Consider the following 144,179-nt stretch of genomic DNA (forward strand, 5'->3'; position numbering starts at 1 on the left):
TAGTTCATCTACTTTTTGTTTTGAATTTAGGAAGGCTTAATTGCTCCACTTTGTCAGCGCTGACTTGCACGCTTGAAGGTTCTTACTCCATTGGTTCATTGCGGTGCAGAAAGAAGTGTCTTGCCAGTGAGCCAAAACAATAGAGGCACATCCTTCATGAGTCGCTCAAGTGTGTTCGAAGAGAAATGATTGAAGGCCATGTTGTTGGAGGGAATTGGTGTCCAGAAGAATAGGTCGATGATCTGATCCAATTTTTGGGAGGTGGAAGAGCTGTGACTGCTACTAAGCTTTGCACCAGTGAACATTGCCTAGATCCAGGCGGTCTTTCATGTAAATCTGGTTTTTCCTTGAACTGTACTAAGTGAACATTAGACCCTAAAAGTGCAAGTCCTTGAGCTCCGTGTCAGATAGGAACTCCCTGAACATATTCATCCTCCAAAGCAGAGGAGGGGCTCCTCCCCATTTTTCAATGTCATATAAAATTTGGTTGAAGTCTCCCAAACATAGCCAAGGAATAGCTAGGGGTAGGTTAAACATGGAAAAATGGAACATAATTTGGAGCACTTAAAATGGATCTATAGTCCTGCATCGAAACATATTTTACTATTAAAGTAATCATTGGGGTTCAATGCAAGGCATATGGTTTAACTGACAAAAGATGAAGGCAAAGATGCAGTGTTGTTGTCTCCACCTTCCTATTAAATGTTAGGGTAAAATCCTTATATAGTACCTAAATTATTACGAAATGCACTTTTTGGTACCTACAAATTTTCAGAGAGTCCAGTGGTACCTGTACTATCCCTTCGTTAGCCCTTATAGTACATCCGTCCATTATTCCGTTAAAAATGCCTATGTGGCGGTCATGTGAGTAAAACAGTAAGGGTAAAATAGTCTTTTCATTCATAATTAGAATTATAGAATTTAATATATTGAATATCTATAATTAAAAAAATATTTTGACACGTAAAAAAAGATAAATAATACTCTTCACTGTTATCGGGACACTTGGGTCAATTAATTTAAGTACTTTTATTTTTGTTTAGTTTTTCTTATTTTATGAAAATTTAATATATACTAATTTGGAGATAACTTTTTTCTCAAACAATTAATAGGATTAATCAATAGAGATGGTAGGTAAATCTAGATATTCACTAAATTCAATTCTAGGTCTTTCTTTTAACCTAGTCTAATTTATTTTTAATTTAGTTTAATAAAAAATTTGTAAAAGAAATATGAAAAATAGATGTTTTACGATTTTACCCATACTTTAAAGGAATAATTGACGAAAGTACTGAAATGGCTAACGGAGAATAATACAGGTACCACTAGACTCCCTAAAAATTTGTAAGTAACAAAAAATGCATTTCGTGATAGTTTAGGTACCATATAAAGATTTTACCCTAAATGTTATATATATGGAATACTGATTATTGCAATGTATGAGTATGATTACCCTTAATAAATGAAAAGAGCTATGATTTATTAACCTCACAAACCTTCCAAATCATTTAAAGAATTGATATAAGCCCAGCCCGGCCCAAAAAAATGAGACTGCTCGGTCTGGCCCTAAAAATCCCACAAGGCCCTCTTTATATAGACATGTTTGGATCTTGCGATTTACAATGAAGTCCAGCCCAGCCAGTTGTTATTTAAAAATGTAGTAAGGGCCGGCGCGTTGACGAGGCCTAGTTGACATTGGTGATGAATATAAAAAACTAAAGCAGTCACCATTTATAGTGGTATGACCCACAAATCAGCTCACTTTTTAGTTTTGATAATGAGTATCTTAAGTATATGTCACGGAGGCAAAGCAAACCATTGGTTAAATAGTTGCTAAGCCGTAGCTATTGCTTCTTCCCACCAATCAATAGTGTCTTAGGTTCAAAACATACCATTCAGAATGGTGTGCTAAACCCCATTTTGTAGTAGTGGGGAGATATATATGTGGGTAAATGACAACATGATTATATATATGATCAAGAAAGATATATTTGATTGTATTGATAATAAACCATCATGAATATATTTCAAAATAAGAGCAATTGTGTGAACAATTATAATTGGTTTGGAGTGATATATTATGTTTGAGTATTGTAATGATTTATAATTTTTATTTTATTAGAAAAATGATATACAAAATAATATATGCAATTTTTTTAACAATCAATTTATAAGCACTTTTATGTTATTTGATAAAACTATATTTTTTGTTTAACAAAATTATCCCACTTACCCCAGTAATAAATTTTTATTCCCACTAACTCAATTTTAAGTAAAATGACAAGTTTGCTATCAAATTAATTAATAAACTACAACCATGCCATCAATCTCTCTCTCATTCCCACTGCGGACAACTTTTGAAGTTCCGGTGCCGACTGACCTCTCTCTCTCTCTCTCTCTCTCTCTCTCTCTCTCTCTCTCTCTCTCTCTCTCGATGATGTCGGCTTTGGCGACGATGCGACGGAGGAGTAGGAGGCTACGATGCAATAGTCAGAAGTTGGAAGGAACGATTTGGCTACATCAGAACTTGGAAGGAACGATTTGGCTACATCAGAAGTTGGGGATCCTGAAGCTCGGCCATTAATATTCCATTTTGTCTAAGGGCGTGTAATATGTAGACCTGTGAATGGATCAGATTTTGATCTGAACCCGCTCCGAATCCGTGGCTATTGGACGGGGTTGGATTGAAAATATTGATCCATTGATCCGTTAATGATCCAAATCCGTTAACTCGTTTATTTAACTGATCAAATACAGATTTAGGTCGATCCAATCCGTTTTTATAATAATAAAATATTATTTTTTATTAATACATTATTATTTTTAAAAAATATAAAATATAAAGAACTTCTAATACAAAATTTTTGTAAAAACCTAAGGATGGTCTTCATAAACAGAGTCCATCAGTCCATCACCCAAGAAGCATTATTGATACAGGCTTTGTTCAGTTTACCAATAAGCTAAGAAGGTTGTAGAAGCACAATTAATCTCATACACATCTCTAAACGTCTCTCTCTTAATGTATTGGGCATAGGGAATATTTTGATAATGTAATTCTACTTCCAGTGATACTCTTCATGTTGTTTTAATATTTTATTAATATTATATGAGGTATCAAGATATAAATTTAATATTACTATTTAAATTTTAAAAAAAATTAAAATTATAAACGGATCGGATTAGCAGATCGGGTGCCCGTTTATCCGACGGATACAAATTTGGATCGAGCTATCAATGATCCAACAGGTTAATGGAGCGGGTTCGTGTTGAATTTTTTTATTAGTAAACAGATTTGGATTTAGGTCGATCCGGTCCATTTACAGGTCTAGTAATATGGGCTTGTGGATACAGATATGGCATATCATCTTCTTCGTATTCGCAGTAGAAAGACCAAGAATGTAATCGAGGTCGAAGACGATGAGAGTCGGTAAGTTCTGGTGTTGTGTGAATATCTTGAAATGAATGCACAAATTTATTAACTTTTTAAACAGTTGTTGACTACTAAAGAATTAAAATTATTAGCTTGACTTTGAATTCCAACTCCATACCCAAATCATTCTAGACGATCCCAATCTTCAAACTAACCAAAAGTATCCCAGAATTAAATATCAATTTGTAAATTGTAAGGGGACTCCAAAATTAAAGTTAGTAGCTATATCCCATAATTAAAGTTAATAGCTAATTAGCTATATCAATTTGTAAATTGTAAATGGACAATCTCTTTTAGAGAAGAGCAGAAGGTTCGATGAAAAAAAAAAAAAGGTTTATTAGCCCCCAATAGACGTTTTGAATTGACATAATCTCCTCGTTTTTTTTATTTAATTAAAGTTTTATTTGTCTAATTTAAGGAAGATTAGTTCTCATTCCGGTGATCAAAATTTCTATTGGGGTGTAATAGAGGTTGATTGCCCCACTATTGGGAGGCAATAGATGTCTATTAGGGAGTAATAGACTATTGGGGAGATGTCTATTAGGGGGCAATAGACTATTGAGAGCAATAGACGTCTATTGAAGGCAATAAACTTTTCCGGTGACCTATGAAATCTCCAACGACCTCCGGCGAGGTTTTCAGAAAAGTCCTGTGGGCGGCTACCGGTGACCGGATTTTGGAGAAAGTTGAGCGGAATCCAGCGACTAGTGACGGGATTCCAGCGAAAGTTAGCTGGAATCCGGAAAAGTCTTCTATGGCTTCTCTCTCTCTCTCTCTCTAAGTAACAAAGGAGTGAAGGTAAAATAGTTTCAAAAAAAAAAAAACCCCATTAAATTAAGGAAGACTTCCTTAGAGTGTTTTAGGTAAAGAGGAATTAAAAAAAACTTAATGGGATAAGTGGGAAAAAAATCCTAGAAATAGGATAAATGAACAAAAACCCAAATTATTATTATAATATTATATGTACCAGATCCATAGCACGCGACTAATTTTATGTTATATTGATTAATGCTCGTGGATCATAAATTAAAAGTGATCGAGTTGTACATGTTTGACTAGTGATCACTACCAATTACCAAATAGTTTGGAAGATATGTATACAAGTCGACAGTCGATGATGGCATAAACTGGTTAATATGTCAAAGCTAAGCTACCACGGCTCCAATTTTTCCCATTAGGTCAAGCAAGTTAGAGTTGCTAGGGTTAGTTGATCTTGTTATCCATTGCATGTACATTTCCAAGGAAGGAATGAAAGAGCTAGCTTTCACACTTTTCCAAATGGAAAAGGAAAGGAAAAACAAACCTGTGGTTGGTGACTGAGGACAAAACTTACCAACAATTTGAAAATGATTAAAAAGAAGAAGAACGACTGATTTGATTAAAGGTCAAGTCAAGAAAGCCCAGCGGCCAACAATGATCAGAAACTTCCCAAATGTCCAAATGCCCTGAATTTCAGCTTCTTCTCCCGTTGCCACCGGTATTATAACACGCGTTCATGTTAGTCTCTCCAATTAACAACACTAGCTTGTATAAGTATATCTATGGGTATCTGCTTGTGGGATACCAAAAAATAGTAATTTGACGACGTACTTAATGGTTTATATTTCATTTTTCATCAACCGTTATCACCGTATCTTTTATTGTTAAATGCCAATACGAACGACTAGATAAGTTTGGGGTATCTGTTTGTGTTTATGGGTCGTGTTTGTGTTTCTTATCAAATACTAATAACCCTTAATCCAATGAGGTTAACTCTCATTTTAAGTGTGTTAAATGTTTGGAATGACTTGTGCATACCGTAAACTATCATTTTAATTGGATCATTTTTTTTTCGTTCAAGTACCTGTATGTGGATAACTAGATTGTTTTTTTTTTTTTCATCGTATCATAATTTTTAAAGGTTAGATCAGCCTGTAGGTAGAATTAATTCGCAGCAATTATTAGTTAGCTAGTCTAAGTTAATATTGATTAGGGCGTGTCGTACACGAGCGTAATTAGTAGACTACACTTGCATCTATAATTCTCAAAGAAAATGAGACATGGAAAAGCACAAAGTCAAAAAGTCACCTCCAAGCGCAATTAGAAGATTGCGGAAGAAACTGCAAAATCAACATCGGGAGATAGAAAATTTGGATGGAAGAATTAGGACGCTAGATGATAGGCATGCACACATGAGATGGATCCATCCCCACTTAAATTATAAAGAATGGACGACTCGACTTGGAAATTAACTAGAAAGTAGCAGCCCACCTGAAATGGAATTCCAATTGATCAACCCTTTAATATATTCATGGAATAGTGTTGCAATGAGATAGGGAATAATGGAATATGATCACACTCCTATGCACTCACATAGACCCATCTTCATTGTTCCTCAAAATAATCATCAATTCATGGATCACTGACATATTGTGGTTATTACTATCTTAGTGTGTGTTTTTTTTTAATAGAAAATATGCTTAATTTAAATCGATATAATATATGGGTGAAAATTAAAAATAATTAAAATTTTGAGACAATCAGCGGTTATGGATATTATGATCTAAAAACATCAAAGTCTAAAAAATAAATATCAATTTTCACACGCTATTAAAATCATGTAATTTTGAGAGTCACTATAAGTTGATAATTAGTCATAGATAATAAACAAGAAGCAGTACACCATTTTCACACCTTACCAGAAACGGGGCTCACCAATGCTATGCTGATGAAAAGTAATTGGTCTCCAGGTACAACTCCAATAAAAAATTCTGGCAACAGAAGAGATAAAAGAAAGAATAAGAAAGAAAACAAATCCGAAAGACAAGTCCAACGATGCAAGTGTCACGGATTTTATTCCTTGAATTTGGCTATTCTGGCAACATCTTGGTCGATCATTGTGCGGCTTTTGGTTGTGCAATATTATTTGGGTGGCGGTATCAAGTTAGGATATGTTCTCTTTATTTTGTAGGGTTACTCTCTTGTGTCCTGATTCATGTAGAGTTAGGTTAGAGATGTAATTTTTCTGTTCTAGTTAATCTTTTATTTCGGGACTCCGGCCTCTGTCCTTGAATTTTTCCCTTTGGACTTCTTAATGAAGTATCTTTACTTTAACCAAAAAAAAAAAAAAAGTCCAACGATGCAATGTCAGACAAGAAGCAAGAAAGTAAGAGTGGTGGGGCTATTGACCAAAAAAAAAGAGTGGTGGGGCTAGATGTTTTTTTTTCTTTTTTTTCCCGACCACTGCAAGTACGTCCTCTTTGTCAATGATGCTTTCAAAGTACATTGTACACACGACATAACCAAAACCATAGCCATCCAAAATGGTGATACGGATTTAACAATAGAGGTCACCAAAACCATAGCCTTCCAAAATTGTGATGAAGATTTAACAATAGACGTCTTAGTTGTGAGGTGTGACTAATTAACTATTCATTATTGATATCAAGTGCATATATATAGTACATATATATAAAATTAATGATTACAAATAAATTTTCGTCAGTTTGATTGAAAATGTGCATAAGTGATCTATACAAAGAGTTTTAAAAATTGAACGGTTAAGATGCCAATATGTGATTGAAAAGTGGATCTCACAAAGAATCTCCTAAAATGACAAAAAAAATCCCTTAATAGGAGGCCATATATATATATATATATATATATATATATATATATATATATATTACCATAAATTTTGAAAAAGTATATAAGGGAGGTAGGCTTGGTTCGTACGTTTCAACAATTTCGGGGTAGCTTAACTTATTCTAGAGAGAGAGAGAGAGAGAGAGCAGAAGAAGAAGAAGAGGGAAACAAGCCCCTTGCATTTCTCATGAACTGTGGAGTCGTGCTGGGTTTCTATTGTTGGGGTTGGGAGTTCTTAACGGCCCTTCTTCTCTTCTCCTCATCCCCTTGTTATCTTCCTAAATCTTCTTCTTAAGTCTTCTCAATCCTTGTTAGCTAGCCTCATCTTCTTGTTTCGATCCAGCACAATCCCTAGCTGTCTTATCTCGAAGTTTCATTCCATCAATGGAGGGTGTGTGTGATCAAAAGGGTCTGTTGGAATACGTGAGGAAGTCGAGCCCGCCGCCTTTCTTGTTGAAGACGTACATGCTGGTGGAGGATCCGGCAACGGACGACGTCATATCGTGGAACGAGGACGGGTCTGCGTTCGTGGTGTGGCAGCCGGCCGAGTTTGCCCGAGATCTCCTCCCAACTCTCTTCAAGCACAGTAACTTCTCTAGCTTTGTCAGGCAGCTAAATACCTACGTATGTATAAAGCGTTCACTATTAACTATTATGCATGCTGATTTCTCTAGTTGAGCATATAATTCTTACATCTTAATCAATCACCATTTTTATCTTTCTGTCCAAGTGAAAAAAGGAAACAAAAGATGTTACCCATGGTGACCTAACTATGACAGTATTGTGATGCAGTGACCTAGAAGAGTTTCCATTAATTTGCCCAACTTGACCTAAGCTAGTTTCATAGATTTATGTTTAAGTCAATTTTTTTGGGGTTAATATTAGGCCTAGTTAATATAGAAAGGTCCACTGCTGCTGTCTGACCTAACTATGATATAAAGTTTCGTGATGGAGTGACCAAATTAAAGTCATATAATTCTGATTAACAAATAGATGTGTTTGTTGGGTATGAACTAGGAAGTTTCATGGTGTGTTCCTAAATTGACTAAGCTCTTCTAATTGGAGACAGTTCAACCATTAAAAATTGGTATAAATATCTAACGTGGACCCTTGAGTAAGACCTCGGCGATGCCTACTCTATTTTATGAATATTTACAAATATTAATTATAGTAAGAGAAGAAAGACACAGAAATTGTCACAATTAGCAGAACAGGTTCACACGTACGTATCTGAGAAAATCTTAAAATATTTTATCATGTTTTCTTTCCCTGGTGTTCTGCTCATGAGGACCCTCTTGCCCAGTTGCCTTTTGATGTTAGGGAGATAAAAGCAGCTTAAATTGTAACATGAGATTTAATGAGATGAAGAGAAAATCAGTCAACTAATATCAATTGGGTTCTTTATCTTTTTCTTCTAACTTGCTTTGGTAGCTTAAACATTCTGGTTTGGAATAACCTCTCAGGCTCTCAACTATGTATTAACCCCATAGCTACAAATATTAACAGGGATTTCGAAAAGTTGCAACAAGCCGGTGGGAGTTTTGCAACGATAAGTTTCGAAAGGGTGAAAAGGATCATCTATGTGAAATCCGACGTAGAAAAGCATGGGCGAACAAGCAACAGCCAAATGCGGCGCTAGCTCAAGGCCAAGTAGCAGCAGAAGATGATCAGTCTGATGAAGACCATGAAAGGTCTTCCTCGACTTCTTCTTCGTCCGAGTACAGCTCTCTTATTGATGAAAACAAACGGCTAAAGATGGAAAATGGAGTTTTGAGCTGCGAGCTTACGAGCATGAAAAACAAGTGCAAGGAGCTTCTCGATTTGGTGGCCAAGTATGGCCGGGATTCGGAGAGAGGTAAAGAAGAAGACGACCAGAGGCCAAAGCTGTTTGGGGTGAGATTGGAGGTTGAGGGAGAGAGGGAAAGGAAGAGAAAGAGGGCAGAGATACTCAGTGAGAGCGCAAGCATTTTACTATCTCAAGCATGCAAATAAAATGTTGCATATAATCAAAGCAAGACTACATATATGATCTACTTAAAATCAAGTGGCTTATAGTTGGAGTACGTAACATATATTACCAGAATCTATGCATATACGCATGAAATGTTTGTATCTAGCAAGATCTGCAAATGTTTATATATGCATTACTTAATTAGTAGAATCGATCAAAGGTGATATAAACAGGCACAAGCCAATGAAATATCACCAGTATTAATCAAACATGCTTTATTTATTTATTTTGGAATGGGTCAATATAACCACGCCTTTCAGTCAAGCATTATCTTCTTTTTTCTTTTTCTTTTTCGTTTTTTGGCACGAAGGAGATATATATTAAAAAGAAACCGCACCCAAGAAGGGGGCGCTTCAGCAGCATCAAATAGAAGAATACGAAGTAAAGAGGAAGGAGGGTTCTGGACCCAGTCCAGAGGTCGACACATCCTCTTGTAAACTAACTTACTAACATAGTCAGCTGCTAAATTTTCATTTCTGCCGGACCACGTCCAGCTAACTTTAGGAAAAGAAGCTAGTAAGCTCTGGATTTCAGCAACAAAAGGAGCTGCAGTCCAGTGAACAGAAGAATTGAGCACCGCATGAGAAGATTAGAGATAAAGAATCATACTCCACCATCACCATCATAGGAAAAGTGGGAAGAGTTGTGATAATAAGTTTCAAACCTTCTAACATTGCCTGAGCCTCCGCTGCAATTGCCGAAATCGCTGAAGTGAAATGGGCATTGCCTGCAAGAAGCCGGAGCTATCCCGAACAAGAGAAGCCAAACCACATTGAAAAGAAGAGGCATCCCAAGAAGCATAGGAATTAAATTTGACTGATCCTACAAGAAGGGGTTGCCAATGAGAAGAAACAATTGGGGACACCGTCACAGGTCGTCAAGACCGGTGAGTTGTGGTACCCAGATATTCCTGAGCAGCAGCAGATGCTTTAGATGCAACAATTGCCGGGAGCGGAGCGACATGATCAAAAGTATAAGTACAACGATGCGAGACAAGCTAGTATACTGGTGGGTATGAGATACCCTCATTTACAATTATTTGAACAAAAATTTACAAGTATTTGAACCAAAATTACAATATTAAGAACAAAAGTTACCATATTCATTTACACTATTTACATATAGTTAAACAAAAATTACAACATTGACAACGAATTTGTTCAAAAGCTTGTAAAAATGTCGTAAGAGGTGTAATTACCATTATTAGAACTAATATTACAACATTGACAACGAATTTGTTCAAAAACTTGTAAAATGTCGTAAGATATGTAATTATCATTAGAACTAAGATTACACAAACTATAACTCAAATTACAACTTTGACAACAAAATTTATTCTCACTTTTGTAAATGTGGGTATGAGATACCCACCACTACACTAGAATTTCCCCAACGATGCTCCCATATATGCCAAACCATGAAGGCAAGATGAGTAAACAAATATGATCGATCCAAAATAGGCATAGACTAATGCTGAAGACACTGAAGCCAACGATCGAAAGAAGTAATCTCAGTTAAAGGCACACGATATCCCAATGGATGACCAAACTAAGCACTAATCACCCAAGTAAAGAGTCCTTATTGGACTAAGAAACCTGTTGGCATGAGGTGATGGGACCCAACCGAGTTTCACCTGCATGAAATCCGGAGTAGTCCTATGGGGACCACCTTTGAAGAAATTTCACCAAAAATTTGGCGGAACTTCCTTTAAAAGTGGACTATCCAAAATCTGTAAAAACATTCTAGCACAAGTCCATCCTTAACTCCTGTTGGCATGAGGTGACAGGACCCAAACCGGGTTTCACCTGCATGAAATCCGGAGTAGTCCTATGGGGACCACCTTAGAAGAAATTTCACCCAAAATTTGGTAGAACTTCCCCTAAAAATGGACTACCCAAAATCTGTAAAAACATTCTAGCACTCGTCAATAAACTTATCCATCCTCAACTCCTAGAGTCTACCTACTCCCACAATTCATAAACAACTTCCCAATAAGTAATATAAAATAAATATGAAACTCAAATCTTGAATACCAAATTATCTTTTTACTAACACAATTGAAAGATGGTCATCAGAGCAATCTAGACAAATGAACTGGAATAAAGTACAAGTAGGTTAACATGTAACCTACAAAGAAGATGGACGCGGTAGTCACTATGCCTCGACATCCTACGCATGCTCGACCTCAATTACTTTGCAGACTGGGAAAGAGAAACTGAAAAGCTTAGGGAAAATCATTTAAAATTGTTAGATTGAGTGGACGAAAAATAAATAATTTTAATGAAAAAACATAAAATAAATATAATGCTTTATTCTCTTAAAAACCAAGCATGCAGTAAAATCTCGTGAAAATACTCTTGATCCTCCTCTTTACTAAAATGTCAAACATGTATTGTAACACATCTCAAAAGCCGTCTCAAAATCTCATTAAAATACTCACATGGTAAAATACCTTAAAATCAATCTGAAATGTCAGAAATATACTGGTATCTCAAATCATTCTATAAATCTTACCTCGTAAAATCACTTCAAATCATCAGTGAAATCATCTCAAAACTCTTGAAAATCTCATAAAATACTCATATCTTAAAATAGGTGGTGACTAGAGGGAACTGCCGACTGGTCATCTCATGCCACCTGGAGGGTACGCCAACCAGGAAAGCATCGGAAGATACTGCCAACCGGGCAATGAGGTGATGGCTAGAGGGTACTGCCGACTAACTATCTCATGCCATCTTGAGGGTACAGCTGACCAGATGACGCATTGGAAGGTACTACTGACCAGAATATATATATTCTGGAAGGTACTGTCGACCAGAATATTGTATGGACGGTACTGCCGACCAGACTATAACCTAGAGGGTACTACCGACCAGGTAATGCATGCATGCGCTAACATATTCACCTCCTCAAATAAACTAAACTTATAAAATTTCTCATATAATATTTAAACTCAAGAAATCTCGATAACTCGTCTATATATAATCAAATACTTCAATATCATACTCATGATTTCTCATAAACTCATTTTCTTCCTGAAAAGATGTCTCAATAAAATAATCATAAAACAGATACTCGAAAATTAACAAATGTTTTCGGAAGGAAAACTTAATATTAACTCCGTAAATCATAAGTAAATCATCAAAAGCATATGGCACACCCCGAATTTTGGATAAAGAAATTCAAAGTCCGAAATGCAATAACTCAATCATATGCCCAAAAATACATAGAAACTTTTTCAATTTAATCTAAGCAATAAAACAACTGAGCCCACAAATGTCAATACCGACTTGTTCTCTTGAGTCACATATTACATCACCATGTGTTTACATAAACTCGAAAGCATCAAAGTAAATGTAAACGCTCACCAGGAGCATACTACAAATAGCAGTAAATAAAATAACCAAAATAGGTTCTAAACCTAATACTGTTGCGACAACAAGTTGCAGCCTCAACCCTGATTACCCTGACCTGCAGGAAAAACTCCTACACCATGGAATAGTGCACCAGGTTGCGACAACAATCCGGTAAGCTTTTTAAGCTCGTATGAATAAACTCAAATAAAATGACTCAAACAGCGCATGCTTATAATTTCTTGACTCATGAGATAAATTAAAGCAACAACATTTAACTCCACAAAACACAACCGAACTTACAATCACACAAGGTCAAAATTAGTAATCCCTACATAGAAAATTAGTTTAGGAGATCACCTAAAATCACACAATTCAAATCATAGCAACTCCTGCATATAGTTTAGTTCAGGAGATTACATTAAAATCAAACTATAGAAATCATAGTAATCGCTGCATATAGTGGCATATAGTTTCGTTCAGGAGATTACATTAAATTCAAACAATAGAAATGAAAAAGGAAAATAAATAAGGAAATCAAACGACTCACGCTGAAGCCATCAAAATCACCCCTTTAACTCAGCTAAAATGATCACATAAAATGATTCATTTTCAAACACGACATCCTTGCCTCTTAAGGATCACATATATCACTAAAATGACAAAATCATATTACTGTAACTCACCATTATAATATGAAAATCAAGTCCCCCTCGGACAATTAAAAGAAGAATACACCCTAAACTCTCTTTTAAAAACACGTACTCATGAGTCGCAAGTAACCTACTTGTTACCTCTCATGACATACAATGGCAAATAGACTAGAGCTCTAACTTAATCGTAACCATACCCCAGCCAAGAGCATGGTTTCGATAACACATCCTCGGTCACTATTGTGGCCCTTGGTACAAATACCCTCGGTACAAAGACCAAAACATTTAAAAAGTCACTCAAGACTCAAAATGTTACACAACCTCAACACTTCAAAACGATATAAAAATCAATTTCAAAATATTGTTTTCACACCTTAAACCACCAGCACAATTTGACAAGTAAAACTCTCAAATAAAAAACATCAATAATATAATTGTTTCCATTCAAAAGAACCAAAACTCATTCATTTCCTTAGAAAATCAAATCACATACCATACTAATTCCACCTCATTTCACAACTGCACCAATACATATATTTCACATAAATATATATATGGATTAAATACTTGTTACTCCCTGTACTTTGTTCCATAAAACAATTCAGTCCAAAAATTTTAAATTAAACAGTTTAGTCCTTATTCTTTTTAATTCTCACATAATCAGTCCTAAAATTACTATTTTACCCCTCACTTTTTATTTTTAATTTTTTTAATTGTTCTCTTTTTTTTTTCTTTTTCTTTTTTGCTGCTTCTCTCTCTCTCTCTCAGCTCTCTCTCTCCCCTCCTAAAAACAGTCCCTAGACTTCATGAAATCACAGTGATTCGATCAGAATCTCCAGAAAAAAAGATCAATACCAAGAAGAGGTCACCTTCATATCCATTTCATCAGTAAGTTCAATTCCCTCCATTATGGGTTAAATTTCGTTTCTTTACTCGAATCAAAATCGCTCAAAGTTTTGATTGTCATTACCGAAGATCAGGAACCAATGTCTCCCTTTCACTTCACCTTCCGCTCCGTCCTAAAATCCCACCGCAACGACGTCACCCACAGAACCTTCATGGACGCCACCATAAACTAGGTTCGCGACTGCGGTCTCGACCACCTAGTCGAGATAGAGAGAAAGAGCTCCGGTCAATCACCAACATCAAGAACCTCATCAAATCAAAGCCCTCCAAATCCCTCCACATTTCCATCCTCACCAAAACCCGACACTCCCTTATGATTCCCACGCGCCCCGTCAAGTTTGTCCGCCAATACCCCTCTATTTTCAAGGAGTTCATGCTCACCGGCATCACTGTTCAGCCTCACGTGTCGAAAGAGGTTTGAGCCTTCATTACTTCGATTCGTCGTGTATGGTGGATCATAGGCTGCAAGGATTATATGGTTGGAAAGATGGCTCGAAGACGAAGAGAATAATGACACCGGTTTCATGGCTTGAGGTGGCCAGAATAGTCGCCGGCATGGCCGGGAAGTTCTAGCGCCGAATCTAGGAATTTCTGGGTTCAAGGGACTGGTTCCAGTGACCAAACTGCCACTGTCTTGAAACCTTTATAACTTTTTTGTTACAACTCTGATTGTAGCATGTCGTATGTCCACGAACTCGGTTTAATGTCCTCTACAAATTTTTAGAAGAAAGTTTTCTCAAATACTGAGTCGAAGAAAGAGTCAACTTTTTAACCCACAAAAATGTCAAAACTAAGGTAAAAAGTGAAACTTTTATTCATTTACCATCCAAATGACTAGTAAACCAGTAAATTCGGGTATGGGTTATAACATGAGGAGTCCTGATGATGCTAGGATACCTGAAGGCACTAAGAGACCATGTGGCGTTAGGATTACTTAAGAATGTTGAAGAATAATCTAGAAGATTGATGAATTTTGGCAACAAGAGAAATCTAAACCTAATTGGTTTCTAATACATATGTCAAAGGAAGAGTCCCAATTCTATAAAGAAACCTTGTTTCCATGAAATCCATGAAGAACCTAGATGATTGACGTCAAGCGGTGGAATTAGGAAAGGTTTACAACTCGTATGTAATGAGAAAAGAAAATAATTATCAGATTTGGAGTCCTTATTACATAAATATTGCTTTTGGCGGAAATATAGAGATAATATCCAAGGGAATTTCGGCCAAGCTTTTTCCGGATTCATTATTGGATTCTACTTGCTCCTAGAAGATTTCTATTGGTTGAATGATGCAGAAGAGATGACGTGGAATTATTATATTGGCTCTTGTTATGTGGACCAATGAATTAATTCCTTGAATTACCAAGATGAAGTAGAGTTGGAAAAGGATATCAAGGATGCCGTCCCTAATATAAGAATGTTATTCCCAACATTAATTTCACCATTCAACATCATTTCTCTCACACAAAATCCGAAACCTATCTCTAGCTTCCATAGTTCAGCATTTTCAACCAAGGAGAAGAAGCCGTGCAATACATCCTCATTCTTGCCGTCAACCACCTTGTGTCGTCACCTTGGAGTTGCTTGCCTTCAAGCTCTTCAAGTCTACGTTCTCAAAGTGTTGTTATTCATCCCTTCATGGTGTATTTCATCTTCTTTTTCTTTTTTTTTTTTAAGAACTCTATTGTTTTCCTTTGTTGAATTTGTAAACTATGTGTAGTTAGTTAACATGACGTTAGGAAAAAGTTAGGAGCCCCGTTTTATGTGATTGATTATATAGTTACGTTTTCTACCTCTTGATTGCTATGTTGCTTATGTGCGATTGTTTAATTGATTTCAATTTATGGATTTTTTTTTTTTGAAGGGGGCTAGTGCGGCTACCCTCAATCCTTGATTAATGAAACTGCGGAATACAATGGGAGGATGTAGAGCGTGAACCCCTGATTACAATAAGCATAAATATAAAGAGAACATCCTGAAATAATATCGGGAGTCTCCACTAAGGCTATGTATTCTTACAAGCACCAATTAGCAAAGAGTGCACAATTGGCTACTCTATTTGGTTTAACAAAGCGGTGACATAACGGAAAGATTACTTGATAATGAAGAAGCATCATTACAAATATCACAGCTTTCCCACTATATTGCCGCACGGAGATATATCCGGCGACACTCAATTTCATCCTGCCACTAGGAGGTTGCATCCATTTGATGTAAATAGCTCGCCGCCTCGCTAAGACAGCTAAGGCACACTGAAGGTGCATGCTGGGACCAATCCCACTTCATCCTACCATTAACTGATAGGGGCTTATTACTAGCATAAAGCCATAATTAACTAAATAAAATAACAATAAAATATAAAGGAAAATAAAATTAGAGCCAAAGCCCAAGCCCAAGCCTAATAACCATTAGGCCCAGTAAGGAACAAACAGGATTCTAGCCTAATCCATCGACACCACAGCCCCACTAACGCCGCCACCACCACAGCGCCACCATCACCAGGCCTCTGCCATGTCCTGACCTCCGTCCAGAGCCCAGCCACCCAAAGAGGCAGATTGCCAACCGATCTGAACCCAAGTAGCCAAAACACCAACAAAGAAGTCGAGACACCAGAACCACAAATCCACGTTGTAGCTGCACCGACGTTAAACTTCGACCCCATCTCTCCAAACCGCCTGTCCCCCGCCATCCCTTGCCATGCACCGTTGCCTATCCGCCCATCCAACCCACTCAACCTAAGATCCAATTGGATCCAATCGGGATTGAGGGGTACAATCTCAACAGTGGCCCAATCTCGGCCACCACCATCCTCGCCATCTGAGAGAAGCATCACCACGAAGGCCAGAGCCTGTCTTGCTATACGCGCCACGAGCCAACTACGGTGCGCTACCGGACGAGGAAAATTCTTTACGGGGAAAATCCTACTTTTTAGAGAGAGAACGAGAGCCTAAAAATTTGTGTTATTTGTAGTCCGATTTATGGATTTTTTTGCATGCTTGTTTTGTGTGGTTTGAAACATATAGGAGTTGCATAATTGGAGCTGAAATTAGGTTAATAATTCACCTAATAGTTTTGTGACCTAATTTCGGAAGTAGTAAAGGCTTTGAGAAAAAGTCAAGATCAATTAAATAGGATTGCAAATAGACAACTTTCTTGTATTAGGTTGTGCAGTAAAGTTGACATCCTTTCTTTGTTCTTGTTGCATTGAATATGTTGTTGATTAGGTAGCTTTCTACACTATGATTGCATGTTCAATAGGTTTAATTTAGGTGCTTTCATTTAGATTAAATATTCAAGAAAAATAATATAAGGAAACTTGTTTGCTTTTAATGTTTCACTTGGTCAACTTCTTTCTCATGACATATGCAATTGAATGTAGAGAATATATGTTTCTTCCATATATTTGTGGTAGATTTTTTGGTTTCTAACGTTCCATTCATCCATATCATTGTAAATCCCGAATTATTTAATTTTTTATTTTAATTTATACGTTAAGAAATCCTAAAACCCCCCTTAGTTTACGTTTTATTGTTCTTCTATTCTTTTATTTATTTTTATTTTTTTGTAAATAATCTAATATGATGCTTTATTTATTTACGTAATTATTTATGTACCCTCAATCACTTACCTAGAACGATCCCTAAATTACTTTATACTGACAATTGACAATTGACAATTTTCTGCATAATTAAGTTGAGTGTTTGTTTTAGCATATCAATAGACTTTGACCTACAAGTTCTTTAGAATTCTATAGGCTGCTTGTTTTTGCCGCTGGTATCTCAAGTTTAGCTTTAGGGAAAATTCTGCAAACAGTACACCAAGTAAAAGTCACTAATAATTTCCATACATAATGTTTCAAACCGATCATTTTGGTACACGGACTCTCGAGCCCGACCCACTTTGTAGACATACAGTCACTGACGCCGTTAATTTGAGGGGTAATTTGGTCTCTTCGAGTTTTTACTCTGAGCACCTGGCTTTTTCTCTCTTACTCTGGGCACACAACATTCTCTCTGTCTCTGTCTTTGACTCACTATGGGCACCCATCTCTCTTCCCCCCTCCCAATCTCGATCACCTCTGCAATTCTGCAATTCTGCAATTCTGCAATTCCAACCATTACCATCAATCAACACCCTTCAATTCTCAAGCTTCTCCGCCGAAACCAAACTTTTTAAAGATTGAACAACTACAAAGATGCAATCTTTTATCTCTCATCCTCACCTCCCATATCTTCTCTCTATTGGGTTCATCTGTTCAAGATCTCCAACTCCAATCTAGGTTTTTTGTTGCTGTAACAGTTGAATTGATGGCTATGGTGAGTGAGGAAGATATGGAGTACGAGAGTGAACCAGAGGAGGCTTAACTCTGTTAAAAAATAAAATAAATATATTAGTAACAAAACGCTGGGAATCGTCTTTCCCTCTTGTTCATCGTGTTCTCTATCAAAGGCAAAGCTTTGGCTTCAGGCATGGCTAGCTATCCAAGAAATTCAAAGTAAGTTCTATCTTCTTACTTATGTGATCTAAGCATCGAACCCAGTCCCTCACCTTTAATTGCAGAAACTCAATTTGATCAAGAAATTCGAAATTCGATTTGATATTGTTGTTGGAGAATTCAAGGTTTCAATTACGATCGCTGGCGATGTGGAGGCGGGCGGCGGGAAGGTGAGGGGAGGAAGAATCGTGGGTTGATCCAACGGCTCCCATTCACTCTGATGAATCAGACGATAGAAGAAGAAATTGATGAGGATATTCGTCGCTCCGCCAAGTTTCACACTGAGGCTCTTGGGATGAAGCTGTTGCGGCAGAGGGATATTCCAGAAGAGAAGTAGTACTCAAATGCTTTCCTCGGATTCGGGCCGGAAGAAACGAACTTTGTAATGGAGCTCACTTACAAGTTACAATTATGGAGTTAATTCCTATGATATTGGGATTGGGTTTGGTTACAAAAGAGCTTGGAGGGAAGATAACAAGAGAGTAGGTAAAGGATTGGGAAAATTTCCGGTCGCGGCCATAGAGGAAGAGAAAGAGAGAGAGTCAAAGTCAGAGAGGTAAAAGTACTAAATTACCCTCTGACAAATGAGTAATGACATAAGAGTAAACGGCGTCAGTGACGGTATGTCTACAAAGTGGGTCGGGCTCGAGAGTCCGTGTACCAAAATGATCGGTTTGGAACATTATATATGGAAATTACTAGTGGCTTTTACTTGGTGTACTGTTTGCAAAATTTTCCCTTAGTTTTATCAACATACATTACTCATATAAGAAAAATTACAATTGTAATAGAATAGATATAAAGTACATGTATATATACAAAAAATATTTATAGAAATAGTATGTACTACAACGTTCATACTACATGAAAAATATGTGTTGGATGTTGGCTATCATTTTTAGGGGTGACGAACCTCATTTTGAGCTGAGTAGGATGACCACTCTGTAGTAGTCAGTTTGTATATTGCCTTAAATCCTAACAAGGCTCCTAATCTTGATGCAATTATTAATGTCATTTTCCCGTCATTTTAACCGAAAAGATATTTAAAATCAGGTAAGCAATATCACATATTTATTGTAGGTTTTTGCTTCATAGTTGAACCGGATTAATGGATGAATATAAGGTCAACATTCTACACGAGGAGAAATGGAAACGACCACTAGCTTAAATTGCCACCCCTATTAAGAACTTTTGAATTATCATAAATCATCAATACAACAGGCAGAGCACACGTTAACCATTTTATCTAATAAATGCATCGATTCTAGAAGTCGGGATTTGTTGCACGTATTAACTCTAGAATTACTACAGTTATCCAAGTAGTAGATACTATCAAACAAATTATAACTGACTTAATGAGTCATTCGCAATTTCAGTCTGAATTAGTTCATACTTACACATGCATGGCTTAATCTTTGAGACAAGCATATGACTACTGGCATGATCAACCATATAGCATTCCTTTGCCGACGCCAGCACCAAAGCGGAAAACCCCTCAACGAGCACAACAATTGTACATGTCTAGCAACAAAACGCTTGAAATTGAACGTCAATAATGCAAAGACCCCAAGCCTACCAAATAATCCGCATCCGAGGGATCAAAGATCAAGCAGCAACCTAAGAACCGTGGCAAGTCGGGGAAAAGAAAACGGTCAACGAGAGGCCACATTCCTTTACAATAGGAAAATACAGGAATCCATTTGAAGCGCAAAAAATTATTAATGCTGATGTGGAGCGAGCATCGCCCGATCCAGAACTTTGGTAATCATGAAATGAAACTTAGAGGTGATAAAGTGATATTTGGATTCTAATTTTCAATCAATAAACTCCTAATAAATATAAGTACTGCTCTCACAAGTCAAATTTTGACGTCCAAGAAACCAAGAAATGAGCTCATACTTTGGAAATGATTGAATATCACTATTATTGCTGAATAAGGAGTTTACAAATATTAATATTCACAGGTCAGAGAGCATCGCCACTTTCAATCTTGGAAGTTTTGCACGTTACTTGAAAACCTTCGTCTGAAATTGTACTTGGTTCCCCTTGTTTTTTTTTCACAATTTTCCGTAACACAGTGCACCGTCCAACGAATGCATGGGCGGTAACGAGTAATGCATCATAGCCTATGGTTATCAAGCAGACCCAAAATTTTCAAAGATTGCATTTCACCAAAGTTAACTATGTACAATATGCTGTTTCTAATATTCACAACTCATCAGACGAGCTCAACTCTAAGAACAAGAGAGCTGCTTCTACTTGTTAACAACTTGATTAGTTCTGTTAAACTATGCTGAATAATCTATGTTCCGATAGATGATATAGATCTCAAGAGTTGGCTGCAAAATGATTGAATATGGTCTCCAGAGTGGACTGGCTAATACTGTACTCTGCGATGCCAAGGCGGTTTCTAAAAGAAGAGAGATATCAACATTGGTTAGGTAGATACAATAGAAAAGGAATTAAACAAAAAGGCATGACAGATTCACCTTTTCCGTTCAAGGTGTCCAAATACATCAGCAAGAGAGAGGTGCGGACCACAAGGCAACTGAAAACAAAATCTGATATAAATTCCAAAAGATTCTGATGTGCTAGCATAAACATGAAATACATGATGTGAATGTGTCCATAATATGTACACTCTATGCTGGAGACACCAATTATCTTACTGACCCTATTATACCAAGAAAAAAGGACTCTCATTATGAATATCCTAGAATGTCTCCATACAAGAAATGCCATCCCTCTCCTAAAAGTACTACCAAGAAATCGGGCCAAAAAGTTGACCCTAATAGTAAGGTTCCAATTTTCATTTGTCTTCAAATACCATTCACTACATGGATATTTTGACTTGCAGCAGAAATACCAAGATCTTGTATATTACAAACACACACACCACACACACACACACACATGTATATATATATAATAAACACAGGTGAAACCATGCAGAATTACCATAAATAAGAACCTTAATCCAAGATCAATGTTACCTGATATTTAACACTCAAGCCATTCATTCCCTGGAACATTGCACCAGGAAATGATGTTAGGACAAATGAATCGATTGCTGAAAACTTGTCATTGAACAGCCACCATTCAGAAAATATTGGCAATGGTATTCCACCTGCTCAAACTCCAATAGTAAGTGAAAAGAAAGAAAAATACAAGATGTAATACTAGAGTACATATTTACCAACATTAACATTCCAAATAGAGTTTAGACCATCAACTACATAGTGAATTTTTTCAAAAGTTGGGAAGTGGGGATGTTAATTAAAGAAGCATAACCAAGAACATTAAGGAAGTAAGTCGGACTAAGAAAATTATAAATGCTGTTTGAAACTCGGTAAATATCACAAATTAAGAAAATTCCCCTGCATTTTTGGAAGGAGGGTAATTCCTCACATGTAATTAAGATTACCACCGACAGGTGACTAAAACACTACAAACAGGGATTGTGGAAGCTATCAATAGAAGCCAAAACATAACATATATGTATATATGGAATCCATCAACTAAAGCTCTGCATTGTATGGCAGAGCATATCATTATGGAGGGATATCATACGTATATGTACGTGGAGTCCATTGACAAAGGCTTTGCATTATCTGAAGTGCACATTAACTGTCAGATAAAATATGTATGACAGGCATACACGCCCAGGGAGAGATGAAGCTGAAGCCATCTCAAATGCCAATATCTGATCTAATGGTTAAGATCGGTGCCCTTATTTGTTCATCATTAAACACACACACACACACACCCCAAAAAAAAAAAAAAAAAACCTTCTTCAGAGGGATACAGTCACATTGCTACGCCACCCACAATGTGTCCAATGATCGTAATCGATACATAACTGAATCAGAAATGGGTTGACCATTGATTATAACAATGATCTTTTTTGCATTTAATGGAAACAGTGGTTTTCAGGTCATAATTAAACAAATTACTGGATTTGGTTGATTTTTAGTACAATGACCCTTGAATGGAAACTAACATAAGGATATTTCATTCAGAATTGGGTCCACATGAAACTCCTTCTGGTCTTCATACAAAGTGATCCCTTAGTGAAAACATGCTGATATTTTTCTCTTTCATAAACATATTTGAGAATTGGGATTTCTAAATTTGCACATCCTAATTTTATACTCAGAAAGAAATGCACAAAAGAACTTCAAAGTAAAAACAACTCAGATAATTAATGCACAGATTTCAAAGTAAACTTTCTCATACCATCTCGATCTAACTGCTCAAATAACTGTTCACCAAGCACCCCATCTGAAAGTGGTGTTGAAGATATAAGCGGCTTTATTCTTTCTTCATTCCCAAGCCATCGTCCAATCATAATTATCATTTCTCGTGATAAACTAATCTCTGCCACCGATGCATTTTCTGCCACAATGGAGTCAGTGGCACCAATGCAGACTTCAAGGCCATCAAGTAAGCTCATTGGATGAGAAGGAACATATGAGAGCCTTTCTTGGATAACTCGGCAAAGCTTGTCCAAGTCCACAGAGCTGACTTCAATAGGTTTAACCTAAGTAGGACAGTAACAGACGTTAATATACCCAAAAATATCATATCATGAAATAATATTTCCCACGGCCCCACTCCACAAGCAAAGGACAGAAGGAAAACCAAAAAGAACTACCTCTAGCTCAAGATGATTTCCAAATCGAGTTTTTAAATGCTGGGGACTTCCAATGCACCGTAATTGGCCTCCAACCTTAAAACAAAATATAAAAGAGGTTATATTGTTATCTGCACGCTGGAACTAACAAGTGTTTCAAGTAGCTAGTAAGCAAGGTAAATTGGTACCATGATTCCGATACGGGTGCACAGAGCTTGAGCTTCATTCATACTATGGGTAGTCAGTATCACTGCTGTCTTTCCTCGTCTGGTCGATAAACGAGATATCACTTCCCACATGAATCTCTTGGCAATTGGATCCATGCCTAATATAACACTAGTTAGATGAATTTTGCCCATAAAATAGGTAGGAGTCTAAATCAAGTAATACAAGTGTCTTGTTTCATTTCTTCATTTATTTTTATTATTATAACTTCTTATATTATATATAATTTTGGAGGGGGTGTTTTTGGGGGGATGATGCGTATCAAAAATGCCTGCAACAATAAAGCGTCAAAACACTTGCATTGACAGAATATTTCTGGCGAACATCTAGAAGGAAGCACCTCATATAGGAAAAATACTTAAATTCAGTATTGTGCCTTGATCCTACTGTCCACTATATCAAAATATTTCCAGAGAAGGAAAGCAGGAACTAAAACATAATCTTTCATCAGGAGTTCAGGACAATAATATCCTTGTAACAAGAAATTTTAAATCGAATAAATGGAGATAGGATGAGTTATGTTGGATTTGGAATTAGAACGTGATTGTAGATGAAATCCAAACATTAGAATTATTCTTGTATTAAATTATGCTAGGCTAAAGAGAACGCACTACTTTCTAGGAGGCTTAACCTACTAAAGTCCATTTTCCGCACCAAAAAAAAAAAATTGGGTAGAGCTATGCCATTTTTATCTTCATTAACAACAATCTCACAGTAATACATAAAAGATAATTTCCTATTTCTGATTTCCTTATTTTCCTTTTTCAGAAAACAACAGTACCAACTATCCTTATCCTCCTTTTCTTCCTAACTCCAGAGGAGGGCAAGATCAAGGGTCGGGGATCTAAGTTCCAGAGTCCCTGGTCCTCAATCCCTGGGTCTGATGTCTCTTCATTAATTGCTTCTTAATGCTCTGTCATCATTTACTTGTGGTTCGGCTGATAACGTTACTTAGATCACATATTAAACCCACAAAAGATTTATTTTATCATGCATGCTCAGCCAGTTTACAAGATTTTATTCCAAAATTTGAAGGCAGCACATATACCTGTTGATGGTTCATCAAGAATAACTATAGGAGGATCTCCAATCATAGCAATTGCGACCGATAATTTTCGCTTGTTTCCCCCACTGAGGGAAAATGATGGTTTGCCAGCATGCTTTAACAAGTCAAACTCCACCAACTTTTCCATTACAACCTGTCACATATTTTCAGGCAGAGGGGTTCACAATTTGACTGATCATCTTTTCCTTTTTATTCTTATTTTTCTTTTAAAAGAAACAGATCCTATTAAAAAGAAAAGGAATATAGGAAGAGTGCTAAAGTTATACCCACAACATAAACATGCAGGGGGTTTGTTTGCTAAAGGGATAATTAATTGCTTTGAGCTTCAAATTTAGATATGTACCTCAGCTATCTTATTATCTGGTACTCCTTTTATCGTGGCATAAAGCTCAAGATGCTCTTGAACAGTTAAATATTCTAACAGAGCATCAAACTGTGGGCAAAACCCAATCTGAAATTGATTGATAAAAGAACATTAGGGTTTTATAGCTATTTGATGCAGATTGAAGAATATATATATGAAAAAAAAACTTGAGTCCTCTTCAAAGATCATCATTGCATAGAATCAGTTAAATAATAAAGTCTAAGGATAAAACCGGCAATCAAATGGCTAGGCTTAGTGGGACTGTGGGACCTATAACATATTTCTACAAAGGGTCTCTTAAAAACTTTAAACTATTATAGATAGTTCTGCACAAATATACGCAAAAATATATGAAGAAAAATAAGGAAATACATGTTGACGAGCAGCCTTGGGATTGGAGGAAATATCCTTGCCAAATATGCAAGCAGTCCCATCCGTAGGAGATTCCTCACCTGCTTGCAAGTTCTTTCATTAGAAAAGAAGAAAATGACAAAATGGTTAAGTATTGGAAGTATGCAAAAGCACATAATGCCACAAAATTTTAGCAATCCAAAAATTGAAAATTGTTTCCCTAATATTTTATACAAGATTGACAACTTCTTAAGGAAACCGTCACGTGAACTGTAATAAAGATAACTAAGAATATTTGAATTAGGAAAGCCTAAAAGGAAATAAGGAGAGACCTTGATGCACTTGTAACATAATATTTCCTATTATCATGATATGCAAGTGGTTGGTAAGAGGTGGTTTCCTCCAATTTTGTTTTAAAAACAAATTTGCGAATAAGAGAAATAACAGGCTAGATGGCATATAAATATTTTAAATTACAATAACCATCCAGTGTTCAACTATTATATACCAGTCAACATAGACAGAGTTGTGGTCTTCCCAGCTCCATTTGTTCCTAAAAAACCAAAACATTCCCCTTCTTGAACTGAAAAAGTCAATGAATGTACCGCAACCTTTGTAGCATGCTGCTGTCCTCCTGGATACACCTGAAAGTTGACATTATTTCCATTATCCAACAAGATTTGAAAGTATCGCATTATTCAACTGAGACAACCACAAACATCCTTCAGAGCACATATAATACTACCTTATGAAGATTACGCAAGTAGATGATGGCATTGTCAATGGAACCTGAAAGTACCCTAGTTCTTTCTGCCTTCACATCTGTGTCCTCATCAAGGTCCAGAGTGACAGATTCTGTGGAAGAAGTCAGAAGGGGCTCTCGATAACTTGAAGTGCTAGGTGGGATACTTTTAATACTCTTCCACCACTCCTTGAGTGTGGCAAGTGTCAATTTATTGAAAGGCAAGATTTCAAGACCAAGTGCCAAAAGGAAGTAACAAATGCTCTGTAGCAGGCGAGAAATTTGTATCAGAACAGAGAAACCCTACTTTGCACATTAATTACAGTTTTCATTTCAATCCTATATTTGATCATCTAATCAGTGATAAACTAATAATCCAAGATATGTTACACCTCTATCTTTAAATTATTCACCGGTGCACGAGCAGATGTCAAAGGTAGCTTCACTACAATATTATATACAAAATCTATTTTCTTACTACGTCAAATGCAGTAAATAGTAAACATCACTTAAAAGAAGGAAAATATGAATTTAAGTAATTAACCATCTTTTGCTTTATTTTCAATACATGAGAAGAGAAATAGAAGACAGGAGAAGGGACCAGAAAAACATACCATCCAAGCAAGGGTCATGGGAACATGACTACACTTATCAGCAAAATTTTCCAGAATTGAGTTGGAAGTTTTGGAAAAGTAAGGAGAGTTTTACCTACTAACCTTTTTCTATATTTTGATATATGTTTCTCCAAGACGTTACATACCCGTGTTTTAATTGTAAAGTTTTTCATTACACTCTCCTATATTTTTATTTTTGTATATTCTTGGTTTAAACAACAGGACATGTAAGATCAACAACAAAGATTTGTAGAGAGGTACAAAGTGTGACCCTCCAAAGATTTTGACTGTAAGATTTCACCTTGCAAACATTTAACTTTTGGAAAGGTTCAATATAGAAGAGCACTTAAGTAACACACTCTAAGGAGTAGAGTTATTGCTCATTAGCAGACCTCAGTTATTCATTAAAATTTCCACATAGAAGAATTTTAAGCAAATTCGCAGAGTTTCCTGCAAAATCCCTAAAGTAAAATACGAACCTCAATACAAAGGTAGCAGATTGAGCCACCAGTAACATTCCAATCAAAGGCCTTATTGCTTTTATTTTTCATATCTTGACGTAGAAGAGCCAGTGAAGCGAGTCCATCAGCAAAGCAAAATCCTGGAGATAATCTGAAAAAGTTCTGGAAGCATAAACCCAAAAAGTCAGGGGAGCTATTTGCTATTATCATATTATCAGCACTCGGTATTCTATAATGAACCTCAAGATTTACAAAGAGGTAAGTTAGAACAGAATCCTAGCAAACAGTTTCTGACTCGTGCTCTCAGCATTCTTGATAAATCACACCAACAGAATACTAGCAAACTACAATACTAACTAAATACTGTATCAGACTTTGATAAAAATAAAATTAAAATTAAAATAAAATCCTTAATGGATTACGACATTGCAATTTGTCCTCCTTTTTGAAATGAGTCAACATTGTAAAATTAACTTTGAACTTCTACAGAATAAAGAACGCTAGCTTCAAGCTATCAATTACCATTTCAGAAGTAGGGTATTTTTCCCTCAACTAAAGTAGGTGTCTAACTATTGAAAAAAATAATAATCATAATAATAAAAGATTAGAACGCAACAAGGAAACAGGACACATATATCAAAATCCTTACAGCACAAATTGATGATAGAAGTTGTAAGAATGACAAGAATAACAAGAAAAAAAAAGCATTTGAATATAGGAATCCAACCTTAAGAAAAGAATTTGCACTTGTCGTCGTCTTTATAAGCCCCATAATGAATGAGATAACCATAAGAATGAGTCCCGTGAAAAAGTGGACCAAGAGAACTACATTCTGGGTATGATTAAGTAGAAGGTTAATAAAGAAGAGTACAACATTCATAATTATGAACATGAAAGCTTAATGCCATACATTACCCCACCTGAGCCATAGTGTGATCAGAAAAGAAAAACGTAAGGCAGTATGTTGATGATGCAATTGCTAATCCGTATGCTAAAAACATGACAACAGTCGACAGTAAACATCCCCTTCCAATAAACTGGTCCAGACCTACATATAGTTTTGCACTTTCATGAGTATGCCTACGACAAGAAATTTATAATGGAACTTGAAAAATAGAAAAAAGTTTAACAGTGTCCATGACCATCAACGATTCCAGATTAGAGTTGACAATATTTTTGAGTTGGTTGGAAGCCATTGAAACCAATTCCCCTTTAATATTAAAGATTTGTTTCTTTCGTAATTTGGAAAAGAGTTTGTTGACCTGCTCAGCATTCAATATACTAGTCTTTGAGATCTATATCTGACATATGGAGCCAGAAAGAGAGTTGACTTTCAGATCTTGCACACCTATAAGTCTAGTAACTTTATTTCAAGTAATTTGTCAACATGCACATTAAATTAACAAAACAGAAACAATAGTAATAAAAGTTTACTTAGTAAAGACTACGGCAAAGCCCGAGTATGACAGTTGGCATACATGCGCATGCACAGACACAGAGAAAACCAGTAATTTGCAAAAGCGCCGAACAATTATCTTTTGAGAGGAAAGGAACTTAGTCAATTATCTTCTAACTTTGTATTCAACATCCATATAAGAGGTTATGTTCCCCTCTATCCCTATTTCTCCAGACACCAACGAAACAAAATGGTATGAAGCAAACCAGTTTGTCTTATTATTATACAGTATTTTTATTTTCTTTTTAATCAAACATTGCATTTTTATTTGAGAAGTAATATGCATTTCCACACTTCCTAATATGGTAAAGAAAAGAATGTATCCTACAAAATGTCATGGTAGACTAAAAGTCCATAGATATTGATTCCTCTCCTCCATCATTGGATGATATTATATATATTATGTTCATAGTTTAAATAAGATATAAATCGTGAAACATCGTAGCATGATAAAATGGAGGTCTGATATGTTAAGGGATGACATAAAGCAGATGAGACCCCCACATCACTTCAGTTATTAAAATCTCATTTGACATTTCTAATGCCAGGCTCATTTTCCCAAAAGGATGGCCCTCTCATCAATAATATAACCAAAAGTATGTCAATCTGAAATGATATTGAAAGCTCAGCATCCTAAAATAAATATTAAAATATTAAAATTTAAAAAATAAAAATAAAACCCTTTAAGGACATACCAAATGTGTAAAAAAGAACTATGGCAAAAGATGAAGGAAAGAGGAAGCTGATGAAGTCCCATATGTATGTAGAAGTCCAATATGACAGTATGGAAACCTGAGGAAGTATGTATCACAATGCAGTTAATCTTATAAGTATCACGAACAAAAATACAGAATCATAGTCAAAAGTTGGTTTGCCAAACATACTCCACTAATAAGTTGTTGGTGTTTAGCTTTTACTTCACGTTCCTGCAACAACCAACGAAACAAAAGTTACTCTTCTAGGATAAAGTATAGAGCATATAAATCTTAATTTGTTTCACTGTGATTACACAAAATTGGATTTCATTGTGATCCATAAAACTTGTTTAAAATAAAAATATAAAGTACATAACAAGCAGAAGGAATGACTAAATTAAATATCTAAGCAGATGTCATCTTCTTAAAAATAAGGCCATATGCTGGTCATTTCCATCTTTTTCCGTTTGACATCGATCTAACATTTCTGTTTTTGATGTTTTTGCTTTCAAAAATTGGCATTCATCTCATAGATGGTTTGGTACGGTACCTTCACTATAGGAACAGCAAATGATGCAGGAATGAAGGAGAAGGCGATACTAACAATAACTGCAGCAGAGAAAGCATCCAAATCCTACAATATTAAAAAGTCAACTAAAATTAATGTTCACATATCCTGTCATTGGTAACTGAATCATATCAAACAAAAAGAGAGGTTAAAACATAACTATGCTATGATGGAAATTTTCCATTAATTCAGCAAATTTCAGCTTTACATAATTTCAACAAAAAGTTATTTTACATTTACTTGATACCAAAACCACTTCTAATTTACCCAGCTTCTTGCAGGCAGCTAATGGAAATTGAAAATGACGATCCAAGTCCAACACAGAAAATTACCAAAATCTACACAAAGACTGGCTTTTACTTTTCAAAAAAAGAAAAATAATAACAATAATAATATAGGGCGAACTTTAAAATGAAATCCTTGTAAAAAGAGAAATGAAATGGATGATTGGCTTTTACACATAGATTTTTATATTTTATTGTACACTTAATAAATTAGAAGAATCAAATTCTTATTTTTTGCTCACCTAGTGAAGAACAGAACATTCTTCTCCCAAAAAAAAAAAACAAAAGAGGAAAGGAGGTCAAGAACAGAACAAAAATAAGAAAGGTGGAACATACATGCCGTTGCAGATGTTGACTGTTTGTCATTGGCAAAGGGTGATTGCGTGTTTGAATTGTCACATTCTTATTACGAGAAGCAAGCCGAAGAATTGCAGCATTTACTAAATTGATAAAGGTTGGGGCAGCATGCTGACAGGAACTGTTGTGCAGCACAGTGTACCCTAAACTCCCATCATCACTCTGATCATCCATCACAACTGCGCCATACCTAAACCAGGTTCATTACATTAAAAGAAAGATCACCAAATTACAGGCCCATTATAGTAGACCAAAACATTGCTGGTTTTGTTACAAGAAATCATTTATTCAATAGGGCTGTCATATCGACTTTCATTTCAATGAAGCATTCTAATCCACTACCATAGATAGAATTAGTAAACAACGAGAAATTTTTAGACTTTGGTTCCACACACCTTGACTGGTAAGATTCATTAAAGCTGGACATCAAAAATTCACTCATTGAAAGTAAAGCAGGTCCCAGAGTTTCCCCTGCTACCTCAATTGCATCATTCAATGCCTTCTCTGAGTTGGGGAATTTATACCCACTAGGTTTGAAGGTTTGTATCCAACCCCCTTCTATGTATTCTGCAACCTGCAGCATTAGTAGCATTTATAAGGAAACCATTGATTTTATAGACTATCAAAGCCAGGGGATACGGCAACATAACCATAGATAATAAATAATAATAAAAATAGAAGGTTAAAGAAAATTGAAGTGATTAACAAACCTCCTGTGCAATAGGCCGGGATAGATCAAAAGGAATTGGACCACCACCACCACCACCACGTAATAGTGGATTAAAATGTGAAGTTGTGAAGGTAACAGACTCCTGATCAGGATGTGGCTTGAGCTTGAGAAATAAAAGACCAAAAAATAAGAAAACTGCAGGAATTACAAGCTGGAAAACAATTGTTTTACGGTCTCTGCGGGCAGATATTGCCCTCTTTATGAATAATGCTTTAGAATGCCTCCAAAATGTTGACCTTGAAATGATACAACAGCCACAGCATTGCACACCTAAGAAGTTTAAGAAACTTAACACTGTAGCAAAAATTAAACCACAGGCTTTTCCCACCATTGTAAATAAGACCCCAAGAATCTCTTTATAATAAGCAAAAGATTTCTTCGAGTGAAGAATCTGTTTGTGGGTAGGATCATGAGAAGTTTGAGAAATCAGAGACTCAGGGCACAGTGGACCATTCTTCTGGTCAAAAAAAGCAGCTTCGTCATAATCGCATCCTGCAACCCTCAGGAACACCTCCTCCAAAGTTGTGACAGATATGCCATAACTTTCAATGCCAATATAGTCCTTCTCATCACAACTTGTTTCTAAGTTTGATGTGGATGATCCCATGCAACTCTCAATTTCTCTAAACATACTTTCGAAGGATGTTGAGGATGCCAATGGAAGCTTAAAGGAAATCTCAGTTCCAACCTGCATAGGAATATAAAAACCACATATACAATTTAGTATTATCAAATATTATTTGCTAGCTAATGGACTATTATAATGTAAACGGAGACATCCATTGCCTTTCCCTCAAATTCAGGACCAATGGCAGGGAAACAACCTTATCATAACAATGGGCATGTGGAGGAAACAAGAACTATTGCTTAAAATAGTAGTCAACTTATACTGACACATAAGATTAATAGTAGTCAACTGTAAAGTACCAAATATTGTGTACATAAATTACTAATTTGAGATCTCTTATTAGAGCTTCATTAAAAGTTACCCTGGACTACAGGGTGTACATATTTCTCAGACTTAGTATAATGTAAAATACTCAATATAAGACAGCTTTTTGCTAATTAGCAGCAATGGTACAGAGAATCATGGAATGTGATGGACGGATACCTCACTCACACATGTTGCTGATGGGATATGGCGGTAAACAATATCAGCAGCCATAGAGGCAGTGGGTGCAGACTGAAATGAAAAGGACATAGCATGTTATTGTTTCTAATGATAAGAGAATCAATTCAGTACAATCCAACAACCTATGATTACCTTCACTAGAGTTAGAGTATAACCAACCCCATACTGATGCTTCAAGAAAAGGGAACTGTTGAAATAAAAATCAAAGGTGAGAAATTCATGTAATATGTTGATAAACCCAAGACAGGTATGCATGCGTAGAAATAGATCTCTAATAAGATCTGTTTAAAGCACTAGTCCGTCAAACTGTTAGGTCATATAGGCAAAAATGGGATATAAGTCTCAACCATTCAAATCATCACCACTCACCAAAACATGAGACAGTACAAAATAATTTAACCCATAACAGGATTCCCAAAAACAAAAAATAAATAAACTAAAATAACAGGGACCAACAGTGATGTTAAGTTAACTAGAAGATATGACTTGAGCAGAACACAGAACCACCTATGGACTAAGTTAACATGCATCACTCAAAAGCACAGGAAGACTTAAGAATGTGATAAGCTTTCAGAGGTGAGACCTTCCGCAGCATTTCAAAGAACCATTGGCCATGATGGCTATGCGATCTCCAAGTGCCTCAGCTTCATCCATTGAGTGTGTTGTCAGTAATACTATCCTGCCCTTTCTAATCTTTTTTATTAATTGCCAAGTCAAGCGCATAGAGTATGGATCCATTCCACTAGTAGGTTCATCAAGAATTATAACCTGTACAAGAAAAAAAATTAAGTTTTCGAGTATATTCCCACGGGGAAAGTAAACAATTGCCTTTGAAATGTTGCATTACCTTACTATTTCCAATTAGTGCAATTCCAAGAGACAACTTCCTCTTCATTCCTCCAGAAAGAGCCATAACAGCAGTATTGATTTTATCGGCCAACCCTACCTGAGCATAATGACAGAATAGTAAACAAAAATCCTACTTTGACCATGAACCAAAAAAAAAAAAAAAGCCCCAGGCTTAACGTTCATAATAATCAAATTCGCAGATGAGGGTAACAGGTCGCACAAAAACGTTAATGCAACATAAAGCCACCAGACTACAGAGGGACCAGTGCAGTTAAAAGTAGTAAATTAACAAGGGAATTGATTAAATTGCATAGTCTGAAAATCAAGAAAACAGAATAATAGTTCCATCACAGATTTTGAATATGTAGAATGAAATAGTAAGAAAATCAGATTTTGTATTGCAAATTCAAATATGAAATAGGAAGAAGTCAATATGCTATATATTATCAGTTTTAATGATTGGCACCCTGTAACTCTTTTGAAGAACATATAATTGATAAAAATTGGCAAAAACAAAAAAAGAACATGCGAGAACCCAGTTATGCAAAAATAACTCACTTGGTCAACCATATCAATAACAACGCTGTTCAGAAAATCTTCCTGCACACCTTTCAATATAGCAAATATTTCCAAGTGCTCCTTCACCTGGATAAAGTATCACAGCACATCAAAATGAGAAATTACTGTAGAACCAGAGTTCAGAAAAGTGCCTGTATGCATCAACAAAATTTCTAGGAACGTAATGAAATGAAAGAACGGAGCATAAAATCATAGTGAGAAAACCATTCAGTTAGAACCGGAAAGTCATGGTTTACAAGAATGAAGATTCAATGACACAAAATTATTTATTTACGTATTGTTTAGAAGACGAGTATAAAGACAAACAAACCAGCGCAAGAAAACAAGTACCAGGCAAGTGATCCATTCTCAAATATACAACAATGAAACAAAGACAGAGCACAACGCAGCTTAGGATTAGAAAGCTTCTATGTAATAGTAGCATTCAATCAAAGACATTACTAGATTTAAAGTGGGAAATGAATTAAACGACAAACTTACCGTCAATTCTGGAAAAAGGATATCATGCTGAGGGCATACACCCAACTCTTTCCGTATCTCCTCCTACAGATAAAACCACATACAATCAAACAGAAATCAAACTGGACTAGAAGAAGATAGTAAAAACATCTAAAGCGAAATTAAATGACACTGAAAGATTCATATATCTAGTGTTCCTTCCATCCATCTGTGTTATACACCACCATGTACACAAAGAAAACGTCCACACAAAAAACAGAAGATGAAGAAAGGAGCTAGGAGGAAAAGCTTTGGCATCGCTAGATATTATGACTTGCTTGTAAGCTCTGGCATCACTAGATATTATGACCACAGTAATACAATGATTGGCAGCACATTGTCAGGAGGAGATTTACTAGCTCAAAAATCGTGATCTCCAAACCCAAATTTCCGCCCAGCCCATTACCCTGGTCCCCTGAAACCATTAGCCCCAAACCCTAAATCGTGATCTACAAAAACCGGCCCACCATTCAGCACTCTTTTTATATTTTAGTCAACTGAACAAATCCAAATTATTTATTCTGAACAAATCCAAATTGTTAATGAGTGGGTCAATGGTATTTTAAAATGTAGCTATCAAACCCAATAATTTCCTTTAGACTTGATCCCTACAATTTCGGTCCCCACTGACCCAATGGTATTACTTAAACCAGATACTAATCATAGAAAAGAGTGAGCTACAGTCAAAAATCATATTAAGCCCATAATTGATCCATGTTTCATGCTCGTGTTATGCACTGATGCATTGAAAAGATAATTTACCATGTCTGTCATAATATTTTTTCCAAACACCATAGCATCCCCTGAAGTAGGACGAAGAAGGCCAACAAGCATTGATATCGTTGTGCTTTTACCAGCTCCATTATGTCCTGTAAATTACAAATTTTAAACTTGGTGCAAAACAAAAATGACTCATCCTAGTAAAAGTACATCTCTCTTTTCAGCTACTACAATATGCTAAAATTATACGGCAGTCTGTAGTGTGAAACCCTCGAGAATGGAATATGAGTTCAAAACCTCTAACCACAGATGCTATGAAAATATGAAATCCAAACTCCAGAAAACTTAACAAGCCAGAAGATGAGATATTCTTTTTCAAGGATATATAGATCAACTCATATATTAAAATCATATTTCAGCATTTGAATATTAAGACTCAGCTAAAAGAGAATAAAATCAAATAATTGGGTAAAATAGTGAACATGCTCACCTAGAAGAGCAAGAATCTGATTTTCATACATGGTGAGCTGTAATGAGTTGACAGCACAACATTTCCCCTTTTTACTAGCATAAACCTTATGCAGATTCCTTATATGGATGCATCTACAAGTTGACAAATCGTTAAGCTAAGAGTAAATCATGTTGTATAAATACCGAAGCATCCAAAATTTTAGCACACATACCTATGGTCAAGCTCCTGTTGTCTCATATCGAAGGTTATTGCTTCCACAGCAGCTTTAGCATTTTCTTTCCGAGAAAACATTGCCTTCTGGGATACCTTGTCACGAATATGAACTTCTGGACTGGAGTTATGGTGTTTGTTAATATTTGGATTCTTCCAAAAGCACTTCTGAAAAATGAAGTTCCAGGGATACCTAACTCCATTCTCTCTCGGAAGTACCTGATGACAAGAAATTTTTCCAAAGAGGGAGATCAATTTCTAGCATAAATAAATCATGAAAATGGAATAACCAACACTGGAGATCATGGGTTCAAATCACACCAGCATCATGGGATGAGTGGGATGGGGATAAAATAAATATATAAATAAATAAAAAGGTTGAAAGGTCTCTCTGGTTCAAGCAAATTTAGGCTCATTCTCAGGTTCAAGAAAATTTAAATTTAATCTAAAGTTCTCAACCAAAATGGGTTTAAGTCTTGATATTTTAACCTCAGTTCATTGGGCAAGTTGATCAAACCAACAATGACTATAATATCCTTCAAAATCTTAATCTATCTTGTTGTCACTGGAAGAGGAAGAGGTCAGAGAATAACAAAGTGAAACCTACACCTCTGTCCTACCTCTTGGCAAGAAATTAATACAACAAGAGGCTTGAAAACAACGATGTGTACAGCACAGTGTTCCAAATTCCAAACATGGTCTTTATCACTACCACATAAATGGTTATTCCATGAAAAAAATGCCAAAATCATTCTCTTCCATCCTATTTTCAGTGTTAATCCTAAACATATTTCAAAGAACCAAAGGGCCACTATAAGTTACGAGCATTTATTCCCTACCAGGATCCCAAATGAACCAGAAAATAAATCATCTTGGGCACAATCGTTTCCTCCAGTAGTAAAAGAAGTTTGGAACACATGATTAATAGGATTATACTAGACCATTCTGTTTAACCTTGGCAAAACTCTGTACAGTAAAAAGGTAATAGGGCAGTACTATACCATTCTGTTAAACATGATAGATGAAAAGCTTTAGGGTAATTCTGCATGATAGAACATTAATAAAGAAGCGCAAACATGAGATGTTGTTGGCACCATTTAGGAAACTCTAATTAAAACAAAAACAAAAAAGGAAGAAGAAGATTGGATTAGAATATACCTTATCTAGGTAAAGACCAATTACACAGTACAGCAACGCATCGAGCAACATCATCAGGAGACAGACTGAAAAATTCACTCCGGATGATGCCTACAGAGATAATAGCAATCAAAATTAAAACACCTTTATACAAATCAGAATAGTTTTGGCAGGGAGACCCAAATACATACCCGCCATATATTGCTCCAACGAAGGCCAACATGAGCACGCTCATAATCAGCAAAGTTGATTGACCCCAGAGCAAAAGCCGTAGGTGAAAGCAGAGAGGCAATGACCTTTAGAATCCTGAAAGCAACAATGTTAATCAGTCCCACCTGCATTACAGAATTTGCAAATTTGCACTGATAAAGAAGGGTAGGGTCAACTATAAAGATTCACAATGTTCAGGACTTACATAGGAACAGCCTCGTCATTGACAGAGTAGTATGGGAAAAAAGCACCCAAGAAAGCAAGGGTCCCAACCGCAACTGCTGTCTTCGCTCGTTCGAAGAATGTAGAGATTAAAAATGACAGCATAATCGCGCTTATTCCGAAAAAGAAGAAGTAAATGAACACCACCGACTTGTCACTATACTTGAAAAGGTTATCCATCGTGCAAACTGTAATAATAAGAGAAGAAACTGCGAACTGCAGAAGAAGTCAAAACTATTAGAAACTAAGAACCTGTAAGAACATGTCGAAAGATGCCATACACTGAAATGACAAAATTTAAATATTCTGATACTATTTCACAAATACAATCAGGTTGGCTATTTCAGGCCAATGAATCTGGTGTAGGGATGGCTGAAGTACCCAGATGGGTACCCATTATTCATCATAAACCTCCCTCTTTCCCCTCTTTATAATGGCGAAGAGATGAAGGAGAGAAGGAAGTTGATGACTGTAGGTCCTTGAGAACTTTTGCCATCATCATGGGTCTCTGGTGTCAAATTTGTATTATATTATTTGAAGGTAGGGGGATACAGACTGAAAAACCTGAGGGAGGTTTTGGGAGACACTATTACTTGAGCTCAAGGGGCTCTTTTAAAAAGGGATGCAGATTTTGGATGAAATTCTAATCACCAATGAGGTAGAGTAGGAAAGAAGGGGGAAAAAAACAGAAAGGATGGGTGTTCAAGATGATTCTGAAAAGGCTTAGGACCGGTTGACAGGGATAGTTTGGATTTTGTTTTGGAAAAAAAAGGTTACAGAAAAAGGGGGGTATTTGAATTGCTTAAGGACAGAGGATTGTCTGAAAACAGAAAACTTATTTTTTCTGCTATTTTACAGACATAGTGGAAGACGTATCCCTTATCTTGTAGTTTAGTCTTTTCATTAAAGATCTGTTCGGCATATATATCCAAAATACAGTTTTTGGATGCTGTCTGTATTGCAATTGAAATTGTGAGGACGCAGAAAAGCGATGAAAAAAGGTTGGTCTTCATAATAGAATTTGAAAAGCGATTCTGGATTTTTTGGTGGAAAAGGGTTTTGGTGGCACTGCTTTTCATGCAAACTGATCGTTTGTGAGACACAATTACTGCACAGCAGTTACTAAACCCATGCCAGCATTCGTTAGTAATCTATCCCTAGAGGCAAATCACTGAGTCTCCGAAGCAAGATGTTTATTCTATATGTCTTCACATAAGCAAAATAGAACATAGAACATACAATAATCGCAATTCAATGAAAGCTGATGGATTTAAAACCAACCTGCAAAGCATATGCAATGAACCACGATAGATGGAATACCCCATCTTTCAGCCCCATCATATAAAGACCTTCTCTTATCTTTTGTTCCTGAAAAAAATTAAAATAAAAAATAAATGGATTGCAGTCAGGAATTAAAATGACAAACAAACTAGCATGACTTGAAACAGTTATCCAACCAAAAATAAATAAACAGAAACAATTTGGGACTATTGTCAGCTGTATCATCATAACAATCACCAAACCTTCTCAAACACAGAATAGCTGATCAAGCGCGAAATAGGATAGAGAAATCCCAAAAGATACCTGCTCATCCAAGTACCAGAACAACAAAATGGAATTTGTCAGGATAGCTAACAAATATTGATTGTGATAATTTGAACATGAAATACAGAAACAAAACTAAATAAAAAAAAGATACAGTAATACGACATTCAAGGGATACATACAGTACACCCATGACACTTTTTATGATGGACTGGAACTCATCATCAGTGTATTCACGAGTTGGAAACGGGACTATACGGATGTTTGACGGACCATATCGCGTCCATGGAACTTTGAGAGAGGAAGGTGTGCTAGAGGACAGCGAAGTAGGAAGTTCTATATTTCTGGTATCCGATTGCTGGGCCGCAAAAATTATAAAAGAGTCTAGTGCTTGCTGGAGCTGCAAAATTATGAAGAAATAAGAAAACATAAGCTTTCAAATATATGGAACCTAACTATAGTGGATGCAGTTTCACTTTAAATTTCATTGAAGATGAGGGGTTTATCAAGGCAGAATCAAAGAATAGTTTTTCAAAAATAAATAAATAAACACGAAAGCCATATTATAGAGATAGTGACAACATAAGGATGGAATTTTGAAGGTGGATTATTCTTCGGTGAAAATCAATGGACTTATTTAAAGGCGAACGCATCAAGTTTCAGTATGAAGACTGGTGAATGATTTGATAACCTATCTGTATTTAGTCATTATCTCAAGATTGTGAGTTTTACAGTCAAACATAGAGACGTCTGAGAAGAGACAGGGGAAAAAATATCAGTAGCCAGTATGAGTATAAAGAAACCTTATCCAGCCAACTACAAGGATAAATATCATACGAGAAAAACTATTTGGCTCAAGCACAAGGTATATATTTTGCTTGACGTTATGATTATTCAGGTACAACACAGAGAAACACTGCAGCATTTATCTTATATGTTAATAGAGATAGCATGTGCTAATTTATATTAACTGATTTACATCTGAAAAGATGAAACAAAATGTTGCACTTGCAAGGGATAAACAGAGCAATGATACTTTTTTCCAAATTATCACTTTCATCCTCTCTTATTTCTAAGCTATAGCAAGAATAACTTCATTAAGAGGTCCTCTCTTATTTCTAAGCTATAGCAAGAATAACTTCATTAAGAGGCCAGGAAAAGAGAATCTTGTGTGTGTATACAATTATCAGATTGATTTTCATCTTAACATTTAAAGTGATTCTTTTAAAAAGATGTAATAATCAGAAAATGGTATTCATAACCAGAACCTTTTACATAAACAAAATTAAAAGTACAAACCTAGTTTTATATATGGACAAGTATTGGGAACACAATAGGATAACAGAAAGATTTATAACAGATTTTAAATGCTTCTACCAACTAACCAACATATAGTTACAAAGAAGCTCCATTCACCGACTAAAGGGACAAATAAAACCTAAATAAAAATGCAAAAACTGGAGAAGGCATGAAGCAACCATACAGTTAAAAATCCACTGCAGCTGTATTGCATTGTCGGTACAGTATTCACGCCCAGTTCCAAGTCATTTAAGTAAGGGCCATTTGTGTCCATGATCGATTTAACATCAGGAAATCCCGAGAAAGCCCATGTGTGATTAAGTCGTATGCTATAATCGAAAAGTTGAGGACCTTGCTCATGAAATACTACTGCTCCTTTGATTTTTGGGTTCGAGCAATTCCTAATTAGAAAGATGAGTTTATTCAGTAACACAACTAAATTCAATACTGTGACTTTCATAGAATCGAACAGCTTGATCTCATCATAACATAATCAAACAGCCATCAAGTTGGTTAGGTCATAAAGGATGCATTAAGTTTCCAGCTACTCAGAGATTAAGAAAAAAATTGAAAAATTGAAAAATAAAAAAACTGGTTCAGGTATGCAGATACGTTAGACCTTAGATCGTATGTGTGCTGATATGTGAGTCATACAGACAATTCCCGGAAACCAACGAAACAGTGAAGATATGATCATAGTGGATAAATTCGAGTAATCAAGGGAACATTAAAAAACTGAAATACTTTAAGACATTGATTCAGGTTATGACTTCCGCATAGAATCAAAGCTTATTCACACAAATCCAAGATATCAGGAAGGCAACATTTGACCAGCACTAGAAAACTGTAAAAGAAACAATTCTGGTATCTTCAGTGGTCCGGTCTTCCAATGTTCTTCAGTCTCAATTGTAAGACATATTACAGTAAACAAAACTTCCCTCAAAATTGTAACACAGAAGTTTGGCTTACATGATTTGATTGCAGGTACCATAGAGATTTGAGCGTATATAGGTTTCCAGCTCCTGCTCATCTTTGTAAACTCTAGAAACATGCTGCAAGTATGAAATGTAATTTATTTAGTTTGGGTTGTGAAATCCCTGCTCATTTTGGAAACCTGTTATTTCATTTTCTATCTTAAACACAAAAATTCAAAATATAAAAGGCCTAGCTTAATTGAAAGTTAAGTGACTAATATAGCAAAAAAGAATTATTTTCCGATAAAAGATAAATTTAAAAGGAGTGAGCAACAAAAGAAAACAAACCAACAACAGTGAAGTCCACGCGTCATGAGTCATGAGTCATGACCATTGTATCACTCATCGGAATGTCTAGTAATAACTAATAAGAATACATATTACACATAGTCATGTCATTCAATGCAACCCCTTTTTTATACTCAATAGCCAGCAGAACCATATGACGGAGGTCATACAGTTCTTAGATCAATGTCGCATATATGCAGAGAACAGTTGTAAACTTCAAGCATTTGCCCAATTTTTGCACAAAAACGAAAAAGAAAAGAAAAAACAATTATATATTAACATTAAGCAACTACAGAACTAACAGGGTGAAAATATAAGTAGATAACAATGGGTGGTACCTTCAAGAGAGGAAATTTCATCGACATCACGTTGATCATTGACCTTGTCTCTTCTGTGTCCGGTGCAAAAGCCAAAATCTCTTCCTTCTTCAATAGTAATTCCAACACTTGCTCAAAATTAGGGGATATTCCTTTGCCCACTTCCACCAACATCCCTTTCCGGATATATCTGGATCGATTAGAACAAATAGTACTTCTCACTTGAAAGCAGCATTCCATTGAAAACCAAAAAAAATGCCCATATTATTGTGAGGTTTCAATTTCTTTTGTTCCCTTATTTCCCTCAAACATATTAACTTGAGAGATTATAGACAAGTATAAAGATTGTCTAGACATGCCTAGTAAGAAAAACACAACAACCACACAAGGTAACAAGCATAGACCTGATGCACACACTAGCATGTGAATCACAACTGCAAAACATGAATTAGCCAGAGTTTTGCAATACTTACGGCTGTGAAGGGTGAATCTGCGTATCAACACGTGTCCTTACAGCTATGAGCATCAACATTACTACAGTGGGGAGTAATATCTGCAAAAAATTATTAAATAAATTAACACTCAGATATTCAATTTACAAAAGTGAAAGAATATGATTCGAACAATAATGCAATTTGCAAATATCATGAATAAAAACCTGGGATAAACTGCAAGTTTGCAATTGTTCAAAAAAAAAGAAAAATTATCAAAATCTAAAAAGGAACATCGAGGGCAGAAACAATGAACGCAACAGCAACTATAACAACATCACCAACATAGCGTGATCTCAAGCCAAACCCAAGTCTCATTCTTCCTATTCTGGGTCATATTTTTGTTTAAGTCACGCGCTATGATATTATTCCTAATTACCCCTGTCCATGTGATTACTTGACTGCTGTTCTTCCTCGAAGTACCATCTGGCCATTCTTGTGTCCTTGTAATTGGTGATCAATTGATGATTGTGGACCATGTGCCAACCAAATTAGTCTCTGAACGGAGCTGATTCAACCCTCCCACTTAATCTCAAACCATATCATTTCTTGTCCTCAAACGCATCAATCCCTACATGCTCATACGTGTCCATCACTCTGTCCCATAGGGGCATAGCTGGTGTAATAGTTGCTCAATAAGCTTTACCTTCAATTCCTCAAGGCATATGATGATGATGATGATGATCCATTTGACCCATTCTTCTCTGATTCCACGAGTCACATCACAATTGATGTAGACAGCGAAAGCTTTCACTGTTTGCTATCTCTTTAGACCACCTCCCTATTTTTCTTTTGTTATACTTACATTCCAAATACTCATCCCCAATACATACTCATCTTAAAATCATCTTATTCTAAAGTGATCACTGATCCCAAAATAGGAAATAAACGCCTCCAAATTAAAAGCATAGCAATTGAGAACCAAAAATGATCGTCCTCTCAAGTCAAAACACAAATTCCGCAGTAAACTCCAGGAAAGTAAAGAAAGCAGAGCTAACAACAATAATCCTGAATAACCGATGACGATCGCCGGAAACCGAATGCCAAAAAAAAAAAAAAAAAAAAGGAAGGAAAGAAGGAAACCTCAGCGCAGGTGACGAAAGGGTGACGAATTTTGAGAAGCCAATTCTTGCGAAGCATAGCCTTGAGCTGTCTCGTTCCGGTCCCCATTCTCCAAAGCCCTAGCTGATTCTCTCCTTCGATTCTCTCTTTCTCTGTGTTCTGATTCTCTCTTTCGATTCTCTGTGCGTGTATGCGAGCCTATAGAGAGAGAGAGAGAGAGAGAGAGAGAGCGAGTGTGTGTGTGTGTGTGGCGTAGACTCCGAGGGAAGCAAGGAAGGAAGGAGGAGGTGGCAACTGGGAAATGCTTTTGTTAGTTTGAGGAAGACATCTGGTGCTGTGGGAGCCTGAAACTTGAGAGAGAGAGAGAGAGAGGGAGAAGGTGAAGAAAATTGTAACGGACAAAAGGAAGTGGAATCTTCCTTTTTGGTTTTTGACAAGAATAAAATAATATTATAATGGGGAGGGAGAAGCCGGGAAGGAATAAAGTAAGGTCGGTCGGTTTGAGACTTTGAGGGATTAGGCGGGGGCCGGGCCACTTCACGGTGGTTGTTCGAAGGTTGACCGTACTACCGTCCTCCATTCTTACCCACCAGTCACTACACCATGTGAATTTTAACCTACGCCAACATAGGCAAATCCGAAATATAAGGTTTCAGGTGTTTAATTAAATGAAACCGTCGTTGTCATCCATCACATACATTTTTGACATCTCAAATCCATGAACTTTGATCACACGGTTCCTTAAAAAACTTCTTAGGTCTAGAGACTAATCTGGGCCGAAATATCATGTTAGAACGCTTCCTTCCCCCTGAACACCAAGAATTTAATGGGTTTTAACTCTAATAAGCGTCGGTGGGATCCCAACTCAAATCCATTAACTTATTCTTACTCAAAAGATCTTTGCAGTTCTATCGAGATACTACTAGTAATTAAGAAATATCGGTATACATGATAAATTTGATTGAACGATCTTACAAGTTTACCCTCTCAACCTAGCTACATATGATGCTTTCTTTTTATTTAAAGTGTCATGTGCTATTTTATTTTATTTTTGTTACAAAGGAGGTCTATAAGGCCTGAAGCAAGACATATGCTATTATTTTCAGTAATAAATATTCATGGAAATTGCAACGTGATATTATTTTTAACCTGCAATCATTTGTTGAGAACTGCTATAATTTGGTCTATTAGGAACATATGTAATCATGTTTAGCATTTTTTTTAGGGCAACGGAAGATTAATCTATTAATAGAAATCATGACGACCTCGCTCGGTCAAGCATGAAGGGTACAAGCACCCCTCATATTACAATGCAAACTCATAGAGTACTAAAATCCAAAACAGAAATTCCAAAAAAAACTAAAATCATAAAGGAACTGCTGAAAACAAATATAGAATTGAAAAAACTCCCTAACCCTACACTATCCTAGGATGGAACCACTGGTCTGAACATCTTGATGCTTAAGACCCTCTTGGCGTACGTCGCAACACTCAACCTAGCCATCGTCTCCCACACCCAAGTTGACCAGGAGTTGACCTTTCCGAGCGGCAGCCTCCCCCCATCACCGCTCAGGCGGCTGCCAGTGACCCTACCCCATCATGAGAGTTGGAAAAGACCTTGCCTTTGGTCTAAGCCGACAAAAAAGACGCCGCCGCTAAAACACGACCCTCTTCAAAGTCCGAAGCCCGACGCCTGCAGCCCAAAGATCGGCGCCGATTCACTCTGAGTGGAAAATCGATTATGCAGGAAGAGCCTCCTCCGCAAGCCTGATGCCGACCACGGCCGTCGACCACAACTCAGCCCGAGATCGAAGTCTCGTCCTCCTTTGTCTGGAAAACGACGCCAGAGCGCCTTGCTACAGATCGGAGCCAAGAGACGCCGCCACACTGCTCACGAAACCTAGGTTTAGGTTTCGGATTCGCTCCTACTTTTTTGGAGCTCTTCTCGATACTATTGTTTAATCATGTTTAGCATATTTAGATTTTTTTTTATGGGCTAAATACTGGTTACTACGCTGTGGTTTAGGTCCAAAATCAATTCAGTTCCTGGACTTCTAATTTCATCAAAAACACCCTTGTACTTTCAATTTTGATCTAATAGGTCTAATTCGTTAATATTCTGTTATGAGTTAGTTATAGTTGGCTTAATTGTTGAAAAACTATTTATTTGATAGATTTCTAATAGTGGGACTCACTCCTAAATTGACTATGCATGCCACCTCAACACCACATCATAAAACATTGGTCATATATGAGCCACTTCAATAAGTTAAATGACTCAATTGTCGGAAGACTAATAAATTGAACCTATTAGATCAAAATTGAAATTGCATAGGTGTTCTTGATGAAATTAGAAGTTCATAGACTGAATTGATTTTGAACCCAAACTACAGGGTGGTAATCAGTGTTTAGCCCTTTATTTATTAATTTAGCAATTTGATCCTCTATTGGTTTTTTTTTTTTTTTTTATCTTCCCTTCGATGATTATGGATCATTGACATACTTTTATGGCTGCTAACGATGTGTCTTAGCTTCATAATGTCAAAACTTGCTTGAAGACTTGAACTTCCAATAACTTGTAAAAATTAACTTTGAGAATAAGCATGCTACTCTGAGTACTTTCTTGTACCTAATCTTCAAGCAGCTTTAGTACTTCAGCCGAAAGACATTGAGAAGGAGACTTGGCCCCTAGCGTGTGACACGGAGGATTTTTTGGTACAATAGTTGGATTATGAATGGAGGATGATTACCTTTCTTTCTTTTTCTGATTAGGTGGAAAAATTATGAAAGTTAGAGCTCAAAAGTCATATTATAAAATTAAATAATGTAATTAAAGTTATATGACCTCATCGTTTCTCTAGAAGGCAAAGTATGACTCAATTTCATAAAATATCTATTAGAAAAGTGATTCTTACTAAAACACAAGTACACAACTGTGCATTGTGCGTGCCTTGTTCATTGTGGCAAAATGGCGTGATGTTAATATTATTAGATGGACAAAATCTCATAGTGGCAAAATAAAACAACTTGTCGCCAAAATTATATTTGGCCGACAGTATAATAAGAAAGTTGGTTTATTTGTTTTATGTTATATATTGTTATCTTCGATTCCAATATGTCAATATTACTATAAAGCAAATAGAGTAGTTCAGTGAGCGCATTTTTTACTAATTTGTGCATGTTTGAATTATCAAATACATAAGATTAGTAGAGAATCATGTTAATATTTGACTTCACTCTCGATTTATACTTCTTATAATTTGGGATTTATGTATTATATCCCCTCCTGTCATTGGCAATTTCACTAATAAATGCTTGAAGGCAACCTCACCGTCCAACACTAATGGAATGTATTACCCTCAAACAATATTATAAAGGTGCTAAGAAATCAATTTGTTTGTTTAATGCCCTAAATTTAAATTTATAATACATTTTACAATAATTTTCAAACCTTGAAATGAAACTCTTGACTCTCCACACACTTGAAAGTGTACGTAAAAGAATTGATTTTTCTATTATTCTACTCGATGAACAAAAAGAGAATCATAACTTGGGTAGAACCGCTCCATGTAGGATTATCCAATAAGGTGAATTTCTAGGGAGTAGGTGAGAGTGTTTATGTAATTTTTCATGTAAAATGAGCTTCCTCTATTTGCTATTTTAGAGAAAACCATACCCAAGTTACACGTACAGTACATAATTAGCAGGAATACAACGATAGATTACCCATTCACCATTTGAATTTATGGCTCGAAGAAGAAGAAGATCGTGAGGGAGAAGGAGTAGTTGAGGGAAGAGATTTTGGTGGCTGCTTGGACACCACAGAGGTTTTCATGGTGCATATATTTTTTAATTAACAGGAAATTTATAAAAAAAAAAAAAAGAATTTAAATGTAGTTATCATCTTCATCATTCTTAATTAAACAACAGATGACATATTCAAAGCAATTCAAGCAATAAAATATGAACTAAGTTTAATTTTATAATAACAAAGAAGATGTCAATCACATAAAAAAGTTGCAATAGAGAGCCTAGTTTTAAAAAACCCTAAAAAAGTGAGCGCTGCGCTAGTGAGGTTTGCGTCAGTTTCCTTTCCCGTTCGGCGGCACGTCTTTGGGATGTCGTCGTCGGACGGGTCAGTCAATTGGTGGACACAAGTGAGGCCTCCAGGCAGGGACAAAGATGTGGTCGAAATACTGGGACATTGACCTCTTGTGAATCAGATCGGAGTTGTTCGGTTTCCATGGAGGTCGAGGAGGTTTGTAGGGTTGCCCAGCAGTGCAGATGATTAGGGGTGGAGCGGTTTCAGGTCCCAAGACACTGCGGCATGGGGTTCAGAAGAGGATGGGTCGGATATGTCAGTTCGACATCCCAGATCTCTTCTAGATTTTGTTTGGGTGACGGTTGCACAGGCTTGGACATTTGGAGGTTGGGGGTGTGGTGGTGTGTTGGTGGGTTCGTTGACAAATGGGCGCTGTGACGCGCTAGAGGAAGCGTGCGCTTCTGATCTCTATTAGGGTTTACCAATGACGACGGAGGGGACTAGAGGAGCGATAATAGTAGCAACGCAGGTCGGACTTCCTGGTAGTGCGGCAGTGGAGTTGGCGGCGGGGTCTTGTGATTGGTGGGTGCCACTATTCTTGCATGGTCACCTAGGGCTTAGGTTGACGGTGTTTGGACTATGTCTTTGGGCCAGGTCAATTGGTCAAACCCGGCTTTTTTTTCCTTGCTTTCTAGCTATTTTGTTATGTTGGCTATAAGTTGTCTTTCATTTTCAATAAGTCGCTACCAATTGTTCAAGTAGGAGTAGATGAGTTTGGTCCGGGTGTGTGCACTCTGTGTGCCTTGTATGTTCTAAGTTGGTGGCGAGTTCCTTGCATTGGCAAATTGTTGTAATTTTTTAGTAGTAGTAATGTGTCTGCCCTAGATAAGCGGCGAGTTCCTTACTTGGTCAAATGGTCACTGCCTCCTAATGGCAGGGTGAAACTTAGTGTCATTGGATTTATATTCCGGTTGCAACATAGTGAGAAAGTTATGTTATTTGTAATGATGTTTCTTCATAATAAAGTTATCTTTCTAGTATGTCACCACAATTATAAAGCAAATAGAGAAGCCAGTCGTACACTATTCGCTAGTTGGTGCTTGTTAGAATACATGTCTGTAGTTGACACTCCTGTTATTATCTTAGAAAGTTATCTTGATGTGCTTTGTAATCTGGAGTATATGCATCATATCCCCCATGTATTATGCCGTTTCATTAATAAGATTTGAGGGCAGCTGCACCGACCATTACTTAAAATAAATAAATAAATAAATAAAATGGTGATGATGTACTCGTGAATAATATGGCCGACAAAAGTTGGCCAAAGTTTCATCGTCCAGAAGACTACCGTATGAGAGATTCTTAGGTAGGGAACCCATACCAACTCATTTCTTCAACCAACCACTCAAAATTCGACACCTCTGCAATTTTTTTCCACGCTGGCATCTGCTTGCAGGACTCCAAAACCGTATATAGTAGCTCAGAAAACTAAGCAGGCTTTTTTTGAAAGAACGAAGCTTCATGGAGAAAATACCCAAGCGTTATGGGCCCCACAAGAGGCTTGGAATCAGAATGTTTCTTAAGAGTCGAAAGCATATTCCCCTTTTTTTTTGGGTACTATTTAAATAGTAAATATTTACTACTGCCCGATCCCAATTGGAGTTTTTAATTAATGATATAATTAAGGACGGTAAGAGTGTAAGATCAACCAAACGAAAATAAAATATGGTCGGCAAGACCTGCCATTCAATAGGGCCGATCCAAAAAAAAATAAAAAAGTGAGTACCATGCATCTGATTTTTTTCTTCTTCTCACACTCCTATTATTATCTCAAGAATTCCAACCATTAATGTATGAAAATTAAGAACACGTAACTGGCACGTGCTCCAATTCTCAACATCAACCACACTAGTTGTAAGTTGTGTATGTGTGTGTGGGTGTATATACAGTCTGTAATCCTAAGAAAAATTTTAATTGTTCAAAAAAAAAAGTTATTTATAAAAGAAATAGATTTATTGGATAGTTATTGCGGAGATAAAATAATGAGACAGAAAAGTGGAGATTGTGGGATAATTTCTTTTCAATTTTCATAATAAAATCTATTTTTTTAATTGTCCTATTTACTCTTGTGATTTAATTTATTGTCAAATTTTTTAATATTTCAGGGTTAAATCTGTCAAAATTTTCAGTATTGGCTAACAAAGTCTCTTCTCTTAATAATATACTAGTATGGTCTACCTACTATGTGTGTGGAGAGAAGTTAAAGATAGTGGAGAAACTTCTCGTACAAATACCTCATTTTTTGTTTTTTTTTATATATATATTTTTTCTATTATACAATTTATCATATTATTCCTATTGATTAATTATAATTCATAGTTTTTTAATAAATAAAGGTTAAATTGGTAAAAAATTTCAGTTTTGGAGAGCAAACTCTATTCTCTTAATAATAGTATAGATATATATATATATATATATATATATGATCATTCTAATAAGGGATTTTTAATTTTTTAATTTTAAGGGATGCTCATTAGACCCACTTTTCGATCACATATTCACATCTCAACCGTTCAATTTTTAGGTATATATAAGTAGATCAACTCTGCAAATTTTCAGCCAAATTGATAATCAGTAAGACATTCAAAACATCGATTTACAATTATGAAAATGAACGGTTCAGGTTGGACAGATTCGGTTCGTTCATTAATTTAATCTGGTTCGATACCTTAACAATCATCAATTTAGCTAAAAATTTTCAGAAATGATCTATATATTAGGACTTAAAAACTAAATTGTCGAGTTTTTGAAATGGGATCGAAAAGTATGTCCTACAAGGGATTCTTTAAAATGACCAATAAATATTAAGATAATACTTAGCTGACCACATACAGTCAGCCATTCTTAACATGCCTAATGTGGCTCTCCCAATGTTAAACATTTGTTCCTTTTCTTTTTATTATATCCTAATTATTTTCTCTCACAACTCTTCTTCCCCACAACTCTTGGTTATGGGTTTCTTCACCGATCAACGTGGCCAGAAATTGTGCTTGGCGTAAGAGCTTACGCCCAATCGCAACCTCTAGTATTTGCAAAATGAATGTGACCCGCCACAGTCCACGGAGATGTGAAGCCCAACAATATACCATTAGAGTGTTGGATTTTAATGGTAAGATTACATATTTAGGATTGGTAGGGTTGGAAATAGAGAGTGATGGAAGAATGATTGTGGCGGAGGAATAAGATGAGGGAGAGACTGAGAAAGTGAGAAAAAAAGCGACACGTATTGGATTGTGGGAGAGACATGTCGTGGTTGGTTAGGAGTGGTTGACCATACATGGTTAGCCAAGTATTATCCTAAATTTTACTAGCCTTTCATGACTTTCAAAATCCACACGTACATGCGTTATGTTTTACTTCATTACTATGGGTCTATGATTTGTATGTCAATTCTTACTTGTTTTCTAGTTATATATAATGAAAGTTGAGTTTCCTCTGGTACTAAGGGTGCAGAAAAAGACGGTCTTTGCCCCCCTTGTTTTGATAAATTACAACACTGCCATTGCTTAGGAAAAGACATTTTTTGTCCTTCGCTTTTGGTAAATTACAACACTACCATTGCTCTTAGGGATAATTTTTCTTTTTTATTTTTAAATGAGGGATAAATTTGTATAATGGAAATGATATTTCCAAATAGGACCATTATCATATTGTGTAGATTGTTTTCTCTCAATTTTGGTATGGTGATAAAGGGATTAACAAAACTATGTGTTTTTTTTGGCCAACAATAACGAAATTGTGTTTTGTTCAAAAATGCATGCATGAATAAGAGAATTGGATTAGTATGGTATCCACAAATTTTGTACTATTTGATGAACTGCACCACATAGGAGGATATATTGGTTGCCTTAAGGAGTTAATTGTCATGTATTAAAAAAAAAGAAAGTATAATTTCTTCAAGGTTGTTTTGTTTATCTATACTATTATTAAAAGAAGAGACTTTGTTAGCAAAAATTGAATTTTTTTTTAACTTTTATACCATCAAAATATTAAATAACTTCAGATATCTATCTAATTGTCAGGAATAAAAAAGTTAAAATTTAAATAAATAATTAAAATATATATATATATATATATAATCATTCTCAGGTGCGGATATCCGCACCTAAGAAAAAAGGTGCGGATTTCCATTTTTTCCTCACTTTCCGATCACATTTTCACATCTTAGTCGTTCAGTTTTTAGGTCCTAATGTATAGATCATCTCTACAAAATTTCAGCCAAATTGGTGATCGTTAAGGCATCAAAAACTGCAATTTACAACAATGTACACGAACGGTTTCGGTTCGTGTAAATTGCAGTTTTGGATGCCTTAACGATCACCAATTTGGCTGAAATTTTGCAGAGGTGATCTATACATTAGGACCTAAAAACTGAACGGTTAAGATGTGAAAATATGATCGGAAAGTGGGTCAAAACTGGAAATCCTCACCAATGAAAAACTGCGGACGTCCGCAGTGGAGAAGGACTGTATATATATATATATATATATATATATATATATATATTTTGTAGGAAATTAACTACCCACTTCTAAACTGGTAACCAACACTTCTCCACACCCATAGGATGTGAGCAGTTTCTAGTGATTATAAGGTTATGGTAATGTATGAGAATAGTTTTCACATGAACTCAGTTAGCAACTGGTTTTAGATTAGGAGATAATGATTTGACTTAAGGGTAAAGGACCCAAAGTTAATGTAACATGACTGCAGATGCTCTTGCCAAGAATAGCATCACTCATGAATCATGATCTTGGTTTTATCACCTTTGAAGACCCCTGCTCAAGCTTTCTTAGATGATTTGTTCGAGTTCTCACTTCCTAGTTTCTTTTCTGTTTCTATTTGGGCCTTTTAGTTCCCTCTTGTAACCAAAAAAGAAAAGGACCCAAGGTTAATGCCACCTCATTCTAATTACTGTTTCAGAAAACGTAATACACGTAATTAGATGTATGCCACTATCGTAATAAAATGCTGAGACGAGGTGCAGTAGCGTAATTACACGTCAAGTTACCGTTGGAACCCCTTTCAGTCTGCATTGCATATAAACGGAGGAGGAGAGAGAGAAAACGGAAACCAAGAAAACAGAGAAAATTCAAGAGCGTCCAGAAACCCACATTCCTCGCCTACTTCGATTCTAATCTGGTGAGTTTTCCCAATTTGTCTCTTGATCTTCTTAGGGTTTTGTCTTGAAAATTCTAATCCCTCTTTTTTACTCCATGGAACTATGTGATTGGGCTTGAATATTTTTGAGAAAATTTGAGGAAATTGGAAGATGGGAAATGGGAAATTGGGAAATAGAAATGGTTTGCGTTTGGGTTTAATGAATTTGGTTTGCGTTTGGGTTTAATGAGATGGGAAATTGGAATCTTAGTCCGGTCAGTGGGTCTAATAGAAATGGGTTTTCTTAAACGAACATCAAGATTCTAGAATTAAGACTCGGATGGGTTCCATTTGTGGTTCTGAATTGGGCTTGAAATTATGATTCTGATCATGAACTATGATCGAATGGGGATGAAGAATGATGGGTATGATTTGCATATTGCTGATACAGAATGTTGTTATGTAGAAATTTTCTGGCTTTAGGCCTTAAAATAATGAAGAATTTGGTCTGTTATATTCTGAAATTTTGTAACAGTCATCTTTCTGCGTTCATCTTTATGGTATCAAACTGGAAACTATGAACTTCAGGAAAAATTAAAATTTTGGTTTTTGCCTTTCTTTAACATTTTTGGCTCGAGCTTTCTGGTTTGAAGATAATCAAGAATTTGGTGTATATCCTTTTGACATTTAAACTGGTTACTATGTTTTCACTGGAAATGTGTTGCATACAAGGGGTTCAGTTAGTTTTAGTCTTTTAGAGAAGTGAATGTCTATTATCTTGTTGTATTTAAACAAAATGGGCAAGAAACAAGTTAACAAGGGATGTGCTAGACAAGTGTTTCTGCATTATAATGCATGGTTTAATGTTGTTCTTTCAATTGTTTACGCAGATAACTGAAAAAACAAATTGAATTGGCTAAACAAAGCACAAATGGCATCAACAATTGGTCGATTGTTTCAAGATCAGAACCTCAGTGTTCACTCTAATGGTACTTATCAATTCTGTGGCTATGTCTTTCCTTAATATCTAAACTTCTTTTCAGGATATTTTGGTCTAACTTTTCTACTATCAACAACAGGGGATTCTGCTGTTGGAAAGGGTGGTGCAAAACAACAGAAGAAAGCAGGGTTTGGTGGAAGGAAACCTCTAGGAGATGTATCGAATACAGGGAAGCCTGATTTTACCAAGGTGTCGAAAAAGCCTGCTCTTACCAATGTTTCTGAAATCATTGCTGATGCAAGCAATAAGAAAGGCCTTTGTAAAGCCTCGGATAAAGTGCAGACTCATGGCAGCCGCAAGGCACTATCTGATGTGTCTAACACAGTCAAACCACCTGTGCACAAGAAGTCAAGTGTTGTGGCACAACCACCTTGTGGTTTTGAGGAAGAAGGATACTTGCATGACCATCAACAGTGCATCAAATCTATGAGAAAGGCTAACCAAATGGATCAAATGGATTTTTTTATGACAATACAAGGATCAGATTCATCCAAGATGCTTCTATCTCCCTGTGCAGTTTCTCAGTTTCGTAAAGTTGAGGTAAGTTTGGAATTCCTTTTTGTCATTTCCAGCACTTGCTTTGTCAGTATGGATCTTTCTAAACAATGCTGTTTTGTCATCATTCTTTTTTCGTTTCAGCCGGAGAGTTCCATGAGGTACTTGGATTTGAAAGAGATGCCTGAGCTGTCTATCAAGTTTGACTCTTCACCTCATTGCAAGTCTCCATTGTCACCAACTCATACCAAGTCCACTTGGATTTGGGATGATTGTGATTTTCAGGTGATGGAGACACCTTAGTTTCCGAGGCACTGATTCCCCAGTAACTTTCAAACTGTGTAATATGTGATGCCCATCAATCCACTTGAAATTGATGCAGCCAGAGTCATTCTAGAGGATTTGGTTTTTGTTATTATGTTTTTAGTTTTTGTGGTCCTCGGTAATTGAACATCTGAATGTTCCAGTCCACTTGAAAATTGATGTAGCCAGTCAGAGGATTTGGCTTTTGTTAGTCTGTTTCTAGTTTGTCCTCGGTAAATACCATTTCTTATGTTCGCCACATTAATGACATATTCATTGTGAATTGATATATGGATGATCTGATTTTTTGTGACGAGTATAAGAGTCTGAAACCTCTGACTTCGTAGTCCTTTTATCTTTGCTGAAGCCTGAAAGTGATGTGAATTACCTACTTAGCATACATTAGCAAAATACATTAGCATACATTAGCAAAATACAGCTGATCATATATGCTGATGCAAGGCATTTCTCCTTTTGACACATTCTGCATCTCTTCAAGATCTCTCATGTAATCGGCAACGTCCAGTAATTGAACGTAAAGTCAGATTCTGAAGACGTATGACTACTGAGGCTAGAAAAGTATTATTGAAACTCCTGTAGCACTTTATGTCTACTGAGTCTAGACATCAACAATCAACTTTCAACCGAGGGCCTGATGTGGCATGTAGTTCTTTAACTATAGTTTCTCCTAGTTCAGTAACTCGCAACTTCTGTTTCTGTTGTGACTAGTGCATTCAAGCTTCCGTCGGTACTTAGCACAAAGGCGATTGTTATCACTGCACTAAGCAACTGCTTTTGGTTTGCAGAACGAGTCTGATGCATTTGGTTGTGCCACATCGTCATCAGCTTAGTAAGGCCCTTCAATGATCTTCAACTACTCTTCTATATGTGAATGTGTATATCAATTTCTCAGTGCTGTGGACATATTTGAAGCAACATGAAAGAAAGAGAAAAAGAGGTATATTTACCCTTTTGTCAAAATAAAAGTACTGCAGTCTCTAGTTCCTCCTTGGTGTCCCTCTTTTCAATTTCTTTACAATTTGTAATACTCTAGCCAAATGTTACTTCTATGCATATGAATGTGCTCATTCAAATGGACCAGTGAATACGGTAACAGATTAGTTGGATGGGAACATCAGGAAGAACAGAAGAAAGAGACGTCCAGGAAGAACTAATGGCTCAATCATAACAAATTTCTCAACATAAATAGACGGGAAGAATATCAAAGCCACTAAATACATAGTTGATGAAACACTAATGACCCTTTGGCTAGTTCAGTTGACAACAGTTGTAGCATACTGAGTACATGTAATCTCATGTATTCTGATTTTCCACCAAGTACAGAATGTCATATGTACTCATTTTTGAAGCAAGCACAGTAAAAACAATAATAACATACAACAATATCAACAAATTGTCAATAACCAATCAACTCTTGCACCTTAGCCCTCAATGCTCAATCCTTCAGGACCTTTTGCCCATTTTAGTTCTCAACTATTTCAATTTTCAAACGATATCTCTTCTCCTAATATATGGGTTCGAGAGTGGGTGACAATGAGCTAGTTTCTTACTACACTTCGGTCATCCATTCATGATTTTCAGTGGCTGATCTCTTTACATGAATCTCTCAACTCTAAACATTTTCCTTCATTTCACCTTTCCTCCTCTTATTTTCTCTTTTCTCTTTACATGAATTGCAAAAACAACCGTTTATCTTCATGTCTAGTTATTATCATCTGATCCTAATCAGCCCGGTCATTTAGATGTTATGTCAATTCCAATTCCTATCTAAAATGAACATATATACCTTATGGTGATGTATCATTTATGTTTGCTAAGGAGTATTAACTTAAAAAAATAATAATAATAATAAATAATAAAATTTGGATTTTTAGTGTAATCTGACAAACCATAAAACAGAACTAGAGGCATTGTGCAAGCAGGGCACATAACTACATCTAGCATCTATGATAGAAGGTACTTCTCAACAACAGTGCGCCCAAAATTTTCTTGAACATCCTTGGAAGTTTCAATCTGCAAAGTGTATAGATGCAGTAAATATACATAAAGTCGGTGAATGCAAGAAAATTTTTATATACTGGCTCTGGAGGGTTTCCTTACCACATTAAGGGCTTTGAAAACAACCTTCACTGTATTATGAGGACTCCTTGAACCAACAACCTGACAGTTGTGTTGAAGTTAGAGCAACAATCCAAATTGCATACACCACCCTTGTGAAATGGATTCAGTTTGATGATCAATTACCTTAGACTGACATTATTGAAACCAGCCAAGTTTAGAATGGTTTCGACAGTTCTTCCTGCTTTCATACCCGTCCTAGTGGTGCAGGCCAGAGATACACCTAACAAGAATTAAAACTTAAAGAGATAGGGAGTGGAAGAATAAAAATGACAGGCTGTTTTGGTATAGGGTTAAATAGAGCAGAGCAGAAGAAATGATACAACCAAAAGAAAAACTAATGCAAGATGAGGCTATTACCTTCGTTTTTTTATATGTAGTTTGTATTGCATGCGCAATTGTATGCTCCTCATGTCGTTCTACATGATGGAGATTCTGAAAGCATTTCTCATATGCCTGTTGTAGTAAAATTAATCAGCACCCGCCAAAAGAGAAATATAAAAGAAGAATATCACAAAGACAGTTGTAGTAAGAAGAATGAGAGAGAAAACTTAAGGAAAACTATGCTTAAATGAGGACACTAAACATGCACCTTCTGGAGGGCAATAGGGACGGCTGGACCTTTTGCTTTAGCATAACCAACAACACCATGATAGTTCCCACAAACTAATATAGCAGTGTATTTGACCACTTGCCCTCCCTATAAAACCAAAAGGTGTAAATAAAAGCGAAAGCAACAATCTATGCCAAGAGAAATCAAAAGAACATGATTAGTAGTACCTTTGTAACTTTACAAGTCCGGTTCACATCAATTAATCTAATATCGAATCCCTGCCAGCAATCAATGAACAAAATGGCAAAAATATGTGAGTATACCAAAACAGAAAAGCAGAAGCTGAAGGAAAAGCCCTAATGAAGATCAAAACAAGACAATATTCAAGTTCAATTATACTCCAAAACACAGACTTCAGTAAGACCAATTGAAAAGTTACAGAAAAAGAACTAACAATATTTCTTCTACAAGTACTATTAAATACTTGCAAGTCAAAACATAAAAGAGCAGAAGTGAACAATATAACAGAACAAAGCACTAGATATAACAGAGGAAAATACTGCATCAAAATTAACCCACACCAATTTCTCAACCTCTGAATACTGACTTGAATAAAAACCAGAGGATATGTCTACTTACTTTCCTATAAAGAGGTCTTCTCTTCTTCTCTGACAAACCATTTCTTTCCTCTGCTAGATCTCTGATCTCTTCCACTAGAACCTTTCCCTCTTTCCAAAAGTATGATCCAACTCTGCTAGCTTCTCTTCTAGTTTCTTGTTGATAACATTTAGCTTCTCTAACAGTATATCATCTTTCTCCTTCATGACATTGAATTCTTCATCCATCATCATCATCAACTCCTCGACTGATTTTTTTTCTTTCAAATCCAGCATCTTCTAGAAGATCAAATGAGGGCTCCAGTTGTTCCTGAATGACTCCATAGTTGACAGGATCATTTGGATCATAGGCTTCCTTCCATTGCACCAGTCGCATAGCCCTGTTTAGTTTGTGCTGCAGAATGAATTTATCCTTGCCCTCAGCTACTTTTAGATGGTTCATCAATTCACCAATGACTCTATATTCAGGGCAAAGCCAGAAATGTTTTTGCTCAAACTTGTCAATTTTATTCATCCATTATACACATGTAGACGTGTTATAATACATATACAATTACAATGTATGACATCCGTTTACATCTGAAAGATGCAAAAATACATTGCAAGTTTCAAAAGTTTTGCATTGATTTCTAGGAACTGAAGAAACAAAGCAAGATAAATCATTTGTAAATCACGAAATCTTGTTCAGTATATTTCAGAAACTGCAAGGAGCAGTATGTCATACACACGCTAAACTGGTGGAACAAAAATCCTATATGATAACCAAGCAAATTAAAGGCTTACAAGTTTCCCGTATTATGAGCAGTGTTCTTCAGAAAAACAAAAACAGTCCCATGAGATTTGATAGCTCAAAGTTATTTGCAACAGAAAAAAGTTTATGCGGTGTTGCCATTTGAATTAGTTAGTAGGAGTTTTATGGAACTCATTGAAACCCAAACAGCATTACCATAATTCATCAAAATTATATTCTCAGTCAGCTTGTCTATGTTGAATCGTTTCTAAAATTTCATTCTTTTATAGACATTATACAAACAAAACAATTTAATTAAAGCTCCAAGATATCATGCAAAAATAGATACATACAAAAGCAATAAAAAGTTTCTGATAAACAACTCAAGTTAGGCAACAAAAATAAATAATAACTAAATGCATACATGCTGACCTCTACAATGCTGTAAGTTTCTAAACTCGAACAATTCCTACGACCCAAGATTGTAAAGACAACAGTAAAACTAAACCTCCATTCTAGATTAACTTTCTGACTTTTTGTATATCTACCTATCAATTACTAAGAAGAGAACTCCCAAGTAACTGCAAATGAGAAAACCAAGCCTGAACCGATAACCAGACAATATTTAGATTCCCTAAAACTTGCATGACTCTGGAAAAGAATTCACCTTTACTCACTAAGCACTAAGTAGAGGTTATACACAAATCAATTATCTCCTAGTCCCCATGCCGTGGAGAACTAAACAGAACAATTATTACACATATAATCATAAATTTAAAGCTTTGGCATTTCCAATTGTCAATGTTGCATTGGTTCTAAAATTTCATTTAGATGGAATCTGAAAAAGAAGAAGATGAATCTTGGCATCCAATCAAGCATTGTACAAGAATAAGAAAAAAGAATCTTATGAATAATTAAATAAAAGACACAATGAAGAAGAGTAATACCAGCCTGTGTGAAATTCTTGAGCAATTCCTCATGTCGCGTGAACTTCCTCTGAAACTCATCAACCCTCTTCTTGATGGCATCAGGACTGACCCGCTCGTCGTCATCGTCACTATCAGAATCAGTGGGCTCCTCATAGGAATTGAGATCCCCAGTGGTCTCGAGCTTCTCCTTCTCAAGCTTCTCTATCAATGGTGTGACACGCATGTAGTCCTCCTCATCTTCTTGGTCAATGTCTTTGGTGTCGAGACCAGCCCTTTTCCTCTGCTTTCTTTATCTCTGCCTTTCTCTCTCGACCTCAGCCAGAAGGCCGTGGACTACTCTGTCTGACACTGTGGAATAGTAATGGGTCTGCCCAGAAGAAGAAGAAGACGAGGGCCTGAGCAAGCGTGGTAAGGTGGAGGAGATCTTCCAGTGGTACGAGGGGAGTGCAGCATTGAGGGTTTTCTTGATTGCTTGGTTGAAGATGAGACGCAACCATGAGAATGCTTGCGATTTGGTCATTGTTTGTTTGATTGTTTGGTCATCAACTACTTAGGGTCTGTTCATCAAATTCATCTGAACAAAAACTCCTAAAAGAAAAAACACATTTCAAAAGTATATACACTTTCCAAGCATGTATAAGCAGCACAGATTATACAGTTTAACTTTCTGGTTATTCGAAACTACCAGCATGACCAAACCCAAGAGGACAATACTATATTAAAGTTTAAGGTCAGAATTTCCCAAGCAAAGATATGACCTCAATGATTATGACTCTTTATTTTCCTTTTCATTTCCTGGTTTAGACTTTATAATAGTTTACGCGTTTACAACATAAATCGACATTTGTACAATCATTTTCCTAGAAGCAAAGAACAATATGCATACACAGAATTCAGCATTTGGTTAAATAATTCAAACATGAATACAATATCTATATCACATCAGCTCCAAGACATTTCCGACAGAATCAGTTTTTCAGGTTACAAAATCTGAAATATCAACTCCATGAAATGGATATCCACACAAAATTAACATAAACCCAGTTCATCAGAAGTATTAAAGCTCAAAGCTTTGATAGCTAATAACCTCCCAAACACAAAAAGGTTCCCCCTTTCTAACAAAGAAGAAGAACCCAAAAGGGGTGAAACGACGGCGTACCGAATTCCGGAGTTTCAATCCAAAGTTGGAAATGCAGGTGCTGCGGACTCAGAAACCTTCAAAACCCGGAATGGTCTCTTTGGCAATGAGACAGTGTTGGGGTTTAGCAATCCTCTTAGGGGTTTTGTAGCATCAACCAACCAAAAAAAAAACATGGGTCTTGCAGGCTTGTTTTTTTACTCCACGCAGAATTGATCATTGATGAGCCTGCGAAGTAAACAAGGTACAATCAAAGGAGCATGTATCTGATTTTCAATTCTTTGGGTCTAATTCTGTTTGGGCAGTGCTATACACACTCAGGGAGGTGTGTGTTAGCCATACTTAGCCATGTGGCAGTTTTTTATTCGGTGATGGGGTAAAGCAGCTAACACATTTCTCTCTCCTCGTGTGCACATTTTGAGTCACAAGTTCACAACACATTTATAATAGATGAAAATATTAATTTAAAAACCTACTTGTTGAAGGAAAACCTAATTTGTGTTTAGCCCAAAGTCTAGGTTACTTGACCTAGTGGTAATATGATTTTATTAGAAGGATCTAGAATCCTAATCAATGTAGAATTACTTTCCTTGTATGATTGAGATTCTATGCATTGTAATCCTCTATATAAAGAGGCCCCTATTATCAATGAGAATACACAGCAAATTCCTCTCAAATTCAGTTTCTCTACAACACGTTATCAGCACGAGCCTCTAACCCTGAAACCCTAATTTCGTAGCCCTCAAAATCCTGCAACCACCGCCCCACATATCGAAGCCCTAATCCCAAGGAGCCCAGAACCGACGGCGAAACCACCGGAACCGACCGGAATCGACCTGAACCGGTTGTCGGAAAATCTGAACCGATCACTGTCCTGCGCACCCCTATGCCTGCCCCTTGCGAGATCTGCCGACAGCTGCCGAGATCTGTCGAGCCCTGTGCCTGCATCTGCCGAAGCGTCTGCGAGCCCTGCCGAGCACCTGCCGAAGCGCCTGCGAGCCCCTGTCGACAGCTGCCGACAGCCCCTGCACGCATCCTGTCGAGACCTGCCGAGACCTGCCGAGACACCTGCTGAGCCTTGCACACCCCTGTGCCTGCCCCTGTCGACAACTGCCGACAGCCTTCAGCACACCTGCCGACAGCCTCGCTCATACCTGCCGAGCGCCCCTGCACAGCCCCTGCAGCAGCCCCGCACAAGCCCTGCAGCAGCCCCCGCAAGCCTCCACAACAGCCCTGCACAGTCCGGCCTAGCTCCGGCCACCAGTTTCCGGCCACTTTTCCGGCGACCTCCGGCGACCCTTTTTCAGACCATCTACAGTAGCTTTTTCCGGTCAAGATTTCCGGCCATCTTTTAAGGTAATTTTTCTAAAAGTTCCCGTTTTTTGAAGTTTTTTTTAATTTCTTCTTCTTTTCTCGGGGACTTCCAACACCCCTTCTTCTACCCCCCTTTCTTATTCATAGGGGAGACCAATAGTCGAACTGTGGGGGTTCGTGCTCACTCCAAGCTTGGAGCTTGTAGAGTCCTCCAAACTTAGAGTTTGTTGAGAAGAAAACGATCGACCACATACATCATCGTTTCGATCTAATCCAAAACCCCTCTTGGAATCGGATTTTCTTGGAAGCGACTACGCTCAGAAAATCCCTAATTTCTTGGAAGCGACTACGCTCAGAAATTATATAGTTTTTCGTGGTAGCCTTCTTCGCTCTGAAACTAACCCTATTTTCTTGTTGTTTTTCAGGATGAGTAACCTGAACAAGTTGAGCTTCACTCCACTTGAGACAACAGGCGCAGGATACCATAAGTGGGTCAGTGATGTGCGCCAGCATCTTAAGGCTGATGGGATCCTGAGTACGATCCAAGAGCCAAGTCAGGACGTGCTTACTCCTCAACAAGCTGCTGCTTTTGAAGCAAATAGAGCTACGAGAGAGGCTAATGAAGCAAAAGCCATTATTCTCATGACAAGGCACATGAATGACGCGCTCCAAAATGAGTACCTCAATGAGGAAGACCCAAGAAGGCTATGGGTGGAACTCGAGCAGCATTTTGGCAACGTCCGTGATTCCCTGCTTCCAGACTTAGAAGTGAAATGGCATAGCCTTCGCTTCTGTGATTTCAAGTCTGTACTTGACTACAATTCGGAAGCACTCCGTATCAAGTCTATGATGGAATTTTGTGGACAAGACATCACTGATACGATGTTGATCGAGAAGACTCTCTCCACCTTCCCCGTCTCTGCGTTGATGATAGCCAAAAACTATCGGATTGATGTCAATGCTAGACGTATCACAAGATTTCATGAGCTAATTGGTGCCATGAATGTAGCTGAAAAGCACGACAACATACTTGTGAAGAACTATAACTCTAGACCTGTGGGAACCAACTCAATTCCGGAGTCTAATTATAGTCGCGCCCCCAAGGGAGGACGCAAGGAGCGAAACCCTAAGAGTAGGGATAATTCTGGACGTCCTGGTCCATATTCTCGCCCTAAAGAGGAAGGAAATCGCCAAGATAGGCGTGCACGGAACCGTGGAGGTAAACATGTGAAGAGAGAGAGAGGCCAAGCCTCCGGTTATGGTGGTAACGCCACCAAAGGTAATAACCGTCTACCAAACGCCCCCAGAGCGTCTCGATCAAGGGAATCTGACCATAATGATGCTTGTCTCAGATGTGGATTAAATGGACATTGGGCAAAGAAGTGTACTGCATCCCAGAATGTTGTAAACGCATACAAGATGTATCGTGAAGCAAGGGAGGCACATTACATGGAACAAGAAGATCAAGATGGAGATCTCGATCTAAGGGTGGAAGACTACAAGGATCAAGAACCAGAAACTGGCGATTTTGATTAAGTCTTTTTATTTTCCAAGAGATGTAGGCAATTGCCATATTACTTTTGTAGTAGATGCCAATGATACTAGTCTTTCTTCAAAGTAGGCGTACTTAATGTAAAAGTGATGTCTAGAAAGGTTTTGAGATAAGTGGTTCTTAAGCGAGCTTTGCTCCACCGACATCTCTCTACTTAACTGGTCACATTTACATTGAAATTACCGAAAGAAGATAGGCAACTACCATTGTTTTGCATTAACTAGTTTATTGGATTAGGTTTACTTTGGTTATGAGAAACGATGATGTAATTCCGTTTGGCTTATTAATAAAAGTTGAGTTCTTTTCTTTATAACTCCTTTTTAATTACGAGCTCTTTCTTTTAGGAATGGATGAACTTCAATGTCTTGCGGATAGTGCGACTACGCACACCATTCTACGACATAGGCAATTATTCTTAGAGATGTTGCCTACATATTCATCTGTGACTACGATGGCTGGGCCATCAAGTTTAGTTCAAGGACATGGAATGGCCCAATTCCTTTTGCCCAATGGCACCTTGATTAAAGTCACTGAAGCTCTCTACTCTCCTAAGGCAAATCGGACCTTAATGAGTTTTAAAGATATTAGAGCCAACGGATTCCATGCGGAAACGCATTGTGAGAACGGAATAGAATTCCTTTGCATTACCTCTAATGATTGCGGAAGAAAGCGCATCCTAGAGAAGCTTATGTGTCAATCTAGTGGACTTTATGTCACTACAATTCGACCTATTGAATCCAATAACATCATAAGAGAAGATCTCTTGGATTCAGACACATATTGGCTTTGGCATGACCGACTAGGACATCCTGGTCGTGATATGATGCTCCGTATACTAAAGACCTCACACAGACATCCATTCTTCAGAGTGAGAAGAAGCAAGAATCAAAAATTGATTCCAGGACTTAGCAAGACCGCAACCATTGCAGCATCTGGAACTGCAGCTGTCTTGGGGCGCCACAAGACCGCCCATGTCCCATGTGATGACGCCATTAATGGCGCCAACCGTGAGCATGACGCCATGGTTGTTCCTCCTAGTAGCCATGACGCTACACACACCACTTTCCATGGCTCTAACGCCATAATGGGAGATGTAGTCACACACTTTGCTTCTAATAGTGCTACGGACGCTCAGGCCCAACCAAAATCCTCATTGGTTGCTTCTAAGGCCCCTCGCTCTTTCTGCAAAGCCTGTTCCTTCGGGAAATTAGGACCGAGACCGTCCTACGCAAAGGATCCCAAAATACTTATTCCATTCTTACAATGAATCCAAGGGGATATCTGTGGACCAATTCAACCATCATGCGGACCTTTTAAATATTTTATGGTATTGGTTGATGCGTCGACACGCTGGTCACATGTCGCGTTACTGTCCACTCGGAATGCTGCTTATGCTAAACTCCTCGCCCAGATTATCCGTCTACGGGCTCACTACCCCGACCACCCTATTAAGTCGATTCGACTTGATAATGCTGGGGAGTTTACATCGAAAACATTCGATGACTATTGCATGTCACTGGGGATTGATGTAGAACATCCAGTTCCCCATGTTCATACCCAAAATGGTCTCGCAGAAGCCGCTATCAAACGACTACAGATGATAGCACGGACATTGGTTATGCGCACCAATCTCCCTGTTTCTGCTTCGGGATATGCCATATTGCATGCGGCGACGCTAATTCGTCTACGACCCACTGCCACTCAATCTTACTCTGCGTTACAGCTAGTGACTGGGTACGAGCCTGATATCTCGCACTTACGCATTTTTGGGTGTGCCATTTATGTGCCTATTACGCCGCCACAGCGTACTAAGATGGGTCCACAACGACGAATGGGCATTTATGTTGGATATGAATCTCCAAAAATCGTCCGCTACCTTGAACCCTTGACAGGCGATCTCTTTACCGCTAGATTTGCGGATTGTCACTTTGATGAGACAGTCTTTCCGTCGTTAGGGGAGATAAGAACACAGATGTTCAACAGGAACGACAGGAATTGTCGTGGTCTGTCCCTACTATGTCTCATCTCGATCCCCGTACCGCACAGTCCGAACTTGAAGTGCGAAGAATAATCGAGCTCCAGAACGTAGCAGACAACCTGCCTGATGCGTTTTCTGATGTTGCCAAAGTGACAAGATCACACATACCTGCTGCAAACGTGCCTGCAAGGATCGATGTCTCAAATACTGGACATCACGCCACACCTGTGACACCAAGAGATGGCGCCATTGCCCAACATGGCAATGATGTGGCATCTATGGCCGCAGGTCCCGCAAGAAAGCGCGGTAGACCAATTGGTTCGAAGGATACTCGCCCTAGAAAGAAGGCGAATGAGGCACAAACAAATCCTTTGATCATCGATACTCAAAATCCGTCCCATGAGAATGTTCCGGATTATGGTTATGTCCAAGAGACATCATTGGGGGACGCCTCATTGTCAGAACCTATCCCTGAGAACGTAGAGATCTCTGTTAATTACACTAGTGTACTTGGGACGTGGGAAAGAAACTCCATCATCATCGATGATGTATTCGCGTATTCAGTGGCGCGTGAGATTATTGAGACCGATGACATCGAACCACGCTCCGTTGCTGAATGCCAGCGTAGAGCCGATTGGCCAAAGTGGAAAGATGCGATTCAGGCAGAACTTGATTCTCTAGCGAAAAGAAGGGTATTCGGACCAGTTGTGCCAATACCGCCCAACACCAAACCAGTTGGTCATAAATGGGTATTCGTTAGAAAGCGTAATGAGAAAAACGAGATTGTAAGGTACAAAGCTCGCCTTGTGGCGCAAGGTTTCTCACAACGCCCTGGAATCGACTACGAGGAGACCTATTCTCCCGTAATGGACGTCATTACGTTCCGCTACCTTGTCAGTTTGGTAGTTTCCGAAAAACTGAATATGCAGCTTATGGATGTGGTTACTGCGTATCTATATGGGGATCTAGATACAGAGATATACATGAAGATTCCAGATGGAATTCAGTTACCCAAATCAAGTGGCTCTAAACCACGGAGTGCGTTTGCGATTAGATTCAAACGCTCACTATATGGATTGAAACAATCTGGACGGATGTGGTATAACCGTCTTAGTGACTACTTGATTGGAAAGGGATATGTCAATAATGAACTATGCCCATGTGTGTTCATAAAAAGGACAAGTTCCGGATTTGCAATAGTAGCGGTTTATGTTGATGACATGAACATAATTGGCACCCTTCAAGAGTTAAGGGAAACCGCTGAACACTTGAAATCCGAGTTTGAGATAAAAGATCTTGGGAAAACACGGTTTTGCCTCGGTTTGGAACTTGAGCACCGTAGAGATGGTATCCTGATTCATCAATCAGCTTATACCCAAAAGATGCTTAGGCGTTTCAACACTGATAAGATTAAGCCTTCAAGCACCCCAATGGTCGTCCGTAGTCTTGATCCAAAGAAGGATCAATTTCGTCCAAAAGATGACGATGAAGATGTGCTAGAGGCGGAAGTGCCCTACCTAAGTGCAATAGGCGCATTATTGTACTTGGCACAATGCACAAGACCGGATATCTCATTTGCAGTGAACTTGCTAGCTAGATATAGCTCTGCGCCAACATGACGCCATTGGACTGGTGTTAAAGATATCTTTCGATACCTAAGTGGTACGATCGATATGGGCTTGTTCTATCCCTATAGAGAGATGATGGATTCGGACCCATCAAGTGCCAGGAACGCCACACATGGTGGACCGCGTTCCCTATCCCCAACCCAAAACGATATAAGTGTTTTGGAAGGTTTTGCTGATGCTGGGTACCTCTCTGACCCACACAAAGGTCGCTCCCAAACTGGTTATGTTTTCACTATGGGAAAGACCGCGATATCTTGGAGGTCTACGAAGCAGACTTTAGTCGCTACCTCTTCGAATCATGCAGAGATTATTGCTCTTCACGAGGCAGTCCGTGAATGTATATGGCTTCGATCCATAGTTACGCATGTTCGAAACAATTGTGGTTTGAAGTCTACCACAGATGAGCCAACGAGCATTTATGAGGATAATGCTGCTTGCATTAAACAAATAAAGCAAGGCTACATCAAAGGCGACAACACCAAGCATATATCGACTAAATTCTTCTACAATCAGCAACAACAGAAGCTCCTCAAGATCAAAGTGAACCAAGTTCGATCGGAGGACAATGTGGCAGACTTATTTACTAAGTCATTGCCCAAATCCACATTCGAGAAACATGTGGCAAGAATTGGCTTGCGGAAGTTATCTGAACTCCCATGATCGTAATCATCAGGGGGAGGTGCAGACATCAGGGGGAGATGTCTACATGTTCGTCTCGAATCGTGAAGGGTGTGTTGTGCTCTTTTTCCCCTTCGACCGAGGTTATTTTTGTCCCACTGGGTTTTTGTTACTCGGCAAGGTTTTTAACGAGGCAACGAGAGAAGCACCGCATTTGGGCAACACAAGGGGGAGTGTTGAAGGAAAACCTAATTTGTGTTTAGCCCAAAGTCTAGGTTACTTGACCTAGTGGTAATAGGATTTTATTAGAAGGATCTAGAATCCTAATCAATGTAGAATTACTTTCCTTGTATGATTGAGATTCTATGCATTGTAATCCTCTATATAAAGAGGCCCCTATTATCAATGAGAATACACAGCAAATTCCTCTCAAATTCAGTTTCTCTACAACACTACTATAGTTTTTTTTTTTTTCTGATAAAAAGGAAGCATACCAATAGTATGGCCCAGTTCATAGATTAAGAATAGTACAGAAGACTACTCCAATAATACATTTCTGCTCAGAGTAATCTATGCCACATAAAAATATCTTGCCTTGCAGGCAATCTATTCTACCTAATATTAAACGCCGAGCACGCAATTGTGGTACTCTAAAGCTAAGCACTTCCAGAAAGCACATAGAGACATTCTTACTAGCATAGACAATCAAACATAGGATCACCTACTAAGCAACTATAGGTTCCTTCCCTTTAAACAGGTTAGAACCATTGACAACCTCAACTAAAGTAAATTCTGGCAAACCATTCACTAACTTTTCCGCTTTTCTTGGAGATTTACTCTTCTTTGATGGGGACTTTTTCATAGGAGAAGCTTGAACAACCTTGAGCTCCTTAGCTTTATTTTTTGTACCTTTCGCCCTACCTCTGTTCTTGTATACCTTCTCGGCCAGCTTCACATTGCACAAACCCATGGTCATAGCATCCAAATTAGTTCCTCCAACTGCCAAGCTCAATCTCATCTTCTTTAGAGAAATCCCATCCTCATCCACACGCTTACGACGCATTCCACGACTAGGAGAATGCATTGCATGATTCGGTGCATGTTTTGTCGAACTGTCTGCTCCAAATGTCCCCTTGCCTGAGCCATCAGACTTTGGCTCACTATCACCATCAAGCTCCGTCGCAGTTGAGCCTGTCTGTACCCCAGAGCTACCCTCTCCACTACCAAAAAAAGGCCTCTGACGTATTTCTTTCCTCCTTTTAGGCTTAACAATTGGCATAAACCTCTCTAAACCAACATGGGGGGTTTTTTGTGCCCCAAAAACCAACATTGGTCCAGTCGGCTGTATCACATCCATGAGGTTCAAAACACACTCCAGATTTCGACGTGCTAAAGGAGTATCATTTTGCAGCTCTGCTGGTAAAGGAGTTCCAGAATACGGCAAGCCAACATGAGTGACAAGTCCACAATCCCTGCACCTGCCATACAAATTCTCGAAAAAGAATTCCAAATCCACCACAATACCATCATCTGCCGTGAAGCTACGCCGAAAGATGATAGGCTGCAACAGGTCTAACTCACCCCGAATCCTGATTCTTCCTGCATCAAACTCTGTGGTGTCCTTTTGAACAAAATAACCTACAACACTGCCTATCCTCCTAAGACAGCGATCCGTGTGAAAATCTGGCGATAGTCCATGCACCTTAATCCAGAAAGCAAGTGTAGTAAGCGGCACATGTTTGATTCCTCCAACTCCATCATATAGTGCCAAAACCACCGGAGCCCTGTCAAAACCCCACGAACCACCCCGGAGAATCCGTTTACAATCAGTTGGGTCCGACAAGGTGAAGAGAAAATGGTCATCATGCTTCTGGACGGTGTATCAACCATTTAGCCACCATGCTCGCCGGAACATCCCCATAAAAGATCTCTTGTTGAAAGCTCTGGCAATCAGAAGTTTCCCTACAAGGTACGTCTGTGATCGACGTAGTCCTTCACCACGAGAAGGTCGCAAGTCTACCTGCCGGCGTGCATCCGCTAGTCCCAAGGATGCAGCCAGGCCCACTGCCATCTCATTGACGTCCTCCATGCAAACAAACTTAGGGTTTTGTGAGCTAGGGTTTTCCTCTCTCTCGCGTAGTTGCGTCTAGGGTTTTTTTCGGAAGAAGTACTGTGTGTATTTAAAATTTATCTTTCTTGTTCTATTGGAAAATGGTTCAAAAAATAACATCTTGATTAGTAAAATTCAGTAAAAACCTACTATAGTATTAATTAATTACTCGTCCATAAGTCATCATGAGGAGTCGAATGCTAATTACCAAGATAGAGCAAATATCACCACCACACTAACACAACCAACCAGTTTCAAACTCGCAAAGTTGATATATATTATATGAAGCATACTGTAACTCAAAGCTTCAGAGGCCCCCCAGAATCTGGTGGCCTGAGGCAGCTGCCTCAGGTAGCTACACTCAGGGCCAGCTCTAGCCTAAGGGAAGTAAGAACATGCCTAAGTGTGCTAAGGCCCTTGAGAAAGATCTTCAGGAAAGAAAATCTAAAAAGTGGAGACTTCAGGATAGTGATCGTGACGTTCCAACTTCTGTGGAGAAGGAGCGTGTTCGGCTAATGAGACCAACCAAATGGAAGAGTTGCAGACCACTGGTGGAACTGTAGGGGACAGTGGCAGATTTAGAAACTTTTAGCAAGATAGGCAAGACTAAAATTGAACGGTCATTCAATATCAAAAGAATATTACTCTTATAGGTGAATATCAATAAAAATTCATTGATCACAACATATATATATATATATATATATATATCCTATCCAGAGCAGAGCGCCGCTTTGAAAATTAACTTGTGAAGTTTGAGTTTTGGGTCACTTTTAGGTCGCATATCCACATCTCGACCGTTCAGTTTTTAGGTACTACTGTATAGATCATCTCTACAAATTTTCAGCCAAATTGATGATGGTTAAGACATTGATTGATATTTGCCTTAAAGCCATCCGAGTCATAATTCTAGAATCTTGATGTTCGTTTAAGAAAACCCATTTCTATTAGACCCACTGATTCCAATTTCCCATGTCATTAAACCCTAACGCAAACCAAATTCATCTTCCAATTCCTCAAATTTTCTCAAAAAAATTCAAGCCCATCACATAGTTCCGTGGAGTAAAAGGATCACAATTTCAACCCTAAAAGAATCATGAGAAAAATTATGAAGAAATTGGGAAAATTACCAAATTAGGATCAAAGTTGGCTTTTGGACGCTCTTGAATTTTCTCAGTTTTCTTGGTTTTGGTTTCTCTTCTCCTTCGTCTATGTACAAACTGAAAGGGGTTCCAACGGTAATTTATGTTTAATTACGTTACTGCTCCTCGTCTCAGCAATTAATTACGACAGTGGCATATATCTAATTACGTGTAGAAAAATTCTTACGCGTATTTGTGGCGTATCCCAGAAGCATATACAAATTCTTACGCGTATTTGTGGCGTAGCCAGACGCATATACAAATTCTTACGCGTATTTGTGGCGTAGCCCAGAAGCATATACAAATTCTTACGCGTATTTGTGGCGTAGCCCAGAAGCATATACAAATTCTTACGCGTATTTGTGGCGTAGCCCAGACGCATATACAAATTCTTACACGTATTTGTGGCTTAGCCCAGATGCATATACAAATTCTTATGCGTATTTGTAGCGTAGCCCAGACGCAGCCTCTATTATAAATTAGAAGCATTTCTCCTCATTGTTCCCAATTATAGAGTTAGCAACAGGTTCTGCGAAAATTTTGCCCTAAATCCCCTTGTGAATTGAAGATGGCTGATTACACCGGCTCTGTCGTCCGATATACACAGAATCGAAAGTGGTCCTCCTCAGATCTGTTGCCGGTGGCTGCCTGTTCTTCGATTACAACATGTTAGAATATAACATAGACTAAATTCTTCATTATTTTAAGGCCAACAAGCCTAAAACCATAAAATTTCTACATAACAACATTCTGTATCACCAATATGTAAATCATACCCATCATTCTTCATCCCTGATTGATCAGGGTTCATGATCAGAATCATAATTTCAAACCCAATTCAGAACCACAAATGGAAACCATCCGAGTCTTGATGTTCGTTTAAGAAAACCCATTTCTATTAGACCCACTGACTGGACTAAGATGCCAATTTCCCATGTCATTAAACCCTAACCCTAACGCAAACCAAATTCATCTTCCAATTCCTCAAATTTTCTCAAAAAAAAAAAAAAATTCAAGCCCATCACATAGTTCCGTGGAGTAAAAAGAACGATCACAAATTCAAGACAAAACCCTAAAAGAATCATGGGAAAACTTACGCCAAATTAGGATCGAAGTTGGCGATGAATTCTGGACGCTCTTGAATTTTCTCAGTTTTCTTCTCTTCTCCTTCGTCTATGTACAAACTGAAAGGGGTTCCAATGGTAACTTTATGTTTAATTACGTTACTGCTCCTCGGCTCAGCAATTAATTATGAGAGTGGCATATCTCTAATTACGCATAGAGAATAATTTTTTTTCTTGTTCCGAAACTATCCCTGCCTTTTAAAAATGACATACCCAAAATTAACTACACAAACAAAATACTTAAATTAATTACCCCAAGTAACCCGAGAATAGTGAAGAACGGATTGGGTATTATTTTTATTTTTTTATGTGTCAAATTACTTTTTAATTATAGACCTTCAATACTATAATTCTATATATGAATGAAAATACCATTTTACCCTTGTTATTTTACTCACATGAGTCTTACGTAGGCTTTTTTAATAGAATAATGGACGGAAGTACTATAAGGGCTAACGGATGAATAGTGCAGGTACCACTAGACTCTCTAAGAATTTATAAGTACCAAAAAGTGCATTTCGTGATACCATTTGAGGATTTTATCATACGGATGAATCATCCCATTATTTATTTAGAAAATTATATTGTAGCACATGACCAAAGATGTAAACACAGAAAACTCACTTTAAAAAAGATTTATACAAATAAGGACATGAGCCCAGGCCCAAAAGTCAAATGATGCAAGCCATACTCCCAAATTTAATGAAAACTGACCAAAATACTTGTGTTTCATCACAATTTACAGACATTTCCATTGACCCACCCAATATCCAATACAAAATCCTAGATTCCGTTTATTTCAGAAAAAAAAAAATTCCTGGATCCCGATCTGCCTCTAAACTCTTTGCTCTCTGCCTCTCCATCCACATTTGCCTAGATCGGCAAGAACGAAGCAAACAGAAAGAAAAAGGTTTCCCTTTTTTTGTTTTGAATTTTTGTTTTGTTTTGGGAAACGTCGTCGGAGGAAGAGAAGGTGTTGAAGGAGGCGAAAAAATTGTCGTGGGATGATCGGGTTTTCCATAAGAACTGGAAGGTGCGAAATATGATGGCTAGATTGTTGGGATAACTGGTTTGATTTTGACAAAACTTGATGGTTCTGCAAGAGGTGGCTGTGTGGCATGTTCACATCATCTTTGCCATATTATCTTATATTTTATTCATTGAAAGCATTCTCATGGATTTTTCAGAGCTTTTACTAATTCTACGATTGTATTCCTTTTAGGCTAGTGTGGTAAATGAGCTTGGCATCCGTATAAAGTTTGTAGGAGTTGGTGAAAGTGTAGAAGACCTACAATCCTTTGATGCAAAGGCTTTTGTGAATGCCATATTTTCGTAGCCTAAAGGGGTGGTGAGAGTCATACTTCCATCCCCAATTGAAGAGGTAGAGTACTATCAGAAGAAAGAAATCAATGTAGGCCGGAAGCAAAATAAGTTATGTCTAAAAGCACCAGGACACAAAGTTAAAACTTGCAGCGGTACAACTTGATGTTTTAGGTGACTGCTGCTGTGCAGAGTTGAATTGTGAGTCTTAAGTTCTATACGTTGGCAGCTCATTGAGATCATGATAGGAAGGGGTAAACAATGACACCACAATCGATTATTTGATGAATTGAATTCTTTATTCTTTTTGGCACCTAATATCCAACTCATTCCTTTGAATGTAATATCAGTAATTTACTGTATCTTTGTTTCTGATGCCTAAAGATTTAATGTATGCCTTCAGTGGTGAAAAATGAAGAGTTTAATTTCCCAAATGCTTTAGTTCTTTTTTTTTTTTTCCTTTTTTTTTCCCTGATTGTGTGGATTGCTCCTGCTCCTGCTACTGCCACCTCTCTTACTACTACTCTTGCTCCTGCTCCTGCTACTGCAAATGAAGTTGTTACTGAACCAAGGACACGTTTAGCAATAAAGAAGATAAATGAAGAGTTTAATTTCCCAAATGCTTTAGTTCTTTTTTTCTAATTGTGTGGATTGCTCCTGCTACTGCTCTTACTACTGCTACTGCTAGTGGTCCTGCTCCTGCTCCTACTACTGCTAGTGCTAGTGCTCCTGCTACTGCTACTGCTACTGCTACTGCTACTGCTAATGAAGCTGCTACTGAACCAAGAACATATTTAGTAACAAAGAAGAAAAATAAGTTTGACAAAGAGATCTGAGATTCTCTCTCTTAGCAACGTGTAAAAGGAAGAGTATGAGTGCAGTAGCAAGATTAGGCGATGACGAGTGCAGTAGCAGGATTGGACGAGTATGAGTACGGTAGCAGGATTGGATGAGTGCAGTAGCAGGATTAGATGATGAGATTAGAGTAGTAGGAGAGTGAGGTTTTGTGAAGTAACATAAAGAGATTATTCTTAAGAGAAAAAAAAAAAAAAACATAAACGGATTATTCTAAAAAAAAAATAACATAAAGAATTATTCTCAGAAAAAAAAAAAAGTAACATAAGGAGATTAGAAGTCAAAAGAAGTAGATAAAAGTAAAAAAGTAAATTAACTCATGACATGTGACAAGTAGAGAGCAGATTGTCCTTATTTGTAATATTTAATCCTTATAAAAGGATTAGAAATCAAAAGAAGTAGTTAAGGGTAAAAAAATAAATTAACTCATGACATGTGGCAAGTAGAAAGCACATTGTCCTTATTTGTAAGTTTTAGTCCTTATATGTTTAATTCAATTTTTAGATGATGTATTTGTTAAGTCATCTTTTGTCAATAACTTATATGTAATTTGTTATTATTTATTCCTCAAATTTTAACAAGATTTTTATCCCTTATGTAAAATTACGTTAATACCCTGAGATCCCATTATTTATTTCTCGAATTTTATCCCGATTTTTATCTCTTATGTAAAATTACGTTATACCCCGAGTTTTTAACTATAACGGCAACATTTCAAAACGTGTGGACATGAATTGCTGACCCCACACGGCGTGGCCCAGTCCTTAAAGTTTTGGGATTTGGCTTTCCTTCTAGATTAAGATTAAGCTCTCTATTATAAATTAGAGCATTGCTTCCCATTCTTCCTTCCCCATCGCTGACTCTTCTCTGCAATTTCTCTAGGGTTTCTGAAAAAGTTTTCCCTAAATTCCTGAAATTTTTGCCCTAAACTAGTGAATTGAAGATGGCCCCAGACCACTCCTACGCCCAGACCACCACAGTTGATTACACCATTAACAACCCATTTGCTGCCCAGTTTGTGCGCTCTTGCACAAATTACAGAGCCCGTGCTTCTTCGATCAATCGAGTTTTATGGACACCTTCTGGGAGGCGTCTTATCACAGGCTCTCAAAACGGGGAGTTCACTCTCTGGAATGGTGAGTCATTCAAACATGAATTGAGGATTCAGGGTCATGATCACGCAATCAGGTCCATGGCGTGGAGTTTTGATGATCAAGATTGGATCTCTGGTGATGATGGGGGCACAATCAGGTATTGGAAGAGTAACATGATTAATGTGCTAGTCAATGAATCTGCTCACCATGAATCGGTTCGGGACCTGAGCTTCTGTCGGACTAATTTGAAGTTTTGTTCATGTTCCGATGATACTACGGTTAAAATCTGGGATTTTGAACGGTGCCAACAGGAGAAGACATTGACCGGCCATGGTTGGAATGTGACAAGTGTTGACTGACAAGTGTTGACCGGCCATGGTGCAGAACAGGAGATAAACGAGTGCAGAACAGGAGATAAACGAGTGTATGCTAAAGTGTATGCTTTTCCTTGCTCTGCATAAGCTACTGTGTTTTGACCATGTTGAATGGATTTTGAGACTTTTCCTTATTCTGGTGCACACTTCAGTTGGTTGTAAACGAGTTGATGTTATTCAGTTTTGGTTGCCTTTGATAACCAGTGATAGTCCAAGTGGGAGATTGTTAGATCAAAAGTGGACTCATCACATGCTATCCTAGAGTAACTAGGAAACCATCAAATACATTAAATCAAATACAACATGGATATGGAAAAGAATCAACCTAGATATCTAATGTGATAGTGTATTTATCGTTAGATTAGGAATCCATTATTTGGACTACAAAGAAAGTCCTAAACTGTGATGCATTATGATTACAATTGTACAGTTCTTGTTTCTCAATGAAAACCTTTATGGGATGATTCCTAGGACTTGAACTAGTATATATAAGGGGTTAGGGTCCCTGATATCACCACCGTAAGACAAGCATTGTGTTCTGCCCATTTAGAAGCTCCAGTTGGTGAATAGCAGAAGATCTCAATAAGCAGACTTTTATGGCCAAGTCTTCATAATAGTATAGATATATTATATTATTATTTTTTATATATAGATAAGGTTAGTTATTCTATATATAAAAAATAATAATATAATATATCATAATATTATTGTATAATATAATATATCTATACACTATACTCGACCGACCTAGTCGCGTTGCCCAGACGCGGCCCAGACGCACCGACCTACCCACTATAAATTGGTAATTCCGCATTACCTAAACCCTAACTCTACTCTAGAATTCCCTTTGTTTTTACTCGATTTCCGATTTCCGATGGCCCATCACCACCACCCCTACGCCTGTTCTTCGATTAACAACAACCCATTTGCTGCCCAGTTTGTGCGCTCTTGCACAAATTACAGAGCCCCTTCTTCGATCAATCGAGTTTTATGGACACCTTCTGGGAGGCGTCTTATTACAGGCTCTCAAAACGGGGAGTTCACTCTCTGGAATGGTGAGTCATTCAAACATGAATTGAGGATTCAGGCTCATGATCATGCAATCAGGTCCATGGCGTGGAGTTTTGATGATCAAGATTGGATCTCTGGTGATGATGGAGGCACAATCAGGTATTGGAAGAGTAACATGATTAATGTGCTAGTCAATGAATCTGCTCACCATGAATCGGTTCGGGACCTGAGCTTCTGTCGGACTAATTTGAAGTTTTGTTCATGTTCCGATGATACTAGTGTTAAAATCTGGGATTTTGAACGGTGCCAACAGGAGAAGACATTGACCGGCCATGGTTGGAATGTGACGAGCGTTGACTGGCACCCCACAAACTCTTTAATAGCTTCGGGTGGGTGGGACAGTGTTGTCAAACTGTGGGATGCTAGGTCAGGGAGAGAACTCTGTTCTTTTTATGATCACAAAAATTGGGTGCATTCTGTCAAGTGGAACCGAAATGGTAACTGGCTGCTGACTGCTTCCAAGGATCAAGTCATTAAGCTTTACGACTTGAGGGCTATGAAGGAACTTAGATCTTTCCGCGGCCATCAGAACAAAGTGACTGCTCTAGCTTGGCATCCTCTTACTGAAGATTATTTTGTCAGTGGGAGTAGTGATGGATCCATTTTCCATTGGCTTGTTGGGCATCATACTCCCCAGGTTGAAATTCCTAATGCACACACTAGCAGTTACAATAATAATAGTGTGTGGGATCTCCAGTGGCATCCTATTGGTCATATGATTTGTAGTGGTAGCAATGATCGCACTACCAAGTTTTGGTGCAGAACAGGAGATAAATCTCAAATCACTCAGAATCAAAGTAATTCTGCTTTTGCTTGTCACATGAACAGTAATTTTCCTTTTCCATGTCACGGACCACCAACTATTGCTACTACTCGAGACGAAGGAACCATTGGTTCAGGAGGTGTTGGAACCATTATACCTGGTGTTGGAATTGCGGTTTAAACAAACCAAATTAATCTTGGCCAAAAACTAAAAAACCCAAATTAATCAACAATGGCTACTTCAAACAAGTAAATGAAAAGAAAAAGAAATGACAAACAAAACAAAACAAAACAAAACAAAACCAAAAAACAGACCAACAATGTCTGATCAAAAGAGAGAGAGAGAGAAAAAGAATATAGAAAAACTAAGAAAAAGTTGAGCCTTTTAATCTGGAATAATTAGTTGAACAAACAAATGAGACCAAATATTCAACACAAAAGAACAGTTTCCAGCCAGAAGAGACCAAGTTCAATTTTCCCACCCCACAAAAACTGGCTGTGAATCTACCGTCTCAAACATCAAATTTTCCAAGGCCCCATATGCTTTTAGTTAGTCTTAGCCAAAAACAAAAAAAATCAAAAAATATACCCAAAAATTAATCAACATTGCTTACTTCAAAGTTTAAACAAGAAAAGAACAAAAAAAAAAAGGAACAAAACAAAACCAAAAAACAGACCAACAATGTCTGATCAAAAGTAAGTAAAAAAAAAAAGAAAGAAAAACCAAGATGAAGTTGAGCCTTTTAATCTGGAATAGTTAGATGAACAAAGAAAGGAGACCAAATATTCAATACAAATGAACACTTTCCAGCCAAAAGAGACCAAGGCCAAGTTTCCCCTCCAAGCATGGAGCAACCAAGCAATGCTGCGTCCAGGAAATTATAGGATTGGATCAGCTACTTAACCGCTTGTTCAATAAGAGGCATACTTCAAGCATACCAGTAATTTCTATAAAGGATTCGGTTTCTACATATGACTAAGAGGTGCTATTCCTGTTACCATTACTAGAAGCAATTTCTTCCTATTATTCCAATTACCATTACTAGCAGCTCAATCTCACAGTTTTATATCCATTCGGGATAGGGGATGGCTGCTATGTACCTGCATTCACAGTTCAACATCACTTATGAGTTATGACAGATCCAGAAGTTCTATTGATGACTCTAAATGAATTCAATGAAAGAGAAAACTGCATTTCTTGTGCATATATAGCTTCTGACAATTGTACATCATGTGAAAAAGTGGACAAGTTCGTTGCATTCCTTAGTTCAATTTTTTTGTGTACTACCATTCTTCACATACAAAAAAAAGAAAAGAAAAAAGAACGATGTTACTTTCTGTATTCTTTTAGTCCAGTCACGCTACGATCATAATTCATTCTTTTATGTTCTTGTGGTCCTGACGACTAAAGCATTTATAGTTTTGTTATTCCTATATGTTTCAGAATTTGGGATAGTGCTATCACATGATTCACATTCACATCTGCTTCATTTGTAGTTCAAGCAGTGTTGAAGCATAAATATTCAGACTTTTTTCCTCCTTGAAGGTATTTCATCTAGAAGGCATGGTGTTTATCAAAAAGGAAGTACAAAACTCCTAAAGAAAACAACAAAAAAGATTACTGCGTTGTTAGAAAAAAAGACCCCTGCTTGGATAGACTTCCTCTTGCTTGGGGACTTACTGACCATGCAATTCAAAAGTGATCAAGTCAATTAAAAGTTTCAAATAAAAAAGCCTGGCTAATAATCTAGTCACGAATCCGGCACAATGCTGCGGGTTTTTTTTTTCTTCCTAAAGAGCTGAGTTATTACCTCCTTTTAATATTTGACGATGTGTGATTCATGGTTTCTGTGTAACCTTCCCCATACCCATTTCCTCTTCTGATATCTGCAATGTCAGATAGACTTGTTAAAATTCAAACTAAAACTCTCAAAATGACTGGAGAGACTTTAAAGTACAGGACTATGAGTCAAACAACTTGCAGCTTATCAACTCAGAACTGGAACTTCAGGACAAAAAAATAAAAAAAAGATGGTACTGGTCGACCTCGTGCAATTTTGGGACCTTTCGTGCTGGATCTTTATCAAGTCGGATGAGATCTGACAAAAAAACCGTTTAACAGAATAGCTACTCATGATAGTTCCAACGAATCTGGTGTGTGTTGATTGTTTAGCATGCAAAGGTTCACCATGGCTGGTGTTTGAGAGACATAATACATGTCAAGCAGTGCGGGAGTGCTACATGATTAATTATGATAACAATTCTGTACCCATGGCAATGAGTAATACAGCAGCCTAAAAACATTGGTTTTACCGAAAACACTAGAATTCCAGTGCAAAAGACTGGATACAAAATGGAACATATATTACGTAAAACCCAGGCAGAGTTTACATCACATTTTTACTTCACATTTGACAAATATACACGCAGGACTCATTCATCAGGTTCGAAACTAATGTAAAGATCTAGCGCCCGATGGCATATTTGCATATCAAAATCTCACTATCACAGAACCGCCTTTCTTGTGCATTGATCTCTTGATTTTCCTAGTCCGCCATCCCCCGTGTATTCGAGTACGTGACAGCCTTGCCAGATGGAGAAAAAGGTCCAGGTTGAATGTCCCCGGAAATGCATGGCTTATGGCTTCCCCATTGGATAGAAGTGTTGTTTCTTCAAATTATTGTTCAACTTGTAAGTTAAGCACGGATTTGAACAGGAATGAATCACCTCTGCAAAACGAGGGAAACCTGTGGTTGGAGTGTTTCAGCTTTACTATTTTTGCAAAACCATGCTGTTCACTTCCTCCTGCTGTAATAAACTCCAGCACCAGAATAACTACTGTGATATCGACGTGGTCCACCACCTCTGCTGCTAGTTCCTTCCCAAGTGCTGCCACGACCAGCAAATCTATTGCCACCACTCTGCGCATAGTTCATAGTCTGGTTCCCTAATCCATTAAGTTCCTCCTCTTCTCTATCATTATATTCCAAGACTAGCCTCTTGATGTCTTGTTTCTCTTCAAGCTCTGCCGCTTCTTTCTGTTTTGTGCTCTGTATAAGGGAGCAATCACGAGGGATGTACATCTGTTTTGTTTGTTGCTTGTTACCACGCTTCACGAGAACTTTGACTTGGACATCCTTGCTTCCTCCAGACTCCTCATCCCCCTCATCACCACTGTCCCCTCCAACACGTCCATGATGGTCCTTGATGGACCCCTCAAACACATTCATTGGTATCATCATATTCAATGTAGGCCGACCGCGCAGCTCTTGCCTTCGTTGCTCCATGCTTTCCTGCATTCAAAATGTTATGTAATGAATAAAATAAAATAAAACTGCTCAATTGTCACCTTTCAACATCAGCAAATTATGAAAAATATTACTGGCAAACCAACCATGGCCAGTAAGAATGCAAGAGTCAGTGACCATGATTTCATTTATTCAGAATGCAGACAGATAAGCATCACATGATAAAAAATAAAAAAAGCAGATGAGGCAGCAGCAAGAGCATACACATATAATCTAAATCTTACCTGCATAACAGCCTTGAGATCCAGCTCAAAATCTGCTTCTTCCTGAGGATCCACCTCTGCAACCTTCTGTCTGACATGGACTTCATCCTCCTCGTCAGAAGCAGGTCCACCCCCATCATCATCCTCCTCTTCACTCTCTGATCCATCATCATGATTCTCTTCATCCAATTCTTCTTCATGTCTGTCTGGATCAACAGTGCCACTTCCTGAATCACTGTCACTATCTCTATGGTCTTCATGCACCGCCCCATTTCCCTCTGTACCATTCGCAACACCCTGTTCATTCACTGACATTTTATTGGAGGTTGTCCTCCTTGAAGACTTTTCAGTGTCTGAGTGCTTCTCATTATTGGCCTTCTCCGAGTGCTCCTCAAGCTCTACCAGAGCTGCATTAACTTCTTCAAGGGATGAGTATCGAGTCATATTGGGACGCAATTCTGCAAATAAGTCCTGCAAGTACTCAACTACATGAGCTTTTACCCAATAAATAGGAGAGTAACCAGAAAAGTGAAGACATATGCTCAGGATACTATAGCAAAATAAAGTTGTATAAAAACAAGAAAGAAGGGGACAGGAAAGCGGGGTTCAGTTTCCTTAGGAATCCTAAATTATTCTTTACTTTTGACTAGCAATTAAAACTAACAGGAAACAATTATTCTATGCTAGCATGCCTCAAGTGTAGAGGGGGAGAGTGGTGGAGTTTGAAGAATTGGAGTAGCATGACTGACCTGTAAGTCAAACTCAACATCTAGTGGTAGTACACCTTTGCTTAGTATATATCTCTGAAAGTGCATCAAGAAGCGATCAAGTTTCCTCTTAGAAGAGCCTCGGTCAAAGTAATGTCCACAAGTTTCGAGAAGAGTAATAACCATCCTTATGCGGAAACAATCTTCTGGTGGATCTAATACATCTTGCTGGTAACAAAGAAGAGAAAGTATGATCATGGAATAAATTTCACCAAACAAAACAAATGATAAAGCCATCTGCATCTATGCATTTAAAGTCAAACGGGTTCTTTTGATGAAGCATGCCTATTTCTCCAAAGATTGGTAAAAAATTGAAAACCAAAAAAATCACTCATGCAAGTATTAGTGCAATAAATCGTAGGTTTTTCCCTAGCCAGCATCATTGCACCTCAAAAACCAACTGCTTAAATGTTCCTCTTCATCATAATCCCACACTACTAGGTTCGCAAATTGTATGTAAGCATGTGAATAATTCTGGTCCTTCCTAAGTTTGTACATTACAACAAGATATTTATGAAAGAAAGAAGACATGGATGTAAAACCCATAAAGTTCCACACTCGTCAATACTTGCGAGTAACAAAACCAATGTAGGGTTACTTCTAGGAGGTTCCATTTTCAGTTCCCATCATTTCAGATCATTTCTCCCCTACATCAGTTAAACGCCCAAACCCAAATGTATTTAACAATTCAAAAACCCAATAATGGCCAAGCACAATACGAGAGAACACAGCGATCTCAACTCCAAACCCGCCAAGTAAGATAAAGCTCAGATGGATTCCAACATGGACTTGGCCTCAAGCGGATGGTTTAACACGTATTGCAAGAGTTTGGTAAGATAGCAGAGGGATGGGTTTGCAAATCTGTGATTGAAGATACAAATTTGATAATCCAACCATTGGAGAACCCCAGTACACCATTGATGACTCCAGCATCATTTTCTCTAAATACGAGTGTTTACCCCATTGACAAACAAATAATTTTTGTTCATTCACCTGTTTGTATTGCAATTAAAATTTTAACATGGCAACGACATCAGACAGTACCAACTATTTTCTAAACACGCATTGCATACACCTATATAGTTATCAAAAGAAGACTACCTAGTATTGGCTTGATGACTTTAAGAAAATAAAAAAATGAAAAAATAAAATAAAATAAAAAACATGTCGAGAAATATTTAGCTTGTAGTTGTGTATCTCACTTTCTCATATCAACTTTAAGTTTTCAAACAGCATGAAACCAAGAAAAATAAATAAATAAAACAATGCTTTTCATGCCTAAAGAAAGCCTAATCCCATGTTTTGTCAGCAGAGCCTAGGCAATATTTCTTAAGTGCTATGCAAAGATATCAGAAGGGAAATAGACGGATTACCTCTGTTGTGCCATGGCCAAAGATGAGAATCAAGTATAGAGTCTCAAATATAACAGAAGAATCTACATGTTCATAGTTGTATAACTCTCCTAGGAATCGCATATGGGCAATTCGTCTTTGCTGCATTCCGTACTCATTTAATTCAAGGCCAAGCCGGATCTCCTCTAAAACCTGAAAGTAAAGATATAAATGTGAAACTCTCTCTCAAAAGCAGAAATCTTCCAACTTGCCAAAAAGGCACACCTAGCACGGAGAGGATCATTCTTGTTCACTTTCATAGTCTTCGTGTTGGGGGAGGGGGTTTGACTATAAACTTACTAGCTTATTTTAATATAACCTTACCCAAAATTCCATACACACACTCATCCTTTCCCCAGAAGTTATCGCAGTAACTCCTAATAATTGAATGAAATGTGGAACACAAATCATAAGAGAAAAAGGTATATTCAAAGTGAGGGAATATAACTCGCAGTAACTCCTCAACATTTTCTTGCTATTCAAAGTGAGGGAATATAACTTGCTGTTAGATTGAATTCGTTTTGGGTAGCTCACCACACTCCATCATAAATGAACAAAATAAAAATAAAAAGTGGTATGGGTAGAGACCAAAGAACATTTCATTTAAGATAAAATCATTTTCACTAAACCAAACGTACATGTAGAAGACCAAAGGACAACCCAACCTCCTAAACCTCCTACCCGAACTTTAGGTCTCTGGGTTTTGTCAAATCTAAGAGATGTACTATCCACAATTAATAAAATTATGCAAAAGATAAAAAAAATAAAAAAAGGGTGCCCAAAAAAAAAAATGGATGAAGAAATGACCTCGTCAACAACAGAGACAGCAAATTCATCATGATAGCGACTCAGGCCAGCAGTGAGAGAAGCAATCAAATGGATCTGACCGTACTTCCCTTTGTGAACCTTCATAAAGCATTTCAAAAGATATGGCTCACATTCACCCCATGGTAGTTTACGCAATTGCCTCAGCACATGCTCAAGGGTAGATTTATCAAGATCTGAGAATAGCAACTTTCTTATATACTGAAAATGAAAATAAACAAAACGGTTAATTCAGAGATTGAACATATCAAACAAATTTCAGAAAGAGAATTGAGCCTAAAAAATGATTTACACCTGATGCAATGGAGGACGGACTTTAGCAACTCGTGCGGATCTCTCAGGCGGTTTGCACAGGTAATAAGCATTTTCAACAAGGGTGCTGTGCCGAGGATCCAAATTTTTTACATTCTTTAAGCGCATTAATATTTCCAACATGTTAGCCATCCGCACAGTAGTTTCAGGAGAGCGATACAGAAAACGGCCACAAGTCTCAAGAAGATTGCAAGCAACATCAATATTATGATGAGAAAAATCATCTAGACAAGCCTGGCAAGAAGACGGGATCAATTTATGTAAACAGCTCTCAAGCTAAATGCCCCAATGAAAATGAAAGGTATGATCTTAACTATCATAAAAGGAATGACAATGAGATCAAAAATAAATTTACTCGAATTATGTACTGATTCTGTTCTGTGCATTACCTTTAAACAACTAAACACAAGACCAGCTGGTGCAATTCTGAACTTGCAGAGTTCTCCAATAAATCTAATATTCCTAATCTTTGTTTCAATGTTCATTTGATCCTGCACAGAATTACAATTCAATATCGAGAGAATGAATGTCAGACTTAAATGTGAGAACACAAAAAGAAAAACAAAAAAAAAAAAAATTTACATAAAAAAACTAACCTTTTTATTTATTAAGAAATTGAACTCCTCCTCCAACATAGCCAGGAGCATGGAAGATACATCCTTCATACAAGTCGACAGAGTGGCAACCATGCGTGAGTAGTACGGCAGTAACTCCAACGATGTCCTGGGGACATTAAACACTGACCTCACAAGTTTTTTCCGATTTGCTTTAGAATTTAGGTAACAAAACTCTACCTGAAAATATATTTAAAACAATATCTTCAATACAAATCATAACAGACCATATGATGTGGGGAAGAGAGGGAGAGGGGGGGGGGGGAGAGGGAGGGGGGTGGGGGAGGAGAGAGAGAGAGAGTGCAGTAAAGCTCAGACAGAGATAATTACAGTCAATTGGTCAATGAGGTCACGGCTCACACAACCAGGGAGCCTCTGCAGTAAAGCATCCAAATTCGTCCCTTCGATACTTTTTAGTTTCTCCTTTTCATTCTCTCCCTTCTTGTCACCCTTCTCTTTGTCTGCATCTTTAATCTTGTCTTTATCTTTTTCTTCCTTCTCCTTTCCTTTCTCTCTGATTTTTCCTTCTTGTAAAGCACCAACATCTGCAGATGATTCCGCAGCATCTTCTGTAGCCTGTTGACTCTGGTCTAATTCAGGCGCAGGTTCCTTAATAATGGATATATCAAAAAAAATGTTCATCTGAGTGAGATTGGTACAAGCATAAAATAACAAGACACAGCACAAGAGAAACATGGATCTTATCGTTGTAAAGAAAGCATAGTTTGCATTTTATATGCTATCCATGAATGAAATAACGGCAAATTGGCACATAACCTTAAAATGTTAAATAGATTAGCTAAAAACAAGGCCACTATATCACCAAAGCCACACGCTTTTTTATTTTTTCATGACAAGACACAATATTTATGAAAAGTGAAACCAGAAGATAAAAAAGGAGAGAGATGACCTCCGACAGTGATAGACCAAATTGGTGACATGCAGAATTGGTGAGAAGTGATAGTAGATTCACCAACAACAAGACTTCCATTTATACAAATAATCATGTTGAAGGCTAGAATATACAGATGAGCAATCGAATAAATAGAAAGAGATATGAGTCGACGAAACCCATGAACAAAGTATTTCCCACTATATACACATGCTAAACAAATATTAATTTATCATCTGGCAGCCATAATTTAAAAATGTACAGTGATCCTTGGAGGAGGAAAGGGTAAAATGGTGGGGGCAACCAGCTATCTTTGCCACAAATATATATATATATATATATATATATTTATAGATTGTGTGTGTATAATTTCAGGACATAAGAACCCTGTACAGGATATGCAAGATAAGCTCCTTACAGTTGGTTGCTCTTGGGTCTTTGCAGATTGCTCATTGACTTTAGACTCTGCTTCTCCCAGTAACACAGCTGGAACAAATGCTCTGAAAAGAACATAAAATCATCTTACTACATTTCAAGTGAACCTCTGCAGTTTAAGAAACCACCATCCAACTCACTGATGAACAAAAATAATTATAATTGATGTCATATTCAAGAATTGTTCTTCTTTCCTTTTTTTGACTAATTAAAGACAAATAACATCCAACTGAGACATACCTAAGATCTGGCAAACATTCATAGAAAGCCCTAGTATCTTCATCGTCCCATATGGCTTCAAGTACAGAAGAATCTTTTCCAGCAGCTGGAGATGAAGCATCCTCTCCGCTAGTAACCCTAGTTGTGTGACCATCCTCTGGCATTACTGGAGGCTGCATATCAAGTGCTTCTGCTAAACTGTGGGAAAGATAATTGTACCATAAGTATACCAAAGAAAACTAAATAGCGAAAGTAATCAACGACACATTTTGGTAGATGGAAGGTTTAGGGAAATTGATCAAATGTAACAAGCACAATACCAAAGACAATGTTACTTCATAGCATCCTGGGGCTAGCAACTTCAGGTTAAAGAAAGCATGTGAGGGAGGTAAAACCCAGATCTTATTAGATTCTTTCTTTCTTTTTTCATCTGTGCTGTTTTTCCTCTATGTTGCTTTACTTCTCCTAGACACTCTCTTTGGTTTTAGCTTGCTTCTATTGTTTTCATAGAATTATCACTCCAAAACTTTTCCCCTGATTTTGTTTCTTTAGCTACACCTAGACGCTTTTCCAGGGTTTTAATAAATAAGATGCAACCTAATGCAAATTTCCGGAGTCATTGTAAAGTCAATAAATGCACAAAGGTACATCCCCTTCCTTGTGAGTTCCTTCTCGTGCATTACGTGAAATCTTAGTGGATTATTATCTGGGAAAAAAAAAATCTTCTGACCATGCTACGATTTCAAATTTCTGCATGTCAGAATCACAAGATTAGTGTACTGAACTAGCTAATAGAACATTTTTAGGCAGTATGTGGTACTTCCATCCTAGGTCGTTTTGGTTGATATTTATGTTAGATAGCTATGCTGATCTTTGGTTGATGACATCCCATACAAAAATGACCATACAAGGTCAGTAGAGCAACTTGAAGTCCTTCAGAAATTGATAATGCTCATGACACGATGTCACTAGTAATTTTAACTCAGGAAATTCGCTCAAGTGGAAAAGGAACTAGTTAGAAGTATAGTAGAATATCACATGACTAAAGTTCATAAAGATTAAAGAAGGATATGATGTAATATAGACAGTTAGAATTGTCACAAGAAAACCAAAATAGTTAAATACTATCACTGACAAACCTAGTCATAGCACAATAACTACAAATAACAACAGCAAATTGTAAAACCACTTACGCTGAGACATTGCGGTACAAATGGTCATAAGATTTCCGCAGCTTTTCATATGAAGAGGCACTATCATCACTGAGCTCTCCTTTAGCATTAAGGATTCTTGCATTTTCATGCTCCATTTGGCGAAGTGACTAACAATATCAAGAAAATTTTATCAATTTTGACAGCATTGCACTAACGAGATAAGGAATATAGAATTGTTAGATATTTACCCCCAACAACCCAAAAATTAAATAAATAAAGCTATCATATAAACAGAGGCAAAATTCTTACAGTATGCTCAGACTGAAGCAGTTCAGCTGCAGCTTCATAATATGCTTGAAATGCCTTCTTGAAGAACTTCTTTTGATCTGGTGTGATATTAAGGCCCTTAAAAAACTGTGGCAATAGGAAAAAAGAGCAGCAGTTTATTGGCAAAGTTCGAACATAGACATAAACTTACAATCATATACAAGACTTCCGTCAACATTTGGTGTTTAAATGAATCAGAAAAGAAAAAAAGAAGTTTTATATATTGATCATATCATGGGACTATATGACAGTATGACACCAAAAGTAACATTAATTATTAGCCTGAGCATACAAAACAATATTAAAATATGAGACATAGTAAATAATGAAATATACCAAAGAATTAATATACCTCTTCATGTATTTCTGGCCCAGAGAGTGGAAGACCAAGAAACATTCTTCCCTGCCGAGCAAAACTAGCAAGAAGAGTCAAATTTGTCTGAGTAGTATCCCGGTCCTTTAAGTGTTCTCCACTGGTAAGATCTTTAATAATATTCACAAAAATACCACCATCTTCTATAACTCCAACAAAGTAAAGTTCCAAAAGGAGTTTCAAAGTGCTACGCTTCTTCATGGCTCTCAGGTTCCTATCTGCATCTGGGTCATCCCCAGACTTTCCAGGAAAGAAGACTTTCAAAAGACCTTGAACTAGGGTCGGGGAGAAGTCTTTGTATCTTTGATGAAGCAGAGAGCAGATCTTTGAAAAATATACTAGTGTTAGAAAAGTGTTAACCAAAGTAATATTGACCCAACAATTTCATCTATGCACTACAAAATAGACAGGAAAAGTTTGCATAGCACTCCGACAAACAAAAACCTATTTAACACAAGTGAAATCAATGAAAAAATAATGTAAGGCAAGATATATTTTTGCTTCGTAAATAACATCCTACTATGTTCAGAACTTTATTTCCAAAAAATAAGAAAGAAAAAATACCAATACCCAGGTCTAAACAAAATGAAAAGCTAAATATTGAAAACCAAGACCAAAAACTGCATCAAATTGTTTGCATTTGTAACGCAACTTATCTCCAATTCAAAACCAAAAAACTGAACAGAAAAAAATGATGAGATACCTCATTATCCATTTCAGCATCATTAGTACCTAGCATTTGACATATTTATTATACAGCACATCATTTCAGCAAGTCTGTGTTTAATCTTATTTAAGCTCAATTAAGTGTAGTTTATGTAATTCTACAAATGCACAATCTGAGAGTTATCATATTGTTCTCAAGCAAATTCAAATGTGTAACAGCATTAACTAACAGTTTTGAAATCATTTCATGAATGAAAGCCAGACTAATACATTGTTAAGTACATCCACGAATGAGTTTCTGAAACACAATTTCTAATAGGAGTATAGAAAAGGAAGAAAACCAGAGATAGTAAATGCATTGGAAATGATACCTGAACTGCTGCTTGTATGTCCGACGATCTAAGTTTGGCGTCACAAATAGCAGTAACAGCTTCACTGACAAATTTGCTAAGGTTGACACTTCTCAAGTCATCCATCAGCCCTTCCCGCTGCTCTTCATTTATCTGCTTCAGTTTTTTAATAACTGCTGTGTTGCGTTTAATGCTGGAATCCAATGTCCTCAGAAATCCCGAGTCTGGAAGTCAGATGAAACAGTCTTAGTTTCCATCATGTCAATTAATACCAGTTGCTTGATAGATTATTATAAAAGATCATTTGAACACAAGAGTGCATTGTTATACAGGAAGAGTGCAACATGATTTACCAGGCCTCTCGGGGTTCAAATTGCTTTGACGGAGAGCCATCTTTGACTCGATTGATTTCTTCATTTCCTCAAGCCGAGCAACGGCTTCCTGGAAAAAGAAACAATAACCGCCTCAATTACGAAAATCACTCCTAAACAGACATAAGCTAAACCCTAAAAAGTGTGAAGAGTCGCATACATACCTCATCATCTTGCTTCCCATGAGGTTCAGCTCCGGCACCACCACCGGATTCCTCCTCATTGTGATCCATCTCACTACTCGTATTGACTGCCATACATACACCTTCATACACAACAAATACAAACAAGGCATTCGACTGTGAGGTCAATCAATCAACACCCAATCCAATCCACACAAGCAAAAACCTAACAAAAACTATTCTAGAGCCTAGATTCTTGGAAAACCTAACAAAATTGCAGCAAATCAATTCGCATCACCAAATTGCTATTCTTATGTAATCCCTGATGTAAGTTTATAGAAATCGTGCGAACAAGGTTTTCTATAGTACCCGAACCGGTACGGTTGGGCGCTCCGGAACCTAACCTAAAAGTGGCGGTGCCGAATTCCCATACGACGTCGTATGGGAAAGCAAGGAAGGAAGCGGGGACGTTACCTGGATCGTTCGTTGGTGACTGAGGCCGGTTGTAGTTCCGGCAGCTCTGCGGTTAACTGAGAGAGAGAGAGAGACCCTTCTTTCTGCAATTACAGGGGTTACTGCCAACTTTTATTTCTCTCTTCCTTCCGACCTGAGATAACAACGTGTAATACTGATTTATTTTTTTACATTAGTAATACTGATTTATTGCGATCTTTACCTGTTGTTAATTTTATTGTACTTTTTTATTAATAGATGTTTAGAAATAGGAAAATGCTTGAGACACCAAATATTTAAACCAAAATTGAGTATCAAATGATGTGACATACAACACTTCATCAATATCATTCCATAAATTTCAATGACATGGATTTATTCATTTTCAATTTAAAAACAGAATGTTTTAGAGAAAATATTTTGTAGATTATCAAAACCCTAATGTTTTACAAAAATCAAAGCAATTACAAATATAATTACACTGCTTCTTGTGAAGAGCACCAATGTTATTCGTTAAATGGTTTCATCTTGCTTAAATGGGGAAAAAGATGAAAAATAAAACAGATAGAGAGACCAATATTGATTCTTATCCAATTCTTTATTTGAAGTCTATTATCCATCAGCATTCTCAATTTATGGACAAGCTAGTTGATCTCATCCCTGCTCAGTTCTATTTATCCAATGACGACCGGAATAAGCCATGGTTTCAATGCCTCATTAACCTGCAAAAGCTTTAGGTAAGAAAGAAATAAAGAAAGACATTAAGAAAACTCGCAGAGATCGATTCAAACTCAAACATCAAAGACCCAGTTATAATCTTTCATGTGGGAATTGCGTTTTTTTCTAATATATATTTTGATCTAGGTATCAAGGTTGCAGAGAGCCAGATTGCTATAACAACTCCATCTATTCATTTTCTAAATTAATTTGGTATTTTGTTTAATTGTGACTTTTATTTAATATGAGTTTTCTTATTTCTTAAAAAAAAACATGAAATTTATTTTATATCCAACAAGGAAATCCATGTCAACATTTAAATTGATGATATGGCATGTGCCATGTCATTTGGTAAGTAATTTTGGTACAAAGTTTTGGGATCCCTAACACTACTCTTAGAAATAATAGAAAATTACATGTAAGTGTCATTTTGAAACTTATATTAGCCATAAGGCTACTTAACTTATCTTGTACACATAAGGCCACTTACATTCACAAATTATTTTTTTCATGACAATTTTACCCTTATGCCTAACAAACCCAAGTGCATCGATCTTTCCGTCTTACATCGATCAGATCAATCACGATCTCTCTCTCTCTCTCTCTCTCTCTCTCTCTCTCTCTCTCTCTCTCTCTCTGTAGCGACCTTCTTGCTCTTCTCCGGCGGTGAGGATGTCTGTGACGCTGTTTGGACGAGGCGGCAGGCCAGGCTTCTCTCTCTCCTCCCAATTTTAACGAGAGAGCTCCCCTTCTGTTTCTCTACTGCTCCAATTTGAGCACCACCGCCTTCACGTCGTTGTCTCCACCTCCGATTCCGGCGACCACTTGCACGACGCTATCAGACCTTGCACAGCCATCTTCACCTTCGATTTTCCAGAAAATAAAGCTGATCAAAAAATTACAAACCGGACGAAAACGTTGGGAAGTCTGCGGCTACAGTCCGATTCTCTCACTGGAGACGATTCTCTACTCATCTCCGATTCACTCAGATCTCCAATTTCGACTTGAGACACCTCACGAGCCTCGGCTCCGGCAGCTCCTTTCCTCACATCTAGCTCGGCTCCGGCAACACCCTTCCTCCACCGCCACCATCGCCTCTTCCTCCACCTCACCTGCATCGGAAACCTAAATGAGCACTGATTCTCCGGCGACGATGACAAGGCCCGCGACCTCTTCATCTCCAACCGAAAAGTCGCTCTAGCTTTTCGAAATGGCCTACAGGTCAGACTACGACTACCACTTCAAGGTCATCTTGATCGGCCATGCTGGTATCGGCAAATCCGATTTGTTGTCCAGGTTTGCCACCCGAGTTCAACCTCGAGTCTAAGTCCACCTTCGGTGTCGAGTTTGCCACCCGGAGCATCCATGTCGATGATTAGATTGTCAAGGCCCAGATTTGGGACACCGCCGGCCAAGAAATGTGATAAGCTTTTCAATTCCATTCATTATTGTCATTGTATTTGGTTTACTTATTGAGGTTGAGACCAAATCCTTCTGGTATTTTTGTTGAAATTAATTAGACGGCATGATTAGAATTTGTTTAGTTTGGTTTGATTTGATTGTGATTTATTAGAATAAATGGGCTTGGATTTGTTTGAATTCATCTGTTGTGGAATTTTGCAGGGGAGAGAAAGAGAGTTGTGCTCTTGTGTGATGGGGGATGGTTTTGTGGTTGAATTCTGTTTTCTGATGGTGTTGTGATGTATTTTGCTTGATGAATAATGAACCGTTTCTTGTATGTTATTTGTTGCAGTTAGTAACTCTCTATAACTGTTATAGCGGCTTTTCAACATAGCGATAGTATCTTTCTATATCTATGTTAGTATTTTTCAACATGATGTCAATAGCTTCTATTTTCATTTTCATTATTTCAAGTTAGCAGCTCCGTGTAATTGTTTTAGTAGCATTTCAATATCGTGATAGTAGCTTTATGTGTCTATGTTAGTATATTTTCAAGCTAATGTCAATAGATTTTTTTTTTTTCAAATCAATAGCTCTCTGTAACTATTTTGGTGGTTTTCCATCATAGTGATCGTAGCTTTCTGTACCTATGTTAGTAGCTCTGTAATGTTAGTGAGAGTAGCTCGTTGGTGTTAGTGACAATAACTTTTGTGGTTGGTAAAAGTAGTTTTTGGTGTTGGTGAGAGTAATTTTCTGGTGTTGGTGAGAGTAGCATTTGTTGTTGATGAGAGTAGTTTTTGGTATTGGTGACAGTATCTTTTGTTTGTGAGGATAGTAGCTTTTCGTTTTGAGGAGCAGAGATTTTTTGGGTAAGGAGTAACTTTTGTTGTTGGTGATAGTAGTTTTTTTTGTTGGTGATAGTAGCTTTTGTTATCTCACCGGAGGTTGCCGGAAATCTCACTAGAGTAGCTTTTGTTACTAGTGACAGTATCTTTTGTTGGTAGTGATAGTAGTTTTTGTGACCTTGCCGGAGGTGGCTAAAAATCTCATAAGAGTAGCTTTTGTTGCTAGTCACAGTAGCTTTTGGTGTCAGTTACAGTAGCTTTTGGTGTCAGTGACACTAGCTTTTTGTGACCTTGCCGGAGGTCGGCCGGAGTTAGCCGGAGGTCAGCCGGAGACCCGCCGGAGTTGGTCGGTGACCTCGCCGGAGAGGAGAGAAAATAATTGTTGATTTTGTACTCTAGTGGCATTTATGTAAATATATTGGTTTTTAATATCCAAAATATAACAACTTTTTTAGTCTAGTGGCCTTATGAGGGAAAAAACTAGTTGGTGACCTTATGACTAAAAAAACAATCAAAGATGCACTTATATGTAATTAGCCCAAGAAATAAAGACATGAGTCCAAACTCAATTTTAAAAAATATTTATATAAATAAGGACATGAGTCCAGATCTAAAAGCTAAATATTGAAAAATGACCAAAATGCTCGAGTTTCATCACAATTTACGGATATTGCCACTGACCCAATATCCAATACCCAAAATCTAAATCAAGCCAATGCCAAAACAGGAACCCAAATACCCCAGCAACGAGGCCAACGCAGTAGCAGCTACTATTCCATGCTCAGCTTGAATTTGGCTTCAATGGAGGTCGATAAGGTTCATTTTCTAATTTCTTTCGTGGGTACTTTCAATGGTGTCTAGAGAGCTGTTGAATTCATGTATTTTTCCTGGGCATATTTAATTACGTTGATAAGATTCAATTGGAGCTGTTGAATACATGGGTTTGAATTCATGTATCTTTACCGTCTAAAAGTCGCGGCAAAATGTCTATTATGCCCTCAGTTCTTTTTTTTAAATTAATTAATTATTTTCTTTTTTTATTTATTCTTTTTCTTTATTATTATTATTATTTTTTAAACAGAAAGAAAGAAAGGAAAAAAAAAATTAATTAATTAATTAATTTTAAAAAAAGTACTGATGCCATAATAGACATTTCGCCGCGACTTTTAGACGGCAAGGACCTATTGGTCTGAAATTTTGAAGTACAGGGACTAAACGTGTGAAATTAGAAAGCTGCGGACTGAAGTGTTTTATGGTCAAAAGCTCAAAGACTAAACAATATTTAGTCCTTACAGCACAGATGTTAACAACATAAGCTGAAAAAATATTCGTTTATTGTTGAGTCTACAAAAATGTTTTTATCCCTTTGCGTTTAATTATTATTTATATCTACTTTTATTTCTTTGTTCATATCTCAAATAAACTGAATAGTTAACAATAATCAAGTTAGTAGGGAAGATTATAAAAACCACATGTTTAAGTATGTGATAGTGATTGTGAGTCTTTTTTTTAATAAGTAGGGCTCTGTTTTGATTTCTTTTGAAAAGTATGATAGGAGCATTTTTATGCGACGTTTTAATATTTAACTCTCTATATTTTGCTTAGTTATTTCCTTTTGCCTAATCATTTTTAATTTAGTTTCTATTTTATAGGTACGTTGGAATAAATGAAGAGAAATGGCAAAAAATGAGGAGTCCTGATGACAATAGGATACCTGGGTGGACTAGGAGAGCCAAAGAACAAGGTCAAAATGTTCTCTACAAAGGTGATATGGATTAAGAGTCATTTTTGGCAAGAAAAGATGGTTAAAAATCATATTTTGGGTCCGTATTAAACACAAGCAAATTTTGGCGGAATTTCAAGAATATATATAGATAATGACATCTCAATTAAATCCTAAATGCATCTAGACATGATTATGGCCAAAAGAAGACTTTGACAGATAGAGAAGGAGAATTTCAAGAGATTGCAACAAGCAGAAAGATTACGATTGCATGTTCAATAGGTTTCGAAATCAATTAAGGATTGCATGTTCATATGAAAATGTGTTCTTGATTAGCTAGCTTTCTAGACTACGATTGCATGTTCAATAGGTTTAATTTAGGTGCTTTCACTTAGATTAAATATTGAAGGAAAGTAAAATATGAGAAATCATTTGCTTACTAATTAATGTTTCACATGGTCAACTTCTTTTTCATGACATAGAAGATCAACTATAGGAATTGTAATTAGATTTCATGCATATGAATGTAGTTTTGATCTTTATTTCTTGCGTTCCACCCTTGTATATATGTTTTTATATTTTCTTTCTTTTATTTATTTTAATTTTCAAAACTCTAATCCTAAACCCCCTTATTTGTATTTACTTGTATATATTTCTATTATTTGTTTTATTTTTGTAAATAATACTTTTTACTTTTATTAATTATTTCTTTGTTTTTGCAATTACAAGTGTACTCTCAATCCCCGACTAGAACGATCCCTGCTTATTATATACTAACATATACATTTTGCAAGGTTAAATTGCGCGCTTGCTTTAAGCGTTATCAAGGTACTGTAACCTTATCTTTCCTGAGCTCTTTAAATTAATGCATTGACTATTGTGATTGATCACCTGCTTCAAATGGGAAAATGTGGGTTAATAATTAAGAATATATATGATATGAATGATCTTGATAAGAATATTTTGAGTGGTGTGGTTTTTGACAGGAAGACTAGAGCAAAGTTTTTTGTACATAAATTTTGTAGGATAATATTTGGACAACGCCCCTAAAAAATATTTTTCTTCATTAGCTGCTTTCACAGTATTATCTTGACCTTCTATATATACTATAATAAATTATGACCACAAATATTCCTTGTCTTCAATAAGAACCTGTATGCTTTACTTTGATGTTGCATGTGTTTATAGTTATGCATGTTGTAGATTACAAGTCAATGAACATGAGAGATTTTCAAATCACATATCAATATCCTAAACATATGTCAATGAAATTATTGAAATTGTTTCAATCCACAATACTCGTTGACGTTGCTTGCTTCTTTATATTCACCTGTGGCTGGCCGTCTGCAGGTTCAAGTAGGTGTCTCAAAAATGTATTGGGGGCCTGAGCATAGGTTGATGAATGAATACATAAGGAAAGGCTTGGAAGGGAGTCCTCCTTTTAAGGGGAAATTAAGGTTTCCCTATCCCTAAAGAAAAGGGAATTGCCCAGCATTTCCCTCCAAAATTTAAAAAGTACTAATCCTGAAGGGGGAAAATTAAGATCTCCGTATCCCTAAAAGAATGGGAATTACCCAGCAACATTCCCGCCAATTGTACTTGAGTTCCAAGGAAAAAAAGTCGGTTACAACTGACAAGCTAATTTCAACATCGTAGTCAATCATAAGACGATATTGAATTATTGATGATCTCATTATCAATATGCTATATTGACAATTAATAGCAGCAATGCTCCTGGTGAGAACTCAAGATATCCAGCCCTTGGAAAATGATATGCAGATCAAAGTTCGAGTATGCAAGTTGTAGATGTGTAAAAGATTCAAACCTGTTATGAAAAATGAAGGACTTCAATTCATATTGGTTGATGAAATGGTAAGAGCTAGCAACAATAATGTATTTTGAAAACGATGATTATTATTTCATTTATTTGTTTTCTCATTTTACCACACCATTTAACTTTTATGGGAAAGTCGGACAGAATCAGAATTATTTTCAATTCCACAACCTTAGTAGGTTGGTTGGCTGTGAGAAAGCTATCGTAGTAGCTATAAAATAGTAGAAACATATGCATTAGTTTTAGGTTGGATAAGAATTTTATACAAAAACAAAAAGCATAAAGAATTAACAAAATATGATGGACAAATTTGTAGATATGCATTAGAATTACCAGCCACAGATTTGGTTTGCATTTATTAGAAAAAAAAAACTAATAATTCCTACGGTCCTATCTCTTGCGAGCCTTAGTAAAAGAATGATTTTATATCAATCTAATGATTGTAAAAATCATAAATCAAAGATACAACATGATAAATATTTTTCACTTCAAGTAGCTATCCATACATTTCCTTTTCATCTTATAACTAATATTCAACCGGGTATATCATCATAAAGCTCATCCTAAATATATAAACAAGATATCATATTTTACTACTACTATTAATATGAGAGAGTTTGGTGAGCTGTATATTGAGCATGATAATTATAGAATCCGAGTCACCCTAGATTTGTTAATTTAAACATAGATTTTTAGCTACATTTTATGTCTAAAGTGGGCATCATATATAGTCTTGTTCCTGTCAACTTAAGTTTTTTTTTCATCAAACTCAATCTTCATCAAACTCCATCCTCATCAAACTTCACTCCCTAGCCTCATATTTTTTTATACTTTCTCTTATCCTTAGCCATGAGCTTAATGATATGACAAACATGAAAAAAAAAAAAAAAGCCAGAAAAAACCAATCTTGGAGGCTTTTCTGGACGTAGAAGACCACTTGGTTTACTTCTACAGTCAGTCCCATAGTGACAGAAAAGAATGGCTACATGAACTATTTGCCCTCTCTTGATGCCCACTTCTGCTTGATCTCCCATCCACAAAACAAGGCTCCAAAGGTACCTACAACAAGCCCAACAATACTCAAACTCCTACTCTCTTGCCATTTGAATTCTTTCAATTGCTCTAGGATAAAGACAGTTGCACACAAAAACATATAAGTGAAGACTATTATCATCCCATTTTGCCCAATGGTCTTCTTCTTGTGCACCAAAGCGAACAATTTGTGATGTTCAATAGATGTGGCAATTGTAGCTCCTGTCATTCCTTTTGTTGGGAATTTTAATTCCTCATCACTATTAAGGAATAAGTGAGTCATCTCAAATTCCAAATGTCGTACTTCATCCTTGAACACTTGGTGTCATCATGAGTTTGATGATGCCCTTCTGCTTCATCATCATGAGTTTGAATAACAATCTTTTCTTTCATTGCAAGATCATGAAGTGCTACCGTAGTAAAGTTTGGAGCATCAATTGGAAAATCATTCAATATTAGTAGACCAAACCTTCCATCATTGCTTATTTTTGCAATTGCTTCAGCATATAACTTGTTCTATTCATTGAAAATTTATCCACGAGAAATTCTACCATACGTCACATTCTTCAATATATTGTCTCCATGCAAGGGAAAACTCTTTGCTGTCACAAGCATTTTGTATAGCCTAAGACTACATGCTCTTGAGAAATCAAGGTGCATGACTTTCTCCTTCGCTCCATCTTCCTTTGGGAGCTGCAACACAGCAAAAAAAAAAAAAAATAGAAATACAACTTAAGTATGCCATAACACACTATGTAACACAATGGGGAACTATAGAGTTAGGCTATATCATCATCCGTTTAGAGTTTATTAGTATTTCATCAGCACTCCGTGAAACTATGTTTCATGATAAGACTAGACACTTTATCCTCATATCCCTTCATAATTACATAGAGTCTTCTCTACTACCAACTATTATGTGGCACCAACAATGGAAGATAACCATAAGCATCAGACAATCCAACTTGTGATAGATGATTTTTTTGATGACATTAATTTATATCTAGTTTACCAAGCCAATGCCTTAAATATGTGCACCAGAGAACGTCTGGATGAAGTATCTCGGCTAGAAGAGTTGTATGATATTTACACGAGCAAAGCTATTAAAGAAGTTTATGTTCTATTGCATCAAGAAGAGTAAGACAGACAACATGCTATGCAAGATGATGTAGATTATTAGGATAATTTAGAAGATGAAATACTCCATAATATTGAAAAGATGATGGAAAACATCAAATAGATAAAGATTAAGCATGAAAGATAAAGCATCACAGTTTACAAACAGTTTACTTTTCAAGCTTGAAGATTAGAATGAGCAGCACAAATAACCAAATATAGCTTTTGTCGACAAGAAGAAACAAAGGCCTAGTTTGGGAATGCTTTTGAAACTACTTTTGAGATCAAAAGTGTTTCTAACATTATTTTTTGGGGTGTTTGGTAAACCATGTACAATCAGCTTTTAACTGGAAGTGCTTCTCCCAACCAGCGAAATGAGAAAACTACAATGAAATTTCAGCTTCTGCAGGAATCAATTCAGACGCAGAGGATTAAATGAAATTTTGATGAACTATCTGAATTGTCCTCATGCTTTTCTCAAATTTACATCATTCTCTCTCTCGAACTCCTCTCTTTGCAAAACCACCGGCAAAGATCAACGGCCTCATCTACAAATCCTCCGCTTCTTTCTCTTTCAGCTTTGTTGACGCCTTGAATTTCGTTCAGATCCAATCTTCTTAAGGCTTTTCTCCCACTTCTCCGGCCTATGTCTCCTCCTTCAACCTTGATTTTCTCTTTGGAATCAATAATGGGCATGCCACGTTTCTAAAATTGCCTGACTCCATCACTCTTCTAACGGTTCCTGATTCTCTTTTGAAAGCTCGATCGGAGCTGGCCAACTCTTTTTCTATTGGTTAGTCATATACACAAATCTATCTATTCTAATTAGCACTGGAAATTAATTGAGGTATTACGAATTTCATGCTCTTCAAAAATGAAAATGAATCAATTATAAGAACTTAGAATAAGTCATAACTTTTAGATAAAAGTTGAGATGAATAATCAGTTTTTGCTTCCTTTTGTTGGGGATTTTTTTTTTTTTTAGATACTGAATAGGTGAAGGTTAAGTAAATAAAGGGAATGCTGATGTAAAGAACTAGTCAATTTTTAGGTAACATAAAATTGGTCCTATTTTGGGAAGTAGGTGGAGGCTTTGTGGTTTGATGCTTTGGCACAAAATTGAAATAATGAAGGTTTTACCTTATCATTTATGTTTACAAGTACTTTATTCTTAATTTCTATATTTCTGTTGTTTGATGTCAAATTGGATCCTTGTGGATAAGTTCATTGTTTTGTATGTTCAGCTTGGGAAGAAGTTCTTGGTCTTTAGTACAATGTACGTTGGGTATTTCTTTTTCAGTTTTATAAAATTAACATTTCAAGTGGATACAGCAGGATCGTATGATTGATGGGAGATTTTAGTTTAATGTAGATGTATATAATGTTTGTACAATTAAGTTATTTTAATTGATTCTGCTTCTTTTTAATATGGATTCAATCTGTATGTTTGATATATTAATAGGCTTTAGCTTCTATGGTTTTAGGTGGTACTTTCATGTTAATGGTGTTGTTATGGATCTTATATTTGGGAGAAAAGCCATATGTTTTTCATTGTTTTACAAGACATTTTTGAAGCATTGATTTTAATACTTACTGAATTAGAAGCCAATAAGTTGTTTTTATTTGTTAGATAAATAAACAGCCGTGGGAGAAATTTGACTTGCTTGGTTTTATTTATGCAGAGTGAAAATTTCGGATAACTGAGAAGGCAGCAAAGAGGTTTAGTGCTAAATCATCCATGGACTGTAACAAAAAGGAGACAGTTAAGGAAATGCAGTTGTCAGAAGAAAAGATGTAGATTAATGATTTTGCAAGAGCAAGGAATATGGCTCAAACAGCTCCACACCTCTTCTATGATCTCAATTACTTTCAGAATTGTTTTTTTTTTTTTACAATTTATGTTAGTTGCATAAGAATTTGTCTCATATATTCAATGAAGATGGGTTTCAAAATTAAGTATTAAGGACATTTTTTTTTTGAATAGAGGACATGTAAAACATGTTGGGCAAACTGTACATAAGTCATAAGACATGTTTCAATTTGAGTTGGTTGCATAAGAGAAAATATGTATACTATTTTTTATGAATTTCTGTATTCATATCCTTTTTGGTAATTAAACAAACCCATAACACTCTTAACATAACACACAGTTTACCAAGCAATTGGAAACTGTTTTTTCATTCTCACAGCATCTTAGAGAAACAATTTATCAAACACTCAATTAATCCTCACAACAAAACTAAAAGCACTTGTGACCACAGCACAACAAATCCCAAACTGGCCAAAGTAAAATTTCAAGAGGCAAGAAGTCAAACGGCAATAATTTGGGACGTGGATAAGAAATACTTACCGAGAAATGTCAATCCAGTAATGGACTTGCAGGGAATTTTCCAAAAATGAAAAATATAAACGCTGATTAGGAAGGGAAAAAAAAAGAAAGAAAAAAAAGAAGACTATTTCCGACTTGGTGCAAAGGCAAAGGTGGAGTGAAAGAAGAAAACGAAGAAGAAATCAAGAAATTCGCCAAATCCGTGATCTCGGATCCAATCTGGAATTGAAATCCGAATCAGACGTCGTGGTGTATAGTGGAAGAAGATGATGGTTGAGGATCTAGGTGTGGAAGCGAAGGAAGCGGCGGTTCGGGAGGTGGCGAAGCTGTTGCCTCTGCCGGAGCTCCTTCAGTCTATTTCTTCCATCAAGGCCGATTACATTGCTCGCCAACAGGTCTTCTATCTCTTCACCTCTCTACCTTTCGTTTTTACGCGTACTCTCAATTTATTATTATCATCAATCACAACCAGGTTCAACACGCTCATGCTTGCCATTTCTTCTAAATCTATGGGTATATAGAAAATCGTTAGTTTCCTGATCAATTCTAACTGATTCCATGGCACTGTTTAGGGTTTTTTTTTGGCAATGAAACCACTTGTTTTGTTAGAAAAAGGTTATGGAGGGGGAGAGCAGTAAGATGGCTTAACATGTAATTGATTTGATTTCCATTACTTGCTGGCCAGTTACAAAATCATTGCCAGTTACAAAATCATTGACCTTAACATGTAACTGATTCGAAGGAACTGAACATTCATTTAACTTTACCAGCTTAGTGTAATGGTCCGTCGAAAAGTAAGTACTTGCTTGAGAAAAGGCAATAAACTACCCGGTTCCAGGTACTACAACAATTAGCAAAGGAGGCATCCTTTGATAAACTATTAAAACCTTCCAGCCTTGCTACTAATTTGGAAAGCGGTAGTGTCTTGTTTAGTGTTCTTGTTTTGATATAATTTTTTTTTCAGCTCTGAGGACTTCTTGTCCTTGTACTTTGATTTTTTATTTTTTTTTCTATAAAAGTTTGTTCCCAGTTGTCTAAACTTGTGATTAAAAAAGAAAAAAAAAAAGAAAAAGAAAATAATAATTCAAGGGAGTAGAACCCAGTAACAAGTTTTCCCAAGTTTTCTCCAACTTACTGCAGATGCTTGGTGGGAGCTTGACATTTTGTGGGGTTAGTGGATAAAACAGATTGTACCAACTGAAACTTGGATAATATTTATGTTGCCCTTGACACTTCCGTTTCCTTAAGGATATGTTGGTGCTTGGTTTTGATCCATAATGGATTGCTAGATTTACAATGTGTTCAAGGAGGAAAAGAAGAATATTGGTTTCAAATTGGGCTTGGGTATCAAGTAATCTAGAATATCTGTGACTAATGTTTTTAAAGTAGCTTAAGATGGTTCCAGCTGCAAGAAAACTGCAGCATTCACTGTGTCCTTAGTAGGAAGCATAGAAATTGTGGTCCTTAAGTAGGGGAGTGATACTGTAGTTTATGAACACAAGCTCATCCAATCTTTATGCTGCATATGTGGGGGAATGCCAAGAATGCAATGAAATTTACTTGGAATATTAAAGCGTTATACTAATTTTTCTAACATGTGTAGTTGAATTGAAAGAAAGTTAAAATTGATTGAGCAGTTGATGCATAAAATATGGACTAGTGTGTATTCTGCTTCAAGGTTTAAGTTAATTTATGTTTGCATCTGGGTGGGTTGTCGGTGCTGCTGTAGGCTTTGGTTTTGTTTCCACTTGTGATATTCTGATCTTGACACACATATGTTCATTGATAAGTGGCATTACCTTTTGTAATGTTGGAATTGCTTTAGAATGAAGTGGCCTTCTGAAAGTTGCTGTTTTCTATATTGTCAGGCAAATGATGCACAACTTAGTACAATGGTTGCCGAGCAGGTACATGCAAAAACTGTAGTCCAATTTTTCCATTCATGATGGAGAGTTGTATGTACGCATTGTGCAGACTCATAAATGTATATAAGAGTTCATAAAGCTTAGCACTTTAACTAGTATCCCATCTGTCTTACAAGAAAGTGGTTTGCTGCAGGTAGAACAAGCACAAGCTGGGCTGGAATCACTGTCCTTATCTCAAAAATCAATAAACCAACTCCGTGAAAACTTTGTTTCTATTGAAAAGTATGCTCATGGGAAATTCTAAAGGCTTTATGGTTTAAGGAGATTGTTGCTGTAGTTTAGATGCTATGTATAAGCCGTTGCACGGCACTAATCTGTTCCTGATGGTTTATGTGCTTGCTTTGTGCATCAGGCTGTGTCAAGAATGCCAAACTTTGATTGAAAACCATGATCAGATAAAGCTTCTCAGCAATGCAAGAAATAACTTGAATACAACCTTAAAGGTTGGTGAATTTTTTCTTATGTTTACAATTTTCTTAGTTGCAACCTTTCTTTGTGTGTGGACCTGTAATGTATACAACACCTAAGGATTTTATTACTTCCCTGTCATGTTGCTTTATCTCTCATTTGTTGTATCAAAGGCTGCATCACTTTACATTACTTCTTAAAACTGTTTTGACTGGGAAAGCCTGACCAGAGTTGAAAATCTCTGAGTCAATAAAACATTTTCTCAGAATTTTCCAGTTATATGTTGTTATCTTCTATTAATAAGTTATTTTCTTTGAGGATCCAGATATAAACAAATGAAACGTTGATGTCCAAATTTTGGCATTCTTGACTTGACATTAACTTTCAAAGTCCACTAGAAACCCTTGTACCAGAAGGTGAAGGTTCATTGATGGTGATTTTGTTGAAAAATGCTTTTAAAATAAGGTGTAAACTGAGATGTGTGAAGTTGTGGGACCTCTTTATTGGTGAGATAATGCTTTGTTGTATGGTTTACCAGCTAATATGTTGCTCTTTGATAGGATGTTGAGGGTATGATGTCAATCTCTGTTGAAGCCTCTGAGGCTCGGGCGTCTTTAAGTGATGATAAAGAACTCATTAATACATATGAGGTAAAACTAGTGTTGAAGTTACTAATTGCTCTTTTTTCCCCCTTGCCAATATCTGATAGTTTTGTGTTATTTTCTTTTTTCTTGTCGTCAATAGCCTTATGTCTTTACTAATACTGCTCTGAACAATTTAGATATCAAACTATATCTTATGCTCCATTTGTTTTGTTTTATTATTATTAGTAGTACTACTACTACTACTACTACTACTACTACTTTCTAATTTCATTTTCCAAATTTTCATCCTTAATTTGTTAATAGAGGTTAACAGCTCTACTACTACTACTACTTTCTAATTTCATTTTCCAAATTTTCATCCTTAATTTGTTAATAGAGGTTAACAGCTCTTGATGGAAAGCGGAGGTTTGCATTAGCAGCTGCAGGATCTCACAAGGAAGAGGTTGGCAGGCTAAGGTATATGTCTGTCTTAAATTCATTGAGGAATTTTTACTTCCTACAATTCTGTTTTGAGGTTGTACGGTTTTCTAACCCTTAGAAATGAATCAATAGGATAAGGTCAATTAGTCTTTGCAGAAGCTAAATCTCATTGACAAACATAAAATTTTGATGCTACGTCTAGGCAGGTCTAATTTTGCTAGGGCCAATTTGACCCCATTAACCTAAGTTTTTATTTATTTTTCCCTGAAGATTGGAATGGATACGACATACATACGAGTCTAAAAATCTAATTTTGGTCTTGAGTGATGGTTAATAAGATAATAACCATGACATTTTACTTCCCTGCCTAATTACTTTCTTTATTTGATATTGCCAGGCACAATTTGTGATTTGAGTTGTAATGACATATCTTTCATTTTTAATTTGGTGTATTTTAGAGAATATTTTGAAGATGTTGATAAAACCTGGGAGACATTTGAGAAGACATTATGGAGCCACATTTCCAACTTCTATAAACTTTCCAAAGAAAGGTATTGTCTATGTATTTTGGATAGTAGTTTAGTTGTGCGGTTACAGCTTCAGGTTGTTTTCTTTATGCATTCCAAGTTTGAATAGTTATTCGCAACCACCTGGCTTGGATATGCTCTCGCTTTCTAATGCCTCAAATTGCCTTCTTCCTCTCATTCTGCATCTACCCTTGACCCTGTGCAAAAAAATACAACCAACAAAAGACTAATGGGTCCTCATGGAATGGGTAAATACTGTGGTATCGTGTGACAGTCCACTTGTAAAAGAAGATTCTTTTGATCTGTAGATGAGCTAGCCAGTCTGTAAAAAAACTGAGTGGCTAGCTCGTTTATATGCTTTACAGATATCATGTCAGATAAATGGTTATTTAAATTTCGTCAATCAATTTGATGATATTTCATTGTTTTGGTGCCAAACGGAAAGAAAGCTTTCTTCCCTTATTGATATAAGATTTGTGTATGATCTTTATACCACTTACAAATATATTGGCTATTGAATGTGTTTCGTTCCTTCAATTACTCATTTAACCATTTCTATGTTGCAGCCCGCAAACTCTGGTGCGTGCTTTAAGGTATGTTTCTTAGAAACTTGGAATCTTTTTCTACAGTTGTCTTGTTGTTTGATGAGATGTGTGTACCTTTTACTAGCCTTCCAGGCAGCTTTATTTATTAGTGTTATTATTATTATTTTTTTGAAAAAGAAACAACAATTATTGAGAAGAATGAATAATACAAGAAGTAGACATGAGGTCCACAACAAGAATAACAGAAAAATACTCGAAAATCACACCAGATGCAATTAGCTAGCTTCAGACCAAACACCCTACTGTTCATATGCTTTGACTACAGCTCCCCTCCAGTCCAACAGAATATGAGAAAGGCTGTAGTTGTTATTCTACCAAAACTGGGTGCCAAAAAGCTGACAAAATTGTTACTATCTGTTACTTATGCGTTTGTATCCATGTATTTATTTTCCTTTTAAGACTAAAAAAATTCCCATTTTAGTTATTCATATTCTGGTTTGTGGGTTCATGACCCTTTTTTTTTTGGTTCGCATGTTTTTGCCATTTAGGGTTGTTGAAATGCAAGAAATCCTTGACTATCAACTTGCTGAAGAAGCAGCTGAGGCCGAGGGAGGCGGTGCCATGGCATCAATTGCCAATCCTCGTAGAACTTCCAAGTAACTCTCTAGACGTGACTATCAGTTTCATTACCATAACAATTTATCATGTATGCATCATCAAACTATATTACACCTGAATACATCTTATTTACGTCAACTTTAATATTGGCATGCAGAAAAACTACCACAGCAATAGCTTCTTCGAGAAATCTGACGCAGCAGAAACTGAATGTACAAGGCAAAGGCTACAAGGACAAATGCTATGAGCAAATTAGGAAGACTGTTGAAGGACGATTCAACAAGCTACTGACAGAGGTACATTGAAAATAAATACAGTTTTTCTAAGAATGATGAAAGAGAAATATTCTGACATGTGCACCTTATCTTATTTCTTACTCTAATTTATGGTGCAGCTTTGTTATGAGGATCTTAAAGCAGCACTAGAGGAAGCTCGAGCGGTATGTACAGTTGACTATTACTATTAAGCTTGATTATGCTATAAGCTTGGAATGAAGGATGAAATATACCTTTTTTGATATATCAGATTGGAGAAGAGCTTGGAGATATATACGACCATGTAGCCCCTTGTTTTCCCCCCAGGTTTGCTTCTATTTTCCTTTGGTTTATAATGTTTGAGCCAAACATCTGTTTGTCATCATATTTTAGGTGTAAACTTCCCACTGTTAATGCTGAAAGGCTCTGACTGCTCTAGGACAGAGTGATTGTTATTAGAATCAATTAACACCAAGCTTTATGATTGAAATAAAAAGTCTAGGTTAATATCCTTTTTGCCATCTATGTCTACCCCTTGGTAATTTCTAAATGTTTTTTTTTATTTCGATGTCGGTGAGAATTTCCATTGTTTGGTAGTAGTAACAGTAGGATAGTGTTGCTAAGAAGAGTCGTAGCTTTCAAAATTTTATTTTACTCTGTTCTGAGAGGTGGAGAGAGGCTGTATGGTATTGCCTTTTTTTTTTTGACTGTAATATTAACCAAAAAAATCATTAATTAGTGGTGTAAGAATGGAATGGCGAATTTGCTATTTCTTATTTTCTTGCACAGCACCTTGATTTCTGCTCAAGCTCATTGCTGAAAGCAAAAAATGTTACTATATTGCCTAGACTGTAAATTTTGATGAAGGAAATCTTCTTCTCCACTAATATTTTAAGTAAGTTACCAGTTAGGAATAAGAGGTGTACAGACATTGGGGAAATGAAAAGGGAAAGTTCTATAGTTTGTTGTCTTGAACATTTTGTTCTACTCATATACAAGTAGCTCAATGCCTGTCTGTAAAGAATTTTTAGGTCATGTATTGCTTAGCTTATGTAACTTTCAAAAGAAAACAAAAGATTAGAGGAGCAATTATACTTGTTATGAAGCCAGTATGCCTCACATGTTTCTTTTGCTATCTAGGTCTGCAATCATTATAAAGTTAACTTTCTTTTGCTGCATGAACTAGTTTATTGTCATAGTGCATCTATGTTAGACTACTACTGTACTAACCCAATAGTGTATGTTAACTAGTACACGTAACAACCACCTCACCTGCAGTGCCATCTTGCTTGCAGAGACAACAGAAACCAGATATATAGTCTTATTTTACACACAATTAGCTATGGCCTCTTGGTTATATAGTCTAATCAACACCATGGAGTTCATGGGTTGAAATGTCACTCATATCATGGGATGTGGGGTGGGAATAGAAAAGTATAAAAAATCAATAGGAATGAGAGGCTTAGGCTAGCAGGGAATAAGTCAACACTGTATCGAGCTTGCATATTTGCTCCGATGGGTCTAGACTGTAGAGCATTCTGGAAAGTGTGTGCATGCATGACACATCTGCACATACTCAAGATTATATTGGAGAATATTTAGTTTAGACCAACTCTTTTAAATAAACATACTTTCCATTTGATGGAAAATTTTATTTTGGCAGATATGAAATATTCCAACTCATGGTCAATCTGTATACCGAGAGATTCGTTCAAATGCTTAGATTACTCAGTGACAGGGCAAATGAAATGACGAACATAGAGATCTTAAAGGTACTTTTCTGATTTCTTATTTGTTTCAAACTTGCATTTCACACTCAAACAATTTTGTGTTCTTTGAGAAACATCATTCTTCATTTTTTTCTTCTTTGAGTCATACTGTGGACTCCATGTTGTTTTATGCTATTTACGATTTATCAACAAAAAGCGATCCTTTTTTATTAGGGTTTAGACTTCAATAGTATACATCCTTAATCACAATAAAAAAATCAGGTCACACCTTTAAACAAATTAGAAACCACTTCTAACTCAAATCCTGATTACAGTTTACTTTTAAATTTTCAATCTCCCAACCTCCCATGAAAGCTGGAGATCAAGAAATTAAAAAAACCATTTGCTTTGCTAGTGCAGAGAAAGTCACATGAGCCACCATGATATTTGATATAGTACTGTCCTTAACTTTAAATTGACAACGTGTTATCAACTTGATGCGACACCTCTCAAGGATGTTAGCATAACGTACTTACCAACTGGATGGCACTGTGTTTCTCCAAAACAGCACGTCTTCATGTGCGTCATAACAATTACACTTTAAAATATCTTAAAACTACACATTTTGACCTGCCTCATCAACGTGGTAACCCCGTCAACACTTTCAGCCTCAAAACAGCAGACGTGGTGCTTCGTAAATGGCTCTCTGAACTGCGGACATTTCTGTTGTTTGGACAGTGGTCCCTAGCAAATTCTGAGAGTATAAACTAAATAGATGGCTTCTCCACTAAAGTCCTCAATCTTTCAATGAAACGGGACAAAAAGTAGCCTGTAGCCCTGCCATTGGCTGTTTAAACAGCAGTGTCTGCTTGCCGATATTTGACTGCTAAACTCTCTCTCTCTCTCTCTCTCTATATATATATATATATATATATTTGAATGGGCTTGAAGTCAGGGAGTTTTCAGTGTTGGAAAGGGTGCAATTATTTCTGACTAGGGCAGATGCAAGAAGTAGAAACTGGTATTTGGGGGAGTTTGCTCATAGTGGTTATGGACTTATGGTTGGTATTCAAGTGATAAACAATAATACAGATACCCACTCTATCCCTCTCTCTCCTTTTTTTTTTTAATCATCTGGCCATATGTAAAATGTGCAAAAGTGCCTGCAATTGTTAAGATTTTAGCTTGAATTGTGTCACACTGGAGGACTGATGCGTATGGTTGGAAACAAAATGTGATTGCATATACCATCCAAAGGCGCTAAATCTTTGGCTCATATTGTTCTCGGATGTGTAGTCCCTAGATGTTCTTTTGCTTTGGTGTGTGAAACGCATTAAAGTGTTAGGGAGCCGGAAGAAAGCTAAAATCTTATGGGGGATATGGATAAAAGTTTCTGCATTGGTGATCATGTTTTTTATTTATTTTTTCCTAATCACTGAGAGTAACTTCAAATCTCTCAGATTTCTCTCCTAGATGAGGGGATTGACATATCAGCAGTGGACAATAATTATTCTTAGATTCACTGATCAATCCTGATCTAAATAATGCAACTCTAATTACCTTTTCTTGAAGTTTGGTTTGGTCTGATTTCATAATCACCTTCTGAAGTATCTTTTGCTTCTAACTGTCCTTGTAATGGAGCTTCATCTTACAGTTTTAATTTCCTAGTTTCAGTTTATTGTCCTGACTTCCTTCTTCTTGTTTGCAATTAGGTAACTGGTTGGGTAGTTGAATACCAAGAAAATCTGATTGGGCTTGGTGTTGATGAATCTCTTGCTCAAGTATGTTCTGAGAGTGGTTCCATGGATCCCCTTATGAATTCCTATGTGGAGAGAATGCAAGCTACGACAAGGGTAACAATATTCTACCTACAATCTTATTGCACTTTTATTTTATTTATTTGGGAAAAATATTGACATCTGCTTTTGCAAATTGTATTTTCAAGAAATGGTACTTGAATATCTTGGAGGCTGATAAGGTACAGCCCCCGAAGAAAACAGAAGATGGGAAGCTATATACGCCAGCTGCTGTTGATTTATTCAGGATCCTTGGAGAGCAAGTGCAAATTGTTCGCGATAATAGCACAGAGCTCATGCTTTACAGAATTGCTTTGGCAATTATCCAGGTCTTTTGGTTACGACTGTCGTAGAAATAAATGCTTAGTATCACTATAGTGGGATTTATCTTCTATACTGACATGTTCACTAGAACAATTTTTTAGGATAAAGTGCACTTAATAGCATTTATTAGAAGAAATTAATTATTTTTAACTCCTCTGGAACATGAGGTTAATAGTATAATGAAGCTATCAGTTCCTTTGATAAATGCATTACAAGTTCATGGTTGTGCCATGAAGAACTGGTACAGCATTTATATAGGCCTGTTTTACATGTCAATATGCTCATCTTAGAATTTTTATCTTTTTGTTTTTTGTATTCATAGATATTCACACACACAAACATGCTGTTCTTACATACTTGCTGTTACTTTTTTTTCTTTTTCTTTTGCTTTAGTCTTCTCTTCTTCTTTGCTATTCTCTTTTCTTCTCCTCTGTGTGTGTTTCTATATGTATCAATTAGTACCAGAGAAAATATTGGCCAGCATTATTTGACTTATGTCATTAATCAGGTAATGATTGATTTTCAAGCTGCTGAAAGGAAGAGACTTGAGGAACCTGCTTCAGAAGTTGGTTTGGAACCTTTATGTGCGATGGTTAGTGCATCTTTTACACACTAGCCTCTATCTGTGTATCGATGATTGGATGTGAAGTAATTAAGTATGGGTTTTGGTTTCATATTGGTTGCAGATTAACAACAATCTACGCTGCTATGATCTTGCAATGGAGCTAAGTAATAGCACTTTGGAAGCTCTTCCCCAAAACTATGCTGAGCAGGTTATGCCAATTCCAGCTTGGTTCTTTTTGTTTTCCCTTCTGTTTCTTTGTTTTCAATTATTCTGTTTGGAATTTATAGTGTCCAGGACTCCAGTGTGTTTCTTTAGGATCCTTAACTAATCTCCCGAGTCTGTTCTTGTTAAGTTTCAGTTAATTAGTTTATTTATGGTTAAATTGATTCAAAGATTTCATGAAAAAAAAAAAAAAAAAGAAGCCTCAGAGGGCTGTTTGGAGATCATAATGAATAAGCTAAATTTTTTCTTTCTATATCCACAGGTTAACTTTGAAGATACATGCAAAGGTTTCCTAGAGGTTGCAAAGGTAATTAGAAGGATGAAAATGTGCTTTATGGGTGCAGTCTTGTATATTTGTATTCATATATTCTACACATCTTCTGCTACAGTATTGTGTGGAGTATGATATTTATCAAGATAAAGTGCCATCTCTCATTAAAATCCATAGTTTCTATTGGCATATTTGATGGCTTGATAAAACATAAATGTTGTATATGATTTTTAGTGCAGTCACTCAGAGCAAATATGTATGTTGTTAGATGTATGTATTGATAGCTAGCGGTGAGTTGACATATGTGATGAATGTTTAAATACCTCTTTGATGATAGGAAGCTGTGCATCAAACCGTCAGTGTTATTTTTGAAGATCCCGGAGTGCAGGATTTACTTGTGAAGCTCTATCAGAAGGGTAAGGTAATTTACTTGCTGTTGTAATGATAATTTTATCGATTTATCTATATTATTTCCTCTGTCTGTCCCACCACCCCCCCTCCCCCCCCCCCAATTGCTCGTGTCTGTGTACACATGCTCTTTATTTACTTAATTACTTTTTTTTTCTTCTTGTTTGGAGTGACCAGTCTGGTGATAAAACTGTCAATCTATATGCTATAAGGCAGAAGCGAAGTTGTGGTTAAAGTTTTAAACCCACAGAACCCCCTTGGTTAGCAAACCACTATAATAAGACAGTTTGATAGAAAATTGGCAAAACAGGTGAAGTGAGTTTTTCTCAACACCACGCTCTCTCTCATCTTCTAATTGGATAACGCCTTAAAAAAAAAAAAAAAAAAGAAGCACATTTCTCTCTTGTTTTCTGCAGCAAATTAAATATCTAAAGCAAAAAAATGTCGATGACCAAGCTTGTTCCAAGAGACTGGTGCATTTAACACAAAGTGAAAATTATTTGTTTAGTGTATTGTTACAGAACAAACGGCACTATTATGCTTAGAAATTAGCTAAGGAATGTAAAAAGTTCATGAGGGAGACATATTGACATATCAGTTGCTAATATCTTCACTGAATTTGTAACTGATTTTATTTGTAAGAAAATTAGTTACAGATCAGCGGAAGATTGATTATTAAGTAAATTATGCGTGCTCTTTCATGCTCTTTGCCAGAAAAGAAGTCTTTTATGAAAGCATTAGCTGATTTCTTGGTATGCCAACCTTTATTGAAGTTTCCCACTGAATCTAGGTGTACTATTTACATTATGTGGTATATAAGATTCTCCGCTTTAACTTTTTTCTCCTTCATTTTCAGAGTGGTGTGAGGGACAGGTTACTGAGTATCTTGTTGCAACGTTTGGTGATTATTTTACAGATGTAAAGATGTAAGTTTTTAATTTTTTAATTTATTTCAGACGTAGTAAAACGTTGTTTATGCTTTTTCAGTGAACTGAAAAAGGATTCTCTGATCAATTCAGAGATTGTTTTGATTAAAGCAAATGAGAGACATAAACTGAGAAAAATTAAGATTTGGATCGAATTTCTGACCATTGGTCAGAGAAAAGAACAAGGGGTCGTATCTGATTCCCAAGAAATTCTTTGATTTCTTCCAGAAGCAGATGCTTCATGTTTCCTGAATGGCTGGAATATAGAGGAATGTCCAGAAAGGCATTTTCGGTCCAACTATATCTCTGTTGGCTCTGCTTGAAAAAATGAGGATCCCAAAGAATTGATCTTTCTTTTTGACATTGAATCTCTCTTTGATTCATCAGTGTGATATTTTGAATCCTCATTACTTATGGAATCAAAACGATCTTTGGATTGATCAGAGGATCCTTTTCACTTTTTTCTGATGCTAAATGAGAACTCAAACCCTGCATTTTCCTTTTTGGTTTAGAAAACATGGGGTCCATTTGGTAATACTTTCAATTTTGGTTTTACTTAGAGATAGAGGGAAATATATAGAAAAAAGGCTGGAGGGAGGTGGGATAAATGAAAGCAGAATCTATGAAACAGAATCTAGTGTGAAGTTTATATTTGTAGTTATAATTTAATGTGCCATCCTATATTTTCTTTCTCCTCCCTCACCACATCTTTAATCAATGTAGAAAATTCACCGAAAATGAAATTTTGCCAAACGTACCTTTATTAATTCATGATTGACAAGACCTTTGTTTGAACTTTTTGTGTGTTTTTTTTTTTTTGGACTTCTTGTTTGTTTGTTTCTTTTGCATGTGAGAATTAGTTGTCCATATAGTTTGACATGCATTCATAAATCGGTTAAAAACTTGAAATAAGGGGTTAGCAGAAAGATCTTGATGTAGGGAGCTGATGTGATAAAGACATAGATGAGTGTCAAATACCCTTCAAATAGAATCTCTTATTTCTTTTCTTAATGTCAAATTAACTTCAAAATCTGTGTTACAAACGAGACTAGTGCTTAGATAGAGAACTAACCATGGAGGATTTGTAAGATCTGTCAGGCCCATGGTGTGCTACCATGTGGTCTGGTAATTACCAAAATAGCACCCAAACGAAGTTTATGCACAGCTGTTGTTTATGTATGGGTTCTCCACTTACACATTTCTCTTTCAACTCCCAATAACTGTAAGAAATAAGTTTGCTTTAATATAGTTACAGTTCTGTTATTATCATATGTCTACCCTAAAGTGAAAGACTAATGCCGTTCTTGGTTGTACTGCTCTGTATTTAAGGTACATTGAAGAAAGATCATTTAGGAGATTTGTTGAGGCTTGTCTGGAGGAAACTGTGGTTGTTTATGTTGATCATCTTCTCTCACAGGTTTTATTTCTGACGGATAACTGCCTTAAAAAATTGGCTTTGGACATCTTGTAGAATGATTTCTCCATCCAATATTCTGTTCCTTTATTGTATTATTGATGCTTCTTTTTGCAGAAAAACTACATAAAGGAAGAGACCATTGAAAGGATGAGACTAGATGAAGAGGTTCTCATGGACTTTTTTAGGGAGTATTTAAGTGTTTCTGTAAGTTCTGATCCTTTTTTATTTTATTTTATTTTTTTAATTTTTTTTAATTTTTAATTTTTAATTTTGTTTATTTTTATTTTTTTTACATTTTGTCAATACTATTGCAATCCTGTAATTTTTATTTTCTGAGATTGTATTTTTCCATTTATTCGGTTCTGTTGTTCTTAATACTTTCACATCCTATTGGCTGCAGAAAGTAGAAAACAGAGTCAGTATACTGAGTGATTTGAGAGAACTTGCTTCAGCAGAGAGCCTGGATACATTCACACTGATTTACACAAATATTCTCGAACATCAACCTGATTGTCCGGTAAATATTAAAAACTATATCCTCTGCTGAAATGGTTCTGGTTCAGCTTAAATTTCAAGTATAGCTTAGCTTTCAACTGCAAATAAATGTATGTCGACTAGCTAAATCAGACAACATTGAGTTTTATGTTTTATTCCAGTATTCTGCTTTAGTGGATGTCAAGGACATCAACATTATGATAAATCTGTATTTTCTCTTGGATTTTGGTCCAAGGTAGTCTGACTCCTCTTGATCTCACTTTATTGCAGCCTGAGGTCGTGGAGAAGCTTGTTGCACTGCGAGAAGGCATACCGCGAAAGGATGCTAAGGAGGTACGCACAACTGAACTGATGACTTTATTTTCACTCCCTCTTTGTCCATCAAAAGACTTAATTCCTCTCGACTATAAGTGAATGGAAGTTTCATTTCCTATGTCTCAGAAAATTTAATTCATGATAATCTGTAGAATAATTACCCACTAAGGTTTGCAATATTTTATATGCCGAACAGGTTGTACAAGAGTGCAAAGAGATATATGAGAATTCTCTCGTCAATGGAACCCCTGCCAAAGCAGGGTTTGTATTTCCAAGAGTTAAGTGCTTATCGTCTGCCAAGGCATCAATATGGCGAAAGTTAACTTAGTCCAACTAGAAGCAGAACACTGATACTTATGCTTGTATTAGGAGACCGCTGCCAATCATGTGTTTTTGCAATCTTCATGGAAAGGTCTTATTATTCTTTTTTGTTTTATTATCTGCAAAGTTAACTACTTTTCCCCAATATCTTTTTTATCTCCAAAATAAATCATATCTGTGAGTTATTCATTGTTCTCTCTTCAGGAAGCATAATTTAATTTATTTGTGTATAAGTTCAATCTGAACTAATTCACCTGGCCTTTCCATTTGTAAAAGCTCTGTCATTACCTTGCTCTGTACCTTTAATTTCAGTTCATTGTCTCAAAGTTTCATAATGTCTTCCAATGTTTAAGCCACACAGTTCTTAGTAACACATTTTCCATCGAGTGTGTGGAAAACTGAAAGTGTTGCAAATTCGTAGTCACCTGCACCAATCCGTTAGTCTTCATCTTGGCACCGCTAGTTATATTTACTTGTAATGGTTTAGACTCATTAACTTCAATCCTGCCTTGAACTTTTTAATAGTGAAAGATGTATGTAGTTATGGGAAGCTCCAGAGTCCATCAGCATGTGCACCCTTCTCTTATTGAGATTTCCCTGAACTACATACTTTCAGGTCTGTAAGCTTCATCAATCACATTAAGGGTGATTAGTGTTCAACATGAGGCACTGCTTTATGGGCTTATGGCCCTCAATCAGTGAAGCTTTGTCTTGCCGTCTAGGTCTAAATTGTGCATGACAAATGAAACATTGATTTATGCCCCTCCTTTCTTAATATTCAGTTTGAGAAAGTCTGCAATTTCCTGTAGTTTGTGTTGGTCATCCGTTGTGGGGGCCTAATTATATGCTGCACCGCACAAGGAAGAGCTGTAGAAGTTCTAGCTGCATATGTTGTGGTTAAACTTTTGTGTTCCTGCTTCTGGTTGCACGTGACATACCTCTCTCAATGGATCATTTCAAGCTCACAAACTTCGTGGAGTCCTTGGTTTTTCAGCCTTCACATCCATCCTGATGTGTCTTCCTTCAATCCCCCAACAAAAAATGGCAGAAGCAATCAAGCAAGTCTTGTGGATAATTTACTAAAGTGAGCTTTGTATTCCTCCAGTCCTTTGTTTATTCATCTTGACTAGAGTAGTAACATCGGTAAAGGAGTAAAGGATCCAAATTCTCTCAATAAGAGATTAGCAAACCCCAGTCAAGTATTAGTAAACTCATGTCTGAATATATACCAAGCATTTCTGACCAAAAAAAGAAGAAGAAGAAAATATACCAAGCATTCGCTGCCTCCCAGTTAAATGCATGGAAGCAATGGAAATCTTTCTTTTTCTTTGGGAATATGATACAAGTGAAAATATTGGTCAGCTTTATTGTGCCAAATTCACTAAATTTGATACGTATACCCTTTGAAAGCAAGAATGGATCCAATGCTTCCGGTCAATATTCTTGTATACGCTTATACTCATGTATCAAAGGCATTGCTGATGTACATACATGTACATTTGCAAGCATAATTAGCTATAATGGGCCACGCTCATTGTACCGCCAAAGGTACTAATTCCAACCAAATGAATGACATACAGGTACACCGCCAGGCGGGCTACAACCTCAGCGTCGGATCACCCTCAGATCACCACCGACGCGCCGCCATGCGCCGTGCCAAAATGGCATCAGTAGCTCCCAGAGCTGGGAACTGAAACACCTCAGTCCCACATCGAAAACAAAGAGAAGAACCTCCTATTCCTCACCTATAAAAGGTTCTCTCCTCTCTCTTCATTAAGGACGCATTCAATATTTACCTACTGTTACTTTGTCAGCGTAAATACATTGACTAACTTAGGCATCGGAGAGTTGAAGACCGCCCAGCGCGGTCTCCCTCTGACGCCCCTTTGTATTTTACTTGACAGGTAGCAGAAGCTGTGATAGTATCACGAGTATCGATCCGCCCACCGGATCAGCGTTAACAAAGGTTCAGCTACCGCCGAACTTTTAGACGTTAACATTGGCGCCGTCTGTGGGAACCCTTGAACAAAAGGTCATCCCACCACAATCACCATGACTAACGGTAGCGGGGGAAACGCTGAAGAGCAGGCAGACCATTCCGCCATCCCCCAACCCTCCGACCCAGCGGTAGGCGTTAACCGCGCACTATTCACAACCCCGGCGTCGAGGCAAATCCGAGCAGCAGATGCCCGCCGGGCCAAGATCTCATCACTATGTACGAGCTGGCACTGGCGGATCTTCATAAGGCAAAAAGAGAACGCGAGGAGGAGCGTAAGGAGAAGGCTGAGGCCTAAAGACAGTTGGCTACGCTGATGTCACGTCTTGATGAACTGAAGAGGACGCTGGGAGCCACCGTCAATCCAGCGCAAAGCGAACAGTCACGTAGCACCAGGCGTAGTCGACCCGGCGCTGGCACGTTGCTACCAGAGCCAGTCATACAGATGCAGGTACCACTGGAACCACCTAAGTTATTGGGGATGGGACCATCGCCCATCCCCCAACTAATGCTAGAGCAGGAGGCGGAATCACTGCCGCACACCAACCGCTCGGAAGCTAGGGCGAGGACTGAAAGCAGTCCGCCTACGCCGAGGCGCAAGGAGGTCCAGCGGAGTGTTCGGGCTGATTTCGCCAGCGATGCAACCACCCAGATATTGGAAAGGATACAACAACTGGAGCAGAGGTTGATCTGGGCGGAGTCGGGCGCCCCAGCGCCAACTCAGAATCCGCTTTTCGCTTCCAGACCTGGGCCCTTCACCGCTGTGATTCTGCAAGCTATCAGACCAGCGTATGCAAAACCCCGAAGATGTCGCATTACGGCGGAATGTCTGATCCCTTCGTCCACATGGACACCTTCAAAAAAGTCACCAACAACAAGGGATTTGACGACGCCACCCTGTGCCACTTGTTCAGCGAAACATTGGACGGTGAGGCGATGAGCTGGTTTTTTGAGTGTCCGCCAGGGTCCATTGACTCATTCCACGCACTATCACATGCCTTCCTCTCTCGGTTCATCCTATTATCCGCCGGACATCACTACACAAGTCAGCTGTTCGGCGTCAAGCAAGGGGCGGACGAATCACTGAAGGCCTTCGTCACAAGGTGGCGGGCGGTAGCGTTTCAGTGCCGTGACCTAGACAAAACAATGGCATTGGCGGCCTTCAAGCAGGGACTCCTCAAAGGGCCATTCCTCTATCACCTCAACTACAATCATCCTAATGCGGTATATGACCACGTCATGAGTGAGGCGATTATCCATGCCCAGGCGGAATTCCTTACATATGGAGAAACCCCACCGTCTCCAGCAACTCCAATTAAGTCAACACAGCCATCCTCCAGTCATCAGGAAACCGCTAACAAGACCCCTTCAGCACCTCTAGCTGACAAGAAGAGGGAGTGTCCGCAGGGCCACCACCAGAACAAGCAGCAGAGGGACCAACATTACAACAAGAGCAACCGCCTAACCCATGGGGATAACCGCAACAAGCAGGCGGAGTCCTCGCAGCGGTATGCAGTGTTCACAGTCCTCACGGCCTCGTATGAGGACATCTACAATCAGTGTAAGGATCAGATCCCACCGCCACCCCCTCCAAAGTACCCAAAAACGGGTAAACCCAGGAACACCGGCAAGTGGTGCAAATACCATGAGGACAGCGGCCACAATACCAACAGCTACAATGCTCTCAAAACGGCCATTGAGACCTTGTATCGTGACGGCAAATTGGAGCAGTTCAAGGTGCGCCAACCGCCACCTGTGATCGCTAATATTGAGACTTTGGGCTGTATCAACACCATCGACGGCGGTGCCCCAATTACTAGCATGTCCCACAGGGCAAGGAAGCGCTATGCACGCGCTAATCACCCAAAGGAAGTCTGCAACATCCGCTACGAAAGATCCGCCAAACTCCCAAGATCAGGTTGGGAACCTATTACTTTCTCAGAGGAGGAGGAGCGCGGGGTGCATTTACCCCATGACGACCCATTCTTGGTCGACGCCATTCTGGGCAAATTTTCTGTGGGGAGAATCTTGGTGGATAGCGGGACCGCTGTCAACATCATCTTCAGCAGTTGCTACGACCATCTTAAGCGGAACAAGAAACTACTCCAGGATCACGAGCCACTGCTCAGCTTTTCCGGCGACGTCACACAACCGCTGGGGTCGGATTACATGCGACTGGTTATTGGCACTAGCCCATGCATGGCGGAGGTGCATACGGAATTCATTATTGTCGATTGTTTCAGTTCGTACAACGCCATCATTGGACGACCAGCGTTTAACAAACTCAAGTGCATCATTGCCGGATACATGCTTCTCATGAAATTCCCCACACCCAACGGCACGGGTGATAGGAGCATTTTAATGTGACGTTTTAACTGCTTTTCCCTACATTTTCTGCGCCATTTCCTTAGAAAATCCCTGTTTTGGAAAGTTTACATTCTTCGATTGGGAAAGTTCCTATTTGTAGAAAGTTTCTAATTTGTAGTTTCTATTTTTCATTTTTAGAAAGTTTCCATTTTCAGTTTAGGAAAGTTGCCATTTTTCATTTTAGGAAAGTTTCTATTTTTCTTATTAGTTTCTATTTTCAGGACCTCCGAGCTAAAAAGTGGAAATGAACTCATAAATGGAAAGAGGAGCTTGCGAACACCAAGGGGAGCAAAGATGAAGGTACATTGGAGTAGATGAAGGTGAAATGTACTAAAAGATCAATTTTACACATATTCCTACTCCGGCTAGGAGAAACCAAGCCAAGCAAAGAAGAAGGAGCGGCCGCCTGACCAAATGAACTTCAAATGAGCTGAAACCTTCCAGATCCATTCTAGACTCCCAAAGGAACATTTCATATGAAGAGTGAAAGATCCAGATAGAAGTGGAAGGCCTTCAAACAATCAGTCCAATTTTCTGCAGAAGCAAAACTGGAAAACTGGACCTGTACGAGGTCCAGCAGCATTTCCGGCCCAACCATATGGCAATAAATTCTGAAATTTTACCACAGTAATCTACACTCATGGTGGATAATTTCATATGAAGAAGTCGAAGGCTAAATCTGAGTTCTTAGTGGAGATAAAAATTAAAGGAATAAAGGAGCAGAAAGTGCTCTCACCTAACAAATCCACCAAGTGTTTAAGTGCTCTCACCTAACAAATCCACTAAGTGTTTAAGTGCTCAAACCTAACCCATTATGATTTGTTTAAAGGCCAAATAGTGTTGCTTGGAAGCCTATAAATAGAGGCAAAAACAAAGACACAAAAATTCCTTCATCCATTTCATCTTCTTTATCTCTCCATTTCCTCTCCATATTTCTTTTTCATTCTCTAGTTTTCTTGTTCTTCATTTTCAAGCCAAGAGAAAGAGAAGCCATGCAATACATCAATTTCCTAACCGCCATCCACCCTTGTGTCGTCCCTAGAAGATTGCTTGCTTTCAAGGATCTTCAAGTTCTTCGTCTCAAGGCTTTATGATTCATCTTTCAGGTGTATTATATCATTTTTCTTGTTTTCTTTGTTTGATTTTGTAAGACTATGAATTATAGTTAACAAATACTGTTAAGGGCAAAGTTTAAAGCCCGTTTATATGTTTTAAAATAAAGTTGTAATTTCTTTGTGTTGATTTCTATGTTGCTTATGTGAGATTGCTTAATTGATTTTGGTTTATAGAAAACTTTTATATGTATGTGTTCTTTGGTGGCCAACTTGGGATATATGCATGTAATTGGTGCTACAATGAGGTAAACAATTCACCTAATAGTTTTGTGAACCTATTTCATAAGTAGTAAAGGCTTTGGACAAAAGTCGAAATCAATTAAGGAGGATTGCAAATAGATGAACTTTTTCATACTAGGTTGTGCACTTTGGTTGACATCCTTTCTTTGTTCTTCATGCATTGAATGTGTTCTTGATTAGCTAGCTTTCTAGACTATGATTGCATGTTCAATAGGATTGATTTAGGTGCTTTCACTTAGATCAATTATTCAAGGAAAGTAAAATATGGGAAATCGTATGCTTATTAACGTTTCACATGGTCAACTTATTTCTCATGACATAATCAACTATAGGAATTGTAATTGGATTTCATTCATATGGAATTGGTTTTGATCTTTGTTTCTTATGTTTCATTCTTGTACATGTGTTTTTATATTTTCTTTATTTTATTTATTTTAATTTTCAATTCTATAAATCTTAAACCCCCCCCCCCCTTATTTTCGTAAATAATGTTTATACATGTAAATACCTTTGTGAATATTATACTTTGTTTAATTTTAATTGTTTGTTTGTCCTACAATGACAGGTGTACCCTCAATCTCCGGAATAGAACGATCCCTATTTGCTTATACTACTAACGATAATTTCAGGGTTAAATTATGCGCTTGCTTTGAGCGCATCAACGGGCTATGTGAGAGGAAGTCAACAGTTGGCTCGGGAATGCTATTCAACGACTATAGCGCGCTCGGCGCGCCGCCATGAGATCCTGACAGTGGGCAACCAGGCACCGCCCCCAAATATTTTCGAGGACCCTAGAGATGAAGAGAAAAAATATGTAAAGAAAGAGCCGGTCAACCAGGACACGTCGTTGAAAGTTGTCTGCATCTCCGACGAGCACCCTGAGCTGACAATCCGCATAGGCGCCCAACTAGATCCAGAGGAGGCGGCAGAACTCACTCAATTCCTGCGTGATAACGCCGCCGTCTTTGCATGGTCCTACGCGGACATGCCAGGTATCTCTCCTGAAATTATCACTCATAAGCTGACCATCAAACCCTCCTTTTATCCCATCAAGCAAAAGCGGAGGGCCTTTGATGAGGAAAAGTACCAGGCAATAGGAGAGGAGGTTGCCAAGCTCCAGGGCATTGGATTCATCCGCCAGGTCATCTATACCCAGTGGATCTCCAATTTGGTAATGGTCAAGAAGCCCAGCGGCAAGTGGCGGATGTGTGTCGACTTCAAAAACCTCAACAAGGCATGCCCAAAGGATAGTTTCCCGCTACCCCGTATCGATCAGCTAGTCGATGCAACCGCCGGACATGAGCTCCTCAGCATGATGGACGCGTTCTCCGGATACAATCAAATCAAGATGCACCCCGGCGACCAGGAATGCACCACCTTCACCACCGACAAAGGCCTCTACTGCTACAATGTCATGCCTTTCGGTCTGAAGAACGCCGGCGCAACTTATCAGCGGTTGATGAACGCCATGTTCGCTGAGCATCTGGGAAAAATCATCGAGGTCTACGTGGACGACATGCTAGTTAAGAGCATAAAAGCCAGCGGCCATGTGGCAAACCTTAAGATCATAGTAACCATTCTCCTGGCCTATGGTATGCGCCTCAACCCAGAAAAATGTTTCTTTGGGGTCACCGCTAGCAAATTTCTGGGTTACATCGTCAGCGAGCGAGGCATCGAGGCTAACCCGGACAAGGTACAGGCCATCCTTAACTTGGCGGACCCTGAGTATAAGGTGGACGTCCAGTGCCTCCAGGGCAAGTTAACCGCCTTTTCTCGATTCATCTCCAGACTCACTGATAGGTGTGCCCCATTCTTCAAGCTCCTCAAAACAACTCACAAGAAAATCATCAATTGGAACCCAGAGTGTCAGGCGGCGTTCCAGGGCCTGAAGGAATACCTAGCGGCAGTCCCTCTCCTTTCTGTCCCTGTGCAAGGAGAGACACTGTCCATATACCTAGCGGTCTCAGTATCGGCAGTAAGCTGCGCCATTGTCCGGCGGGAGGGCCAAGACGAGCTCCCGGTGTTCTACGCCGGCAGAGGCATGAACGGAGCAGAAACAAGGTATCCTCACTTAGATCAACTAGCCCTCGCACTCATCGTTGCCGCCAGGCGCCTCCGCCAATACTTCCAGGCTCACACAATCCATGTGTTAACCAATCAACCGCTGAGGCAAGTGATGCAGAACCCTGAACACTCGGGGCGCCTCAGCAAGTGGGCCATTGAGCTCAGCGAGTTCGACATAGACTACAAGCCAAGAACCGCCATGAAGGGACAAGCAGTGGCGGACTTTATCGCTGAACTCACCGAGCGTCAACCAGACCCCGGTACCGAGACAGGGCCTGGAACAGCAATGGTAACCGCTGAAGAACCAACTCCTCCGCACTCGGATTGGAACCTGCATGTGGACGGCTCCGCTAGCGCCAAGGCCAGCGGCGCCGGAGTCATCTTAACAGGACCCGGGGGGCTGAACGCGGAGTACGCGTTGAAATTCAACTTCAAGGCTTCAAACAATATGGCGGAGTACGAAGCACTCATTGTCGGCCTACTCCTTGCCATCGACTCGGGTGCTGACAGCGTCAACATATTCAGCGACTCTCAATTAGTTGTTAACCAGGTCAACGACAGCTTCCAAGCCAAGGACAAGCAGTTAGCAGCATATTTGGGGTACGTCAAAACGCTGCTTAAAAAGTTTAAATTTCACACCATCACACAAATCCCCAGGGTTAGGAACGCCAAAGCTGATTCACTAGCGAGACTGGCAACCGCCCAACCACATCAAAGTCCAGCGGACACAAGGGTGGAAAGCCTTGACAAACCAAGTATCACAAAAACCCTGGCGGAGATCTTCAGCATTGAGGTCAGTCCCAACTGGATGGACGAGATCATTGCATACAAATGCAGCGGCACATTGCCGGAGGATAAGATCCAGGCGAGACAGCTCAAACGTAGAACAACCCGCTATAACATCCAGAATGGCAAGCTTTACCGCCAGGGATTCACCCATCCCAACCTCCGCTGTCTCACCCCGGAGGAGGGAAAGGTTGTCCTAGAAGAGATCAACGGCGGAGAATCTGGAAACCACTCAGGCGCAAGATCTTTGGCCAACCGCACAATGCGACAGGGCTACTTCTGGCCCACACTTGGTGATGACGCCCGGTGGATTTCGAGGTCTTGCCACAAATGCCAACAGTTTGCAGATCTCCCACATGCACCGGCAGAACCACTGTCAGTCATCATCGGCCCATGGATTCACTCCACGTGGGGCCTCGATTTGATGGGAAAGTTCCAAACCGCCAAGGGCCAGTTCAAATACATCATTGTTGCCATCGACTACAACAGCAAGTGGATAGAGGCAGAGCCACTGACGGCAATAACTACCACCAAGGTAATTCACTTCCTCTGGAAGAACATCTACTGCTGCTATGGTGTCCCACATACAATCATTACAGACAACGGCACGCAGTTCAACAACAAGGAACTTATCTCCTTTACCGCCAACTTGGGCACCAAGTTGAGTTTTGCATCTGTCGCCCATCCCCAAACCAACGGCCAGGTTGAAGCAGCAAATAAGATAATCAAGAAATTGCTAAAAAAGAAGCTCGACGACGCCAAGGGTTTGTGGGCGGAGAAGCTTCCAGAAGTTCTATGGGCCATCCGGACAACTCCAACCTCCGCCACCAGCGAAACACCCTTTTGTATGATGTTCGGAACAGAGGCTGTCCTACCTGTTGAAGTAACTCAACCTACCACTAGGGTCGAAGGTTACTGCCCAGAGACCAACAGCGACGGCATCAACCTGGACAGGGACCTCCTAGAACAAAAAAGACACAAGGCTCACTTGCACAACTTGCAAAACAAACAGCGAGTATCGCGTTTCTACAACGCCAGAGTCAAGGCTCGGAACCTCCAATTGGGGGACTGGGTAATGAAGGAAGTCATTCCACCGCCAACAAAACTCCGCCCAACATGGGAAGGTCCATACAAAATTGTGGAAGTCGTTAGCCCAGGCACCTTCTACTTAATGGGCAAGGATGGCGTCACGTCGACCCACCCTTGGAATACCGAACACCTTCGGTATTACTACAAATAATCATGCCGCTACCCAAGAACATCTTGACTTAGCTAAGTTTTTGTTCAATATTTAGCTAAGGGAAGCTACCCAACGGGTACATCCCCGCTTTTGTAAAAACGCTGATCAGTCGGCTATCAATGAAACGAGGAATTATTCAAACCATTATTACCAAGTCTAGCACTGAGGGCAACTGGCGACGCCAGCAAGCGTCAGCGGACCACGTCCGCCACGTAGTGCACTTGGACCAATTTTAATTCCTTTAATGTTTCATTGATTGCAAAAGAAAATTCCAAGTTAGAACTCTAAGCGGTACAGCCATATCATAAAGCACCAAAATTCGAACCTTCATTTCATACATAAACGGGCTGGGACTCCCCACCCAAAAATGTTCTTTACATAAAAAACTTTAAGCCTCAGTGGCTACACAAAAAAAAAGAAAAGAAGAGAAGTGCAGCGTCTCAGGGGTTGGCTTCAGCCTCTTCACTTTTGGCGTGCGACGGCGGATGTGCGCGGCTCGTCTGGTCAGACCCTCGGGCAGTTGGACTTAGAGTCTCTATTGTGCCGTCTGCTCGAGTGTGGGCTGCCAGGAAACCAGCACGGGACACCTCCGACTGGGTAGGAGGAGTCCGCTGGGAGTCACCCACCAGTCGAGAGCCACTCTCTCCACTCCCCGAGCAAGCACCTTCAACTTGGGAAGGGGCCATACTCTTCGCCGACGGGACATTCTTCGCTGGCGGGGTTTTCTGAGCCAACGGCACCTCGGGCTGGGACGCCTTCACCCAGTCAATAGCACCCTTCTTTTTCAGCATCTCTACATTGGCTAGGGCCCCAGCCTTCGCCGCCTCATTCATCGCATTCCTGTAATCCGCCGACTGTTTGAATGCTTCAACAGGGGCGATTGCGGCGCGGTTCCCTTCAGCTCTCAGGCGAGCAATCTCACCTTCAAGTTTCTTCACCTCCTCTTTCCTGGCGGCAGACTCCCGCTGCAGGATATCGATCTTTTTATCCTTGGCGGCCACCCGTTCCTCCAGCAGGGACATGCTTTGCTCCAGCTTGGAGACATGGTCATTTCGTTCCACGTCCCGCTGAATGGCCACTTGTAGCTTGCCATGGGCATCTGCAGCATCAGTATCCGCCTTTGTCAGGCGTTGTTCCACCTCCACCAACTTCTCCCTCGCCTCTGCCAACTCTCTCTCAAGACCCTGGATCTCCTCCCTGAGTTCCCGCTCAACCAGGGGCTGCTTAGCCGCCGCCAGGAACATTTCGTTCAAGCCAACGGACAAGTGACCGAACGCCGAGATGAAGGGCGACTGGTCAATGGCAGTTGGGCGCGAAATCCCCGCTAGGCCGCCAAACCCTAGCCGCTCGCAGAGATGGAAAAGGAATTCCCGCTCACTGTCTATCATGAACTCTGCGTACGTGGCGAATGAATTCAGGTCGCTCACGGGAGCCTCTCCCCCCTCGACAGCGGGAGCCTTGGGCGGACCTTGTCGCGCCTTCTTCTGTTGGCGGGCCCCAATGGTCTCCACATCATCCTCCTCTTCCTCATCGGCGGAGTCGTGTTGACGACGCCTTCGCTGAAGCACCCGTGTGCTTCCAGCAGTACCAGGCCTCGACTCCCTTGCCGGTTGCTCCATCCCAGCTGCGGTGCTGGTCCCTACTCGCTTCCTCTGAGGCCCACGATGGGTGGCGGGCTCCCTCTCTTTCTGTGGCGCGGCGGTATTAAACCTCTTCTCCCCGCCTGTCACGCTGCCCCCGGCTTGGGCGACGGGCAGGCCGTCATCACCAAGGTGGGAGTGATGCGGCATAGGTAGTGTCACCGGAACCTCGGACTGGCTCAACTCTAGTGTTTCCGGATTCACCACCGTCTGCTGAGCCGCCAGCCCGGTTGCATACATCGTCTCTAGGAAATTGTCGATCTCCGCACGGTCCATAGCTCTGGCAAAGGCGTCGCGGCTTCGCATGTTACCCGGCGGCGTTTCTAAAAAAAAAAAAAAACAACAGGTTAGCCTGGGACAATATGATTGAGCAAACAGTGTGATGGGGACTTCTTACCAACGGCACGTGTCAGGCGTAGGTCGACCAGCAACTCCCAACCGGTGAGGAGGCGAAAGTCCAGCAGGTTGCGATTCCGCCAACAGCCTCTGATACGAGCCACGCGACACTCTTCTTCACTCGTCAAGTTGTAGCGCAAGCCCGCTGCACAAACAAATTGTAATCGTTAGAAGAGTACAAAAGGTGTGGCCAAAGGGAAATCACCAGTTATGTTCGGCGGGGACCGGCGAACAACCTCGAATAGGCTGAAACTTCGACTTAATCCTAAACGTTGGCTCCCCCTCGTTGGACCCGACTTGATATTCCCACCCTGCCGCGGCCACACAGAAGGTCCCCCGCCAGTAGGACATGGAGTCCCTCAGATTCTCGATCAGCTTCGGCGCTCCCACACGCCGACTCAAATTCACCTGCCCCCTGCAGCCTTGACGCTTCACATACACCAGTTAGTAGAAGTGCAGCACTTCCGCCATGGTTGGTTCTTCACAACCAGACAGCCGCCATAACGAGTTCAGCGCTAGCATTAACCGCCACATGTTGGGGCAAATTTTCCCGAACGCAAGGCCGAACTCGTACACCAAAATTTGTAGGTTGGGCACCAGTGGGAATGTCACTCCTTGGCGGAATATCGCCTCATGCACGGTGGCAGACCCCTCTGGCAGCATCGATGCCTTCTCGTCCACCGTCGGCGGACGCAGCTTTACCACGCCCGGCAACCGGTACATCCCTTTCAACCGATTGATGGCGACATCGTTCATCTGCCCTCCTGCCTCGTCAACAAAGGTACCTTCGGAAAGAACCCATGCTGACTCGGCATTCTCTCCTGCCACATCTACCCCGCCAGCGGAACCATTGGCGGCACTGCTACTAGCTAGCCGCTCGTCACGCCTATTTTTCGCAGCGGCCGCTTCCCCTGCCCTAGAACTCTCAAGACGCGAAACACGACCCATGGCTACTTCGGTATTATTTGTAGCGGCTCAACCTCTAGCGGTTCTGGCAGTGAGGTTCCTGCATGGGCAGATGGACGCAACGAGTCAATAAATATTTTATCCGCCGCGCTGAACGACACGTCAGACCCGGAATCCTCACTACTCGAAATCTCTATGACGTTAGCCATCCCAAACCCTAAAACCCACACCAGTTAGCACAAACACAGATCTAGCCTATTCTTACATCAGTTATAGCCAAAAACATCATCAACAGTTTACCCAGAAAACACCAAAACAAGAACAAACAACCCCAAACACCTAACCCAGATTCAACCATCTAGTAAATCCCCAAAACCCACTTTTCACTCAGGGCATGCCAAACAAGAGCAGAACACCCCAAAATCAAGAAACCAAAAAAAAAAAAAAAACTGACAGAAGCAAACACACAGAAATTCAATGGAACAGGGATGGGATTCAGAACACCAACCTCAAAGGTGAAATCTTTGGTGTGATTGAAGGCGCTTGTCTTCACCGGTGAAGGCCTCGTACTCAAGATCCGATAACTCAACAGATTTCGTCCCTCGGAACTCTCTTTGCAAATCGCACAGAGCTTGAAGACGACGACTCGGGTTTGAAGCTTTCACAAAGTGTCAAATCTCGCTAAAGTTCCCCCCCTTTTATGTCAACATCAACGCGTTCTAAGCCGTCCGCTCCACAACGACATCACACACTAGCCGTACACGTGTCGCAAGTCTCCACTTACTCTCCGAATTAACCGAGGAGTCGCCTCGGTTACGAAATCCATAATTACTATCATTAATGGCGAGAAGACTACCAGGCTTAGGAGACAAGCCTCCGCACGCTAACCCTCTAAGGGTTGGACACGTGTTCATCACCACCAGACGAAGCGTCTAGTGGAAGTAACCACTTGGGATGAATTCACCAACCGTACGAAGTCTCCGCTGAGCGAAACCCCGCCAGCAGAACTTCTCCCTCATCATTTCCCAAGCGACGAAGTCTCCGCTGAGCGAAACCCCGCCAGCGGAACGTCTCCCTTGTCACCTCCCAAGCGACGAAGTCTCCGCTGAGCGAAACCCCGCCAGCGGAACTTCTCCCTTGACATCTTCCAAGCAACGAAGTCTCCGCTGAGCGAAACCCCGCCAGCGGAACTTCTCCCTTGTCATCTTCCAAGAGACGAAGTCTCCGCTGAGCGAAACCCCGCCAGCGGAACTTCTCCCTTGTCATTTCCCAAGCGACGAAGTCTCTGCTGAGCGAAACCCCGCCAGCGGAACTTCTCCCTTGTCACCTCCCAAGCGACGAAGTCTCTGCTGAGCGAAACCCCGCCAGCGGAACTTCTCCCTTGACATCTTCCAAGCGACGAAGTCTCCGCTGAGCGAAACCCAGGCAGCAGAACTTCTCCCTTGCCATCCTGCAAGCGGGGCGTCTTCCGCTACACACCTCTAGCTGAACCCCTTTTTTCATCTTGCACGTTGCGTGCTTTGTTCAGCGCAATATCGCTCAATAAAGTACTGCCAGGCAAGTCTACTGGACGCTGCTTCCTGCTGCAGTCAGCGGGGGATATCCGCCAGCGGCGAATCCCGAGGCCACGCCTCACTCTGACAACGACCGCCACGCGGCGTTACGGTCAGACGGTCCCTACGGGACACGGGGACTTGTCAAAAGGTCTAGACGGCCCTGATCAGGCACGTTGACCCCCGTCACCCGGGTACTAAGATTGGGTTCGCTACCCAACACCCTCTGATCCGTGCAGCTCCCCCTCAACAAACAATTCGCCGACCATCCGGAGGTCTATCTTAGCCGGGGAGTGGGGGACTCCCTGGGGGGCCTAGCAGGGGCCCACCCGAAAGGTTATAAAACGTTTGCTCACTAAATCCATGGTTGACAACGCACTGACGCTAATTATGCTCTTGCAAGTCTAGCAGAAGAAAACGCTTCAAACCGCCGAACAACTCCCCAACCAAGATTGCCCTCCTTGACTGGGGACTTGGGGGACTTGTACATACGTGTACATTTGCAAGCATAATTATCTATAATGGGCCACACTCATTGTACCGCCAAAGGTACTAATTCCAACCAAAGGAATGACATACAGGTACACTGCCAGGCGGGCTACAACCTCAGCGTCGGATCACCCTCAGATCACCACCGACGCGCCGCCACGCGCCTTGCCAAAATGGCATAAGTAGCTCCCAGAGCTGGGAACTGAAACACCTTAGTCCCACATCGAAAACAAAGAGAAGAACCTCCTATTCCTCATCTATAAAAGGTTCTCTCCTCTCTCCTCATTAAGGACGCATTCAATACTTACCTACTGTTACTTTGTCAGCGTAAATACATTGACTAACTTAGGCATCGGAGAGTTGAAGACCGCCCAGCGCGGTCTCTCTCTGACGCCCCTTTGTAATTTACTTGACAGGTAGCGGAAGCTGTGATAGCATCACGAGTATCGATCCGCCCACCGGATCAGCGTTAACAAAGGTTCAGCTACCGCCGAACTTTTAGACGTTAACAGCTAATTTGCCTAGTGAATTAGTAACTGTCAATTCACTATTTATCCAACTACATAGTGTGGTGTGTTGGTCGAGCGGTCTAGTCTGGAACCCACAGGTCTAGCGTTTGAATCTCAGCTTCACTCCGTGGCCAGCAGATTTGAGGGACCTAAGTTGATTAAACCCCAAGGTTCGTGCGTCTGCTGTGCAGTGATTAATCCAGCTACGCTGGGATACACTGCATGAGGGTGTGTGTGGTTACTATTGTCGTCCAAACCTCAAAAAAAAAAAATTTCACTATTTATCCAAAATTGACGACCGCCTCCAATTACACAAGGCACTAAGGAAATGCAATGCGTGCCAATCCAATATTCACACTTCAAATTTAAGATTTTTACCTTACAAATTTAAGTTAAAAAAGTTACTGTTGTCATTTAATTACCATCATTGAATTGAAGATTCATTAGTTGTAAGTAAATGATCGTTGGTAATAACAAAACTAGAAATTAGCAGAAGACCCACATATTTGTGGAGCCCACCGCCAAGGTCAGGCAATCTGGTGACCAATTTTCAGTCACCCAATTAGTCGACTAGGTGGGGGCCAACAATTAGAGTGGGTGCGTTCATCTTCTTGTCCTTATCACCGTATTGGTTACCCAATTATAGCATGAGTGCAATTGCTATAGGTAATACCCGATGTATTTTAAAAAATGAAAAAAAAAAAAAGAATAGTACGAAGAGATTGGTAAAAGTTTCGTTAGTTTTCTTGACATACAAATAGAGGAAGGGTGAGATTGTTCAATAATTATTTTACGATCTTGGTGGTTATTCGGTGTTTGGAAATATTTTTTTAAATTTTTCTAGAGGTGAAATCTTCAAATTGTGGACTCGAGAATAGAGCACACGATGTGATGAGTTGTAAGAGTTTTCAGGAAATTTTTCATACACTCGAGATATTTATTATGATTTTCCAAAGTTTCAGAATTATGGAAAATTAATTAAGAAAAAAAGAAAATTTTCGTGGTGTAATCTGCCTCGTTGAAATTAACCATCGCTTGATGATAGTCGCTGAAAATCAATTAATGGAGAACTATATAAAGGCTGAGATCAATGCTGGAGAGAGCTCTAGAAGCTTCAAGGCTTTTGACCTGTTTCAGTGATCTCAACGACCCGCAAAGGGACCTAACGGAAAATCCTCCGTACGGCGCGCTAGTCCTCACCGCGGTTCAACCTCCAGTCTTGGTTTGCTCAATCGATGGGTGAGGAAGGAGTATCAAAGCTCGAAAGATTCGGGTATTCCGGGTGTTCTTCGGCAAATTTCGGCGGTTCTTCTGCAAATTCTAGCGACGGTTGGTTGTGCATGAGGTGAGAAACTTGATTCTCTCGTCAAGATCTATGTCCTGGTATAGTTGTTTGTCAGTTTAATTCAGTTCTGAACGAATTGGTTTCTTGGGTGTAATGTTGTCTTCTCTACTCAAGAATCTGAATTATTTTCAAATAAATGCGGGGTTGGGGTGTTACACTCTAATAGCTAGATATTACTCCCAGCTCACAAAAATAAGTGATGACAGCTGACAAGGACTAACACTACACTACCTACCCTGATAAACGATATAAACCTTAGTTTAGAGAACAGCTCACAAGAATAGTTTCCTAGCTATATTAGGAAAGCATATAATTTAAGAATTAGAGAAATGATTAGCAATGTCATTGCATCATACCACCCTCCCCCTGTCAAAATATTGTGTTTCTCCTCGTGAGAACACATTTTCAAAAGCCATATTTGATACCATTATTTGGAAATTGATAATGTCAAGGCTATGTCTTTTGAGAATAACTCTAGTAGTATGTTTGGGATGTTAGAGGTTGATATGTTGATTTCATATTCTTCCCTCTTTCATAAGGTTTGATATTGATTGAAGGACTTGGGTATTACTACTCAAGAATGCTATCAAACTAGGTCGAGACCATGGTTTATTGAAGGTGATTTGAACCAAACCCTAGCCTCGATAGTAAAATGAAATCATAAGGAAGAACATGAGGTGTGCGGCTAGCCAAACTGGCTGGATTAAGGATGTTATTACTATTGTTGAGCGGCATCACTTATAGAGGTTACTGCTTGTACTCATCCTTTTATAGTGACTAAGTGCAAGTTAGACATGTGCTCTTCCAACGTAGCCTTGTCAGTAAGCAACCAAGGCAACCATTATGTCAAGGTTATGTCTTTTGAGGGTTACTCTAGTGGTATGCTTGTGTATGTTTGCGATGATAGAAGTTGACATGTGGATTTCATATTCGTCCCTATTTCATAAGGTTTGATATTGATCAAAGGACCTGGGTATTACTACTCAAGATTACTATCTAACTAGGTCGTGACCATGATTCATTGAGGTGATTTGAACCAAACCGTAGTCTCGACAGTAAATTGAAATCAAGAGGAAAAATCTGAGGTGTGCGGCCGGCTTAAATGGCTTGATTGTGGATGTTATTACTGTTGTTAAGCAGTATAACTTGGAGATGTTACTGCTTGTAGTCATCCTTTTATAGTGACTAAGTGAAAGTTAGACATGTGCTCATCCAATGTAGGCTTGTTAGTAAGCCAGGCTAGCCCACGACCAATACAATGCAACCAAGGAGGTTTTTTGGGCCTCATTTTGAGGCGGAAGTTCGCAGTTCGCAGTGCCCCCCCCCCCCCGCCACAGAGCGCGCGCGCACACATAGAGGCCAGTTTTGAGGCGGACGTTCACAGTGCCACAAAAGTGCGGACGTCCATGCTTCTGACATGATCAGGTACCAATGGCACTGCGGCTGTTGTCGATAGAGACCTTGGGCATTCAGGACGGTGTCACCATGAAGATGTAGGCCAAGGAGATCGAGGTCGAAGGTTCTGGGCAACTACCTCACTTGAAACTTCAAACTTGATCAAGGTGGACTGGAAACTAGTAGCCGGTGAGTCTGCTCAAGATCAACGTCTGGTCTCCGTTCGTCAAGAGCCACACCGCCGTCGAAGGCTGATTGAGTCAGAAGCATGGATGTCCGCACTTTGCAACACTGCGGACGTCTGCTTCTGATCCTCTTCGTACACACACACACACACACACACATATGTGTTAAAAAAAAACAGCAAAAAAGAAAAAAAAAAAAAAAAGATGCAGAACTGCAGAAGCTTCGCTAAATGACATTGATGAAAATCGACCCTGTGACTCTTATTTCCATTGAGGCCTCAACTTTGACTATCTTTTACTTTGTATTTTTAAGTTAAACATCCCAAAATTTTCTCATTCTTCATAATTTGGGTTCAGAAAAGAAGATACCCAAAAATTTTGCTGTCACTTTCACCAATTTGGACTAAAATGGAACGTTGGCTGCTGAAACATGAATTTTTCTAGTCATCTAATGGTCAAGTTTGTGAAAAGAAATGGCTAGTCTATTCAAAAGATCTAGATAGAGTCTTCTGTTTTTGTTGCAAGCTATTTTATGCAAAGAATAGTAGAAGTCAATTAGCTAATTGAGGACTTAGAGATTGGAAAATCTTAGTGACTAGCTTAAAAGTCATGAAAGAAGTATTCAAGATGTGTAGTTGGTTTGAGTTAAGGGAAAGACTCTTAAAGAATAAGACAATTGATAGAACTCTACAACAAGTTAACAAAGAAAAAGTTCATCGGAGAAAAGTATTTAGAAGATTATTGCAGTTTTTAAAGGTCTTTCTAAAAACAACTTGGCATTTCGTAGAACAAATGAGAAGATAGGTGAAGAAAATAACAAATTTTTTTTTAGCTTTATCGAGATAATTGGAGAGTTTGATCCAAAATTGAAAAAACATCTTTGGCGTATAAAAAATGATGAAATTCATAGTCATTATCTAGGACCTAGAATACAAAATTAATTGATAGAGTTGTTAGCTTGTGAAATTAAAAATGAAGTCCTAAGAATAGTGAAAGAGGCAAAATACTTTTTTATCATTCTCTATTGTACTCCTGACATTAGTAAAAAAGAAACAATGTCATTGATTTTGCAATGTGTGGATATACAAAAACCTCAACAAAAGTAGAAGAATATTTCTTAGAGTTGTTAACAATAGATTATACCAGTGGAAAAAGGACTTTTTGATGAACTTATAAGTGTTATAACCAAACTAGAACTTGATATTATAATGTCAGAGGGTAAGGGTATGATAACGGGTTTAACAAGAAGGGAAAACATCAAGGTGTCTCAAAAAGATTGTTAGAAATTAATCCAAGAGCATTCTACACACCATGTGGCTCTCACAATCTTAATCTTGTGTTTTCTGACATGATCAATTCTTTGTCCTAAAGCTAAAACATTTGTTGAAATAGTACATAAAATATATAAATTATTTTCTTCTTCAACAAAGAGGTGAAAAGTTTTAGAAGATAATTTAAGTTGTTTAACTTTGAAAGCATTGGCTACAACACAGTGGGAAAGTCGGTTAGAAAGTGTCAAAACTATTAAATATCAAAGTCCACAAATTAGAGCTACTTTACAACAATTGGCAAATACAAATGACTTAGATGGTGCGCACTAAAATGTGAAGCTAAAACGTTATAAGCAAATTATGCTTTTGAAAACTTTGAATTTTTATTAGGCATGGTATCATATACTATATCTTGTTGATTTGGTTAGTAAAAAAGTTACAATCTAAAAGCATGGATATTGGCGGTGGCGGAGCGATGAGGGATTCAGACGGGCCCCAATACCTGATCTAAAATTTATAAAAAATAAAATAGATATGTTATTGTTCAATATATTGTATTGGTTAGAAACTCCTTACAACTCGTTAATTGGTGATTGGGCTCTAACCTCTTTGTTTTAATTGGTTAAGCTTTTGTTATTTAATGAACAAAAACTCCTCATCAATAAAAAAAGTTCTGGAAGCTTGGCTTCTCTTTTCCTTTAATTAGTATGTTCACTGAAAATTTCTGTTAGCTCTCTTCAGATTTGTGGTTTGTTTCTTTTCGGTTATGAATTTGTTTTTGAAAGTATTATGATTAGGCCAGGGGCGGAGGGATGAAGGGGCACCTGTGACGTGCCCCAGTTATGTTTCTTGCAAAAGTTAATATATATATATATATATATATATATATATATATATATATATTGATTTTGATCAAAGCGAAGCTTCGTTTTGAAATTAAAGTGCGCATTTAGATTTTAGGCTCACTTATCGGTTGTATATCCGCATCTCGACCGTTCATTTTTTAGGTATTAATGTATAGATCATCTCTGTAAATTTTCAGCTAAATTGATAATCGTTAAGGTATCTAACTCACTTAAACCAATGGACGAACTGAATCTGTCTAACCTGAACCGTACTAGCTTTAAGGCAGTTAGCAATGCCTTAACAATCATTAATTTGGATAATACATGGCTGATTATATAACTTCGTACTGTCTGTTGCTCGATCTAGTAATGGTGCAGGAGACTAAGATAGATAGATTAATCCTTGGTTTTAAATTAACCTTCCCCTTTTAATTTAATTTTGCTTTAGGTTCGCGCGAAGGTCGTCGATCGTTGCTTTTCTAGTTCGTTGACTTGTTGGTAATAGTCGTATTCCATCTATGCCGGTTAATTAAAGAATTATATATTCTCCGACCTAACTGACCAAATGGTCAAATTCATGACAAATTCAGTGAATCTTCAGAATACTATGCAAATGCACTTTATATATATAGAAAAAGCTCTAAGCTAAACAACGAACAACTAGATCACAAACAAACTGAGCTTTTAAAAAAAAAAGAAAGTTGAATGGTGTGCATCTAAAATATATATATATATATATATATATATATATATATATATATAACAGGTTCATTCTTTTATAAACAGATTATAATTCCATATTGATACAAATTTTAAGTTGAATTGATTTATTTAGACTAAAGCGGTTCATACATTAATGTATAAGTTATAAGTTTGGTGATTACATACAAAGAAGCTAAACCAAAAGAATTCTTGCTTGCTAGCTAACTTTCCTTTATTTATATACGTATAAATAATCCATATTTCTGGAATAGAAGAATTATTGATATCGACGTGTTACAATATACACAACAATTGTTTCCCCGCCTATCAGGGTTTTATTTCAATACAAAGAATTAAAGAATGATCAAGTATGTTGGATCATTTTCCCCCATACCTTGAACTACAAGAAACTGCTACTTAAACAGTTAATGCAAATGAAAGAATAGAAAAGTCTGTTTGTGTAACATATATGTATAGAGGCATTCAGAATTTTTGGATATAATATGTATCAATGGGAGTTCGGCATGGGCATGCCACATTTTCCGTGGGGCGACCTTGCAAGGCGAAGCCCCTTCTCTTCAGAGAGTAGTTTTGCAAACCTGCAAATTAATAGTCAAAACTTTCTGTCAATATATTGTTATACATATTATTTAATGGATTATCAAAGAATATAATACCATAGATATCAGAGAAACAGCCAATATATATTGGTAACATATGTAGTTGCATACCTTATAAGAGCCTCTTCGTTGGTCTCATGATTGGAAGCCTCAAATCTGCCATTCTCCAAATTAACCCTAGACACTGGTTTCTTCAATAGGCCTTCTCCAACTCCTAGGAGATCGTTCAAATTTTTCTTTGTGGCTACATCCACCGAAGATACTTGTCCACTTAGCGTATCATCCTGCAGTTTCATTTCCATTAATCAATTAAATTTGTATCTGTCAAAAAATTTGTACGATTAACGTGGCTATCTGGAAAAATAAAGTTACATAGTAATAATTATAAGTACCTGAATTCGAAGATAATTTCTCTCTGAGTGAAGGGCTTGGAAGACTTCAGAAAGGTGAAGATCGACCATATCGGCACTTGCATGACTAAAAATGTTAATGATTGGAGTGGAACCACCGCTGGTTAACCAATTCAAGATACCCCATTTAGCTGCGCTCGGCGCATTGTACTTCAATTCAATTTTTGGTGAGCCGGTTCCTAATGATATAACCAAAAACCTTCCATAGTCCATGGGTTTTATAGGGAAAAAATCGGAGCTCCCCTTGATTATTTCCTTTGTAACTTCACCAATAGCAACTAGAGTCTGAAACAAAAGTAAAACTATGAATTTAGGGTATATGTTTCTTGATTATCAATCTTTGATATGAAGTACATATATAATGTACGTACCGGATTATTTGCAGCTACACCACCATCTATAAGGTTGAATTCTCTTACTTTGCCTTCCGCGTCCTTGGTTTTAAAATAATGAGCTGGAAGATAAGTTGGTGCTGCTGAGGTTGCGATGCTTATGTCTGAAAGCAAAGCATCAAAGGATGGCTTCTTTTTCACCTGATGATATCCCAATAAAAGCAACCATATATGTTAGATCTACTTACTCCAGCTATAAGTATATAATAATATATACCATCACATGCTATAAGTGGATTATTAATTTTAGACAGAAGAAATGATAAATGTGCACCTCAAAGCTGGAAAAGATTGTTGTCTGGAGATTCTTTATATCAAACGCAGGAATGACAACATTAGTCAATGTCTGATGCAGTTTCTTGTCACCAAGTTTTTCCCTAATCAAGCTATGTAGATACTTCCCATCGTATTTTGGTCCTACTAGAGATTTGATGATGTTTATAAGACGAGGAAATAGCCACCATCTGTCGAGGGTTTAAGAAATTCAGATATTAATTAAGTAATTACTTGGAAGCATCCAAAGGTAGTAAATGATAGCTAGGTTAAAAGCAAATTGAGTTAACTAATATGTAAGCATTACGTACGTCTTCTGGGGGAAGATTTTGGGGCTATGAGTAAGGTAGAAGTTCTTTATATCTTTAGCAGCAAACATCGGTCTGTTATTCTCATCTGGGGTTGTAAGCATGGCAGTCACAAGACCTCCTGTGCTTGTCCCTGAAATCACATCAAAGTAGTCGGCGAGTCTTACATCTTCCCCATCCAGCTTCTGCAAGTTGATTAATGACTTTATTAATTACTAGATGGTATAATATATTAACCAATATAAATGACATATATAAGAAGGCTGTTGGACATTAAAAAAATACAATATTTCTATAATTAGTTTGCTCTACAAGCACTGGCGCAGCTTATGCAACATGATCAAATGTTAGATTTATTGGTTGATCAACCTAGGAGAAATGCACGAGCCGGACCGCGCATTTTGATCACTTTGTATTTGACAGTTGATATGTACTTATAGCACTCAACTACTGCATATATATCAATTGATATATCTGTATTGTGCGCCAGTGTGATTACTACTCTAGCATTACTCATATCGGACATGTACATGTTGGACAATGAATACGATAAATACTATAACTTGCAAATGCAAATGCATAACCCTAGTTTGGTACAAAATTGATCTAGCGTTCATATGCTACCTGAAGCTCGGATTCAAGAAAAGCAAGGATTGTTCCTGGGATAAGCGCTCTTATTCCACCTCCATCAATGCTTAGAACAGTGATTAGGTTTCCATAAGTTGGTGGCTGTAGTGGGATGCTTTCGGTTCTTTCCATAAGACTGATTGAGAAATTCTGTGCTGCAGCTATATATGTGAGAGATCAAAAGATAACGAGATGGTTGATCTGATGAACTTTTGGAGAAGAGGCTTTAGGAAAATAGCTCAAGTTCCTTGGTGAATTCCTATTTGAGAGATCAAGTATGGTATTTATAGACTCCTTCTAAACACATATACCTAGAATCAACCAAGTCATTGAATCAAGTTGCGCGCCCCAAAGTGTTTGAATAACTGGAATGTCAATAGATGAACGCGATTCAAAAAATTGACCCGGGTCTGTACAACTTCTTGGACATGGTTCAAGTTGGACTGCATGCACGTATAAGCGTATATAATTATTAGAAAGTTCATATCTAGTCCATCATGCCTTCTTTGCTACAGCAAAAACGTACATTGTTCCCCTATATTATGGACCACAAATGCATCTGTGAGAATTGCAGAATAGTAGGTGAGACTCTATGAGAATTGTAGGTAAGACTGATTAGCTGAAGCATCGATCGAAGGCTAGCAAGAAGGAGACAATTGAGTTAGGCCTAATCTCTGCTCTTAAAATTGCCTAACTCTAAAGTAAAATCTTTACCAAGAAGCCAATGCCTTGGATTGTTAATTAGTTTCAAGTTATCTTTTTGTAGCCAACATACAGTGAAGGCAATAATTGTGAGATTGATGCTGCACTAATTCAAGGAGATCATACTAAATCATCAAGTTAAAGCGGAATAAATTAATTTGATTCGTATAAGGCGGCGAGGATGATCGATCAACGATGGCATAGAGGCTCGGAAAGGTCAATATATAGGATAACTTGCCAAAGTAATTGATCAAGACATAAAAACAAGGACTTCCACGAAACTGAAAAAAAATTGTTGGTCAACCATTAATCCTCCATTAATATGCCTGTGTACTCTAATCTGAATTGATGATGACAGAAATGGTGAGATGGTAGATCCAGGAAGTGTTCATGATTTAATCATATTCTATTGCCACATTTTTCTCATGTTCCTTGATTTAGTGTTGAATTTGTCGTCTGTTTGTTATCGTGAACTTCAAATACACTGTAATCATTTTGGATGTCATCAAGACATTATCTTCAGAGTTACAGATGATAAACTGAAATTAACCATATATTGATTTTGTAAGAAAATGAATAACTCAAAAAGCTCAGCTGTAATCAAAATCAACCACAGGACGTCACGAGTATTGAAGAACAGACACTACAGAGGCTTAATCAGCAAGCTGAAACTAATCCTCCAGCTCGATCAGCTCTTGAGTGTTAACATTAATTAATAATATATCAATGTCCTTCTGTTATGCCTAATGACAACTGTTCTTTCTCCATCAACTCTCAAAATATATTCAAGCTTTTGTCCTTGTCATACTTTGCTGAGTTTGCTGATTACTTCAAGATACTACATAGATATGTGATCTAATTCAAAGAATTGTCCGATCCTCACAAGCATTTCTTACTGTAAAGTCTTCAATCCGAATTTACCTGCATGTTCATGATCAGAACAAGAACCCTAGCTAGCCAGCTCTATGTGTGTGTAATTAGTTTTATCAATGAATTTTAATAATGATAAAAATATATAATCTGATCGATCGAGGTTCAAATAATTAATCATCCTCCATGCTCCATAAAGGGATTTTTTTTTAATTATTTTTTTTTTTTGGGGAAAATGATATGCAAAGATGCAAAAAGGTCATAGGGCATGAGTCGATCTAAAAGGTTTTTATTATATATGTGTTGAGTTCGTTTTGCCATTTTGCAAGTATACTACTGATTCTGCCTAGAAAAGATGCATATCGATCCATGAAAATTTTGGGTTTATTCCAAATGATAGAATAGTGGCGTAGCCCGAATTTGTAATAAGAGGAGTCAAAAATATAATTTCAACACCAAATCCCACATGAGCAGCGAAACGAAGTCCATGAAGCAAAGCAAGAGCCTCAACTGATCTTGGAGATAAATAACCAATCTGGGGGACTGCCATGGCCCCTTTTAAGACTCCAAAATGGTCCCTGAACACCACCCCCAAAGCACAAATACCATTACTTGGATCCAATGCACGATCGAAATTCATCTTCAAATTCCCCAATTAATTGTGGTGGGCTCCAAACTACTGGTAGTTGCTGCGTCACTATCTTCTGGTCCCTTTTAACTTGACATGCTATGAATTCATGCATTCTGCCACTCCCCAGCACTATGAAAAAAATCCACCGGTTTAATACTTTTTTCCCCATGCCTACAGAGATTTCTATTCCTCCACAGCCACCATGCCAAAAAACTAAACTTTTCTAAGTCATCCCCCACTGCAATAGTACTGACATGTAAAAACAAATCATGAAAAGATGGTTCCCTCCATGTTTTGCACCCGTCACTTAGAAAAGACAGCTTCCACACTTTTTTTGCAAGAGGACAATCCCATAAAATATGAATAACTGATTCAATTGGATTACCACATTGCCAACAAGAAGACTCAGTCATTATTTTCCTTCTTACCGAGTTCTGCGCACAAGGAACAAAGTTGTTGATAGTTCTCCACAGGAAAACCTTCACCTTATGCGGTGCTTTCAGACTCCAGACCTTACGCCTAGCCTCCATATTTGAACCATAACTTGAACTGGTAGTAGCAACTTTTCTCTCTTGCGGGTTTCTAGCTACCCAATAACCGGATTTGACACTGAACACACCATTCTTGGTATTATGCCAGACAAGCTTATCCGGCGTAGACCGCAGTCCCAAAGGCATACTTAAAATTACCTCAGATTCATGGGGCAGAAAAATTTCTCTAATGAGAGGCAGTACATTCCAAGCTCAGAATCTGTGTGTGTGTAATTAGTTTGATCAATAAATTTTAATAATTATAAAAATATATAATCTGATCGATCGAGGTTCAAATAATTAATCATCCTCCATGCTCCATAAAGGGATTTTATTATTATTATTATTATTTTTTTTATTTATTTATTATTTTTTAATGGGGAAAATGATATGCAAAGACGCAAAAAGGTCATAGGACATGCATGAGTCGATCTAAAAGGTTTTTATTATATATGTGTTGAGTTCTTTTTGCCATTTTGCAAGTATACTACTGTAAGTTCTATATATATTCTTCTGCCTAGAAAAGATGCATATCCATCCATGAAAATTTTGGGTTTATTCCAAATGATCGAATGGTGGCGTAGCCCGAATTTTGTAATAAGAAGAGTCAAAAATATAATTTTAACAAGTTAGAGTTTACATTTAAGTGAAGCCTTATTTCCACTCCCAAGCATTTTTTTTAATTTCCGTTTATAGACAAAAACCCATTATTTGCTCATTCTTCATCGAATCATAGGGATCAAGAGCCTAACAATGATGGAATTTATATTATGTTTCTTCCTTACTTTCCCCCCTTTCTTCCGTTTCTTCCATTTCTTTCAGTTTCTTAGTAACAACGGGTGACGATATTCTGCCTAAATAGTAGCTAGACATAGGTAATAAATAAGAGAATACTAAAGATTCGAGCCATAGAATTTCTCAATTCTGACACAAGGTACTTATTTGATCTAATAACTACATTAGATCTAACAGAATTATTTTGCTGTAAGGAATTATAGTTGAAAAATCGAAAACTGGAAAGGGATTTTAGAATTTTTATGAAAATGGAATAATAGTTTAAACTAATCCCTACATCGTTACATTCCTTTAGGATTAGGAATAGGCGTAATCTTGTTATTAAATGTTTGTCAATTAGTTTTAGTGATTAAATATCCTTTTTATTCTTTGTCAAGTGATAAAAAGCATTTGAATCGGTAGCACCCGATGAATCACATGACGGTGACATATTCCATTACGTGCATGATATCTACAAATCGATTTTTCAATATTTTCAATTTTCATACCAGTTTCAGCTCAAAATTTCCATTAATTTATTATGGTAAACCAGGGTAGGTGAAAACCTTGCTGAACAAGAAAGAGTACTTTGAGAAAGATTGAGAAATGACTTGTCGAAAATACTATTGATCGATGAAGTTTGCTAGCTAGCATTACAGATCTGTTCTCTTACATGCATGTCCAGCAAACTGAGGATGTAAAAATTGAAATGGTTGCAGCCCTATATTGCAACCTAGTTTCCATAATTCCATATATTCTTGCATATATGTCCTGCAAATTAGTCGTCTCAAGATTTCATAAGTTGCGAACATGTTGTAGCAGAAACATGGTATTTGTTAAAAATAAAGTGCAAATCGATCGATAGGTTCAATCCATCGATGTTCACGTGATAAACAATAAGTAGCTTTGCCCTATTACGTACTTTGAACTAAAGGATTGGCGTGTTAAAGACACCATCAGCATCATTAATTATTTACTCAAAATTTTCTTTTGACGGAATATTAATTTCCAAGAAATTAAGCTTTGCCCTAAGGAAGTGGCCGGTGGTATTATTTAATATAATTAGTACTTTAGCAGATTCCGACTTCAGATTAGCACTTGAGCAGATTCATGACTTCAGATTAGTACTTAAGCACCAGCCAGCTTTTCACTGAAATGAATAAAGTTCTATTTTCTCATAGACTTAGTGGTCTGTGACTCTCTGCCGTGGTCTATATATAGTAAAGAAACTTTCCCTTCCTAAACTTCTCAGTGAGTCTGAACCTAAAAAAGAAAGTTGTGAAAGAGCATACAGATTGACCAAAACCCATGAGAAGCACGAGTGGCATGCCTGTATGCTCAAAATAGTAAAGACAAAACCTGTTTTCTGGTTACAATAGTAAAGGAAAACTTTGCCAAAAAAAAAAAGATCTGCTCATTGCGGTAGGATGAATGTGTTTCAGATCCAAAACCAATTGGCAATTAATGGATGGAGTAGCCCAAACTCTTATAAACCCACTAGCAAGGTCCAATTTTTCCCATGTGGGATGTATATATTCTCAACACGCCTCCGCACGTGTGGCGAATTTTCAAGCCATACACGTGGACAACTTTGGGTGACGTGGAGCCTGTGTGGCCATTAGGCATGCACACGTGGGTAACCCACTCTGATACCATGATAAAGTAATCCGAGGTTCACATCCAAAACCAATTGGCAATGGATGGAGTGGCCCAAACCCTTATAAACCCACTAGCAAGGTCCTATTTTTCTCATGTGGGGTGTATATATTCTCAACAGCATGCACAAACGCGCATGGTGCCTTGGAAATTCTGAAGTGTGAATTACGTTCTAATGCACTAATCCATATAGGAATGTGTTACCTGAGCTTGGCCGGAATATAGAAAAACAATTAATAAAAAAAAACACACAACAGTAAAAGACTGAATTTGCTACACACAAAAAGAAAAATGAAAAACTAAGGGAACTCCTTAGAAAATGCAAAGGGTATACGCACCAAAATATGATGGCAAGTATTTATACAAGCTTATCAAGGAAAAATTAGGAGACAGACGATTGAACCAGACATTGACCAATG

General features: G+C 38.1%; 7 protein-coding genes, 2 long non-coding RNA genes and 2 pseudogenes across 10 annotated transcripts; 6 read left to right on the plus strand and 5 right to left on the minus strand.

Moving 5' to 3' along the window:
* The first annotated feature begins 7,132 nt into the window (after positions 1–7,132).
* On the plus strand, positions 7,133–9,291 carry LOC112193519 (heat stress transcription factor B-3). Its single transcript, XM_024333693.2, has 2 exons — positions 7,133–7,678; positions 8,561–9,291. The coding sequence occupies exons 1-2, from the start codon at positions 7,439–7,441 to the stop codon at positions 9,044–9,046; spliced, it is 726 nt and encodes a 241-aa protein (XP_024189461.1). The 5' UTR covers positions 7,133–7,438; the 3' UTR covers positions 9,047–9,291.
* Positions 9,292–20,373: 11,082 nt separating this feature from the next.
* Positions 20,374–43,581, minus strand: LOC112195265 (ABC transporter A family member 1). Of its 2 annotated transcripts, XM_024335637.2 has the most exons (40): positions 43,047–43,574; positions 41,946–42,025; positions 41,494–41,662; positions 40,863–40,945; positions 40,078–40,294; positions 38,777–38,994; positions 38,573–38,633; positions 38,331–38,417; positions 37,033–37,265; positions 36,809–36,923; positions 36,639–36,728; positions 35,482–35,699; positions 35,289–35,401; positions 34,841–34,947; positions 34,061–34,123; positions 33,560–33,646; positions 33,000–33,098; positions 32,736–32,920; positions 32,285–32,339; positions 32,132–32,203; positions 31,001–31,708; positions 30,686–30,864; positions 30,270–30,480; positions 29,632–29,715; positions 29,271–29,312; positions 29,082–29,178; positions 27,851–27,978; positions 27,658–27,762; positions 26,949–27,092; positions 25,859–26,119; positions 25,622–25,757; positions 25,135–25,214; positions 24,742–24,849; positions 24,381–24,531; positions 23,296–23,432; positions 23,129–23,203; positions 22,711–23,014; positions 21,468–21,601; positions 20,964–21,022; positions 20,374–20,884 (listed from the first exon to the last, which is right to left on the minus strand). In XM_024335637.2, exons 1-40 carry the CDS (start codon positions 43,131–43,133, stop codon positions 20,803–20,805), a joined length of 5,664 nt encoding a protein of 1,887 aa, XP_024191405.1. In that variant the 5' UTR covers positions 43,134–43,574; the 3' UTR covers positions 20,374–20,802. The 2 variants fall into 2 exon arrangements, 1 of the variants encoding a protein (XP_024191405.1); XR_002934438.2 differs by lacking the exons at positions 20,374–20,884; positions 20,964–21,022; positions 21,468–21,601; ... (2 more) ...; positions 23,296–23,432; positions 24,381–24,531 and having other exon boundaries at positions 24,802–24,849; positions 25,135–25,227; positions 43,047–43,581.
* Positions 43,582–52,173: 8,592 nt separating this feature from the next.
* On the plus strand, positions 52,174–54,341 carry LOC112193284. The gene is made up of 4 exons (XM_024333358.2): positions 52,174–52,269; positions 53,118–53,216; positions 53,307–53,767; positions 53,867–54,341. The coding sequence occupies exons 2-4, from the start codon at positions 53,159–53,161 to the stop codon at positions 54,023–54,025; spliced, it is 678 nt and encodes a 225-aa protein (XP_024189126.1). The 5' UTR covers positions 52,174–52,269; positions 53,118–53,158; the 3' UTR covers positions 54,026–54,341.
* Positions 54,342–55,869: 1,528 nt separating this feature from the next.
* LOC112191748 lies at positions 55,870–60,295 on the minus strand (annotated as a pseudogene).
* A 12,136-nt stretch (positions 60,296–72,431) lies between these two features.
* On the plus strand, positions 72,432–73,351 carry LOC121052039. The gene is made up of 2 exons (XR_005807835.1): positions 72,432–72,630; positions 72,820–73,351. It is a non-coding gene; the product is annotated as an uncharacterized LOC121052039 (long non-coding RNA).
* Positions 73,352–75,997: 2,646 nt separating this feature from the next.
* Positions 75,998–77,326, plus strand: LOC112193918 (flowering time control protein FY). The gene has a single exon (XM_024334181.2). It carries the CDS (start codon positions 76,115–76,117, stop codon positions 77,252–77,254), a length of 1,140 nt encoding a protein of 379 aa, XP_024189949.1. The 5' UTR covers positions 75,998–76,114; the 3' UTR covers positions 77,255–77,326.
* A 476-nt stretch (positions 77,327–77,802) lies between these two features.
* On the minus strand, positions 77,803–79,065 carry LOC121052389. The gene is made up of 2 exons (XR_005808917.1): positions 78,885–79,065; positions 77,803–78,174 (listed from the first exon to the last, which is right to left on the minus strand). It is a non-coding gene; the product is annotated as an uncharacterized LOC121052389 (long non-coding RNA).
* A 225-nt stretch (positions 79,066–79,290) lies between these two features.
* Positions 79,291–90,023, minus strand: LOC112193917 (regulator of nonsense transcripts UPF2). Its single transcript, XM_024334180.2, has 18 exons — positions 89,877–90,023; positions 89,445–89,545; positions 89,263–89,350; positions 88,931–89,133; positions 87,873–88,217; positions 87,503–87,607; positions 87,233–87,360; positions 86,061–86,237; positions 85,804–85,885; positions 84,824–85,102; positions 84,476–84,673; positions 84,269–84,370; positions 83,862–84,113; positions 83,550–83,768; positions 82,725–82,895; positions 81,334–81,519; positions 80,606–81,055; positions 79,291–80,366 (listed from the first exon to the last, which is right to left on the minus strand). Exons 2-18 carry the CDS (start codon positions 89,535–89,537, stop codon positions 79,869–79,871), a joined length of 3,576 nt encoding a protein of 1,191 aa, XP_024189948.1. The 5' UTR covers positions 89,538–89,545; positions 89,877–90,023; the 3' UTR covers positions 79,291–79,868.
* Positions 90,024–100,849: 10,826 nt separating this feature from the next.
* Positions 100,850–115,222, plus strand: LOC112192737 (exocyst complex component SEC6). Its single transcript, XM_024332597.2, has 25 exons — positions 100,850–101,247; positions 102,721–102,759; positions 102,911–102,999; positions 103,130–103,220; positions 103,746–103,835; positions 104,167–104,246; positions 104,669–104,761; positions 105,304–105,330; positions 105,831–105,938; positions 106,058–106,196; positions 106,295–106,339; positions 106,426–106,481; positions 107,818–107,926; positions 109,576–109,716; positions 109,809–109,988; positions 110,492–110,575; positions 110,670–110,756; positions 111,033–111,077; positions 111,379–111,457; positions 112,306–112,375; positions 113,705–113,792; positions 113,907–113,996; positions 114,193–114,309; positions 114,558–114,620; positions 114,799–115,222. Exons 1-25 carry the CDS (start codon positions 101,119–101,121, stop codon positions 114,928–114,930), a joined length of 2,271 nt encoding a protein of 756 aa, XP_024188365.1. The 5' UTR covers positions 100,850–101,118; the 3' UTR covers positions 114,931–115,222.
* Positions 115,223–136,212: 20,990 nt separating this feature from the next.
* Positions 136,213–138,866, minus strand: LOC112194361 (patatin-like protein 2). Its single transcript, XM_024334607.2, has 7 exons — positions 138,595–138,866; positions 137,974–138,155; positions 137,664–137,853; positions 137,369–137,530; positions 136,980–137,282; positions 136,699–136,871; positions 136,213–136,566 (listed from the first exon to the last, which is right to left on the minus strand). The coding sequence occupies exons 1-7, from the start codon at positions 138,727–138,729 to the stop codon at positions 136,476–136,478; spliced, it is 1,236 nt and encodes a 411-aa protein (XP_024190375.1). The 5' UTR covers positions 138,730–138,866; the 3' UTR covers positions 136,213–136,475.
* Positions 138,867–144,079: 5,213 nt separating this feature from the next.
* LOC112194399 overlaps positions 144,080–144,179 on the plus strand; it is a 1,466-nt pseudogene continuing 1,366 nt past the window's right edge.

This window comes from Rosa chinensis, chromosome 3 (genome assembly GCF_002994745.2).
Source record: "Rosa chinensis cultivar Old Blush chromosome 3, RchiOBHm-V2, whole genome shotgun sequence".
NCBI classification, from domain to species: domain Eukaryota; kingdom Viridiplantae; phylum Streptophyta; class Magnoliopsida; order Rosales; family Rosaceae; genus Rosa; species Rosa chinensis.

What these genes read in the sequence shown, in the direction of transcription:
- LOC112194361 (XM_024334607.2), bottom strand. Translation starts at nt 138,729, where the DNA reads ATGGAAAGAACCGAAAGCATCCCACTACAGCCACCAACTTATGGAAAC. An exon ending in TTCTTGAATCCGAGCTTCAG is followed by an intron (nt 138,156 to 138,594) that starts GTAGCATATGAA and finishes ATCAACTTGCAG; the next exon opens with AAGCTGGATGGGGAAGATGT. An exon ending in CAATCTTTTCCAGCTTTGAG is followed by an intron (nt 137,531 to 137,663) that starts GTGCACATTTAT and finishes GGATATCATCAG; the next exon opens with GTGAAAAAGAAGCCATCCTT.
- LOC112192737 (XM_024332597.2), top strand. Translation starts at nt 101,119, where the DNA reads ATGATGGTTGAGGATCTAGGTGTGGAAGCGAAGGAAGCGGCGGTTCGG. An exon ending in CGAACATAGAGATCTTAAAG is followed by an intron (nt 107,927 to 109,575) that starts GTACTTTTCTGA and finishes GTTTGCAATTAG; the next exon opens with GTAACTGGTTGGGTAGTTGA. An exon ending in GTTTCCTAGAGGTTGCAAAG is followed by an intron (nt 111,078 to 111,378) that starts GTAATTAGAAGG and finishes CTTTGATGATAG; the next exon opens with GAAGCTGTGCATCAAACCGT.
- LOC112193284 (XM_024333358.2), top strand. Translation starts at nt 53,159, where the DNA reads ATGGCATCAACAATTGGTCGATTGTTTCAAGATCAGAACCTCAGTGTT. An exon ending in CCTCAGTGTTCACTCTAATG is followed by an intron (nt 53,217 to 53,306) that starts GTACTTATCAAT and finishes TATCAACAACAG; the next exon opens with GGGATTCTGCTGTTGGAAAG. An exon ending in CTCAGTTTCGTAAAGTTGAG is followed by an intron (nt 53,768 to 53,866) that starts GTAAGTTTGGAA and finishes TTTTCGTTTCAG; the next exon opens with CCGGAGAGTTCCATGAGGTA.
- LOC112195265 (XM_024335637.2), bottom strand. Translation starts at nt 43,133, where the DNA reads ATGGGGACCGGAACGAGACAGCTCAAGGCTATGCTTCGCAAGAATTGG. An exon ending in TCTTTGAAATGCTGCGGAAG is followed by an intron (nt 32,340 to 32,735) that starts GTCTCACCTCTG and finishes TTATTTCAACAG; the next exon opens with TTCCCTTTTCTTGAAGCATC. An exon ending in ATACTCTAACTCTAGTGAAG is followed by an intron (nt 32,204 to 32,284) that starts GTAATCATAGGT and finishes TTTTCATTTCAG; the next exon opens with TCTGCACCCACTGCCTCTAT.
- LOC112193918 (XM_024334181.2), top strand. Translation starts at nt 76,115, where the DNA reads ATGGCCCATCACCACCACCCCTACGCCTGTTCTTCGATTAACAACAAC.
- LOC112193519 (XM_024333693.2), top strand. Translation starts at nt 7,439, where the DNA reads ATGGAGGGTGTGTGTGATCAAAAGGGTCTGTTGGAATACGTGAGGAAG. An exon ending in TCAGGCAGCTAAATACCTAC is followed by an intron (nt 7,679 to 8,560) that starts GTATGTATAAAG and finishes AAATATTAACAG; the next exon opens with GGATTTCGAAAAGTTGCAAC.
- LOC112193917 (XM_024334180.2), bottom strand. Translation starts at nt 89,537, where the DNA reads ATGGCAGTCAATACGAGTAGTGAGATGGATCACAATGAGGAGGAATCC. An exon ending in ATGGGAAGCAAGATGATGAG is followed by an intron (nt 89,351 to 89,444) that starts GTATGTATGCGA and finishes TTCTTTTTCCAG; the next exon opens with GAAGCCGTTGCTCGGCTTGA. An exon ending in ATCTCAAGGCTGTTATGCAG is followed by an intron (nt 80,367 to 80,605) that starts GTAAGATTTAGA and finishes TTTTGAATGCAG; the next exon opens with GAAAGCATGGAGCAACGAAG.